General features: G+C 32.5%; 7 protein-coding genes and 1 pseudogene across 11 annotated transcripts; 2 read left to right on the forward strand and 6 right to left on the reverse strand.

Moving 5' to 3' along the window:
• Positions 1–5093: 5093 nt before the first annotated feature.
• On the reverse strand, positions 5094–9727 carry LOC110639646 (bifunctional TH2 protein, mitochondrial). The gene is made up of 6 exons (XM_021790686.2): positions 9065–9727; positions 8851–8959; positions 7827–8117; positions 7278–7692; positions 6905–7171; positions 5094–6071 (listed from the first exon to the last, which is right to left on the reverse strand). Exons 1-6 carry the CDS (start codon positions 9250–9252, stop codon positions 5659–5661), a joined length of 1683 nt encoding a protein of 560 aa, XP_021646378.2. The 5' UTR covers positions 9253–9727; the 3' UTR covers positions 5094–5658.
• A 3522-nt stretch (positions 9728–13249) lies between these two features.
• On the forward strand, positions 13250–15023 carry LOC110639661 (photosystem II reaction center PSB28 protein, chloroplastic). Its single transcript, XM_058129053.1, has 2 exons — positions 13250–13430; positions 14177–15023. Exons 1-2 carry the CDS (start codon positions 13262–13264, stop codon positions 14638–14640), a joined length of 633 nt encoding a protein of 210 aa, XP_057985036.1. The 5' UTR covers positions 13250–13261; the 3' UTR covers positions 14641–15023.
• Positions 15024–15239: 216 nt separating this feature from the next.
• Positions 15240–17711, reverse strand: LOC110639652 (subtilisin-like protease SBT1.2; annotated as a pseudogene).
• A 1872-nt stretch (positions 17712–19583) lies between these two features.
• LOC110639673 (xyloglucan galactosyltransferase MUR3-like) lies at positions 19584–22084 on the reverse strand. Its single transcript, XM_058129054.1, has one exon. It carries the CDS (start codon positions 21587–21589, stop codon positions 19829–19831), a length of 1761 nt encoding a protein of 586 aa, XP_057985037.1. The 5' UTR covers positions 21590–22084; the 3' UTR covers positions 19584–19828.
• Positions 22085–25956: 3872 nt separating this feature from the next.
• LOC110639686 (NADH dehydrogenase [ubiquinone] 1 alpha subcomplex subunit 9, mitochondrial) lies at positions 25957–30421 on the reverse strand. The gene is made up of 12 exons (XM_021790738.2): positions 30279–30421; positions 30054–30150; positions 29629–29693; positions 29347–29432; positions 29122–29206; positions 28965–29035; positions 28593–28724; positions 27321–27436; positions 27102–27225; positions 26958–27026; positions 26484–26604; positions 25957–26382 (listed from the first exon to the last, which is right to left on the reverse strand). Exons 1-12 carry the CDS (start codon positions 30361–30363, stop codon positions 26243–26245), a joined length of 1191 nt encoding a protein of 396 aa, XP_021646430.2. The 5' UTR covers positions 30364–30421; the 3' UTR covers positions 25957–26242.
• A 1051-nt stretch (positions 30422–31472) lies between these two features.
• LOC110639695 (ABC transporter C family member 5) lies at positions 31473–40700 on the reverse strand. 3 transcript variants are annotated; one of them, XM_058129056.1, is made up of 12 exons: positions 40111–40692; positions 37583–39853; positions 37123–37443; positions 36959–37045; positions 35808–36503; positions 35496–35660; positions 34281–34575; positions 33793–34007; positions 33021–33326; positions 32540–32603; positions 32198–32437; positions 31473–32029 (listed from the first exon to the last, which is right to left on the reverse strand). In XM_058129056.1, the coding sequence occupies exons 2-12, from the start codon at positions 39680–39682 to the stop codon at positions 31917–31919; spliced, it is 4602 nt and encodes a 1533-aa protein (XP_057985039.1). In that variant the 5' UTR covers positions 39683–39853; positions 40111–40692; the 3' UTR covers positions 31473–31916. The 3 variants fall into 3 exon arrangements, 2 of the variants coding, with proteins under 2 accessions (XP_057985039.1, XP_057985038.1); XM_058129055.1 differs by having other exon boundaries at positions 37583–40692; XR_009140651.1 differs by lacking the exon at positions 31473–32029 and having other exon boundaries at positions 32344–32437; positions 32540–32616; positions 37583–40700.
• A 13442-nt stretch (positions 40701–54142) lies between these two features.
• Positions 54143–61063, forward strand: LOC110639715 (uncharacterized). Its single transcript, XM_058129060.1, has 8 exons — positions 54143–54736; positions 54935–55147; positions 55231–55431; positions 58740–58847; positions 59041–59178; positions 59303–59554; positions 59784–60104; positions 60208–61063. The coding sequence occupies exons 1-8, from the start codon at positions 54200–54202 to the stop codon at positions 60373–60375; spliced, it is 1938 nt and encodes a 645-aa protein (XP_057985043.1). The 5' UTR covers positions 54143–54199; the 3' UTR covers positions 60376–61063.
• A 484-nt stretch (positions 61064–61547) lies between these two features.
• LOC110639726 (uncharacterized) lies at positions 61548–89724 on the reverse strand. 3 transcript variants are annotated; one of them, XM_058129057.1, is made up of 19 exons: positions 89502–89724; positions 88414–89092; positions 85919–86119; positions 85379–85462; positions 83889–83948; positions 82709–82753; positions 81003–81202; positions 80394–80885; positions 80051–80147; positions 79766–79945; positions 79595–79684; positions 78005–78064; positions 77753–77827; positions 76699–76749; positions 63189–63266; positions 62771–62905; positions 62445–62552; positions 62262–62327; positions 61548–62071 (listed from the first exon to the last, which is right to left on the reverse strand). In XM_058129057.1, the coding sequence occupies exons 2-19, from the start codon at positions 88762–88764 to the stop codon at positions 61997–61999; spliced, it is 2448 nt and encodes an 815-aa protein (XP_057985040.1). In that variant the 5' UTR covers positions 88765–89092; positions 89502–89724; the 3' UTR covers positions 61548–61996. The 3 variants fall into 3 exon arrangements, with proteins under 3 accessions (XP_057985040.1, XP_057985042.1, XP_057985041.1); XM_058129059.1 differs by having other exon boundaries at positions 88414–89109; XM_058129058.1 differs by having other exon boundaries at positions 88414–88847; positions 89502–89723.
• Positions 89725–109806: the final 20082 nt, after the last annotated feature.

The raw sequence follows: 109806 nt of genomic DNA on the forward strand, positions 1-109806 counted from the left end.
ACTCTATAAATACCTATTATATTTTTATTATATATAAATTTTTAAATTTATTTTAATAAAGTTTTTTTCTTAATAAAACTAGTTTATTTTATTTTATCCTTATATTTTAAATTAAATCTTATATTTATTAAAATATTAAATTAAATCTTATTTATTTTTAAAAATTTAATTGTATATCAATTCTTTTTCACGCTGCCCACGTTGCATCATTGCAGATTCTTAAGTTTTCTCCCAAACCTAAATTAAAATCGTTGGATATTAGTTTAATTTGATTTGATTTGGAAAAAAAAAATTTTAATTAAGTGAAAAAATTAAAGGAAATTTGATATACAAGGAATTTTTTTTTGAATAATTATAATTTGAAATATAGTTAAGGCAATTTAATCAAACTATTTAAGGAAATTAATTATAATTATAACAAGTAAATGTGATAAAAACAATTGAGAAAAAAATTTTAGTTATTTATAATTAAAATGTAAATAAAGAAAGAAGAAATCAATAAAATTAATTAACACAGGCATAAAAAATTAATATAATTTTAAAAAATAATATAATTAGTAAAATTTACAAAATTAGAGAAAATTAATTAATATAATTGAAACATATAATTAAATTTGAAAAATTAATTTTAACAGATAAATATTTAAAAAAAAATAAAAGAGAAAAATTATTTTTTAATGAAATAAACATCATGATAACTGAGCCAAAAGACTTTATACTGGATTTTTACTTAAATGAAAAAATAAATATTTCATTAATTAAAATTACAATATAAAATTAAAATATAAATTAATATATTATAATTTTACTTAAATGAAATTCTGGATTTTTCTTTTTCATTTCTAGAATAATATGTTGTAATAAAATTATTTTATTTTTTATTAATATATTATTAATTATATATATTAATTATTAATTCTTTTTTTATTAATTGTTATTATTATTGTTAAATAAAATACATAAAATTATTTTATTTAATGTGGATAGTTGAAATATTTTAATGAAATATTATTTTAAGTATTATAATAATAATAATAATAATAATAATAATATAAAAAAATTGGGAAAAAATAACTAACGGTAACAAATACCCTTGTCCTTGATCAAAATAGCAAAATAGAAAAAAAAAATTCCAGAAATTCTAGAAAACAAACAGAAGTGCAAGGTTGATTTGAAGATGAGATCTGGAAATGGGACGTTCTGAGATGGAATTAATTAATTAATTGATTGATTGATTAATTCCAAGTGTTTAATTTAAAGGCTTAAAGCTCGATTATACTAAGAATGTTCAATTTATTTATTTTTTAATTTTTTATTTAATTTAAAAATTAAAAAAATTAATTTTTTTAATTTTTTAATTTAAATAAAAAAATTAATAAATTTTATTTTAAAATTAAAAAATTAAACTTCTTAATTTTTTATTTAAATTAAAAAATAAAAAAATTTAATTCATAAATTTTAACTTTTAAATTAAATTTAGTTTAAATTGAAACTATCAAACTAATTTAAATAAAAAATTAAAAATAAACTAAATTCAACTTTCTCAATACCTTAATTTAAAGGAGGAAAAGGTGGGGATGAGTTAGATTCGTTTTTCTCTTTTCTTTTTATTTTTTAGATTATTATTATAATAATATTTAAAATAATATTTTATTAATAAAAAAATAAGAATTAATAAAATATATATATAATTAATAATTATATTGTCACGACCCAACCTATGGACGACCCCAGAGAGATTGTCACGACTCAACCTATGGGACCCCGACAGAGACTAGGACTCTCCAAAAAAAGCGCCCCCGCCCGTAATAAAACTATTCCTTTCCTTAACTACAACTCTCTAGGGCCATTTTGGGCCAATTTCAGAAATTTAATTAGACAGTAAAGTAAGTAGACCTAGACCTTTTTTTTTTTGTTTTTTTCTATCTTCTAACACATGCGAAATTCTAGGAAGTTAATTACAACACACAATTAAATAAATAAACTGGAGAGAAGAAAAAGTTAACCACAACAATAATAATCTCTTTCAAAAAAAAAAAAAAAATAGAGTGAGGTTCGACTCTAGAACACACCAAAAAATGTCAACAAATACATATATGGAGCCGATCCCCTATACACTCTTTTTTTCAACAACTACAAAGAAGAAAGAAGAACTTTTTTTTTTTTTTAAAAACAAATCGTCAAAAACCAAGAAGAACAAGAATTTATCCCCCCCCCGGACGAAGTCAATCCCAAGCAAGATCTAAGCCGTGTCCCGCTCCCATACCCATCACCAACCATACACAACACACACACCACACACCACACCACAACAATTACCACAAACATCACAAACAATTTCCATAACAAATGCAAACGTAAAAATAAGTAAAATTTCAAAAACTTTGTCCATGTCCCTTAATAATATTACTGTGCTAAAAAATTATGAAAAGTAAGGTTTCGTTTACCTATGCCGATTCTCGACTCGAGAGACGCGCTTTGAGACGGACACAATGGGTGCCAAAAAAAAAAAATCATCCAATTTTTTTTTTTTTTTTTCTTTTGTCTTTGTCAAATTCAATTTAACTTGGATAATAATCGAAATTGATTTCATTGAAGGCACCTATATGATATGAACAACACAGTATTTTATAATTAATTTTTTTTTTTTCATGGGACCCATCAAAAAAAAAATCATAAAATTTTGCAATTTATATGCCGCTAGCTCACTAGTGGAGGTGCAGGGTGGTCGGTTTTCTGGTTCACATCATTTTGAAATTTATTTAGCAAAAAAAAAAAAAAACAAAAAAATTTTTGAAATAAAAATAAACAAAAATTGGGATTTTTTTTTTGTGGAGTGTTTGTTGTTTAAAGGTATGGAAAGATGGGTGTGTGACACACACCCGACCACCGACCGATCGGACCATCCAATTTTGATCTCAAACGAACGAGCGAAAGGAAAGGCGAAGGTTTTAAGGAGTTCGCTTTTCGTCCGGCGGCCGCCTGGGCGGAGGCGGCGAGGCGCCGGGGTGCGCGGGCGGGGGAGGTGGGGTGGTGGTGGTGGAGAGAGAGAGAGAGGAGAGAGAGAGAGAGGAGGTCGGGCGCCGAGGGAGAAAGAAAGAAGAAAAAAAAGGCCCTCCCGATGATTGGGTGCGATTCGATCCCCATTCGATTCATGGATTTGATTTTTTTTAAGTTTTTTATTTTTACTTTTTTGGGGGAAAAAAAAACCAAAAAAAAACAAAAAAAAAAAAGAAAAAAAAAAAAAAAAAAAATCCTATATTACCATAAAAAATAAAATTTTAAATAAACAATAATTAATTAATTTGATTACAAAAGTTGGAGAATGAATTAAAAAGCAATAAATAGGTAATATTTGAGTCTATCAAGTAACTCTTCGACTCTATTATTATTTTTTTAATTTATTAAATAATTTCTAAATTTATATTTTTTATTGGAGAATAATATTCTCTAAAAAAATACATATAAATATGAATATTTCTTTGTGTTGCTTGTATGAATCTTTCTAATTTAGACTGCAATTATTTTAAGGTAACACAGAATCTCTCACCTTTAAAGATTTTTAGTACAGAAAAAAAATAATTACATAAGATGAATGATTTGAATAGGAGTGATGAGCCAAAATACTTGGGATTTAAAATTAATTATTATTATTATTATTATTATTAAATAAAATACATAAAATTATTTTATTTGATGTGGGTATAGTTGATATATTTTAATAACATATTATTTTAAATATTATTATAATAATAATTAAAAAAATTGGGAAAAAATAACTAACGGTAACAAAATAGAAAAAGGAAAAGTCCAGAAATTCTAGAAAACAAATAGAAGTGCAAGGTTGATTTGAAGATGAGATCTGGAAATGGGACTTTCTGAGATGGAATTAATTCCAAGTGTTTAATTTAAAAGAGAAAAAGGTGGGATGGGTCTAGATTCTTTTTCTCTCTTTTCTTTTTAATTTTTTAAATTATTATTATAATAATATTTAAAATAATATGTTATTAAAATATCCTAATTTAAATTATTTTATTAATGGAAAAATAAGTATTAATAATACATATATATAATTAATAATTGTTTTAATATATAAAATAAAATATTTTTAATAAATAATAATTAATTAATTTGATTTAAAAAATCACATAGAATTAAAAAGGTAACAAACAGGTAATTTTATTTTTAAGAGAGTGGTAAAAAATAATTTTATTTTTATTTAATTTGAAAATTTATTATTACATATTAAAGATTTTTTTTAAATAAAATTAAAATTATATAATTTTATTATAATAAATTAAAGTTGAAGGACAAGAATGATGCAATTTACTTGATTAGGATTGAGTGAGATGAATTTTTCATTGAAGATTTTGTCTTTTAATTTTTTATTTCAGTTTAACATCATACTGTATAAATTTATTCATTAAAAATAAATTACAAATGTAATATTTAAATATAATTTTAATAATATTATTTTTTTATTAAATTTATAATATATAAATATTAAAATATATAAAATTAATTTTTAATAAAAATAATAATATATTATTATCAGACGGATTTCGATGATTCGGATAAAAAAACTTTTTCTCTTCAAAATAAGATCAAAAAAATTAATTAAATGCAAAATGAAATAAATTGAGTTTCAAAATAATTACTTAATTATCTCTTAGAATAAAGAATTTCATTAATCCCTATCAACCATAAATTTTTATTATATATATATATATATATATATATATATTAAAGTATTCAATTTATATCCATTTAATAGCTTGTGTTACCCATTTAATGGGTAATAGTTCCATAGAAGGGAAACCCTAATATAATTATACCCACATACAAAGAGACCTTCAGACCAAATTACCAATCCTAATAGAGAGGCAGATGAAATCACCTATGAGAAATCTATCACGGCTGCCAACACAAGAAACAGGATTATAAACAAGAACATGACGCCATTAACAGCAGACGGCCGACGGCCAAAGCTGAGGAAAACAGTCCATTGAAGTCTTTAGTCAAGAGTATATACACTATGCACTGACAACAAACACGCATGAAGATACTGTAACAGTATATTAATAACAGCCATATGATGCAAGCACTGTAATATTTCTTCATAAAAGCATTGATATACAATTACAAATCGTATCCCATCGATTGAGGAATTCACAATGGTCCATAAATTTTTCCAAATGCTCCTCCAGATAAAATTGATAAGCAAGGAAATGCTAAATATTAAAATCAAATAAATAAAAACATTTGTTGACATCAAATAAAACTATACAATTACAAACATATTTATGATAACTGAACTCAACCTCTTTCTCTTTCCTACCAAGAAAATTTACCAGTGAAATCTCCCTGACTTAACAACTTCGAATTTCGAAGTTCAATGGCTAGAAGCTTCAAAAGCAAATTGTAGTAAGTGAACTATGGCGTTGAAAAGAGAGTGGCTCTTGTAATAACCTAACTCTTATGAAACTAACTACGATATACCTGTATATATATGGATGGCTGTCCCTATGGGTGAAAAGAATAAGGGCTTAGCCCGTGGCCCTGTGGTTAAAATTTAGCCACCATCTATAGTCTATATTCTATGTATACGCATTTCCCTTGGTGTTTATTCTAACATGACAACAACAAAGAGATTATAAATTATGATCCCAAAATAAATGCATGTATCTCAGCCCAACTAGAGACTGTATACAAAATGCCTGGCAGACCCTTCCAATTAGGAGAGCTGCCCTCATCAAATTCCTTCTGTTTCTTCACCATACCAGAGAATAATGGAACAAAAGAGATGCCAAAGTGATCTCCCAGTCTGCTTAGGCTTGGGCTTGAACCAATCACAATACCTATATCAGCCTTAAGTAGGCAAAGCAAGTCACCCACTGAACCTCCAATATAGACAGTCAACTGCTGGCCATTGGCATTGCAGTCCTTCAATATGTCATTGAAAGCTTGAAGCTTTTCCATTGGACACTCTACCCTCCTAAGAATTTCACCAGTTGAAATAGTTTCTTCATAAGCCAACTCATTTGAATGTACTTGCAGAACATTTAGATCTCCTGTTCATAGGAAATAAACTCAAGATTATGCTTGGAAGAAGGATTTTTCACTTAAAAATGAAAAAGGGAAAAAAAAATCTTGCACCAACATTATTATTCACTTATTAATTTCATCTACCAAGCAGGCATGAAAGTAAAAATTAAAAAATAAAAATAAAAACTAAATCAAGGAGACCTAGTTCAATATCAACCTGTGCCACTAATTATGTGCTATTATGATATTAAAACTTCAATTGAACTAAAGGAAAATTCCCACAAATAATAAAATAGGATTGTATCTAAAAAACATAGCATGTCAGATTTGAGAATTTGCGGTAACAAATGAAACTGATATCTTGAACAGGGACAAAAAGAAAAATACAAAGTAAAAAGCTGCATGTGATTACAGGTAAATCACCAATTAAACAACAAAGAATGAATTACAAATCATACAGAAACAAAAAGATTTAGAACTCAGAAATAGAGTTTTTGTCCCTATGCCAAAATGTTCATGATAGCTTAGGGTTGATGAGCAGTGTTAGAGCCAGTCAACCAGAAGCGTGGTCTTCAATGTTACATTTTTAATAAAAATTGAAAAGAAGTGCTATATTTAAAAATGCCTTTATCTTATGTGTCAGAGAGAAGGATGAATATATAGGATTCGGAAATGCCAATGTTAATCAGAACTGTTGACAACTTAGATTTATCTCACTTTTAAACATGGACTGAGAATGCACGTGTGCAACACAGATTCACACAGACACTGATGGCGCAAACACTTGAACACAAACTGATGATGATTAAAGACAAGTGAAATGGAAAAAATCATCAAATGATACTTCCACAAGGAATACCTGATGAAAATGCTGATCTTATGAGATCACCACACCAACAGTATGAAAGGATATGAATATCAGTTTTTGAATTTTCATTTCTCACAATCTTTTGGAAAAAACCTCTACAACCATCTTGAAAAGCAAGTTGTTGACCAGCCTGTTTTATATCCTCCAAATTTAAACCCTTCAATACTCCTGACTGAATCACTCTTGAATTCGCCCTTTTCTCAAAGTCAGCAAGTTGTTCAAGAGCCTTACTCAGATCTTCATAATTAAATTTTTCCACTGAAACAAAAGGAAAGCACCCCAAGGAATATTTCGTCTCAGTACTGCATCATCTCCAAGCTAAAAAGCATAAAACTAAGATAATCAAACCATACAGTTATCAAACCTGTTTCACTAGACATGATGCTTTCTATGCATTGATCATGTTCTTCAACATACTGGGCTGAAAGAACACCCCATGTGCTCCTCAAATCAGCTGATGACATCTTAGTGAGTTTGGTTTCATATCCACTGAGATCCAGCTTTGGAGCTGTTATTATTGCAATTTCAGCTAAAACGGCAAAGGAATCAACAGCAGTGCATGTCATGTCAAAATCACAAAATATAGTGAGGTTGAAATTGGCAGGGCTTTGCACCCGAGACAAAGGCACTATTGTTTGCTGGACAATTGGTTGAATAGAGAAAAAATCAACTCTAAGTTTCACAGCTTGAAGATATAGCCTTTCCAGGACCTCAAGTTCTACGCCTGTCAAAGAGATGCTTAGTTTATCCAGCATGTCTTCTATTTGCAGAGTTGATGTCTGAATTTCAGAAAGAAAATGGGTAAGTAGCAAGGAAAAGTTTACCCAAAAAGCTAGAATAAGTATTCTCCTTTGTGCAGCTAAGTTGTAGGGCAAAACCAAGAAGAAAGGTATATCACAATAATCTGACAAACCTCAAAGTTTTCAGAACAATAATAATCAACCCACTTCTTGTAAATGTGACTGCTGTCATCCGGATCAATAAGATGATGTATCTCTTTACATATATGGGCAAAAAGTCTCATGCATGGTGCCATAGCACCAAGTGTGTAAGCAGCAAGTTTTATCCTCTCAAAAGGAGTTGCAATTTTACCAGGAACTTTTTCTCCTTCAACTTTCCCTGAGGCTGTTGCTAGCAAGAAATCTGTATATTTGACAGTGGCAACAATGGAATTGCCCTCTGCTGGAAGTTCAAAGCCCCATTCCTGTATAGTAATTTGCTTGAGAATATAAATAATGCAAACTGACTAGCATACTAGAATGAAAGGAAATTTAAAATTAGAAGATATTAACAGTTCAATATTTATCTAATCCAATAATCATGAGCCTCAGTGACAAAGAAACCCAGGGAAAATTTACAGGAAGATGACAAATTTTTTATTAAATAACTCTGAGCACCATCTATCCAACAACATAAGAAGCTCCCTGTCTCTCAACATAAAAAGAGGACAAGAAGGACTGCAGTTTTATCAGTTGCATCAACTCAAAAGCTCAACTAAGAAACGTACTTAAATGTGGTTCAGCCACTAAGTCTCGTGGAAGCATTGGAAATTATCAAAAATTTGTGCCTAATGAACAAAATTGATAGTTTTCCAAATTGAGATGCGACCAATCAAAACTCAAAGTTACATAGGCATTACACAACCACCCTCTTGTTCATCACAAGCCAGAACCATCCTGGCACACATTTGACACTTTCAGCACAACAAAAGGAAACATTCTCATTATAAAAGGCGAAGAAACTGGTCTTAACATGAGAATGAGTGATTTTTACTTAAGGGTATTTCGTAAGGCAAGACCAATGTCAGTAAATTGGAATCTCTCGAGTCTAAAAGATAAGACCTCTATTGAAGAAAGCTTCTAATTAAAGAAAAGAAAAACATAAAGAAGTAAAGATGATGCACAAGAAAAGGTGGGGATTGGTGTTGGGAAGCATACACGGACAATAGTTTCGTAGTTTTTAAGCTTGTCTTTGACGCGTTTTCTCAACTTGCGAATTGCGCTCTTGTCTTCATCATCATCTGCGCATTCTTCTGCCAGTTCGTACCTGAGATAAGAAATCAATCAGAAAATCCCCCCAAAATTAACATAGAAAATTAAAATCATGATCCAAAATTAAAAAAAGAAGAAGAAGAAGAAGAAGAATTCTTACGCCTGAGCGAATGCTTTGAGGAAATGGACATCTTGGGAGACACAATTGAGGAAAGTGTGAGAGTCCAAATTACCAGAGGCCAAGCTAAGAAAGAAAGGACTGTACATAGCAAAAATCCAGTCGCTCTTCGACTTGATCCAGAAACGCCGAGCAATTCCTTCTTGGTCTACTGCTCCCATCTCCGGCATCACTATCCGTTAAACCAAAAAACGACGACGTTGTGGCTGAACAGTGGACGACGGATCTCTTCTCAAGTGATCGGAGAAAAGAAAAACAAATTTGGATGGAAAATAAATAAAAAGAATAACGATGGCGTCTGAAGATTTGGAGTAAGAAAAAGAAAGGAAGAAAAAAACGAGAAAAAGGAGAGAGTTGGTGAAGGAATTGTTGCTTACGCTTAGGTAGGTAGAGATTTATATAAAATAATGGCAGAGAAAAAAAAACAGTAACGAAAAGGTCCAAGTTTGCGGGAAAATTGAGAATTTTCTCGAGAAAGAGGCAGGCGGTCAACTAAAGGAAGAGAAGAGACGTGAGTTGTGCGGGATACGAGACTGAGTCAGTCACACGGTTTTTCGCAATCCCTCTCTCTCTGCAAAGAGAAGAGAAGAGAGGGAGGTGGTGAAGTCCAATCTCTGCGCGTGTTTGAGTTGGTGAAGACTGCGGGAAAGGGTTCACTTTTTCAAAATTTATAATTTTCCATAAAGTATATTATTAAATTATTTAAATGTTTATATTATTTATTATATAGATAAATGTAATTATTATTAAATTAAATATTTATATTTATATATTTATTACATATTTTTATTTATTTTTATTAATTTTTATATTTTTAATAATTATTAAATTTATTTTCCCATAAAATTTTCTTTATATTATATATTCATACATTTATGAGCGCTGTAAAAAAACAAATCAGGTCAAGAAAGTGATCTTGTCACATAAAATTTATTTTTATTTTATTTTATTTTAATGTAATTAATTAATATTATTTTTTGTTTTCATTTTTAATTATATTTAATTAATTTAAAATCCATCAGATAGATTTACACTGTTATTTCAAACCCTAATTGGCTTTTGCTTTATGTTTCCTATCTTCCAATTCCATCAACTGTGTCCAGCCCTTTGTATTAAAAAGAAAATGGCTTAGGTTTGAAGAGTTGAAATTCCATAGGGAAAATTCCACCACCAATCTCTATTCTTAACTCTTTCCATCTAATCATGCACACAATAACATATCAAAAATAAAATATTAAGAAATGGAAATCTCATTTGCATTTATAATATTATCTTTGACTTAATTTTTTAATATAAATTAATTTTTATATATCATATAAAATTTGTTTTATTAATTTATTTAGTAACATATATTTTTATAAAAAATTATTATTTAGTCTATGTATTTATTTTCATTAAATTATTTAATTCATTCATCATTTTTCATTAGTTAATGTCAATTAAATTATTATTTTTTTAATAAAAATTAAATTATTTTTTTAATAAAAATTAAATTATTATTTATTTTTTTATTTTAATAAAATTAATTAATTAATCTCTATATTTTAAAAAATATATTAATTAGTCAATATAATTTAAATCCGATAACTATTTAGTCTCGTAATTTTTTTTATACTTAAAACTAATCTAATAATCTATATCTTATTTTTCTCTTACTCTCTTTTATTTATCTCTTTTTATATTTTTTCTTCTCTATACTCACATCATTTTTCCTCTTATTCTCTATACGTTTCTCATATCTTTCGATAAAAAATAGTATTATGTAAAAAGGTTAGCCTTTAGATACCTAAGTAATTAAGAAAAATTATTTTTTTTATATAGAAAACATAAAAATAATATTTAAAAAATTAAATAAAATATTTAAATAATTTTTAAAAAAATATAAATTCAAATTTAGAATCCACATAATAAATTTTCTATTTTTATTTAATGATAAGTTTTTCAAATATATGGATTAATTAATTAATTTCAATAAAATAGAAAAATTAATTATTAATAATTTCATTTTTTTAAAACATAAAAATTAATTAATTCATTTTTTTAAAATAAATTAATTAAATAGTAATTTAATTAATATTCACTAACAAAAAATTTAATAAGAAAATTAAACAGTGTAATAGAAATAAAATATATAGATTAAATAATATATATTTAAAAATATAAATTAAATAATTAATCTTATTAAAATATAAAAATTAAATATAATTTTTTTCTTATAACTAAAATTTAAAAAAATAATAATAATAACAGCCTTTATGCGAAACAAAGATAAAATTATATACATTAATCCCTTATCTTCAATCATCATTAACAAAATAAAATTCTTCTGTCTCTAAAGTCCTCACCTAAACTTAGCCTAGTTGATATGATTGCCATATGTTTCCCTAAAGTGGCCCCATTATTAAAAAAAATAAATTTTGAATTTAAAAATTAAATTAAATAAAAAAAAACCACACACTATCATTGTTTTTTATTTATATCAAGATTATTTATTTATTAATATGAGATTATTAAAATTAATAAAAATATTAAAATATTATTTTTAATGATTCAAATGGATATATCACAATTATTGAATTAAATATATTTTTAAATTTTAGCAATTTATTTACATTTTAAAAATATATATATATACTTTGGAAAAAATGTAAAAAAATGTCGGTGGTAAATGGTGATGGTGAGGTGAGTCATCATTCAGCCTTGTGCGCATTTGGGTATGGACTAAGTACTAAGAATTCAATTGGCCTCCAAGTGTGACTGATGCCACGTGGAACATAACATGACTTGACCCGTGTCTAATAATTTCTCCTTTTTGTGTCCACATTTTCCTCTCCTCCTAGTTTTTTACTCCAAGACGTCTTTGATTTCGATGTGTACTTTTTTTTTCTTTTCTGCCAAACCAAGTAAAAAAATTTAATTTTGTATATTTTAATTATTTTTATTAATAATTTATATTTTAAAAATTTAATAATTTTATAAAATATTTTAATTTTATTTTATATAAAATAATATATATAAAAATTTATAAATATTATTATAAAAATATATATTTTATTTTTAATTAAATATTTATATAAATAAATTTAAGTAACGGATATATAGTGAGAATTACGTCTCACTCGTCAGCCTGTGCCCCGCTGCCAAATGTTATAGAATTATAAAACCCCATCCCCATGCACACCGTCATCTTTACACGTTACTTTTATTTTATTTGATCTAATATGTGAAATTTTGTATGCATATGAAAAAAGGTAATACATAAATACAGAGAATTTTTGTGCCAATATCAGATATGCCTACACTAATATGACAGTAAGTTTGATGCTGCTACTTATGACTGCTTAGCTAGAAATGCTAAATTTTTTCTTATAGATGGCTGTTCTGCAGCTTTATCATCTTTGACAACTAAAGGCATTATTGTGAGAGTAACTGTTTCTTTTGCTATTAGCAAAAACTTCCTGTCCTGCCGCATGATAGAAACGAATTCAATGCAGCTTCGTCATCTTATCAACGACCCTCTAGCTCCCTTCCTTGAGTACTAGAGACCATCATTAATGAAGTTAAGAAATTGTTAACGGCTACTCAAGGTCTATCAGTCAAATTTATTCCCAGATCAGTAAACAAATGTGCTGATTGGTTAGTCATTGATACCAAAATGTGTACTGTTATTTATTCTTTATGAATTTTTTTATTTAAATTTAATTTATCATAAATTTAAAGTATAAGATATTCGATGAATTTAAAATATATATATTTTTTAATAATATTATTATTTTAGTCTTTCTAATAATATAATATAATAATTAATTTTAGTAATAATATAATAATAATACTAATATTTTTATATTATTTAATTAGTTGTGATTTTACTTAATTTAAATATTAAATACTCAAAAAGTAATATTAAATTTAAAAAAGTAATATTATATCTATTGTTTGAAGCATTGATGTGATTTCAATGGTGGTCTTGGTAAGGTCCGACCCAATTGGTGACAATGGCGGAATTCAAACAAAGCCCGTTTAGTTTGGCCCAAAACAATATGGAGTGCCACGTGTCGAATAGTGAGATGATCCAGCTGTGCATGCAACTGCAGACAGAGCATGGTATCTATCTGTCTCAAGTGGCAGCAGACCAATCCTTGCTATGATGCAAAGAATCTTGATCAAACTCTCAAGTGAATGGCTGTCCTTTTTACACACCGTCCTGTCCGAGCACCACATCAAACTCTTTATTGTAAGTTCTCTCTCCTTACTTTCTTCTTCCATATCTACTCAATGGCAGCTCTGCAATCTCTTGCATTTGCCTCCCCAGTTTCGCATTACCTGCAGCAACCGCGTTCTTTCCCAGGTACTCTCTCTTCCCCCAAATGTACACCAACTGGGTGCTTTGCATTTTTATTGGAGATGAGACTGTATATGTAATGATATTGGTAAATTTGTTAAGTGCATATTTGTTCTTCAAAATTTTCATCTTTTGTTTTTAATCTAATCTTTTAACCTTGTTGGGTTCCTCAATCACACGTAAAGTTTCCCCTTTTTTATGTTTATTCATTCATGGACTAATGCTGGTGGCAAAAACTTAGACCTGTGAGTTTCTGGTCTTTGGTTTGGGTTGATTGAGAAAGTTGGGGAGTTTGGTGAGAGAACTGGCTTGGTTGCCTTTTCCATTCTATTATTTTTCAAATCCTAGCACTTTGATCTGTCAGTGGCAATACAAACTCAACCCTAGGAAGCTCTTCTCATGATTCCTCTATTAGGCACAGTGGAGAATTTAGCATTCAAGAATTGCTATTAGGCCTGGGAAGCATTCAGGATTTCTAGCCTTAAAGGAAATGGCTGTGATTTGTTTATTCTTTTCCATGTTGATGGGAATGATGTGCAAGGTAATCTTTTGTGAAAATAACGTGAATAGAAAGTTAGCGAATCCAAAATTAAGGAACCAGTGCTATATTCAGTGACTAGGTGACGCATTTTGTGCAATTGTGCAACATGATAGGCTTACATGTGGGAAGACTAGTAGTATAATTTGTCCAGCCATGGTTACCAATTGAATCTGCTAATTACAACGCCTGTAATATCTGTTTTGTTTTGTAGGCTTAGTATCTTGGGCTGTCCATCTTAGTGCAAAATCCCCATTCAATGGCCAATCTTTGCGCCTGTCCCATCTGCATTTGGGTTTGATTAGGCAAAAAACACCAAGATTTATTACAATGATGGTCAAACCAACAATTCAATTTATCCAAGGAACTGATGAACAGACAATACCGGATGTAAGGCTAACCAAGTCAAAGGATGGTACAAATGGCGTGGCCATTTTTTCATTTGATCAGCCTTCTGTTTTTGACTCGTCTGTTGAACTTGGTGATATAACTGGTTTTTACATGATTGATAAAGAAGGCGTTCTCCAATCAGTTGATGTTAATGCTAAATTTGTAAATGGAAAGCCATCCCGAGTTGAGGCAAAATATGTCATGCGTTCTCCTCGGGATTGGGACAGATTCATGAGATTCATGGAGCGATATGCTAATGCAAATGGATTGCAATTCGTCAAAAGTTGAGGCAATGTATAGAATGTATATCCTTTACTTCTGTTTTGCACCTGTCACCACATTTATTTTGTTTAATTTAGTCAAGAAAACTTAAGGCATCCATTAATGTGCGTGTAGGATGCATGCAGCTATCGTATTCCTCCTCTCTTCTTAACAAATTTTGCAGTTCATAGAGTATGATTTCCATTCTTCGTTATGTAATTAAATGTACAAGTCGTCTTAGAACTTGTTCTCCCTATATTAAATCTCTTATTTAATGTATAAAAAAAGGTTCATAGTTGATCAGTATGGACTAATTATGCACCTTATAATAAGCAACTCTGCAATGGGCACTTCTTAACATTAATTAAGTTGTAGAGCACTGATATATAACATGTTTACTTATCCTTGAATGCACTGTGTCTTGTATATATTAATATTTTGTTCTACTTAGTGGAGAACCAAATTGATGCTTGATTTGCCTTTCTTGCAGTATGCCAATTCATTAATGCCTCTGTTTTCATTAGAGGGAAAGAGAATAGAGTTTTGTTTCTTGAATGAATGTCACTAAGCAGCCAATTTCTGGTTTCAACCATTTTTAACTCAAAATATAATATCACAAAGTAAACTGCAGTAATCAAATAAAAATTCCAACAAGAAATCTTCATGACAATAAATCCTCTTATGCAATGCCAGTAGTGAACTAAATCCTAAATTGTCTAGTTCACGGCAATTCGTAATGTTATACTTCTGCTACTTGTACTTCCAAGTAACTGAAAGGGGGCTTCTAACCCTGGAAAGATTATTTTGAGAGTGCACCCAAGTCAAATGCCCTTGTGCAAATCTCACTCTCTCTTTTACCATTGTCTTCCTTGATATTAACCATACTCTATAGCTCAAACTTTGATTTATGTGTCTGAAAACTAGCCTTCGAGGTTTTACTCTCACTTTGACTCCCACGGGAGCTGTTACTTCCACCGAGTAGATGGAATTAGGACTCCCCACATTTGTTAGTCGTCTCTTGATCATCTCTCTTGTCATTCCATGCTTGAAAATTACAGAAATGGAAGGATAATTGAGGCTGAAACCCTCATTCATCTGCAATAGTTCATTGCAGCTTATATTCCTCTGTGTGATGATGAAAATTTCTGATCTCGTGTATCCTAGTGTACATAAGTGAGTGACATAGTCCTCTGGCTTAATGTCATATATCAATCCTGGATTGACTGCTCTTTCTGGGTTTACATGCCCAGCTCCGATTGCAAAAACTTCTGCTGGTTTTTTGCCATCCATTATTGGATTCCCTGAATGGTCAGTTACATCTGCAGTAGTCATTATTGCAGATTTAACAGCAGCAGGGCTCCATCTGGGATGAGCTGAGCGGATCAGGGCAGCAATTCCACTGACATGGGGACAAGCCATTGATGTCCCTGACATTACTGTGAAATTCACTCTTCTTGAATCTTCTGGAAGACCAGTGGGGCCTAAATTTTCAGGCCAAGCTGCAATGATATTTACCCCAGGTGCAATTATATCTGGTTTGAGGATTGAAGGGTTGGTAAAGCTTGGCCCTCTGGCTGAAAACTGAGCTACTTCTGGTGCTCTAGATTTCCCAATTACAGTTCCTCCAAAAATGATTCGAGCTCTTGGTTTTCTTGTAGACTTTATGTAAGCTTTCAGGTGTACTGATTCTTCAAAACCAATTGACGTTGCAGGCAGGACATGGACATCGACCGTGTCTTCCTCAAGATTGATTTCTGTGTTGGCTAGGATCATTGCAGCTCCACCAGATTCCTTCACAGCTTGACCTTTTTGTGCTCTATCATTGACACCTCGGTCACATACCACCATTTTGCCGCGTACTTTTGCTCTTGGGAGAGAGCCTCTGAAGCAAAATTCACTCGCCATATCCTCACCAGTTACATAAACTAGTTCAAGCTCTTTTATAGTGTTTGAAAACTGGTTTCCTGGGTACATGGATTCTCCATAAAGGAATTGTCCATTTCCCAATCGAACTATGGCAGGAAATTTTCTGTCAAGTGTGCTTGCGCCAATGGTAGCAATCCATGGAGCTTCATTTGTAACTGAGTTTTGGAGAGGGCCATAGTTTCCTGCGGCACATATAACTGAAATACCATGCTCAACTGCTCGAAAACTTCCAATTGCAATGCTATCTGCAAAAAGTGGTATTGAAAAGCCACCCAAAGAGAGGGACAGGACATCAACTCCATCTCTAATTGCAACATCCATTGCAGCTAGGATATCTGAGCTGTAACATCCATTAAACCAGCAAACTTTGTACACTGCAATGTGTGCACCAGGGGCCATTCCTCGTGCAATACCAGCTCCAATACCAAGCACACTTGCCATTGGAACTGAAGCTCCTCCTGCTGTGGATGATGTGTGAGTTCCATGCCCTTGAGAGTCTCTCGGGGACAAATATTCCCGAGTAGTGTTTGATGATGTTGAAGTAGATGCCACACGGTGACCTATATTGAAGAACCTTGCACCAATGAGTTTCTTGTTACAGTTATAAGAATTAAAATCTTGCCCTTCTTGGCAAATCCCTCTCCACTTCTTGGGAACTGGTGGCATTCCTTGATCATTGAAGCTTGGACTCTCCGGCCAAACTCCAGTGTCAAGGACCCCAATTATTGTTCCACGACCAAATCTAGACTTATGCCAAGCATCTTCACCCGTGGGATTAAGTCCCAAGAATTTGTAAGAATAGGTAGTTTGAATTTGGAGCCTCCTGTCTGGCCTAATTGCAATAACATCAGGCAACTTCTGCAATGACACAAGCTCTGATTCAGAAAGCAGAGCTGCAAAACCTTCCATGGCAGAACGGTAAGAGTAGATAAGCCGAGAAGAACAGTCTTCTTCAGACGAAACGGTCTGCTCAAGAAATGAGAGGTGCCAGTGAAACTCGGAAGCAAAGGAAGATCTAGTTACACCATGTGGGTGGAGTTGAACTATGTAGGTTTGGAGAGTGTTTGCATGGAGGAAGACAAAGTTGAACAAAAGAATTAAAAAGAAAAGGTGAGATTTGGCTTCCATGGAAACGTTAAGATCAAAGCGATGCCTGGAAGTAGATTATGCATGACGTTGGGAACGAATTGCAGGGTATTTGAAGGAGTCGGAGAGAATTCAAAACTGGGTTTGGGTAGCATTTCTGAGCTCTGAGTGAAAGAATACGAAACTCGTGAAATTTAAGAGCTCCTCATCACGAGGATCCTTTGTTGGAAGACAGAGAAGCTATGTTTTCATAGCCGTTTAAGATTCAAAGTGCAGCCGTTTAAGATTCAAAGTGCATGAATCATAGTTTTGTGTTGAGATTGCTCCCTGGGGAGTGGGGGAGATCCTTCTCAGAGTGAGAAAGTGTAGTAGGAAAGGATGAAAGAAGAGTCATTAAATACTTGGCTCAAAACTGCATTTATGGCTTCCATGGCTCCCCTCTTCCCGTGCTTCCCTGCGCATATTGATTTTCTCACCGTTATTTTCTACACTATTCATTCATTAAAATTTATGAGAGACATTATATAATTTCTATTACCATATCTTCTTTCGACAATCTATTGTTCCCTTTCATCATCTAACTTTGCTTCTAAACTATTAAAAAAAAAAAAAAAAAGCAAAAGACCTATTTTAGTTTATTTTCAATAGTCATATAAGTCTTAATTGCCCTTTAAATTAAAAAAAATAAATAAATAATTTTTCAAATTTTTAAAATAAATCCAATAAATCATTTACTATTTTATGGATTTAACTTTTAAAAATAAAAAAAAAATTGAATAATAATTTACTTCTAATATAAATTAAGTCAAGATTGTCTAAGAATATTTTCTGATGCATGAATTCTTATCAGTAATTATGGGTTTTACAATACACAAAGTAGATGCTCTACTTTTACTCAGTTGCATTGAGAAAAGAATCAAAATAAATAAATAAATAAAAGGAATATAAAATATGAAAAATCACATCTGAAGTAAGGTGAGGAGTGGCGTAATTGGGGTGGCGTGCTTGGGCTGGACTTAGATCAAATCTTGTTCAATTGCACCTTCCAACGAAGCCTTGACAGGTACATCCTATTGCCCAGTCTAAGTCTCAGTATCTCTGAGGAGGGAAAGAATCACGATTGATACACTAGGGCTAACTGGAGGTGGTCCTTTCTAAACTATGTTCATTATCATTAATTTCCCAATACATTTCCAATGTATTGAAAAGAGATTCCTTTTTGATGAGTTTCAATTATGCATACTCTAGTTAATCCACTTCTTTCCAAGCATATTTAATTGGTAGTTGCAAGCAGACAACAACAGATCTCATGATTTTATTCTCTCGTATGCTGAGAGGACTACTATTAGTGTTGAGAAAAATCTTAATCAGTGCTTTACTTCACATATTACAAATAGGTGTAGAGAACAATGAGGCCTGTCATTCAAAGAAAAGAAGAGAAGGATTACAAGGGAAATCGGGCAACATATCAAATATAAGCAAACCCAGCGGAAGGTTCACACTGCTTGCAGACACTTGGACAACTCATAATGCGCAGAAAGTTGATGGCTCCGCTGAAGTTTCCACAGTATGACAAGTTGTCCATCTTTTCTTACAGCAACAATTTCAAAAATTTAATTCTTCATAAATGATCTCATAATTTTTTTCTACCCCACATCGTCTTTCAGACAGTTTGTTTAACTAGTGAAGAAAGTTCAGATAGTAACACAAGGCAACTACCAATTAATCTAATAGCTCATCTGCTGGTGCAGAACAAGCTGAAGGCAAGCAAGCAAGCAAGCAAAAGCACAGTTAAAGTACATTCAGAGCTTAGGTACTACACTAAAAGCTCAAGATTTTTATTGAACACTTATTGTTTTTATTTCTTCTATGTAATAATAGGAAAAGAAACAAAAAGATGATACGTCAGCTACAATACAATACAAAGAATTGTTAATCGAAATCAATAACACAAAAGGTGAAAGGAAATTTTCCATTATATAAGTATATTAGAAATAGATAACATGAATCTGTATTTCTCTTTGACAAACAAGGAACTGAGCTGATAAACTTGATTGTGATTCCTACGTTTTCACTGCAATTTGCAAGGGACCTAACAAGGATCCTTGTCCGACCTATCGACACCAGGGTGGGCAGTCTCGTTCTTTGCCATTTTTGTACATTAGGAATTACTCCAACTTCCATTGCTACTATCACCTTGATCTCATGATTGATCTCTCTGCTCATTCTTCCATGAGTTTTTGGCAGCTTGCGCAGATGAACCACCAGAATCACTATTGCCATCCTTTGGTTTTGAGAAGAAGGGATCCCATTCATGAGCTCCCACCTCACGCTGTCCTTCATCCAACAATTCATATTTCCAACTGTTCTCCTCCACAAAATTATCATATTCTGTACGGCCCTGAATAATGTTTCTCCTCAACCTTGTAACTTTGTCAATGACTGCCTGAACAGCAACATCAAAAGAATCTTTAAGAGTCTCCAATTTTGAGCGAGGATCTGCATATATAAGCCCTGGGATGAGACTTATGACTTTCTCCCTCATGATCTTCACCTGCTCAGGAGGAATCTTACTAAGCACTTCCTCAATGCTAACATTTCTTTTACGGATATCATCCTCTGGAATAAATACCGAATAAGTAGTATAGTTCTTTGGAAGATGCCAAGTATATTGTGTGTAAGCTGAGCCAGGGTGAAAGAAGACAGGAATGCAACCTGCCAACATTGAGTCAAAAGCTGACCTTCGTGTATATGAATCACCCTGGGGTTGCAAGCAGAAAAGGGAGCTCTGAAACATCTGCATTATACTGCTCGGAGAATGACATTTGCTCTCTCCAAAATCACATTCCAACAGCTTGCCTACCTTTGACTTCTTACACTGATCTATGATCTGGCCCCTGATTGATTTTGGATTATCAAGACGTGGTGCCCCAGCAAAAGAGAAAAGCCATTTTCTTTCTAAATTCCTCATCCGCTCTTGCCAAATAAACACATCATCATCCTTTGCAGGATGGAAATAGGTAGGATAAGGAATGCCAAAATCATTTGCATTCCATGGACTGGATTCAACCACAAGCATTGACATATTTTTTGCAGCCGGCAAAAAGAGTAGTTTGTTTCCCCAATCTGATTCCTCGTCTGTTAACCTCCTGAAATCCCAAGTTATCCTCCCTGCCACCAGAAAATGATCCTTGCCTCCCATAATCCTCCACTCTGGTCTCTTCATAAGCCAATCGACCAACTCAAGAGAAGCAGCGTCTCTGGTTGAGATATTATATCCCCAAAGATACCTTGCAATATCAAACCCTGCATAGAATGGTACAAAAATTGCTGCAGCAATGGAAGAATCATTCGTCAAGCACTCATACTGCTTCATCCTATTACTGAATATCACATCCACCGCAAACTGATTTGTTGCATACCACCCCGTATTTGAAAACACCCCTTCAACATTCTCCAGTGGGGGCCCCAGCCCGGCATTACTAGTAAACTTACACATATTGGTCCAAACACTCAAGCTCTTACACTCCTTCAGCATATCCTCATTAAACCTAGGAGGCAAATCATGGACATAAATATACTTTCCTCCACAAGGATCACTCTTATTCTCTATGGTTCTCAAAGCCCTCATAAAAGGGAAATTCTCCTTCTTTTGACTACTAGTGATACTGGGGGTATTTTTCAAAGAGGCATCTAAAAAAGGGGTAGTTTTGGAGGGGGTATTCGTCAAACGGGCATCGGTTACAAGGGCAGGGGTTTTTGATCCTGTGTTTAGTGAATGAGCCTCTAATTTAACAGATTCACCAACAGTATTACCTCCTAACACAACAAAATGGAAGTACAATAATAGAATCCAGAAAAACGCAGAGAGAGAAGCCAACAAACAAAGCCGTTTCTGTTGATTTTTCCCAGTCCCTTTATCCATTTCCTCAAAAGGGACACTCGCCGCAGTGCGACGTCTCATTAGTATTAACTTCAAATCAATCCCTCACCAAAACTCAAATAACACAAGAAAACCAGTTCCCAATTTCAACAATTCCACCAAATAATACCAAAAACTCAGCCAAAGACCTAACCCAGAAAGAAAAAAAAAAACACTAAATTTTAACAAACAAGCTGTATAATATCGCAGAGATCTTAACCGTCTCAGAGCTAGAGCTGCGATTAAGCGTGCAAATATATCGGAAGAAAAAAAAGAAAATTGTATGACTTTAGAGATGTAAATTTAAGACTGAATCAGCACGAATCACTGTAACGGTGCTATCTGTTACAGATGTTTCTCACCCAGAAAGAGAAGAGAAAATGTCGTCGAAAATCAAAAGAAGAAACATTGAAACAGAGTTCAAAAAGAACTGATGAGAACATAGAGATGGGTGCAGGAACTTACAGAGATTAGATTCGCTGTATAGAGAGAGAGAGAGATCATAGCTCTCTGCGCTGAGAAAGAACAAAAGACAAGAGATCCAGAGAGGGAACGCTTAAAATAAGACAGAGGTGACAAAAGAAGGCTCACGTTAGCTGCGTGCGCCGTGGGGTTGTCTGTTGTCGGTAGCCGGTGAGATCGTGCCACGTAGGAAAAAGGTATTGACGTGTCGGTCTTCGAAATGATGTGAGATTCCGGGAATTGCGTAATGATTTCCTTATTACGGGAGGAAAAATAAACTACGCTTACTTTTTTTAAGCGCGTTGTGCATTGGTTCAAATCCGACCCGACCATCCGAACCAGATAATTTTTTCGGATAAATTATTCTAAATTAATTAATTTAGTTCATATATTTTATTTTCATTAAATTTTTTAATTTCTATTAATTAATTTACTATATAATTGATAATTGAAAAAAAAAATTTTACAGTGTGATTGTTTCATGATTATTTTATTATTATATAATTTTTGAATTATTTATTATATTAAAATATATTTTAATCCATAAAATTTATAGATAAACAGTTCAACAGGCAATTTTAAAAAAGAAAATTTATTCAAGCATCATTTAAAATTAATATAATACAACATATTGAATTTAAATATTTGTTTAACACAACAGACAGCATCATTTCAGGATTAATCATAAGTTAAAAAAATATATTATTATTAATTTTATATATTTTTATTTTATATATCATCAAAATACTGCAAACTTAATTTCATACTTGTCACTTGTGATCAGTTTAATTTCTTTTTGTTTCTTCTGGAAATAATTAGTTGCATAATCATCAGCCATTTAATCTTGGTTGAGTATAGAATTGTATAATGATATTATTGGCTTTTTATTTTTACTTTTTATCTTTTAAATGGTGGGGTTACTTTGAAGTTGAAATACAAAACCTAATAATTTCATGCAGTTAACTTGCAGGCCACCCACATGCCAATGGCAAGTTTCAAGATAGCTAGCCCTGGACAATAACAACATGCAGATTTCATAGATTCATAAATAATAATAATAATAATAATAATAATAATAATAATAATTAATAATTATTATCTTAATTAATTATTTTTACCCTTATGTCTAATATTGTCTTAATTACCTAATTATAATTATTATCTCATCAAAAAAGCCATTCATCACTTGCTTTAAAAAAAAAAAGAACTATAATGCAACTTTTTGTATTATTTTTACCCTTTCATCATTGTGCTTAACCTATGCTCTTCTTTTAACACCATCAAAAGAGCAATTAGTGGTACCATATGTAGTGTATATATAATTGCTTTTGTGCATAGCCAATGGTATAATGATCTCATTTTATAAAAGAATGTATGTGTAAGAACTTTATTAAAATTGTCATAATTTTAAAAGTGGTTCATTTTTGCCACTAACTCTTCATGTGTGTTCTATTTATCGATGAAAAAAAAATAATAAAAAAAAAGTGGATGAATTGATTAATAACATAGGCACCTATAGGATAAAAAAGATACATCATGTGATAAAATTATGACAATTTAAAAAAAAAAAGATAATTAGTAATCTCCTTTTCAATTGATTGTTATTGAACCTTCAAGAATAATAAATGTACTCTTGCCTCTTCTTATTTTTTAATCTAATCCCGGTTTATAATAAAATAGTTATACATAATATTTCTTTTTATCAAAGAAATTATTCTATACGACTATTATATATATAACAATTAAATTTAAATATTAATATAATAATTAAATTTTAATATTAATTATGGTGAGATTTATAAGAGACCTATTATGATTTCTAACTATAATAAAATTGTTGTTACAAAAATGTGCTACCCAATTGGATTTTGCCCTAGAAATGTTCAACAACAATTAATCAATTGAACTTCTTAATTAAGTATGGTAGGGTTAATGTAAATTGAAAAACCTTCCAAGTCTTTAAAGCCCAATGAATAAAAAGAGGAACTAACACCTTGACTAGTCAAAATTTGAAGCATTCAAAGAAAAAGGAAGTTAATCAAAACCAGACCCCACACCCTTATAAATTAGGCTTAGTTTACAAAGAAAAAACTAAATGTTTATGTGTATTACTTTTTAATTTAATGTTTTCAATTTGAGAAATGAAACCTAAATTATTAAAATTGGCTGGCCTCTGTGCATTGCTTTTGATTAGTATGATTTGCAGTCTTATATATGCAACAAGCAACCTTTTCAAATCTGTGTGTTTAGATAAGGAGACAGTTCTCTCAGACACATATTTAGATAAATTATGTTGGATTTAATGTTAAAGTTCACATTTATATTTGGCGATTTTCAATTTAGTTATTTTTAATTTTTTAACTTAATTTATAAATTTTAATTTGATTTCAATTTAGCATGAAAATTAAGAAATTTATAAAGTTAAAAAAAAAACAGACTAAAATGAACATGACCAATGAAATTAAACATAGCGGCTTTGAAAATTCAATTTTATCACCGTCTTCTATGCTCATTCTAATAGTACATGGCCCCAAAAAACCAGAAGAGTAGTCCATTTTAGGGTTGAACATACATGTGAAATTGTCTAGCACAATAAAACAGGACCCTTTATGCAGAGGTCTATTTTAAATGGAGCCATTCGTTGTGGCAGGTGGTAGAGAAGCATACAGTAAATGTTCAAGCCTAGATCAAGCGAATGGGCAGCCACTAAAGATGTTTATCACCACACGACAAAAATTGGAATCCCCATATTGACTATGACATATGCGGATGAGGTTCATTAAGATGCATCTTTAGATCCTACACTTGAAGGAGATCAACTGGGTGTTTACCACGTACTATTATAATGGGAATTTGTTGTAAACAACATTACATTTGACAAATCATCAAAATCCAAATCCAAATGGGCATGGTTAAAGAGAAATCATCATAGAACAAGTGTCAACTAGAAAAGGGATTTGAATTTGGCGTATTCAGCCATTGAGCAAGTCAATAAACAAATATAATTATGGACAATTATTACAGTATTGGAAATTATGAAAATGATAGAATTAAGAGGAGTAATAAGACAAATAATGCAATAAATATGCCAGAAAGCCCTAACTTAGAGCCCAATGTAGTATCCTTTTTGTTTGTTTCTTTCTTCTTGCCTATCTTCAAGTCTTCCAAAAATATGCTAACACCCGGATCTCTCATCTTTACTTCACTACCAAGCAGTATGGAATTGTTTACCACTTGAATATTGTTGTTTACATAAATGTTAATGCAGCAACTATCTTGTGTCTTACCTGTATGAGCTCCATGGCGTATGGTCATTGCAGCCCCAACATTTCTTCCCTTCAAGGTGACACGATCGAACGAGCCATAGCTGGTTTCTGAGGCCATGAGGTGTTTTGATCAATCTTGATAAGTTAATAATTGCAAGCCATGAATGTTGTGAGAGGGGAGTAAGTCACGGTTGATTTCCCAGATTCCTCTTTGCTTGCCTTCTGGGTTATGCAATTTGAGCTTTTCCCATGCTACAGCTAAAAGTGATGTTTGCATGGAATGACTTCAGATACAATATAGTGTTTCTCGTATTGCTTAAGCCGTTTGGGAATGAGCAGATCTATCTCCATGCAGCATTCAACACATCAAATTGGGGGAAGAATAAAAAGAAAAATGTGATTTGATGAAGCTTAGGGCTGCTCTCAAGGGCTAATACATACCCAAGACTCGACTTTACAATAGTTTTACAGGAACCTATGAGATAATTTAATGCAATTGATTCTTGTACTTAATACTCCAACAAAATATTCTTTTTATTTTGAAAACCCGGTTGAAAAACTAATTACTCTTTCCCAACTTGCACAAGTGCCCATAATATTTCTAACAATCGTACAACTCAAAAGCAGTTTAAGTATTATCGACATCATTATTATTTCCCATGGAGTTCCCTTGGAAACTGGTTATGCTTTGAAAACCTATGATGCCAAGGCTTGGAATTTATTAGTAATACCAAAAACTCTACAACAGATAAAGATGTGGCTGTCATAAACAGTTATCAAGATCCCAATCATCAAGCAAGGTTATTGAGATGAATATATGCTCCATCATTAGCAGGAGAAACAAGATTCTTGCATTCTAGGTCTTTCCATTCTCTCAAGAAATTGAAGGCCATTGCCCATTCATTCCAAATTTTCCAAACAAGCAGCGGACCAGAAACATTTGGAAATGAAAGAAGACCCAAAGAACTTATGGAAAAGCATCTGGGGATACCCTTTCACTGACTGTAGAACCAAATTGTGGCCCACCCTTGCGATATGAGATAAGAAACTCAACAGGGTATCCCTTCAACTTATGTGGCACAATCCCAAGATCATGAAATGTTAAAGCTGCAATCCAAATCAGAAATCAAGTAATGTAAATAAGAATAGATTGAGATATAGAAAGAAGCAAGTACAAAGCCTCCAATGCATTAATGTATTGTACTAACCATTGTCTGACACCACTATATCCTTAGTAAGTGCATTGATCTCATCCAAATTGAATATGTTGGGAGTCGGTAACGGAAATGGAACCTTGTTTAATAGTACTTCTCGTGGTGTTGCAAGCAGCTGAAAGCAAGCAAACCGTATGTATATAATTAATTAGTATCACTTTTGAACAATAACAAAATTCCAGCAACCACCTAATACTAGCAAACACACACACACATAAAAGCTTCATAGTAAATGCACAATTTAGAAAGGAAAACAGGCACTGTTTATTTATTTATTCAATTAGAAGATTACATGTTCCACATTTGAATCACCAAATTAGCAAATTCGCACTCTGCTCAATATTACGGGATACACTACTGGTGGATTCAAAAATCACATACATGCGCTTAAATGCCCAAGAGCAAAATTAGTTGTTACTTATTTCAAAACAAAATTAATTTACAACATACAGCAGCTCAAATATTTACCTTCGCAATGGGGAATGGAACTTTGACATAGCGAGGCCATTCACGAATCGTGTCAAACATAAGCTCTGCCTGCAGAGCAAATAGGCTTCAGTAATATCACCTAGCATCGACGAAAGTTTGAAGCAAATTGGAAGTGAAGTTTACCAATTCACGCATAGTAAAGATTTCTGGTCCACCAAGCTCATAAACTTTTCCCATGCTGGTTCCATCATCTTTCAGGGCTGCAACAATTGCAGCAGCTACATCAACAACATATACAGGTTGGATTCTGCAACGAATAAACTGTTAGGAAACCCTGCACAAGAAGTGCACGAATAGAAAAGTGTGCTGTCCACAAGGGCAATTGATACAATAAAGACTCACTTGGTAGATCCATCTCCAATAAGTGGAAGAAATGAATATTTTTTTGCAAAATGGGCCCACCGATTAAGAATTCGATCCTCTGTACCAATCATAACAGCAGGTTTCACGACTGTGGCCTACAGAAGTTGGTGTCTGTTAGACAATTAGCTATTGAAACTAACATTCAGAACAACCATAACAAAGGGAAAACATGGTAATACAAAAAATAAGAGGATGCTGTTTCTTTGATCTTAACCACTAAATAAATTTCCCATCTGTCATTACACATATTTTTTGAACTCTTGGAAGGTACTTTAGATTAAAAATGCCTATTTGTACATGTGTTTTGGTTGTGTCTCCTTCCTGGCTCATTCAAAAATCATGCACTTATAGCACACCTTTCAAGCACATGATTGAATAGCAAAGGCATCAACTTGTTAAAGTTCATTGTGTTTCATTTTCTAGATCAGCAAAAAGCTTTTGTGTTCCTAAAACGCCATCAGCTCCTCAGTCTGAAAAATTTTGAGAAAACAATATCGTTCGGATAATGATCACTTCATACAGTGGAAGACAACTACCAACTCTAAAGTAACACGATAAAGAAATTTTCAAAAACACTATCATTAGTGTAATAAAAAAATCAATGGGAGCAGACAAACTTAAAAATATCCAAATAACTTCTGACGCTTTCAAAACGTTATTGCTTGCACAATCACTCACACATTCTGTATGAGGAAGGTGGACGGGGAAGGAAGAGAGTGGAAGTTACTGCATCACTTTGTCAAGCTGCAAATAATAAGAATGGATTGGAAAGGATATTAAAAGGAACCTCTCTTTCAAAATACTCTTCCTCACAAAAGTTAGCAGAAAGAGGAAGAAAAAAATAGAATCATCCAACATTTTTTTAATCCATTCTTTTCTTGATTTCTTCCCTATTCCCTATTCTTTTCTTTCATTGAAAGAAAAAGAGGGAAGAATTTCCCTTCCCTTTCTTATACTTGTCTTCTTCTTTCCTTCCTTTCGACCACATATACTGTAAGCAGAACCAAAATGTTCTATTCTTTACAGGCATAATGCAGGATGCTCATTGTTTCATCCATTTTCATATTGGTTCAACCACTGGATTTGAACTTAAATAACAAGCTTCCTTGTCCCCATCTCTTTCAGACCCATTTTCATAATTGTGCGTATGATTTGTCTGAAATATGTTCTTCTCTCTGCTTTATATATATATACCATAAAGCAGAGAGAATAAAGAGTTGGAACCCATTGCAAACCAAAACTATAAATTACCTCAGGTATTTCTCTTAACACAGCTTCTTCTGCAGCAGCTTTAGCTCTTAGCATTCTTGATGGAGATGAAGAAGATGCTCCTAAGCATGAAACTTGAATATATCTCATGATACCTCCATGTTCTTTAGCAATCTGCACAAGTAAGGTACTGCATCATACATTTTCTCTCCTAGTTATTATGACAACATAAACATGAATACTATGAAATATGTATTGATCATGTTGACAATCAAAGTGACCACCAGAACATGGATTTTTTTACTTGTTAATAAAAACGCTTTGCCCAAGAATCCACATTCATCAGAAGCGAAGCACCAACGTGAACATAATTTAAAATGCTGTCATGATTTAACAGGAATGGCAGAAACCTACCATTGCAAGTTGTTCAGCCATCGCATGGTTCACTTCCTCAAAACTGTAGTTTCTTGTCTCATATTCCCTTCCTGTCAAAACAATAGCAGGCTGGGTCAGGATAAATTTGTACTCTTAGATCAGAAAACTTAGATAGGTTGCAAGTTAAGAATGATACCAATAAGATTAATAACAACATTGGCCTTTGCCATAACAGCCTTAATTGAATTTTCATCTCTTGGTTCATACTTCATTGGTACAATCTAAGCAGCAAAAAGGGGGAGATATTTATATTATAAAGAAACGGTGCAACCCTTGCAAAATAAACAAATAAAAGCACACCAATACAAGCTGTGCTTGTCATGTAGTCAGAACGTCTTCAAATAATCAGAAACTACTCTACCTGACCCAAATCACCCATTAATTTGAGATGGCGATGACAATCCTCAGAACCTCGGAAAGGAACTAACACTTGAGATCCCATTTTAGCTGGAACAAAAATAACAGTATCAGCAAAAGTATGCATTAAACATACACACTCATACATTTTACACTTTTAGCAAACAAGTTGTGAATAACAAAATCAATACTACTGGACTTAGAAAGTGCTAAAACAACAGTCCATGCAATCTGGTAATATTTACAAGCATGTTCTAATCAAAGCAATAAGATTCATTCAACTCACCAAGTTGCTGCACAAGGTAACGACCAAGGAACCCCGTAGCTCCAAACACTGTAGCAATAATGCCACTGAAAAAAAAAAGGCTTGTTTAAATGTTTTGCAAATTAAACAAGGAAGCTAACATTTAGTCGGCCAGGAACGAAAGAAAATATACCAAAAAAGAGAAAGAAAAATCTATTTTCTGTTTGCTAAGCTTCTCATTTGAAATGAAACTCCCAAACCTACTTAAGCCATGAAGAACTTTCATTGATCAAATTCAACAAAACGGAATTCAATTAATTTGCAAATGAAACAAATTGTTACTATTTATTTCAGCTGATCGAATATGTTTACATTTCCTTACATTTACAAGAAAAGAGTAGACATAATTTCCTTCAGTTTCTATTCAACCAAACAAGGACTAAGGAGAAATCAAAAACCACAGATACCTAACAGAAGATCTTCCACCAGTACCCTTGCGAACGAGGTGGCCCACACCTTTGGGAGCGAGAGTAGATCCATACCGTGGGTGATCAGCTCCATAATCTGTAAGAGGTCAACAGCAAGAACAATGCTTAGCAAAAATTTGAGCAAATTATGAGAATGCGTAAAAATGATCAAAAGAAAAACCCTAAAAAAAATTATAAAAAAAAAAAGAGGAAAGGGAGGATTACAGAGCGGGTTAATTGATTTGAGAGACGCAGTTGAAGCTGCGGTAGAGATAGCCTGGTGACCTAATCGTCTCGAAATCGCCTGCATCGTTCACACTTCAGAGCCGCACAGAGGGAGGGAGAGAGAGGGAGTACAGGCTTGCTTGCTTGCTTGCTGTTGGAGGTATATGGATTTGGGTCTGTTTATGGGCTGGGCCGGTCCTAGCCCATAACCTCTATTCTACTATAAACAGGCTCAAATTTGAGTAACGTGACTTCTATTATAATCAACTATTGTAATAAATAAAATCATTGTATATATAAATAATAAAATAAATATTTTATTTTATTTAAAAGTAAGATATGATAAATAATAATATTATAATTTTGTATTGTTTGATTCTAAAGTGTGGGTAGGTAAATAAAGTATAAATATTTTTATTTTGTAAATGGATATATTTTAATATTTAAATAAGGATAATTTTAAAATTATAAAATATATTAATGATAATATGAGTGATGAAAATTTTTAAAGTTTTGAAGTCTTTTTCAATTTATCAATTTGAGGGTTAAAAAAAGTGTGGATTTAGAGTTTTTAAAATTTTTAAAAATTCTTAAAAAAAAAAAAACTTTACTTACAAATAAATCACTAATGCAGCTATTACTTAAAAACTAATCCTCCATTCAAGCATAGTGTAAAATGTTTGGAATTTTGTAAAAAATTATATTTAAAAATATATTCTCATTTGAAATGTTTTAATTAAATAAATCTATATATATGTATGTGTGTTATGTTAGCCATTAACCTATCATAACCCTTTAAGTAGAATTAAATTATTAACGATAAATGTACTAAAAATATTATTAAAAAATTATCAAGTAGTATGGGTTAAAAGTCATTTTCCAAATCCAAGACGGCTGTGTTTGTGCTGTTGAGCTTTGAGAACACTCTAGGACTCTACTGGAGGTAAGTAGGGTAGTAATAATGACTTGCAGACTTGTAGTTTGAAACCAAGAATTGTTCATACACTTAACCCAAACTACTTGATCTAAAATAGTTCAATAAACACACATCAATTAGGGGCTAGGGAGGGAGAAGGATAAAGAGGCAGGTCGTCTAACCAAATGCAATATTTTCCTTTTCCCATGTCATTATATTGAAAAATGACAAGAAAAATAAGAAGAAAATGAGGGGATGAAGAGACATAGTAGGCAAAATTTCAGGCATCCAAAATTTCTAGTCTAAAACTGAATTATGCCACTAGAATAAAGTGGGATTGACATTTGACTAGTTCAGCTCTACAAATTTCTTAAGCCAAAAACAAAATCCTGCTTTACCTAAACACTAGTTTATTGCACATCATTGAACAGATATAGACCCCTCCATTTTTCTCCTACAGTGTAATTATTACCAAACCCTTACCCCACCAACTTATTTACTTTTCAAAGTATGCCAACTGCGCCTGAATTCTCCCATTCTGCTCTAAGTGATGAACACCCTCAACCCGAGATTACGTTCACCAATAGGGATTTGGTGCAAGGACTGATGCTGCAGCATTTTCTCTTCCTGTTTGCAAATGCAGCAGTGGCCGCTTCACTTTGTGGCTGTCAGTCTGCTCTTGCTGCCCCCAACCTGAAGGATTTTTGGCCATGCCATCTAATTCAGAAGTCCGGTATGCCACTTGACCTTGATGAATACTCTGTTACCAGCTTTAGAAACATGGATGATTTATCCTCTAACAATCGTACTGGAGTATCAAACTCTGCAACTCGACCTGCAAAAGTATACCGTAGCGAAATTAGTTTCATGAGAACTTTTCACTTCACAACTCCGCCAAAACGAACAACTCCAGTCATCAGTGTCCTATACGTCAATTATGCCACACTGAGAAAGAACTCAACCATATGATAGAAGTCAACATTGTGAAATTATTAGTACGCACCATCACTGAGTACCAAAACAAGATCACTGTCGATAACAGTTGGAATACGATGTGCAATTGTGCACACAGTGCAATTCTTAAACTCTGTACGGAGAATCTTCTGAAGGAGATTGTCTGTAGCTGTATCAACTGATGCTGTTGCTTCATCTAGCACCAGTATTCTTGCCTGCTTGAGCAAAGCCCTGCCCAGGGAAACAAGTTGCCGTTGTCCTACACTCCAATTATCTCCATTTTCTAGCACTACAAATTAGACAGTCCAATCAATTACGCCACCCAAACTTTGGGGATTATGAGGGAGAAGAAAAAATTGATACCATATTGTCCAATCTGCTAGTTGCATACCTGGTGTATCCAGCTTTTGCTCTTTCATACGGACTACCTCCCCAAGCTGAGACTTATCAAGAGCCTGTGACAAATATCTGAACTCTCAGAACATAAGCAGAAAATATTTCACACATTACAAATTGTTTACTTAGGCACAAATTGGCAATATAGCATTTCAAAGTGGGAAATTAATACTTATATCAATACCAGCAATCATTTATACATCTAAATATTTAATGTTTTAAAAATCGGTAATGTGATTGATTTACGAAAGATATTTACTTTTGGATCTCAATTACCAGAAGACAATAATCCATTATAACATTAAGTAATACATGCTGAGCTATTCTATAAATTGGCCAAAAACTTAATATGCAGATGTCAGTGAGAACTTTTGTTCAAAGAATGACTAAAATCAAGACCTTCTTTTCAACATGAAATCCAGGTCAACTTGCATGTAATTACATAAATAAGGGAGAAAAAAAATGGTGAATAAAACCTGCCAAATTTCCTGATCCGAATGCTCTTCAAGGGGATCAAGATTGCCCCTAATTGTCCCTTCAAATAAGGTTGGATCCTGGGGTATGATACTCAGACGGCTACGAAGATCATGTAGGCCAATTGTAGAAATATCAATGTTGTCTATAATGATTCTTCCTTCAGCTGGTTCAATTAATCGAAATAGTGCTTGGATCAATGTAGATTTACCACTTCCAGTTCGCCCAACTATTCCAATTTTGCTTCCACCAGGAAAGGCGCATGATATCCCATGAAGTACCATGGGAAGATTCTCAGCATAACGAACCTTCAGAAAAGAAAGAAATAGTCAGCATTTTCGAACCAATTCCTATAATTAAGAATCAGCCAGATCATCTTGCTTGCATTGTTTTTCTCCAAAATTATTATAATCATGTCCAGAATAGAAAGAGATGCATGATTCCTACTGAAGACATCATGACTATCAAACTCCATGGTACAAGATTGATAACTCCAACTGGACATCAGGGAGAATGGGGGTATTAATTTTTAGTTTGAAACCAGATTATTTACGCATGTTGGCATGATATATCCTATGTTAATTAGCACATAACCTGATGTAGGGTAGGTTAGAAACATCTTACACCAGGCCCAAGAATGCCAAGAGACTCAAAAATGGTACACGTCATCTGAGGAAAAACTAACAATATAAACAGCACAAAGTGAAATAGAGTACATAGTTCCTCATTGCAGGATAATGCACATGCATGGTGGAATAAACCTGCGCTTCGTACCTTCAAATCAATCAGTTCTATTGTCCCATTTTCTGGCCATGAGGATGGAGTGCGGAAACTCTCAATCACTGATGGAGCTTCACTTGGAATTTGGCTGTACTGATAAATCCTTTCTATAGAAATAATTTTGTTTTCTAGTTTGCAAAAGCTAAGTATCCACCGCGATAGGCGTGCATTTAAATTAAGGCCATATGTTACTGCAAGGCCGGCCATGCCTGTAAAGAACACCCATGTATGATTGGCAACAGCATAAATTTACAAATTAAAATAGTTACTTTGTTTTATTATTTATATTGTATCAACTTCAATCAATTTCTACCATAAGCTAAGCCTTGTCAGACTAAAATAGAAATTGAAAACATCAACATACTCTCTCTGCATATAAAGTTCCCCGAGCATATAAGGGTGGGTGGGTGTGTCTGTGTGTGTTTCCTTGTGTGTGTGTGTGTGTGTGTGTGTGTAGAGTAATGCAGAAATGATAAACTTACTTGGATCAATACTTCCGTGAGGAAAGCTAACAAGTAAAATCATGCAGAAAGCAAATACAAAGGTTGAAAGCAATTCCATGCGTAGGCATAGCCATTCAATAGCAGCAAGACTACAGAAGAATGGACGAGCAAAGCAATCAAGAAGATAAAGATTCCTCTTCATGAACCTTTTTTCTTGCCCAAAGCCCCTTATTGTGGCTGCTCCAGCTATTGACTCACCAAAAAGATGGATGATAGGAGATTTCTGGATACTAACTATGCGGACAAGTTCCCTTGATGAAGCCATGTAGTATTTCTGCACATGGGCATACTGATAGTAAGTTGACAAATCTTTTAATAACAGTTAGCCAAATTATCAGATTGTCCTTAAATTAGAAGTTGAAGTCCTAAATCATAACTAGTTAGATACAATAGCTCTTCTCTGATGACCAAGTGGAAATAAACTTCACAAATTATGATTGAAACGGTCCAAGCAGTATGGACACAAATAATGTGATGCAGTTAAGGAAAACAAGATTTAGGAATTATTTTGATTTAATTTTTAATAGTGTTAGTATGATCTTCAATTCAGATTTTCTAATACAATTTATAATAGGAAGTTTAGGTTTCTATTATTTAGGAATTCTATTGTCATTGGGAATATTATAAATGTTAAAGCAGGTTTAGAATTTCCTAGTTAATATTGGTTTTAATATTTTCCTATTTTGGGATTCCTAATCCTAGTAGGATTAGTTATTAGTCTATAAATACCTGTGTAATTTAGGTATTTTTCCAGAGTTTTGTTATTTGACCATTGAGAATTAAATGAATTAGAGATTTGAGTGTGTTATATTGGTTCTACATCATAATGTGGTTTCAAATGGTGGAAATTTCAGCAACAATATCAAACAATTTATATCATGATCAAGGCATGAAAAAGGCCTCAGGGTTGATAATTTCAACTACAAATGATAAATATGACACTTTAAGGGGTAAAGACTATATTGAGTGAAACCCAGAGAAATAGAGTGCTATAAGTCACTGAGAAAGAGGCGTAACCAACTTCCAACATCCAGTTAATGGTTTTATGGTCTTCCCATAAAAAGGCTTGTTCACTGTCACACACAATGTCACAAGCATGCAGGAAAATTACAAATGTCCTTGAGCAACTTGCAAAAACTCAGTATCCTTTAATTCTCTGTGTGAAACACCTTCAAGGAAAAATCGATTAATCACCTGCATCCATAAGCAAGTAATAGCCATAGGAACAACAAGAAGCAACACTTGCCAAGTAACTTTGGTCATTACACCGACAATTCCAAGAAGTTGTATTGTTGTTGAAGCAAACCCACCAAGCCTAAAAGGGATATCAAGATCCACAACACTTTGATCTATGGATACCTGTAAGGTCATACATAATCACTATTATATAAAATACAAGAAATGAGTGAGTGGGTAAAAGAAAGAGAAATTATTCTTCGAGAGCGAGAGAGAGAGAGAGAGAGCATCCAGATGATATACATTTCCAGCAAAAACAGATAAACTTACACGATTCAAGATCCGTCCTGCTGGAGTAGAGTCAAAGAAAGACATTGGTGCCCGAAACACGCTAGTAAGCATCTTCAAAAACAACTTCTGTGCAGCTGCCAGGCCAAATGTAGCAACTAGAACAGCCCTTACAAATATAAACCACGAGCTCCCAAAAGCAAGGGCCATATAAACACCAAGAAGGACCATAGGACTCACCCTAGGTTGGCCTCCTTCAGTTTGGGGATTTGCCCAAGCCATCCACCAATTACTAGCTATTTGTAGAAACTGAAATAATGCTTGTGCAAGGATAATAAGTGGAATTAATAAGCCTTTATATGCTGCAGCCATATATGACAAGTAAACCTTCATGTTGACTCTCCCTCTCACCCTTTCCTCTTCCTGAACAAGCTGCTTTTTCCTCGAGCGCTTTGCTTTCTTTTTCTCTTTAATTGCTTTCTGATCTGACACCGATGCACTCTCTTGCACTTCCTTTGCCAAAATGTCAACATTACTTCCAGTTGCATCACATTTTTTGTTAAATATGACAGAGCCATCCAAAGACAAACTCTCATCTGAATCATCAGATGAGTGAGTTGGGATATCCATAGCTCCAATTGCTTCATGGTGAGCTGAGACCAAAGCTTTAAAATCAGTTCCTGCCTGTAAAAGATCATCATATTTCCCTGCCTGTATAATGCGCCCTTCCTTGAGAACCTAGATAAACCGAAGCAAGCATTTAGTAAATCTCTTTGGAGCAAAGAAAGTCCGTACACATTTAACCCATCCATCAACATTCACATTTTGACTTGAAGAGAAACCTAGCTCCTTCATTGATGGAAATTGATGTTTATTTTTTCCATATATATGGATGCCCACTAAAACCTCCAGCATTAGGCATCAACAACAACACTAATAATAAAAGAATCTCGAAAAATCAACAAAAATAAGGAATAGATCTTATCAAAATGAGAACTGAAAGCAATATCAATATGCAACCGCAAAACTAATGAACACAATAACAGAATAAGTTGATGATTATGAAAAGCAAAGATAAAATAAAATAATAAAAAGAGATACCTTCTCATTCAGATGTGAGGCAAGATATAAAGGCCAAGGTGGCCGGTCAATGCATAAACATAAAAAAGTAAAATGTGAAAGCAATTCCATACCAGTATTAAATCAGCAGCCGGCAAGAATTCAACTTGATGGGTCACAAAAATCACCGTCTTACTTGCTAGTGCTGTCAATATGTATTCCTGCAGTTCCATATCATATGTTCAGCAAATAGATTTATTTGAACAGCAATATTCATGATTCTTTGGGCAGATCTAACCTTGAACAACTCAGAACCTGTGTGTGCATCAACAGCACTAAAGGGATCATCAAGTAAATAAATATCTGCATCTTGATATAGTGCCCTTGCAAGCTGTACCCGTTGCTTCTGGCCACCACTCAAATTTATACCTCTATCACCAATGATGGTCTGATCGCCATGTGAGAAAAGTTCCAAATCTTTTTTCAGTGAACAAGCATGGATAACATTTTTGTACTTTGCTTTATCCATTGGGCTGCCAAAAAGAATATTTTCTTCAATATTTCCAGATTGTATCCATGCTGACTGGGAAACATAAGCAGCAGTGCCACAAATTCTTACCTGGGAAAAAAGGAGAGAACAAATTTAGGAATTTTCAATTATCAATAACTGAGGAAAGAAGAAATCATGGTTGATAGAAAAATAACATTAATCATAAATTGAAAGATAAGGTAAAAAAAAAAGGCCTAAATTAACATACTTCACCAGAGATTTTGGGAATCTCTCCAAGGATGCAAGAGAGAAAGCTTGATTTTCCGGAGCCAACCATGCCACAGACAGCTACACGCATCCCTCTCTGCACCTTCATATGAATGCCTGATAAAGTGGGCCTTGAAGAAGAAGAAGAAGGGTCCCAACAGAACTCACCATCATTAATTTCTATGGCCATGTTTGTCGTACATCGTGGCAAAACAAGGGTTGCATCATCCTGCAACTCTTCTTCCTGCAGGAATCCAGAAATTCGATCAAGGGAAACTTTTGTCTGGGCCATCATTGAAACCAAGTCAGGGAAATTCCTGAGTGGTTCTTGTAGTATTCTGAAAGTGGCCAGAGCAGAAAGAACACCTCCCGCAGTGAGCTGACCACCCAACAATATTGAAGTACCAAAAGTAACAGCTGCAACAAATATGGGAGAGCTCCAGAAAATGAATGTAATAAAAGCTTGTGAATAGAGGGCCTTTCGAAGCCACCTAAACTCCACATGCCGCATCTCCTCCAACTTCACTCGATACCTTTCCTCCCAAGCTTGCAGCTTCAGAATCCTCATATTCCTTAGACACTCAGAAGTTTTCCTCATCCTGTCATCCTTCGCAGCCATTAATTTGTCTTGATAATCTTCTTGTATCTTAGCCAGAGGGACACTAACAATTATAGAGATAATGGTGGAAACTAAAGTTGCAATAGAAGCAATTCCAACATTCTTATACAAAATTGCAAGGGCAAGAATTATTTGCAAGGGAAGCATCCATATGTCATGGAGATACCAAGAGTAGTCCCCCACTCTCTGGACATCAACTGCCATGTAATTAACAATTTCTCCACTAGTGTGACTTTGCTTGGCCAAGCTTGAGAGCCTGAGTCCTTTTCGGTACACCATTGCTGTCAGAGCCGACCTGACATGCATGCCCAAAATATCAACACCAAGATACCATTGCCGGGTTGTTAAGGTCTCCACAAGCTTGGCCGAGAAGAATATCCCAGCTAGAATATATCCTTCATGAGGGAAAGTCTCCTTCCCCCCTAAATACTCAACAAAGTAGCTTATCATGTACGGACCCACATATGAGACAAGTGTATTTACCAAGGCAAATATGGCATTGCAAGCCGCTTCCTTCCAGAATGACTTGAGAATTGACCAAGCTAAAGAAGGCTGCTTTGAAGGATTTTCTGCCTTCAATTTCTCCCAGTTCAAATTTAAAACCTTATAATTAGTCTTAGCTCGATCTTTTGGAGCAAGAAGGGGAATGTCCTTAAGCTCAAGCGGTCTCTTTGCACCAATAGAAAGAAGTGGGTTTAACCAGGAAAGAGTAGCCAAGCTAAACAGCCCAGCATTACTGTAAGGAGTAACCTTGAGACACCCTGACTCTTCTTCAAGAAGCAATGGCTCTTGAAGATCAGAATTCCTACAAACTTGTATTCCAGTAATACCTCTAACTGCTACAAAACATAGAAAAGCAATAGCTGGAGTTGCAGCTAAATTCACCACAACATGAGAATTCAAATGCTTCGCACCTTCAACCAGAAAACTCCTCCCATCCACATACAAATTACACAAGCTGATAAAAAATGAGAAAAGCCACCATACTCTCAACAACAGAGGGAATTTCTCAGACGCCTTAAATTTACAATGAAGAGCTGAAAAGCTCAACACAAACCAAGCTAAACTTTGTGCAGCAGGCAAAGCAATTATAGACCAATCCACAACTTTCCCATTGACAGCCTCTCTAATCAAAGCAACACCATCAAACCCCAACGCCAAAAATTGCAAAAACAAAACATAGAAACAACAAAGTAGGACCAACTTAAACCCGGTACTGACTGTAACAACTCGAATCTCTCCATCAGCAGTACTTCGTCGAATTGGGCTTGAACTGGCAACTGGTGTATCATCCTTCAGCAATCTAATTCTACTAACACACACCAATATTTGCCTCGCAGATATTATGAAGAGAAAGACGAGGAAAAGCGTCAAATTGATGCAAGTTGAGGCTAGTTCAAATACGGGCAGGCCCTGAATTGCCTTCAAAACGGAGTGTGTCGATTGCGTGACGGTGTCATTAAGCAAGAAGGTGATACCCATTATCGACAATGGTAAGTTGGTGATTGAGATGAGCGAGTCGATGGTGGTGATGGTGGTGTTAGACTAGTTAATAATAAGCAGCAAAATGAGTAAGAGAGATCGAATCGTGTAGAGAAGGGCATTTCACCATCTGGATAATCAAAGGAGACTATAGCTCTTTGGAGATAGAATCTGCAGACACATTGCACATGGAAACAAACGGATTATTTTATCAACACGGTACACGAAGAGACAAAGAAACCGAGAGAGGGAGAGAGATAAAAGACAGAGAAGAATTGTTTTGAGCTTTGGTTTGTATCTTTCTCCTTTCACTCTGTGTGCGTCTCTCCCTACGTTATCTAGAGAGAAACACCAGGAGACAAAGAGATGGACGCAAAATCTCAAAATCTGGAAACAACCCAGTTGAGAAAACACCAAAACAACCTGACCTTGAAGTTCGTTTTTCCTAAGCCGGTGGCGATTGCCGAGGCGACCCTGTGATGGAGAGGCACCTCTTTACCTCCACGCCAAGCTCATCTCTGCTCCTCCTCTCAAACGCCCACAACACCCCCGCCCCCACACACACAGGGACACGACACAGAAGATAGAGAGAGAGCCAGAGAAGCCGTACCCCCACTCTAACTAACAATTCCACAATGAGTTACCGCATAAAGATTTTGCGAGAAACCTGAGAGAGAGAGAGAAATCCCCCCCTCTCGCTCTATATATATAATGTATATATTAATAAAGCTTTTGGCTACCTTTGGTTGTTGCAGCACTCGCCGTGTCTTGGAGGGGCGGTGAAATGAAAGTTTTTAAAGATTAAAAAGAAAAATATATATATATTAAAACCATAAAAACTCTATTGGGTTTCTGCTGGCATATAGTTTCATGGTGGTATCACTTCTCTGTTTGCTGCTATATATACAGAGGCAGGCCATCAGAGTAAGCTGCAACCATGTGTGAAGTTTTTAGAGAGAGAGAATATTATTCAGCAATTATAGGAATATTATTCACATTAGTTGATGAATGAGATCTTGATGGGATCTCATACTGTTTTGCAAACTAAATATTATCAGATTATACCTTCCAAATTGGTTTTGCTTCTTCTTGCTATTGGTTTTGTGATATTTCAGAAATTTAGTTGGGAAGTGCTTTTCACTATGATCATTTTTTCACTATAATTGAAATTATATAAAATTCAACAAAATTCATTGAGAAATGCTATTTATTATCATGTTTTCTATGTAATTTCACCGAAGAATATTAATAAGATTGAATTTAATAGTAAGACTCATTACACTTTTAAGATAAGAATTTAGATTCGAGATTTAGAAAATATCTATTGAGAGAGGTAGCCGTAAAGTCTTATTTTTATTTTTAATAATTAATCTTATGTAAGGTAGAATAAATATAAAAAAATAAAAAAAATTGAGAAAAATATTATATAAATAAATTTTATGATTTTTTGAATTTGTTTAATTTTAATTAAAATTTTATAATTTTAAAGATAATATTAATTGTTTTATTAATAATATAAAATTTCAATAATAAATATTGTTTTCATAAATTATAATACTATTGGTTGATGCTTGTAGGGCATGAGGTGTCATATATGGTGGTGGATTCATGAGTGAGATGCCATAATTGTAAGCTTTTTGAGGTCATTATTCTATAAGGATTCATGTTAGAGGTTTGTGAAAGTAAGGCCAATATGGGTACAATCTTGAAAGTCTAAGGGTTCCTGAAAACTCCCCATACAATTGCCCTATGTTTTTTGGACTATATTTAAGGCTTAATGGCCCCAGAAATAAAGGGATAGGCAGTGGATACCCAAGGTAATTTTGCATATTGTTTGATATTGAATGCCATCAGAAGTCAGCTACCCCACTTATCCATCCCCTCTCAACTCACCCATTGTGTTTGGCTTTTACCAATTTATGAAGACATAACATTCAATTTGAGCTTTTATTAATAGGTATTTGAGTTGTTTCAAAGCCATGAGGTTATATTTGAATTTAAATAGAAGTAAATTATATATAAAAAAATTAATTTCATTTTCTATTTGTTGATAATATCTAATTTAGATTAATTTAAATTTTATAATTAAATTGAGACATTTTATACTTTTTCCAAATTAATATAATTTCTTAGAAAAATAATAAAATATTATTATTTTAAAGCAAGATAAACATAAATGGGTGTCCAACTTTGAAAAACAAGAGAAGTAAAATTAAGAAAATATAAAACAAGGAGAAGTTAAACCAAATTAACTTAAATCTTATTTTGGTAGAGACAGCTCCAAATTCAATATATGGAACGATGTTGTGCCTGTTTGTCATTGCGTTTAGAAGCTTATGTTTTTTCTGAATAAAAGTATCATTCTAAATATAAAAAAAAATAGTTTAAAAAAATTATTTTATTATTTAAGTGTTTTTATGATTAAAATTTATTCAATTTAATTTTAAATTATTTTTTAATACTCTTTAATGAGTATATCTAAAAAGTTATTTTCTCAACAGCAGTTCAAACAGTAATACCAAACAAGCCTGTTAACAGGCATCCAAACTCATGAATAAGAGCAAATTTCACAACATCATAAAAGTAAAACAATATATGTATAAAAATTACATTACAATACATTTTATAAAGATTGTTACTTTCCTTGTGGTGGAACATGGAGGACAACTCATGATTAAATTTTATAGGAAAAGAAAACACTTCAATCTTTTTAAAAGATATATCTCAAATTGTTTGGAAACAATTTAAAAGACAATCAATTCAGAAAATCCCATTTGATAATTCTTATCATTATATGAAATTATTGCATATGTTCATAGCAAGACAAAACATCCTCATAACAAATCAATTTTAATTAAAGTTATTTTTTAAACTATAAAATTTTGAATTCAACCCTTAATTAGAAAATTATTAATAATTGACTAAAATATCCTTGTGATACCTTGAAAAAAAAAGTGATAAAAAGAGATAAACACATTGGAAATAACAATGGACAAGAGTAAAGTAAAAAAAAAAAGTAAAATAATGCTTCCTTAATTTTCTAAAATAATCATTAAAATTAGATAAAAAATATTTTCTAAAATATCACTTAAAATGAGACGAAGGGAGTAAATAATTTATATTACTAAATTATTTTTTAAATAATAAATTTTATTTTTTTAATGCACATTAAATAAGAATATAAATTAATAAATAAATTATTATTTTAAAAAGAAGAATGAACTATAATTTGAGATAGATATAAAAAATAATAATTCTAAATTGAGATAGATATAAAAAAAATAATAATTCTATCTTTTGAAATATAACACCCATTAAAAAAATTCAAAAAATAAAGTTAAAAAGTTGATGTGTTGTTTTCTCAATAAAGTGGATTATTTTGGCTTTTTCCTATCCCATTCTACTTTAGCCAACCATAAAGCTATTGTTTAGTCAATCCCCAAATTAAGAAGCATTTGTTTTGTTTTGTTTTTTTTTTTTAATATGAAGAAGCATTCTTGCCTAACAAAGGTATCACTTTTGACAATAAGCAAACTTTGCATCAACCTTTTTCTTAATCTTTAAAAAAAAAAAAATTCTTTTGATAATATATACAATTCAAATTGATTCATGTCCAACTCATTTATTTTAATTTTTATAGGAAGTGACAAAACCACAACTTATTGAGTGGGGCAAGAGATGTACCTTCATAGTGGCTTGAGTTTCTATTAATAAATAAATGTGTTAATATTATATTTATTACTGTAAAGTGTTTGATTTGACTCATAAATTAATTTATTTATAAATAAAAAGTTATAAATAAATTAGCATTTAATTTGACTTATAAATTAAAAATACTATTTAAAATAAGTCATAAACTATAAGTAATACTTTATTTTTATTGATTTATTTATTTTAAATTACTTTTAACTAAATAAAAAATTATATTATCCTAATAATTTTTAAAAAATATTAATACGATCCTCATTTTAACAATTACAATATGTTTTTTTTTTTATAATTTTAATAAATTAAATATTTTTAAGTATATTTTATCTAAACACTTAAAACTATTAAAAAGTTATTTTTAAGTGATTTTGTCAAACAATTTTAATTACTTATTTTTAATTTAATTCATAAATTAAAAATATATTTTAAATTAAAAATTAAAAATAAGTAGTCAAATTAAAATTCTCTAAATTTATTTAATACACTCATTAAAATGTTTTTGTTCCTCTATTTATATAAAATTTGGATGTGTGAGAGATTTTGTCAAAATGTTCACTTAATATAACACATTAAAATTTTATAATTATCATTAAAAATTTGACACAAATACTTATTATAGTTAGCGTGCACCGACTATAATGTAAGATATAAAATTAATAAAAATATTATATTTTATTGTTCGGTAAATTAAGAACGAAGTTGAACACAATTATAACTTATTGGACGTCGTGCTAATTTATTTTTAAGGGTGAATATATATATATATATATATATATATATATATATCACCCAATTTTATTTTTATAATTAAAATTGATGCAATAATATAAAACATATTTAAAATAAATATAATATTATTCAAGTAAATTTCAAGTAATGTGAATTTTAAGAGAGTAAATCACTAGTTAGTTTCTGTATTATAACAAAATTATCTATTTAATTTTTATATTTTAAAAAATATATTATTTAATTAATTATTATATTTTATTTTTATTAAATTATTTAGTCACTTCGTTAATTTTATTGTTAGTCAATACTGATCAAACTACTATTTAATCTATCTATTTTAATAAAACTAATTAGTTGATTTTTATATTTTAGAAAACACATTAATTAGTCCTTATAATTTGATTTCATTAATTATTTAGTCTCATAATTATCTTTTATACTTAAACTATCTTAATCTTCTCCTTTATTTTTTTTCTTATCCTCTTTTATTTCACTCTTTATATTTCTTCACCTCTATACTCTCATTCTTCTCTTTCTCTTATTATCTCTTTATTTTCATTTATTAATAAAAATGATATAAACCCTATAGAGAAGTTAATTAATTTTCTTAAATTTTTAAATAATTAAGAAAATTGTTATTCACTAAAAAAATATAAAAATAATGTCAAAGAGTCAAAAGTTTTTTTAAAAAAATATAAATATAAATTTAATTGTTACATAATAAAATATATATTTTTATCTAATAATATATTTTTTAAAATTTTGAGTTTTTCAAAATATAAAAATTAACTAACTAATTTCTTTAAAATAGAATAATTAAATAATAATTTAAATAGTATGAATAATAAAAAAATTAATAGAAAAATTAAATAATTTAATAAAAATAAAATATAAATTTTAAATAATATGTTTTTTAAAATATAAATATTAAAAATTAATTTCATTAAAATATAAAAATTAAATAATAATTTTTCCTTTCTCTTAGCTTAGATCAACATTAATTAATTATATGAATCTTTAATAACTTATAGTTTTTTTTTTTGGAAAATATTTCTTATACTCTTTGTATTGTGATTGTATAAAGGTGTTTGTTTTATTAAACAGTTCTCATTGAATAAGCGCGTTCATTTGTTATATCATGTAATCTTTAAAAATTAAATAATTTAAATAATTTTAAAAATAAAGTTTTTTTTTTCGCTTGTTTTGGCATTGGTGATTAGGATATTCACATTAAGCATGTGCCAAAAATGTAATATCTAATTTAATAAAACAATAATTTAAAAAAAAATTAATTGTTGCATTCTCTAATTTGGTCATATCACATCAGTTTTTGGAATGGACCAACGTTACACCCTTCTTAGTCTAAGTCTAGTCCTTGGCCTCTTGAAATTTTTAAATTAATCCCTATTAGGTAATATTAGCTATTTTAAATTAAATTATTTTAATTAATATCAAAACTAATAAGTTTCCATATTATTATATAAATTAAGTCACTTTTATTTTATTATAATTTTTTATTATTAATGAAAAAAGAAATTGAAAATTTTAAAACTAAAAGAAAAATAATTATTAATAATAATTATTATTATTAAAAAAAAACTCAATTTGCTCTTTATATTTTCCTTGAGAATATTTAATTTAGTTAATTTTTAACTTTTAATTCAATTTTACTTTTACTTTTTCAGTTTTAGTTTATGTTTAATTTAGTTTAATATGCCTTAGTGTGTGAATTTTTTTTTATATTTTTAATGTTAATTACTTATTAATATTTTTTAATATTAATTAAATAATTATAATTAGTTAATTTTTTTATATTTAACTTTTTAATATTAATTAATAATATGGGAAAAATAATATTTTTTATATTTTTTTGTTTTATTTGATTATTATTTTTTAATTTTAATTAAGAAAATGAAAATATAAAATAATTAAATATAAAATAATATTTAATATTTTAAATAATTAAAATTAACTATAATCATAATTTTTAATTTTAATTAATTATATGAAAATAAAAATATTTTTTATTATTTCTTAATTTTAATTAATTAATAAAAAAGTAAAAAAAATGTTTTTTCATACTTTCATTTTAACTAATGATATTAAATAATAAAAATAATATTTGTATATTTAATTTAATTAATTATAAAAATAAAAATAATATTTTAATATTAAAAATAATAAAAAATTTAAAATATTAATAAATAGCGTGTACATATTAATTAAGCTAATTTAAATTTAAATTAAAAATAAAATAATCAAATTAATTAAAAAAATTAAAATAAATTAAATTAGACACCTCTAAATAAAATATAAGGATAAATTCCACTTGAGGTCCTGAGTGGGAATAGCTGTCCTTCATGGAATTCAGTGTGGGATATCCCAGTCTCCAAAGAATGGAGCACGTGAATTTAGATACTTGGACGGCTAGTGCCTAGTCCTAGTTTTTGATGGAGAAATTCATTTCAAACTAATCAACTTTTTTTAATTAATTTTATTTCAATTAAAATTTAATTTTAAAATTTTAAAATATTTTAATATCATTAAATTAAAAGTGTTAATATATACATTTTTATAAATTTACTACTGAAACTTTAATAGAAAATATAATACATCAATTTTATCACAATAATTTAATATATTTGTTTCAATTTAAATTATTATTGACTAACTAATTTTAATAAATTAATGTGATTTCTAATTAAAAGATGTAGAATTGTGCTCAAAATAATACTGAAATATGAAAATTATTTATAAATTATACGAAGAAGATATTATATGAAAGGTGCGGACTACCGAGCAAGAGCTGACGCAAATTTGTGGTACGGCTAGTACTAAATGAACTAAGCCACGCGTAGATCATGGTCCACATATGCCTTTCTCGTCCTCATAAGCCTTTATCGTTTGACACGTGGCAATTTGCTGATTGTTGCATGTGCTTCTCATCTTTGTATACGTAGTTCCGTACTTATCCATTTACCTACTCAACCAAAAAAAAAGAAAATACATGTTGTCACTTTAAATTTTTTTTTTTATTATGTAGTTAGTACATGACAAAAAATAATTTGGAGAGATGATAGATTGAAATAAAATAATATCTAAAAGTTGCTTTTAAATTAAATTAAAAAATAAAAATAAGCTTATTAGTTTTTTTTTTCCACTTTTAAATACAAGATATAAAAAAAAAGAGATGAGAGTATAATCAGATAATATTTAATATTTTAATTATAATTAAAAAAATTTTATTTATTTATTGTAATATATTATTTATATTAATATTTAATAATTAAATAAGTGATTTATAAAATATTATATTTCTTAATTTTTAGATGTTGAAAAAATATTTTGATAAGGTTTAAAAAAATGGTATGGCTACTTTTCTATTTCAAAGTTAATGAAATAATTATTTTTATTAAATATTTTTATTTTAGTTTATTATATAAATAACTAATATTTAACTTAATTATTTATATTTATTAATTGTTTTAAAGTTATATTTATTAAACATTTTAGATTTAATTTATTAATTACATTTTATTATTTTTTTATATAATACAAAAACTTAAATTTTAAATTTTATAATTTTAAGAATGTTTTTAATATTTTTAAATTAAAGCTTATTAATAATTAGGGCCAATTATTGATGATAATCAATTGAAAATTCTGGTTGGAAAAAAAAAAATCATGTACTCTTAGAGGGGTCATTGGTTTTTCAAATTAAATTTTTTTTATCTTTTGGTTTAATTGGAAATTTAAAAGAGAAGTACTTTCAATATATGGAGAAATTTATTGTCCCACGTTGATTTGAGATAAAGTATTTGTGCTATATGTAAAATTAGAACAAACTATCTACTCTTAAGCTAATTTTTTGGGTTGAATTATATTCAATTCATTTTTTTTAACATATTATAAGAGCTTATCTTGCTTAAATTAAATTTAAATAAGAATATAGAACCGATATAACTATAAAAATATTGAAGGGGTAAATAATAATTTTTTAATAAAAATACACTAAATTTATAGTTAAAATTCTAATTTAAAAGTTTAGGAGGGCAAACAATCATTTAAGTCTATGTTTGGGAACTTCGTTGGAGAGGAAAAAAGATAAAGATGGGAAAAGAAAGAAGGAAAATAAAAGTGATTGAAAAATTATTTTTCTCTTTTTGTCTGGATATTAGAAAGAAAAATAAGAGAGAAGTTTATTTTTTAAGTAATAAAATATTTATTTTTTTATTTTAAATTAAAATAAATAATTATAAAAATAAAAAAATAATTTTATTTATTTTTCATTCACTTTTTTTTAATAAGAGAAAATAAATAGTGATTTGTGTTTGTTATTTGTGCCTTTTTTTTTCTTAAATTTTCTTCATTCTAAATAAAAAAAAAAGAAAATATTTTTATTTTTCTTAATAATTTTCCTTTCATAAGTGAAATTTTAGTTTTAAAAGCTTTTAGGAAGCTAATCACACGGCAGTTCCGCCCTGCAAGAAAGCAAATTAATGTCATCGGAAAATCAAGAAACTGCCAAAAAGAAGGGAACTGATAAGGTTTCAAATTATTACTTTAAATAATAGAATCCTAATTGTAAAAAATCCTAATTACTAGTTTATTTTTTAATTTGTTAATTTTAAATTATTTTATGGGTATTATTATTTTTTACAATTTAAAAGTAAATTACTTTCTAAGAAGTTAATTTGTATACCAATCATATTTAAGTTATACTTTCCATAAAGTAAGTTCCCTATAAATACACTTATCTAGAAATATACTTTATAGGAAATAGAGTATTTTAAACCAAACAAAGTCGAAGTAGAGTTCCCAAGTAATTCATTTGAACCAAACAAGGTCATAACTTAACTAGGTTATAGTAAGCAAGTTATTTTTTAGAAAATGAAGAACTAAGAGTCTTGGACCTTGTTTGGTTCAAACTTTATATATCCTAAGAAGTGAAAGGGAAGTTAAAATTCTCATGGATAAGTAAGTAAGTAAGTTATTTGCCAATAAGTGAATGAAATTGATTTCTTGACTTTCTAGGAAATTAAGATAAAATACCAATAAAATAAGATAGATTTTCATATTTTTTGGAAATTTAAAGTTTCCTAACTAAGTTATTTCAAATCAAATAAGGCCTTAACTTTTTAGGAAGTTAAGGGTAATGACCAACCAAACAAACCAAAATTTAGCACTTACTAGAAGCTTGAAATTCTTGAATTAAATTACCCCACACCAAGATCTTGAAGAAATTTTATCACTATAAGTGATAAATAACAAACCAAAGATTTGCTGTAAGATGAACAGGGTAGGACATGGCAGGGCAAGGGAAGTAGGTGCAGATTCACCCACCATCTGGCATTTGCCATTACTAATTTGAATTTTGAGTGGCCATGCTTGAAGCATTAGATGCAGAACTCTATATGGAAATCGTGATATATCTAAACAGAAATTTCTTTCTATGTCCTGTCCCATATCAATGTCATCTTTCAAACTTTAATGCAAGAAAACCCAACATTAAAAGCTATTTATTGCTTTGCCTAATATTTGCTATGTTGACTTAAAATGGTAAAATTTTCACCTCCCAAGTTTTGTTACCATGCACATAATTGTTTCAATTTTAACTTTTGTAACAATAAGATCATTAAAATTCAATTTCTACTAGATTCTTGATTTTTTTTTTACAACAAAAAGTTTAAGTGAAGGGAGACTCTCTCAATCTAGAGTCAGAACATGCTTGGATATATCACCGACCTCATTGTGGGATTACAGTAAAATTTATAGATCATCCATTAAGAGAGATGACTTATAAGATTTAAATTTTTAATCTAATGGGAGCGCTGATTGTGTTTTACCAACTAAATTAATTCTTCTTGGCACATTCTTGCAAATTATTCTTTAAATGTATTTTATAATAATATTATCTGTTTTTAATGCCCCGTTTGACAACAATTTTTAAAGTACGGTCAAAACATTATTTCTTTTTTTTATACTATTAAGTGGTATAATATTTATATTGATATTTAGAGATTGAAGGATAATTCACAAAACATTACTCCTCATAGTTTTTAAAGGTTGAGTGAGCATTTTGATTATGATAAAAAATATAATAGAATAGCTAACAGTTATAAGAACAGCTAACATTACTAAACAAACCGTAAAAGTATTGAAAGTAAGAAGGTTTATAAGTTTTATTTTTTTTTTTATCTATTTTGAAAGAGTTGTTAATCGGAGATAACTACTTTCTACTTATAAATTATTATTTAAGTCACTAAGTTCTTTAAAATTAAAATGGAAAAGAGTATGATCAATGAGATTTAATTCAGTAGTAACTTAAATTATCTTTAAAAATATAAGATATTGAATATGAATCCTAATAGAAATCAATTATATATAAGAAAAAGTATTTCAAATTTTATCATTTTTTTTTTAATTATTGACTGTTAGAGTAGGTGTTTTATATACTAGTTCTTCTTATTGGCCAAAGTCTCCGAGCTCATTATATAATATTTATTTTCTTTCGTTGTTTTAGATTTTTTAATTTTTAAGTTGAGTGTATTGGAAAAACCTGCTAGCTTAAATTTAAAATGAACCTGTATTGGAAAGACCTGCTAGCCTGAATTTAAAATGAACATAACATGTTAAGTTTTCTTCATTTTTATTAATAAAATATTATGCATATTTTTAAAAAAAATTTATGATGTGGTTTGAATTTTGGATTTTTTTATGAGTTTGAATTATATTTTGATTCAAAAAGTTCATAATGCGATGTGAATGAAATATTTTGTAAGAATTATGGTGTAGTAAAGGATACGTGTTAATTTAAATATTGTAAAGTTTACTTATTTCAACAGATTGTGATAGTTTTAATAAATCTATTCCCTTTGTTTGAAATATAAAATTATATAAGAATTCAATTCAATTGATTTCTTTTTCTCATATTTAGAATGAGAGAAATAAATTTATTTTAATTAAAAAAAATTAATTTCAAAAGAAATATAAATCAATCGTGATTTTGTGAGAATTCAATTGAATTTTTTGTTTATAAATAATTTATTCTAAAGCAGGCTATTGAGATTAGAGTCAGTAGAATTCTAAATGATTGTAACTTTTTATTTATTTATTTTCAATATAATAAAATTTTATTTCTTATCTTATTCGCAAGCATAAACTTTTCACGTAAAATCTATATGATTGTGCGTATGCCATAGATTCATATTTAATATAACACAAAATTTGTTTCATAAGAAGGATGAAAGCATCAACAATAGAAGCCCATTAGACAGGAAAATGGATATGCTGACCCTTCAGTTGGATCAAAATAGGGATAGCATTAGAATATAACAGTATATTTCATTTGAATATCCATTCAAATGCAAAATTTCATGCAATAAATTAGCATTTTATGCCTTCAACTAAGCTAATAATTTCCTGAAAGAACTATGGATATGATCAAATAGTTGGAATAATGCCATTGCAGAGTGCTTATGAAGAATTAGATTCATCAGAATATATGAACATCAACTTTGCACAAGAAATATCAAAGCTTCTCAAATATCTAAGGATGAAAGCAGATTTTTTTAATATAAATTATGGCTTATATTCTTCCTTGCAAACTACACATGATCATTAGTATATATCTATTGAATTTTATGATTTATTTAAAAAAAAATAAAGAAAATGGGTATTCTTTACATTATGGAGAAAACAGAGAGACAAATGGAAATTGCAACAGGGTGGATGCTAATATTTCTAGTAAAATTCCTTGCTAATAGTAATCAAGATTTGGATATTCTTGAGAAGATTGAGAATCTAATTCTCATCATTTTCTAAGACAATTCCAGAAATGTTCAGAGGAAATGCCAAAAGCAAATCTTTTTATATATTCACTAAAACATATCAATCTCCAGAATTGACCCTGCCTTGTGCTGAAGTGGGAGAACCAAGTTATGCCTTTTATATCCCTGTTGCCCATTTTCATCACATGTGTCTGCAAATTTTTGAATGATTTTTCCCCTTCCCTCCACTTGCTATCTAATCAACCATGGAAATGGTATTCCAATCTTTTGAAAAGAAAAGAAAAGAAATGAAAAGATGGGGAATTGGATTGGCACATGCATTACCAAGAATATATGCAACCTTATCCCAAATAAAGCCATAAAAGGTTGCCCAAATTCCAGAGCATGCATAATTGCATATCAATTAAGGTGATATGTGCCAAAAGTCCAAAAGTAACTAGTGACAATAGTGCCAATGATGTTTTGACCAAATGGTAACACTGAGATTCTGGGATGACAAAATCTCAAGTTTAAGTTTAGAGACATTATTTAGACTATTTCAAGATGATCAGGGAGTAATTAATTAAGTGACTGCAAAGTACACTTCCTAAAAAATTAGTGACAATAGAAGGAAGAATCATCACTCAAGATTTGAGGCAGTCAAGGCCCTTGTAGCTTTAGGAATTTCAATCTATAACCAACTAGGTACAATAGGGTCAAAATTGGTATCAATTTTAGCACATTCTGATTTAATCCATTTTGGATTAATTTCTTTTTTGTACAAGCCAAGTATGGAGAATGTTGTAGTTGTACCACCTGTTGCTTCTCCTCACAATTAGGAATGTCAATAAGTTGAGAAGGATTTTGATAGTTAGAAAAGATGGTGGTAAATATGTATGCTATTAATTACTATTTGAGAAAACAATGATAAAATTTAGTTTAAAGATTAATAAAATTTTATGGAAGAATAATTAAATAAGTTGAGAATTAAATAAGTCTAAAATAAAGACTGAATTTTTAGTTAAGGCTAAAAAAGTCATTATTTAATAAATATTATTTTTTAATTTTTTAAATATTAAAAATTATTTATTATTTTTAATTGAAACAAAATTAAAAAATGAAGAACAAGATGCATAAAAATTATATAATATTAAAATTATTTTTAATATTTATTATTAAAAAATAAAAATAAAAATATTTTAATTTTTTTTGGTCAATAATTGAATTTATTTGTTCTTAGTTAAAAAATTTTATCCTTATTTTTTTTTCAAATTTTTATATTGATCAAAATCATAATATAAAGTTAGATTTTCTAAATCCAATGCAAAAACTATATTTTCATATTTGGCTATTGATTCAATGACAACTTTACTTTGTCTAGATGCCCCAACTAGTAACTTTGAGAGTGATGAGAGATTCAAGAATGATATTCAGATGAGGAGGCAAATGAAGGTATTTATGCTGGCTTTAAGGGGCAGTCCACCAAGAGAGTTTAAAAGGGAAGTCCAAATCTTCCCTCTAACTAGCCTCATCCTGAGCCCACCAAGCCAAATCTTTAATCATCCCCATGAATTACCCATTGGGCCCTATCACTAGCCCAAAAATTCACCTAAGATTAATATTAATTATTTATGTAATTTTAAGGGTTTTTACTCTCTTTCCTTTCAAACAATCTTATTATTTTAAAATTGCTTCCCTTTTATCTAAAAATCTGCTCCAAACATGGTATAAGAGTCAATTTGGTGTTGCTGTTATAATTATTATGGAGAAAATTATTTTTTTTAAATATATTAATTAAATAATATTTAAATTTAATAAATTTTAATTATAAAGATATTGAAATAAAAAAATTATTTTTTTAATAATATTTAAAATATTTTTTATTTAAAATAATAATTTTTAACCTCCAAATATAATACTAAACAAATATTAATAGTCTGTTTGATATTAAATTTTAAAGATTAAAATTATTTTTTTAATAAAAAAATTACTTTATATGCTAAAAATTTTTTTTATTATTTTAATATTTAAAATTAATTTAATTTAATTTTTAATATTTTTTAATTAATATATTTAAAAATAAATTCTCAATAATAATTTTGATAATAATGCTAAACGGGCCGCAAAGCTAAGCAAATAGGGATTTAAATTTAAGTCTAAGTTAATTGTATAAAAAATTATTAAAATAATGCTTTTATTGTTATTAGTTTTTTTAAAGATTGATTAAAAAAAAATCGCTGTGAAGACTCGAGAGTTATAAGTGGTGCCTGCGGAAATAAGAGCTAAAAATTAGAAAGTGAAGGAAATAGAAATGGAAGATGAAGAAGAGATATTCGACGGAGTACGAGCTCAGTTCCCTCTCACCTTCGGCAAACAATCTAAATCCCAAATCCCGCTCGAACAAATCCACAACACCACCCGCCGCCCTACTCCCCCCAACACCACCTCCGCCGACAAATCCAATGCTTTCCCTTCTCTCTCTTCCTCCTCCAAGGCCTGGCTCGACTCTCTTCGCGCCTCCAAAACACCTAACCCTAACCCTACAATTGGGCCTTCTCCCCTACTTTCTAAGCCCCGCGACGATGGCGATGGCGATGGCGATGGCGATGGCGATGTCGATGTCATCATTGGACCCCCTCGCCCGCCACCAGGTTTTAGTAATGCGGCTGAGGATGATGATGGAAAGGTTATGGTAGGGCCTTCTGGTGATGACGACGATGATTCTGTGATGATTGGACCGCCGCGTCCGCCACCGTCACAAGATTCGGACTCTGAGGAAGAAGAGGAGGAGGAGAATCGGTATCGGATTCCTATGAGTAATGAGATTGTGCTCAAGGGCCATTCTAAGGTAATTATTATTTTTAGGATATAGGAGATGATGCTACTTGCTGCTATATCTGTGGCAATAATTTTAGTTTGGTTTTTGCATTTAGCTACTTTCTATTGTCAGGAGGAAAAATATTTGCAGCTTGCTTTGAATTGTGTGGCTTAAAATTTAGTTGTTAATGATCATAGCAAAGGTGATTTTCTTGGTTATGGTTTTCAGATTGTGTCAGCTCTCGCTGTTGATCACACTGGGTCTAGAGTTCTTTCTGGGAGTTACGACTATACAGTACGCATGTATGATTTCCAAGGGATGAATTCACGTTTGCAATCATTTAGGCAGCTCGAACCATTTGAAGGTCATCAAGTTCGTAATTTAAGCTGGAGCCCAACTGCAGATCGTTTTTTGTGTGTGACTGGTTCTGCTCAAGCTAAGGTAATTAATTCTGCATATGTTCTAATCTTTTACCATTTGCTTGGAAGCTACAGTATTAACTGCAAAACTCATATTACTTTCAGATATATGACCGTGATGGACTTACATTAGGTGAGTTTGTAAAAGGGGACATGTATATTCGTGATTTGAAGAACACCAAAGGCCACATATCTGGGTTGACTGGAGGAGAGTGGCATCCTAAAACTAAGGAAACTATTTTGACATCATCAGAGGATGGATCATTGCGTATATGGGATGTAAATGATTTCAAAAGTCAAAAGCAGGTTTGTGTTTTTCTAATCACTCAATTCTGCAATCTGCAACTTTGATTTGTTGATGCCATGCATTTTCTCTTAATTTTATAATGAAATGATACACCAAGTCTGCTATGCATATGGTACACACTTAGAGAAGTAGACATTATAAAAATAGTTGTAGATATGAAATTTTCAATAGACGTTATTGATGAATGAGAGAGAGAGAGAGAGAGAGAGAGAGAGCATGGTTTCAAATATAGGGGTTTTAGAACGGTTGTTGCGCAATACACTGTTATTTACGGGCAAATTTGGAGTTGCAAGTGTAACGGTCCTAACAGCCTTTATTTACCGTTATGTAATGGTTACTGTAATTATTCCTCTGCAGGCAATGCTATTTTGCTTCTCTTTTCTTTGTCTACGTATCCTCTCTTCCAAAGCTGCTATATCTCTCATATTCTCTCAAATTTTCACTCAAATTTCTCTAACTAAAATTATCATTAAATATCTATATTCTATCTATACATTGTTTAATGCTATGATGTCTAAATATGATAGATTTAATATCTCTATTTGATTTATTTGTGCTTGTTATATAGTTGTGTATCTTAGTTTTATTTGTATCTATCAATATATAGTCATTTTATGAATTTTGTAAATTTTTAAAAAATTTTGCGTTGCGCCAAGCCGTAACCGTTACGTTGAAACCATGAGAGAGAGAGAGAGAGAGAGAGAGAGAGAGCTACCTGTTAAAGAAATTCCCTTGGTCGTCTTTAACATACTAATCTAGATACTTACACATGGCATAATTTGACAATTTGGCGACGAATGATACTTCCTAGTGAAAATAAAGTTCATAAACAAATTTCTCTCATTCAACCCAACTTGTCCAAATGAAAGTATCTCTAATAGATTTCACTCGTGAAACTGTTATTTATATTGCAAGTTCCCAAATGCTGTATGTTTGCGATCCTAAACGTCAAAGCCTGTGGACCCGATGAAATACCAATTGAAGTGTGGAAGTATTTGGGAGATATGGGAGTGGCATGGTTAACTAAGTTATTTAATAAGATTCTAAACTCAAAGAAAATGCCTGATGAATGGAGGAAGAGTATTTTAGTACCTATTTTTAAAAATAAGGGAGACATACAGAGTTGCTCAAACTATAGGGGAATTAAACTCATGAGCCATACTATGAAGTTGTGGGAGAGAGTTGTAGAGCATCGACTACGTCATGATACTTCTATCTCTCTCATTCAATTTGGTTTCATGCCCGGTCGTTCAACTATGGAAGCGATCTTTCTCATTAGAAGCTTGATGGAGAAATATAGAGATGTGAAGAAAGATCTACACATATTTTTTATTGATTTGGAAAAGGCTTATGATAGTGTTCGAAGAGAGGTCTTATGGAATGTGTTAGAACAAAAGAGGGTATCTATTAGGTACATACAAGTATTGAAAGACATGTATGAAGGAGCAACTACTGTTGTGCGTACAGTGGGAGGGGACACAAGAGATTTTCCGATCTCAATTGGATTACACCAAGAATCAGCCATAAGCCCTTACCTTTTTACATTAGTTTTAGATGAACTGACGAAACATGTACAAGAGAGTATTCCTTGGTGTATGATGTTTGCAGATGATATTGTTCTGATAGATGAGACACGAGAAGGAGTCAATAGAAAGCTAGAACTTTGGAGAAGTACTCTAAAGTCAAAGGGTTTTAAGTTAAGTGGAACGAAGACAGAATACATGCATTGCAAGTTTAGTGAAGGCCAAACTGGTAATAGCGAAGGAGTTAGTTTGAATGGAGTGATACTGCCCCAAAGTAATCACTTTAAATATCTAGCCTCAGTCCTTCAAGTAGATGGGGGATGTGAGGAGGATGTTAGTCATAGGATTAAAGTCGGATGGTTGAAGTGGAGACATGCCACGGGAGTTTTATGTGATCGTAAGATTCCTAATAAATTGAAAGGAAAATTTTACCGTACAGCCATACGACTGGTTATATGGTAGTGAGTGTTGGGCACTGAAAGAGTCGTATGCATCTAAGATAAGAGTTGCAGAGATGAGAATGTTAAGGTGGATGAGTGGCCATACTAGACTAGATAAAGTCCGTAATGAGAGTATTAGAGAAAAGGTAGGAGTGGTGCTAATTGAAGATAAGTTGAGAGAAGGGAGATTGAGGTGGTTTGGTCATGTGAAGCGTAGACATACGAAGGATCCAGTTAGACAAGTAGAGCACATCAGTTTAGAGGATAGAAAGAAAAAAAGGGGTAGACTTAAATTGACTTGGAGGAGAGTAGTACAATATGACCTAGAAGCATTACACATTTCTGAGGATTTAACCCAAAATCGTTCAGAGTGGAGAAAGCGAATCCATATAGCTGACCCCAAATTTTTGGGATAAAGGCTTAGTTGAGTTGAGTTGAGTTGAGCAGATTTTTTAGTTGAAAGAATTATATGAAATCTAACCATCTTTTATTTGAAATTTTGAAGAAGCCTTGAATTCTTAAAGAGAGAAGAAGAGACATTTTTGGGAGATAGGGAAGCCTAAATTGAGGAGATGGAAGATGTACAAAGAATTCCTAAAAGCTTATGCATTTGATGTTGAGTAATCATTGTGTGCATTAGTTTATTAACAGCAGTGCTAATGAGGGACACATGACTCAAGTTAACAAAAAAAAAAAAAAATTTGGGGGGGGGGGGGGGTTGGGTGGAGACTTGTGTTGTTTCAGATTAAAATGATAACTTATATAATGTGAATGATTGAAGTTTACCATTTAAATATGCACATATACTATTTTAACTATTGTTGAGATTGTGCTAGTGTGTGTTTATATCTGCATGAACTCTTCTAAATGAGTTGTGATCCTAAGCCTGCCTCCTTGGATTGTGTACCATGAGAAGTTCTGTGCCTCTTCTATGTAGCCATACTGCATATTGTTGTGAACCTCATTTCAGGTTTTCTAAAATTTCATAACTGTCGGAAAGTAAAGAAGAAAGAAAGCTATACTTGGCACTTCATATGAAATGAATGGGACTTTATATTGGCTCCTTAAGCGCTTTTCTTCATGCTTGATTTAATTCTCCAAATTTTAGCACACATAAGGTTAGCTGAGGGTGGGCCTTGGTGCAGCAGTGAGGTTGCGCCATTGTAACATGGATGTTGCTTGTTCAAAACACAAAAAGACCAATGCAAGGAGCAGGTGTTTACATCTGGCTCTATTTAAAACATACAGTATAGGAAGATTCATGCATTAGGACATATCTTTGTAATGTTATTTAAATAGAAAAGAGAGGACTGTAGGTTGAGTGTTGTAATCATTATTATACAGGTCATCAAACCAAAGCTTGCTAGGCCGGGAAGAATTCCAGTTACAGCATGTGCCTGGGACTGTGAAGGAAAATGCATCGCTGGTGGCATTGGAGATGGTTCTATACAGGTTTCTTGCTTTTGTCCTGATAATTTTTTAACTGTTAATTAACTAAAAGCTAGGGTCGAGAATTGTCATTTTCTTCGTCTAATAGCAGTGGATTATTCTCATCCTACATTTGATTTAAACTCTTGCCCTTTGCATCTTCTTGCTTTTTACCAATGTTTTTCTTATATGCGTTTGGCTTAATTTATCTTTGCAGATATGGAACCTCAAGCCTGGATGGGGAAGCAGGCCAGATGTGTATCTTGAGAAAGCCCATTCTGATGATATTACTGGTCTTAAATTTTCCAGCGATGGACGATTTCTACTTTCAAGAAGCTTTGATGGCTCACTGAAGGTAAGGATGAAACAAGTGTCAAAGCATATTTCATTTTATTTTTATTCAATGAATATATGTTGATTCTTGATAGTGGATACTTATTGTATATTTTTCTTCCCATGCAAATTTTTATGTCTGTTAGGTTTGGGATTTGCGAAAAACAAAAGATTCTCTAAGGGCTTTTGAGGATCTTCCAAATCACTATGCTCAAACAAATATAGCATTTAGTCCTGATGAGAAGCTCTTCTTGACTGGAACATCTGTTGAAAGGGAGAGCACAACTGGAGGTTTGTTGTGCTTTTATGATCGGGAAAAACTTGATCTTGTTTCCAGGGTTGGAATTTCCCCAACTTGCAGTGTTGTGCACTGCATGTGGCACCCAAAACTAAATCAGGTTAGCAACATGATATGCTTCTGTCTTCAAATTGGCATTTTCCAGTTGTCTCTGGTTTGTGTTTTTTTATGTGCGTTTATGCTAATTTGTTCCTTTGCATTATTTTTATTGAGCATGTATGAGAAGCATCCACTGTTTGACTTTATTTTTTTACTCTGGAACAAGCATGCATGTTAAAATTATGGAGTAAGATATACACTATAGTCTTACTTGCTTTATTTGTTTGAAGATCTTTGCAACATCTGGAGATAAAAGCCAAGGTGGAACTCACATATTATATGATCCAACACTTAGTGAGAGGGGAGCTCTTGTCTGTGTTGCTCGGGCACCTCGGAAAAAATCTGTGGATGATTTTGAGGCACAACCTGTTATTCATAACCCTCATGCACTACCCTTATTTAGAGATCAGCCAAGCCGTAAGCGTCAGCGAGAGAAGATATTGAAGGATCCCATTAAGTCCCGTAAGCCTGAGCTTCCAATAACAGGACCAGGTCATGGTGGGAGAGTTGGGGCAAGTAAAGGAAGCTTGTTGACCCAGTATCTACTTAAGGTGATGTCTTGCAACTTTCTTTTGCTTTCTGCTTTTGCTCTTAAATTTTTCCTGTTATAAAAATAAGCATCTGGTCTTACACCTGTTGGGTTCTCCATTGCAGCAAGGAGGAATGATCAAGGAGACATGGATGGAGGAAGATCCAAGAGAAGCTATATTGAAGTATGCTGACGTTGCAGCAAAAGATCCCAAGTACATTGCTCCAGCATATTCACAAACCCAGCCTGAACCAGTTTTTGCAAAATCAGATTCTGAGGATGAAGAAAAGTAATCTGATCATCTTGTTTCATTTGCTGTTTGCAGCCTGGTAATGGATCTCATGGTATTTTCTCTGTGGGAGGGCTCAGCTGTTCATGTAGTAACAGTAGAATATTGACACATCTAAGGAAGTTATATTGTGCCACTACCCTTGCCAAGAATTGGTAGCTCAATTTTCTTTGCTGTTTATTTGTGGCTGAGATCAGATCTTTGCCATCTCTTCAGTAAGTTCAACAGCAGAAGGCATTGAAGAAGAAATAATGAAATATGCTGAAAGTTATCATCATAGCTTACAATTGGTGATAGTTAAAATAGGAGAATTTCTGATGTATTTTTCGAAGTTCTGATCTCAGTAACATGGACAGGGCTAAAATGTAGATGAGCACCAATCTCATAATCTATGTATCATAGTCTGCTTCTCTGCTGTAGATTTGTCGAAAGCTGCCAACTGGTGCCTAAAGAAGTTGTGCTCTCTGAGTTGGGACATCTTCAGCTTGATGTGCTGTTCAATCTTCACTACCCTTGTAATGCTGTATAATTTGCCATTTTATTGGTTCCAACTGATCCTCGAGAATTAGTCTCTTCTTGCTTGTAATAAAAGATATGCCAGATGAAGGTAATGTTTCCCAAAGTTGGGTGCAGAATCAACCTGTTATTATTACTACTCTACTATTATTACTATTATTATTATTCTTGAAGAAGTTCGTTTGTCTTTAGAATCTTCAGCAGAAGTTCCTCATAATGTAGGAATCAACTAGAAAAGCCCTGAAGGTGATTCATATTTTGTGGGTTTGTGGCCACTTTTCTTTAGCAACGCTCGATTTAATTTGCTGCATTTAATTTGTTGCGGGTGCTCTTGGTCATGGTTCTTGACCTCACCCTGTGGTGTTTCTGGTGCCATATGAGAAAGTGCCCCTTTTTGGTTCCCCAGAGGTTCAAGTTCATTTGCAAGGTTTTATCAACAGCTAAAGAGGATGGGAGATTGTATAAGAACAGGCATTTGTTTTCACCTTCCAACTGCTGCATCGGGTCTAAACCCTTGTGCTAAGGACACAACACGGATCGGATCGACTCATCAGGCATCTGGATGATTTCTGTGTTTATTTCTTAAATGGTTTCTTTATGCCAGCTATTTTTGTCTGGAATGGTACAGCTACATCAAACTCTAGAAATAACACAAAATCCTGCCGCAAAAATTTGTCTATCCATTTGAAAATCATACAGAGTGAATCTAAAAGATAAAGCAGGGGAATAAAAAGTCCCCTCAGAATCCCCTCAGAAAATGTTTTATCATGCTATTGACATTTACAAGAGCTTGATAAGCCCAAGACCATAATCCCCTTAAAAGATTGGGATCAAGGTCATTTCCACTTGTCATTTCTTGTGGGCAATACAACAGGCATATCCTTGGTTTTACTTGTTAGGCATCTGCAATTATTGCTATCTTGCTATGTTACAAATTTGCTTTGTGCAACCTCCAGCAGCTGCACCTCAGTTTCACATTTAATGGCTCCAAAAGTGAATAGATTGACATAATTCGCAGAACCCAGCAACAGAAGCCATTATTCTTCCACTGCATTGCTTAAGAATTTGATCTCATGTATTGAACTTGTAAAAAGGATTAATTTAGGGGCTTAGGGGCTCCCATGCTCAAAGCTTGACAAACGATGATCTGATAGAACAGCAAATAGTTGTGTGTCTAAAAATAGCTGCAAAACACATAGCAGGCCATTAAAAGTTGAGGATTGAGCAGAAGATGAATAGGCTCAATATGTGAAAATCTTCAGGATATGTGCTTTGGTTAGTAAGTAACAACCCAGCAGCTAGAACATACAAATCCAAGTTGTTGTAAAATAAGTTGGTAAAAAGAAACATTCATGAAATCAAAACTTAGATTACCTTTATAAACGGTCGGTCCCTACTGGGAAACGAATCAATAAAACTGTCTTTAAGAAGTAAGCAAACCTGGAACAAAAAATAAAAGGAAAGCCCAAGATCATGTTAGATAAGCATGCAAAGGTTATAATGTTGTTTCCTATTAATAGGACGAAAATAGAAAACCATAACTTCAGATTGTCTAACCCTGTCATTGTTTGATTGTACATTAGTTATTGTATGGGACCTCAAATCTGAACAAATAGAATCCAAGTAGCGTCTCATAATGGTCAAAAATTGGGTTGCAGCTTCAGCCTGAGAATCAGTAAATATAAGAATTCATTATGAGAAGAAATGAGTTGATAATTGTCACAAGTATGGAGTTGTTAATGGCCTGAGATTCATGCTGGAAAAATTTTGCTTAGTTTATCATGCATTATAATGATTTAGGGAAGATAAAAGCTTATGGTTTTAAGGCAAATAGCCGTGCAAGCAGAAAAGTTTTTCCGTTTCAATAAAGCTATGAATACTACCTGAGTTTCATTGCACCTGTATACAGGATGCTTTTTAGCAATCGAACTTTGAATTGATAGTTTAGCATGAAATGGTGCAAGTTCGGAAACAAGCTCTTTATACCGTGGAAGTGCTGGCAGGTGGCACATTTTTACCTGAAAATTAGAAAAAGAAAAATAAGGGAAAATGGACAAAATATGAACAATAAGGCATGCATTAGGTTTTTTTTTTTTTTTAAATATTATAAGAAAAATACTCAAACAATGGCTAGACCAATAGAAATTTTAAATTTCTACTAAGAGATGGTGGTGCTTTGCTATGATAGAAAATAACATTCATGTCTCACACAGTGTCTCGATAAGATTAAGGATGGCTGCTAACATGTTTTCTAAGAATTTTAGTGTAAGAAAGAAACTGAAATTCAAAAGCCAAAAAAACCTGATCCTTGAGCACATTAACATGGACAAGATTAGATGTTTTCATCTTCAAGTCTGCCGGTTTTTGTTGTATGCCAACCTGCAAAATAAATTAAGCAATATCAAAACAAGGTCAGAATTATCTAGCAATAATAGGAATAGTGTCCCAAACTGCAGATTTCCTTGATAGCTTTGTTGGTATGTATTTCTCATCTACAAAGAATGGGCACTTTGTTTCAAGAATTTATCACATATTGTGGACAGAAAGAAATTTAAAAGCAAGAATGTGGTCAGTATAAGTTTCCTGGCATGTAATTAACCTACACATTTGAGTAAAAGAGGAATGCATAGCATTAAAGAATTGAAATGAAAAATTCCCTATCAAATCAAAGTAGTTATCGAAACTCGATTGTTGATAATGACTGTGCAATTCTAAATTAGCATGCATGCCATGGAACTTTCAAATGCCAACAAGAAAAAGTGATTCAAGATAAAAGGAGAATTTAGAATATTGGAAGTACTAAGAGTATGATGATAATGTTGCTTATGGAAGAATTGTTGAGAACATATCCTTGGCCTTTGTCTACTAGTTGATCTCATACAACTCAACTCAACTCAACTCAACTAAGCTTTTATTTCAAGAATTTGGGATCGGCTATATAGATTCTCTTTCTCCATTCTAAAAGATTTTGGGTTAAATTCTCGGAAATGTGTAATACTTCTAGGTCATGTTGTACTTAGTTGAATCACATCTCATACAAAAAAAAAAAAAAAAAGGATTTTGGTTTCCCATCCCTTGATCATGTTGAAGTTTAGGACTATCTCCAAATTTTTGTTTTCAAAGTCCAATCTGACTTGAATCACATCTTTCTTCCAAAAAATCGTAATCTTCCATTCAAACCATGTAATAGACCAACCTACTTTTAAATCACCTTATTTTGTTATCTTTTTCCATCATTTCAATCCTCCAAAATGTGACATCTTCAAAGCCTTCATATTGCTTTGCAGTTGATGTGAAAGAAAAGAAATCAGATTAAATCTTCAAAATCCAAAGCGATCAAAACGTAAGTGAACCCTTATATTTTAACCAGATCACTATTAGGAAAATATGCCCACCAAAATCAGCAACCTAAAGCAAAGTGCTTGATATGAGGCCTCATACTAGCACCTAATTAATCCTATTTTGTCTTTACCTTTCTTCCTTAAACTTAACACTTATTCCAAGGCTACAACACATTGGAGCATAAAAAGAATCTGAATCATATTCAATAAGTAATATATAACTTCTTGTTCTAAAGTATTTATGATAAGTAGTCTTAATCACAAACTAGTTGGGGTCAGTCATATGGATTACTTCGCTATTTAACTCTGTTTGAAACCAATTTCACATTAATATCCAAAAATTATAAATTTTCTTATACTACTTCCCTCCGCGTTATTTACATCCCCCTCTTTCCTTTCTCACTCTTTTCACTACTAACTTATGTGTTTAATTCTATTTTTCATAAATTAAATATTACATGCATTATTTTTATATTACATACATAATTATTCATACTAAATTTATAAATTCAATTTAAATAATTTAAGTTATGCTTAGTAAGATATTATAAAATTAAATATATAGTAAAATACTAAAAATTAAAATGACTAAAATAGAATTAATATAATGCATTTTAATAACAATTTTTACTCATAATTTAATTGACAATGGTGGTGGTGCAATAAAATAAAAATAAGTAATAAAATAAATAATAAATTATATATATTCTTATATGTAATTAATATTATATTAATTAAATTTATAGTGCTTATATAATTTTTTTTTTTTAATTTTTGCACCTTAAATTCCTCAAGCTCACACCTTGCGCCTAGGCTCTAGGACCCTTGGTGCCTCGATGCGCCTTAAGCCTTTAATAACTATATTTCTCCCCCTCTCGTGTCTCCAACTTTTGGTATAAATTGGCTAAAGATTTACGATAAACCTCGCCAACCATTTTCTTAGTTTCCTCCCTTGCTAACTTATATTTCTCAAAGGCCTCCTAATTCTTATCATCTGAAGTTGTTATCCTTCTACATCCTTCTTTTTTCTTCTTAATAGCCTTTTAACTACCATAACTCTTGTGGGCATGTCTTATGCCTTTAAATATGCCTAGTAATATCTACTGCTAGTTTTTTAATGCAGCTCGCCATTACCCTTCGTGCAATATCAACGTTATCATCTAAATTTCATATACCTTCTATCAATAGCTGTTAGAATCCCTTAAGTAGTGTAAATTAGCTGTAAATTAGAATATAATTAGGAATCATTATATTTATTATTATTAGTTTCCTATTTAGTCCTAGCCTTTGTATATAAATTAAAATCCTTGTAAATCATTTTTGTATATGATAAATATAAAGAAATTCTCCAATTCTCTATTTCCTACATGGTATCAGAGCAGTGCCAAAATTTTTTGGCGTGAACAGTGTAGTTCTGGATAGGTTTTTTGTGGGTCAAAGCTTCTACATCGTTCTAAAGAGGGAGGTGACTGTCACCACCCACCTGATGAGGAAGGACACCAGCCGATCGGCCTACGCTCGGAGTCCCGCCGCTGTCCAGTGAAGCGCATGAGCTCACACGCCTCCAGAAATTTGTGCCATTCCTCACGCTCCGGCGCGTGCACCCTTTTTCCGGTGATATCTCCGGCCGCCTCTCTTGCTAACGACCATCCCTATCCGACGCATCTCTAAACAATATGTTTCCACACCTGGTTTGCACATTTTTTTTTTTGGGTACCTTCCGTTATCAAGTTTTTTTGCTTTCTGCCTCAGTACCTATTCCTTTAATTGAAAAATGACTGATGGAAAGAAGGAAGCTTCTGAAACAAAGGCTGGATTTGTTGGTGATAATCCCTCTTTACAAATTAGTCCTGTAAAGTTGGATAGAAATAATTATGTGGCATGGTCTAGATCATGTCTATTGTTCATTCAGGCTAGAGGACTGCAAGGGTATATCACTAGAGATAGGAAATAGCAAGAAAGTGCTAGTTCTATCTTCAGCCAGTGGGAGTCGGAGAACTCTCTTATTATATCATGGCTCATCAATTCTATGCAACCTCATATAGTTAATGGGTATTTACTGTTGGACAGGGCATCTACCATTTGGAATGCTGTTTCTCATACTTATTCTCAAGTTGGGAATGATGCACAAATTTATGAGCTTAGGAACAAGGTTCATGGAATGAAACAAGGTAAATTGACTGTTGCTCATTATTATGCGGAATTGAGTAGTATATGGCAAGAGTTGGATTTTTATCAGGACTTTCAGGCTTCATGTATCGCTAATGCAGTTAAGTTTCAAAAATTGATTGAGAAAGAGCACATATATGATTTTTTTTGCTAGGCTAAATGTCAAGTATGATCAGATTCGGGTCCAAGTGCTTGGTAAGGATCCTTTGCCCACCTTAAGGCAGACATAATCTTACATTCAACAGGATGAGAGCAGGAGTGTTATGATCAATTCTACAGCTTTTGATAAGGCTGGGCTGACTGCTAACTCCTTATGAGAACAGTCACATGGTCCATCAGATAAGGATTACATGCATTGTGACTACTGTAGGAAATCCTGGAACACCAAAGAATACTGTTGGAAGCTGCATGGCCGCCCAACTAAAGGGCATGGAGGAAAAAGGATGGGCTTTGCTAGACCACAAGCAAATGTATCTGAGGCTGTGAGTGTTTCTGAAGATATTGTTGTCACTGGAATGTTTTCCAATGAAGAGGTACAGACTCTGAGGCGATTTTTATCACAGCTTGAATCGCAATCCATTACAGTTGCCTCTTATAACTTCATCAACTCAGGTAATGCTTTTCTTCTTGTAGAAAGAGATGATTTTCATTGATTTCAATTAATCTGTACATGGGTATATATATACAATTGATTTCTATAATTGTGTTCTACTAATTAGGAAGAAATCCTAAATAAGAAATCCTAAATAGGAATACAGAATACAAAATATACAGAGAAATAATATAGTGATTGACTTTCCATAACATAGTGATTGACTTTCCATAACACTCCCCCTCAAGTTGGAGCATAGATGTTAATCATGCCCAACTTGTTACAAATGTAGTCAATCCTAGCTCCATTCAGAGCTTTTGTGAAAATATCTCCTAACTGCTCTCCAGTTTTGATGTGTCCTGTTGAGATGATCTGTTGTTAAATCTTTTCACGAATAAAGTGACAATCAATCTCAATATGTTTGGTCCGCTCATGAAACACCGGATTAGAAGCAATATGAAGAGCAGCTTGATTATCACACCATAATTTCGCAGGCAGGGAAGTCTTAAAACCTGTCTCATCTAGTAATTGAAGTATCCACATTACCTCACATACTGATTGTGCCATGGCTCTGTATTCGGATTCGGCACTAAATCGAGAAACTACACTCGCTTCTTGCTTCCAAGACACCAAATTTCCTCCAATAAAAACGCATATCCAGAGAGTTGACCTCCTGTCAACCTTAGATCCAGCCCAGTCGGCATCTGAAAAACATTCAACATTCAAATGCCCATGATTACCATATAGCAAACCTCTTCCTGGAGCGCCCTTCAGATAACACAAGATTTGTTCCAAGGCTTCCCAATGAGCAACAGTTGGGGAAGACATAAACTGACTTACCACACTAACGGCATAAGCAATGTCAGGACGAGTGACTGTAAGGTAGTTCAATTTTCCTACCAATCTCCTGTATCTCTCTGGATCTTCAAACAACTCACTATCCCCTGCTAACAGTTGTAAAGTTGGAGTCATTGGTGCGCTACAAGGCTTAGCACCTAATTTTCCTGTCTCTATCAATAGATCGAGGACATATTTTCTTTGAGACAAGAAAATACCCTTCTTACTTCTCATAACTTCGATACCCAAGAAATACTTTAACAATCCCAAGTCTTTGGTCTGAAACTGAGTTTGGAGGAAGGTTTTAAGAGATGAAATACCTGCAGAGTCACTTCCAGTGATGACAATGTCATCCACATAGACTACCAGGAGAATTAGACCAACCTTAGATTACCTATAAAATACTGAGTGATCACACTTACTCTTTTGCATACCAAATTCCTGTACTGCTTCACTGAATCTCCCAAACCATGCCCTAGGACTTTGTTTCAAGCCATAAAGAGACTTCCGAAGCCTACAAACTTTACCCAACTCCCCCTGAGCAACAAACCCAGGTGGTTGCTCCATATACACCTCCTCCTGAAGATCACCATGAAGGAAAGCATTCTTGATATCCAATTGATGCAGGGGCCAATCATATGTAGCTGCTAAAGAGATAAATAAGCGAATAGAAGTAAGTTTAGCTACAGGAGAAAAAGTATCAGAGTAATCAACCCCATATGTCTGAGCATATCCTTTTGCTACAAGGCGTGCTTTTAACCTAGCCACAGAACCATCAGGATTTACCTTTACTGTATATACCCATTTGCAACCAATAGCTTTCTTACCAGTGGGCAAAGGCAATAGTTCCCATGTACCATTAGCATCTAAAGCCTCCATTTCCTCTTTCATAGCATCACATCAGCCAGGATGAGACAGTGCCTCATCAACAGTATTAGGGATAGGAATAGAGTCTAAAAAAGTAACAAAACACCGAGAACAAGAAGACAATTGATTATAAGAAACAAAAGAAGAGATAGGGTAAGTACATGAACGTTTACCTTTACGAAGAGCAATGGGTAAGTCTAGATCAGAATCATGATCAGTATGAGGTACAGGATCTCCCAACGAAGTAGCTGGTGGAGGATCTGAGTCAGGAATCTCCAATCTCGTGGAATAAACATGAATAACAGGAGGTCGAGTAGGTCTAGAGACAGAAGGAACAGGCTATGGGAGAGGACTAGACATTGGTTGGACAGTATATATTAAGAGATCATCCTCCTCCCCCTGACTCTCATACACAGATGATGGAGGAAAAAATAGAGTGGACTCAAAAAATGTGACATCTGCAGAAACAAGATAACGATTAAGAGTAGGAGAGAAACAACGGTACCCTTTTTAGAGCCGGGAGTACCCAAGGAAGACACATTTGAGAGATTTTGGATCTAATTTAGTAACCTGTGGACGAACATCACGCACAAAACAGGTACAACAAAAAATACGAGGTTCAATAGGAAACAAAGTAGTATAAGGAATATCCCCATTAAGGACAGAAGACGGCATACGATTGATCAAAAAACATGCCGTAGAAACTGCATCCGCCCAAAAGTGTTTAGGTACTTTCATCTGAAAAAGAAGAGCACGAGTTACCTCAAGAAGATGACGACTTTTTCTTTCGGCCACGCCATTTTGGGATGAGGTATCCACACAGGAAGACTGATAAAGAATGCTATTTTGTGTCATATAAGGCTGAAATTGTGCTGAAAAGTATTCTTTGGCATTGTCACTTCTTAATATGCGCACAGAAATATTAAATTGAGTTTTGATTTCATTACAAAAGGCACAAAATATAGAAAATAACTCAGAACGATTCTTCATTAAATATAACCAGGTAACACGAGAGTAATCATCAATAAAAGTAACAAAATAACGAAATCCAGTTTTAGATGTAACAGAACAAGGACCCCAAACATCAGAATGAACTAATTCAAAAGGAGATGAAGCCCGTTTATTGACTCTAGACACAGAAGGCAAACGATGATATTTTGCAAACTGACACGACTCACATTCTAGTACTGATAAAGACTGAAATTGAGGACACAGCTTCTTCATAGTAGACAAAGAAGGATGACCCAATCTACAATGAGCTTCAAGAGGTGTTAAGGTACTGGAGCAAACAAGCGACCGCGGTATATGATTTTCCAGAATGTAGAGACCACCTGACTCGCGTCCTCTACCAATAATCTGCTTCGTCGTAAGATCCTGAAACAAACACTGGTCAGGAAAAAAGGAAACAGAACAATTTAAGGTACGAGTAAGTTTACTAACAGAAAGTAGATTAAAAGAGAATTTTGGTAGACACAAAACAGAAGACAAAGAAATTGACGAAGTCGGGTTCGCAGCCTGCAACCCATGACACAAGAAGTAGAACCATCACCAAAGTAACAGATGAGGAAGTGAGATTAGGTGAAAAGCGGATAGAAGACTAGAATTACCTGTCATGTGATCCATCGCACTTAATCAATAACCCATTTGGATGAAGAAGACACAAGGCATGTAGTGGATTTACCTGACTCAGCGATCGCAGTGACAGGGGAACTGGTAGGCTTTAAAGATGCCTGATACTGGAAAATTTGTGCAAAATTCTCTGCAGATACCAAAATAATTTTCTCAGAGGAAGATACTGTAGAATTCTCTACTGCCATATTTACCATCTGTGATCGCTGATTTTTTCTCTGAAGTTGCGGACAATTATATTTTGTATGGCCAGGCTCATGGCAATAATAACAAATGACTCCTCTTGAGTCCTGATTAGAACTAGCCTCCCCATTACGCTGATTACTTCTGTTGCCTGTAATTCCTCCTCTACTTCCTCTTCTATTACCCTGTTGCCCATTTGGATTACGGCTAATAAGAGCACTACTGGCAGGCTGTGAAGATTGAGTACTCTCTGTACGAAGGACCCGTGTGAACGTTTCATGCAAAGAGGAAATCTCAGAACTGGAGAGGATCTTAGATTTAGTAGTCTCATACTCTGAAGGAAGGCCTACAAGAAAACTCATAACAGCCAGTTGCTCCCGTTGGTCCTGTTGAACTTTCACATCAGGACTAAAAGGCAACAATACATTAAGTTCCTCATATACCCGTTTAAAATCCATAAAATAAGCCGTGAGAGACTTATCCTCTTTCTCAGTACGGTAGAATGCCTTACAAACATCATAAATACGGGAGATATTCCCTTTACCAGAATACAGAAAATCTAAGCAATCCATCAATTCCTTAACAAATTCACAGTGATTAATTAAACTAATTACCTCACTATGAATCGAGTTCCGAAGCTGCAAAAACAACCGAGCATCCTCCCTTAGCCAAGATTGTCGTGTATCATCAGTGGGTGGATCTTTAGTAAGGTGATCATCCTTATCAATGCTACGCAAATAGACCCTAACAGTCTTACTCCACTCCAGGTAATTCGAACCATTAAGTTTGTGTTCCGTGATCTTAGTCATCACCGGAATCACATCAGAAATAACATTCTTATTGTCTGCCATTTGTTGAGACAAAGAAAACTAACCGAAACGCTTATCCAAAGTGCTTATAGCAGCAAAATAACCCAAAATCACAAATCAAGCAAATACCAAAATAGGATCTGAGAGCCAAACCTCAGAAGTCCTTTAATGGTTATACTGGATCAGGCAACAGCACACAGTGGTGGAATGAGGGGGTTGAGACGACGCCGGCGATGTTGATCGGGGTTGAAACGGCCGGTCGGCGGCCAAGGTCTCTCCTGAGCTGGGTAGTGAGAACAAATAGTCACCCTAGATTGATGACTTGCTCTGATACCATGTAGAAAGAGATGATTCTCATTGATTTCAATTAATCTGTACATAGGTATATATATACAATTGATTCCTATAATTGTGTTCTACTAATTAGGAAGAAATCCTAAATAGGAATACAGAATACAAAATATACAGAGAAATAATATAGTGATTGACTTTCCATAACATAGTGATTGACTTTCCATAACACTTCTCAATCATAATAATTCATTTTGGGTTATAAATTCTGGAGCAAACAAGCATATGACAGGCTCTTTGAATAAATTCATATCCTATTCTTCATGTTCAGGCAAAGAAAAAGTTCATACTGCTGATGGATCCTTATCTAATGTTTCTGAAACATATTCTGTTAAATGTATTCCTATTATAAGTCTTGGTTCTGTTTTACATGAGCCTAGCTTTTCTATTAACCTTCCGTCTGTCAGTTCTATCACAAAAACTCTCAACTGCAAAATTAAATTTTTCCTACTCACTGTGTATTTTAGGAGTTGATAACAGGGAGAACGATTGGCAATAGTAGACTGCAAGATGGACTATATTTATTGAATGATTGTGTTGATCAGGCAATGTCGGGACAGTCTATGGGTGCTAAGAAAGAAATTATCCAGTGGCATAGGAGACTTAGACATCATTCATTTACTGTTTTAGAGAAACTTTATCCTCTTTTGTTTAAGCAATGCAAAACTAAATTGTTAGTACGTGATACTTATGAGTTTGCCAAACATACTAGACAATCTTATCCGGCAATAAATAATAAGGCTTCAGTTCCTTTTATGATTATCCATTCTGATGTGTGGGGACCTACTCAAATTGTCTTTATCAGGCTATAGATGGTTTGTGACCTTTATTGATTGTTGCAGTAGGTTAACTTGGGTACATCTGATGAAAGCGAAAAATAAAATATTTTCATGTTTTTAGCAGTTTCACAAAATGATTAGCACACAGTTTGACGCTCATGTTAAAATACTGAGAACTGATAATGGTACAGAATATATGAATAAAGTTTTTCAGGAGTATATGAAGTCACATGGAATTTTGCATCAGACTAGTTATGTTAACACTAGTGCTCAAAATGGGGTGTCTGAAAGAAAAAATAGACACTTACTTGAGGTTGCTAGGTCTCTAATGTTTACAATGAATATTCCCAAACTTTACTAGGGGGATGCTATTCTTTCTGTTGCATATCTTATTAATAGGATGCCACTTTGGACTTTGGAGTTTAAGGGTCCTTTAGAGGTTTTGCAAGGTAAAAATTCATATACTGTTCCTGCAAAGGTTTTTGGTTGTATTTGCTTTATTCATCAGCCTAATAGGGAAAAGTTAGAACCTCGGGCCCTGAAGTGTGTCTTTGTTGGTTATTCCAGTACTCAGAAGGGGTATAGGTGTTACCACCTTTCTACACGGAAATATTTTGTGAGCATGTATGTTACCTTTAGGAAATCTGAATCTTATTTTCATCCACCTCTTCAAGGGGAGCATAGGAAGGAATAAGACTTGTCTTTCCCTTCTTCTTTGTCCTCTCCCAACTTTAAACTTCAAGGGGAAAATATGGGTTTAGAGCCTATACCTAAAAATGATATTCAGGGGGAGCAACCTAAATCTCGAGGGAAACTGAATAGGCCAGATTTGAGAATCCATACTTGGCGGAATAAGACAGCTATAGCCATCGAGCAGGAGACTGCTGATCAATTGGAATCTCTGGATTCAATTCCTGAACATCCTAAGATATGTGATTCAATTCCTGAACATCCTAAGATATGTGATGAGTCTTCTTTAGCTCTTGATGAGTCTAATTTTAATTCTCAGTCTGCTCTTTCTTCTTTTGATAATGATCTTGATATTCCTATTGCTCTCAGAAAAGGTGTTAGAACCTTCACTAAACATCCCATCTCTAATTTCATTTCCTATGATTCTCTGTCTCCATCCTATAAAGCCTTTCTATTATCTGTTTCCTCTGTTTCTATCCCGCAAGATTGGAAGAAAGCATGTCTTGAACCAAAATGGAAGGCAGCCATGGTGAAGAAGATGAAAGCTCTGGCAAAGAATAAGACATGGGAACTTGTTACTCTTCCACTAGGGAAAAAGGTCAATTAAATGCAAGTGAGTGTTCACTGTGAAACATAGAGCAGATGGTTCAATTGAAAGATATAAGGCTAGGCTAGTAGCAAAAGGCTTCACACAGACGTATGGGGTAGATTACCTGGAAACTTTTGCTCCTGTTGCTAAAATGAATACCATCAGAATTTTACTATCCTGTGCAGCAAATCTTGAGTGGGATTTGCAGCAGTTTGATGTAAAAAATACCTTTCTACATGGTGATTTCGAAGAAGAAATGTATATGGAAATTCCTCTAAGGTTTGAAGATGGGAAGACCAGAGGAAAAGTTTGCAGACTGAAGAAAGCACTGTATGGTCTAAAACAGTCACCTAGGGCATGGTTTGACAGGTTCAGTAAGGCTATGGTTTCCTTTAGATACTGCTAAAGTGCTAAATTTGAGAGAGTGTTGGACAAATTACACTTTAATTCATTTTAATTTAAGTTTATATAAGTGATTAGATTACTTTACACATTAAAATGACTAGCCAAGTCAATGTTGCAACTCAACCACTTACATATTACCCTTTTACTTCATATTCTTTCGATGTGGGATTCCAACACTCCCCGCTCAAGTGCAACCATATAGTTGTCACTTGACAATTAGTTTGTATTTTTATTTTTAACCCAATACGAGCCCAATTATACAGCCTTATGGGCGGCTGAAACCCACAACCCAGTCTAGGCTCTGATGCCATGTTAAATTTGAGAGAGTGTTGGACAAATTATACTTTAATTCATTTTAATTTGGGCTTATATAAGTGATTAGATTGCTTTACACATCAAAATGACTAGCCAAGTCAATGTTGCAACCCAACTACTTATATATTGCCCTTTTTACTTCATATTCTTTAGATGTGGGATTCCAACACAAAGCAATGCTGATCACACTTTATTTATAAAACACTATAAGGGTAAGATCACATTGCTTATTGTCTATATGGATAATATTGTGATAACTAGTGATGATAGGGAAGAAATGACTCATCTAAAGGAGCGACTAGCACAAGAGTTTGAAATCAAAGATTTGAGAAGGCTAAAGTACTTTCTTGGAATAGAGCTTGCCAGATCAGATAAAAGAATCTTTATTTCTCAAAGGAAGTACATACTGGATCTCTTGGAGGAAACAGGAATGCTAGGTTGTAAACCAGCAGAGTCTTCCATTGAGGCAAATCACAAATTGCAAGCTGAAGTTGAGGAATTAGCGGATATATCATAGGTTGGTTGGCAAACTAATTTAACTTTTGCACACTAGACCAGATATAGCATATGCAGTGGGTCTAGTGAGTCAGTATATGCATGATCCTCGTGAATCTCATTTGGAGGCTGCTTTTCACATCTTGCGATACTTAAAATCTGCACCTGGGAAAGGACTTCTTTTCTCAAAGCATGGCCATCTTCAGATTAAGGCCTTTACAAATGCAGATTGGGCTGAATCTCTTGATGATAGGAGATCGACATCTGGTTATTGTACTTTTGTTGGTGGTAATCTAGTCACTTAGAGAAGCAAGAAGTAAATTGTGACAGCTAGATTCAGTGCAAAGAATAAGTTCAGAACAATGGCTCAAGGTATTTGTGAGCTATTATGGTTACGAAAGTTGATGGAGGAATTAAAATTGCTGGAAGCTAGTGATTTGTCATTGTTCTGTGATAACAAAGCTGCCATCAGTATAGTTCACAATCCAGTCCAGCATGATCGGACCAAGCATATAGAGATTGACAGACACTTCATAAAAGAAAAAATTATCTATAGTTCCTTAAGAGTGAGTGTTGGGCACTGAAGGAGTCGTATGAGTCTAAGATAAGAGTTGTGGAGATGAGAATGTTAAGGTGAATGAGTGGCCATACTAGACCAGATAAAGTCCGTAATGAGAGTATTAGAGAAAAGGTAGAAGTGGTGCCAATTGAGGATAAGTTGAGAGAAGGGAGATTGAGGTGGTTTGGTCAAGTGAAGCGAGCGTAAACATACGGAAGCTTCAGTTAGACAAGTAGAGCACATTAGGTTAGATGATAGAAAGAAAAGAAGAGCTAGACCTAAACTGACCTAGAGGAGAATAGTACAACATGACCTAGAAGCATTACACATTTGTGAGAATTTAACCCAAAATCGTTTAGAGTGGAGAAAGAGAATCCATAGAGCCTACCCCAAATTTTTGGGATAAAGACTTAGTTGAGTTGAGTTGAGTTGAGTTCCTTAAGCATCTCTTACGTAGGATCAAAAGACCAGTTAGCTGATGTGTTCACTAAGGAATTAAGTTGTAAGGGGTTTCATACTTTAGTTTGCAAGTTGGGCATGTGCAACATACATGAACCAACTTGAGGGGGAATGTTAGAATCCCTTAAGTACTGTAAATTAACTGTAAATTAGAATATAATTAGGAATCATTGTATTTATTGGCTATTATTAGTTTCCTTTTTAGTCCTAACCTTTGTATATAAATTATAATCCTTGTAAATCATTTTGGATGTGAAAAATATAAAGAAATTCTCCAATTCTTTGTTTCCTACAATAGCTTCTCCTCAAAAACTATTTGGTTCGTCCTTTTAAGTTCCACCAAGTTCTAGGTTGCATAAACATATTTTCCTTCTTCACTCCACTCTTTATTTTCACATTTAAATTTCTGATGGATATTATACTTCGTCCTTCTAAAGATGGAAATGAAGTCGCTCATATTTAATCTAATTAATTCCAGCCTGAAGTTTGGCCAACACTTCAATACTCAACCACCACCTGATGTAACACTCCAACGGCCAAATTAACTCTTAACTTCCGCTTTTTTTTTCCTTCAATTTTCATCCTACGACCACAAAAGGAGGGAAAAACTAGAGACTTCTAGTTTGTGGAGATAAATCAAATAATGAAGCATATTGAGAGGAGAGATTAATTTACAAACAAAAACAACCATCACAGTTACATGATATCTTGTCAACAAAATAGTAAAATAAGTGAAACTCACAATAAAGGGAACTGGAGCATCAAGAAAATCAAGCATTCTCCCAGGCAGAATCTGTACAAGATCAACAGAGAATTTAGCCGAGCACCAATTATGCCAATTTTATAAATACCTACTAATGGCATGAACAATTACAAATTTCAAGTTATTCCAGACCAAAACCAATTACATAAGATGTGATGTCCAAACTACATTTTGACCAACCAATAGTAAACTTCTACATCTCAACAAAATTTAATATTCTGAAAAAAGCATCAATTATCCCATGTAATACTTCAAATAGAATTTAGAAATTCATTTTTTTAAAGAATCTACTAATATAATGTATAACAAAGTAGAAGACATGATAATAATCAACAAAATATTTCAGGTTTTTTTTTTTTTTTTTTTTTTTTGGGTTTAGAAGAAAAGGTGCCATGTGGACAATGCAGATGTTAAACCCCCCTGAGATCTTTACTTTGAGAGCTTTGACACTAGTGAGGCACAAGAAATAATTTTATTGCTAAAAGAGGAGAATCTTAAAAAATAAAGAAAAGAAAAAGATGCCTTAATTGCTTCCTTGTGTGGATGAACATTTAGTAGGAAGACTAGCTCCTTTGTTGCTACAATGTTTTGTAGCAAGAGATCCTCTCATCTCCAGTTGGTGCTCTTTTAGAATCGTATAAAGCTCGAAAGGTGCTCAATATGTTTGAAAAGCTGCATTATTATGCCTATTAGTGATGAAATGCAGATGTAGATTTGAGGATTTGAAATTTCCTGGATGAGCACTACTTTTTGTCACCTATGCATAATATGTTTCCCTTCTAAGCCTTTAAAATTACTTAGAAGCAATAAATTTACTTGTTCGATTATGCCCCCTCTCTTGCATATTAATGTCATCAATTGTTGCATAGGTAGTTGCACCTTCTACAATTCTTGCTAAAAAATTGAAAAGTGACATCACTTCAAGGAGAAATTATCTAAGACATGTGATGACTAACATCAAATTTTTTAGATAAATCTCAGATGTTCTCTGTTGGAAAAGAAATCATTGGTGCATAACTACTATTCAACTTACTGGAAGAAATAAACTCTGCCATTGAAATGGACGAATCATGGGAACAAGAGATAAAACTATAGCAGATAGAACACCCTGCATTGATTGAAACTAGAGTCAGAGCCAAAAGCCTGTTATATAAGCCATTTGTAAGAAACAGTAATTGCCAAAAGAAAAAGCAAATAAGAAAATGAGAAACTTAATCCAAAAGGGGGAAAAAAAGAACTCATCTGTGGATCAGCATAGTTATTTATGATGACAGTATCAACTCACCAGGTTTGGGCATACTACCACCACTTGTTTTTCCAGTAATACTCCAATTAGCGTCAAAACCTGGAAGCAGTACTGTGTATCAGACTTAAATGACCTACATAAGTTCCATAAGCAACCCAATGGATATAGAAATGCTTGAAAAATTAAAAGGGAATTTTTAAATAGATGAAATAAATTAAAGGCCGTTCTCAATCATAACTGCTCACAATGTATATCAATGTATGTTTAATATGAAATATATTTGTTCACCCATGGAAAGGCATAACCTTTATGAATATGCTAGCTATACACATCAATGAACTACCACCAAATTCACATCTAAAAATGCATATTTGTGTAAGAAAACATCAAACTCAGATGCCTGCATACAGTCTTCAAGAATTTATGAGGAAAACAGAACAGTTTATTTACAACAAAAATTCGTCAGTTATATTTTTCAAAATGAAATCAATATAAGGTGCAAAAAGGGGGTTGTAATTGTAGTACACAGGAACCAAACAAAAAGGAATCCTGATTATAACTTGTAGTCCACCTTTCACACCTCAACAAAATGGTAGACAGAACCAGTAGCCCTATCTCTGGGTTAAGAATAAGGAAAGTATAATGTATGATGAAACATTGAAGTATATAGCACTGGGTTCTAAAATAGAAAATGAAATATGAATATAATTTGATAAAACTGTACAAACTAACCATCATACTCCAAAACATCAAATGTAAGACTAACCATCATACTCCAAAACTTCATATGTTATGTAAGCACCAACCTAAAGGTTACAAACATTCTACCATTTTATAAACAGCTTAGAGAGAGAGAGAGAGAGAGAGAGAGAGAGAGAGAGAGAGAGAGCAAAGAGCTAGAATAATTTGCAGTTGCAGAAAACACATTGTTATCCATATGCTGGCTTCAAATCCATTTATGTCACACAGACAGTTGTAACTAAAACTTTTTTGGTGCTGCCTTGTAGTTCAACTTACAGCAATAATAATTAGCTGCAGTGAAGGGACTATGTTTTTAGGTCTTACAGCTGACATGGGTTATCAAGGTTCATTTTTCCAAAAAAAAATTTCCCCCTTTGTATGTCTTCTTCTTTTAACAAACTTCATATTTATCCCAATAAGGTAGGCTCAACTCAACTATGCCTCAATCCCAAACTAGTTAAGGTTAGCTATATGGATCATTGTCCTGCTTTTAGGGCTACATTTTCAAAAAGATCTAGGGCTGCTAAATCCTGAATCAGGGTATCGCCCCAATAAGGTAGACTATCAACCAATTAAGATCCCTCTGAAGTCTGACGTGGGGCCTTTAAAAGAGGCTGCTTTGAAGCCTCAAACCTAAAAACTCTAATTTCATGACAGAATTTACCACTGCACAACTCCATGCCCATTAGCCCTGATAATGTAGCATTAAAGAAATTGATATAACAATAGCAATAAATGAAAAGGAAATTTCAAGTAAGCAGAGTAACAGATGGATGAAAAGAAATGCAATGCAACTTTGCATAACACGAATATATCACTTCCAAGAAATTGATGTCCTAAATACTGTTGAATTCAATCCATTGCAACTTTGCATAACAAGAACATTACACTTTCAAGTGATAGAACTCGACATATAGTTGCAGTTGTCCATATTGAGAGTGCAAAAGCTTCTTCAGCAGCTGCCAACTTTGCATTGACCTTTTTCCAATATTAGAAGTAGTAAGCAAATGAATTAATCAAGAATCATAGCTTAAGAACTATTAGTGAAGAAAGAAATACCTCAGTAGCTTCAACCATAGCTAAATAATTTTCAGAAAAACCAAGGTCAGAAACTGAAGGCCGTTTATACTCAATAGCTTGTAAGTGTTCAAGAGGCTGAAAAACTATTTCACTTCCTTGTTGGGGAAGAGGCATAGAATGATAACCACAAACTATCTGCAGCAAATCATTTTTGTTTTCCTATCCAAGAGTTCACACCCAAAAGAAAATCGATCCGATGGTAATTAACACATCCATATGTGAAATAATAGATGGATAAAAAGAGAAGGGGAAAAAAATACTAACCCTAGCCCATTCCATTATGAAGTCATCATCAAAATCTTTTTCACAATTTGCAAAAATTTCATCATCCTCATCCTCTAATGCCATGCTTCTAACTGGACTGCCAAAAGATAACGATATATTACTGAAATTGTACCAAGAAGAGTGGATTGACAGTGCAGAAGATGGCAACTACCAAAGTCAACTGGCATTGAGTGAAGGAAAAGCAGGAGAATCTATACAAGAGTTTACAAAATTACATTACCTAAACCAAACTACAAGGACAAAATACAACAGTAAATTCTTAAATTTGTCATATCCAGAACTGAGAAATGAAGTTAACATATAATAATTGTAAATCTACTACCTGAATAAAGAATCAAAACTTCCTCGACATTCCAAACCATGGCTCCTAGAGCAGTTAAATGCTCCAATCTCAGGAGAGGCTTGGCTACTTTCATAGCTCCCATCCATTCTTTCCAAAGCATCAGAGCGAGTTTCTGATGACTCAGAAGCACAATCATCAGAATTCTTCCTATCATCCTTCTCTACTTCCCTTACTAGACTCAAATCTGAAGCCTCGCTAGTAGAACCACTTTCAGGAGAATGAGATTCCCATATCTTTGGTGACAATGTTCGGGTCTCATCATCTGATACAATTCCAGCAGCAGCAGCAGTAAAGGTCACAGCACTGTCAACAGGTATTGCAGAAGCCATCCAATTAACATCACATTCCCTATCAGGGTAGTCAACATTCATATTCATTTGATCATGTTGTTTGGATGCTGTAGGGACACAACTCAATGATACTTCACTAACAAATTGTGTTATCCGATTCAAACGCTCCTGTGCAATGATACTGCATCCAAGTAAATACAGTAAATTTTACTGGATCAATGCTTAAAAACATTAAAATCTTTTGCTTCATGATTGAGCAACTACTGATTCATACAAGTTGGAAGAAATTAAAATTAACCTGTTCAGCATCTCATAGTGTAACTCAAAGAAAGGAACTCTAGTCAGCATACAATAGCAGCGAGGCGCAGAAACCAAAAAGCGGCAGCACCGTCCAGATAATTGTGAAAGGGGCGACATGGTGCCTAAAATACCAGGTGGCCTTTGAACAATTTCTGTTACATGCAAGCAAACCCCATAAAGTGTGTCATTATCTGCAACCTGATCAAGGGAACAAAAAATACATTAAGTATTTATCTACTTCTTGAATCTCAGACAACTGAACCAGATATCCACAAGAAATGAAAAAAAACAAAATAACTGACACAAAAATTCAATTTTAGAATTAAGATTAGTGATTTCCTTCTGCAATTACAAACATTTAAATGGAAGTCATGCAAAGTTGTGGAGAGTGGATCACTTTCTATTAAAACAGATAAAAAATTGAAAGAAACTAAATATGTATATTCTTGCATATGCTTCTCTCAGTAAAAGAAAAGTGGGTACCATTGGGAAGTAGTTGGGGGAGGGGGGGAGAAAGCAGAGAATCCTCCGAAAGGAGGAGCACAACAGTGTACACAATGCGAAACAGAAGAAGGCCTGAAATCTCAGTGGGCCTCACTCAAGCAGAGCATTAAATGAAATCATTAATTTAATCCCTACCATTAAACATGCAGATATTCATGCCTGCACTCACAAAAAGCAAAATGTGACAGGAAGGACAGGGCCTGGCCAGGAATTCCTGTGAAACTAATGTGGCTGACTACATAAAAGTATAGCCAAATTAAGATCAGACATGACAGTTGATCTCTGCCATGAAAATTTGCACCTCAGTCAAAATGGTGTGTTTTTCATTTATTATGGTCTCCAAGAATGAGGTTCCAAATTCGATAATTTAATATGGAGGTGAATCTTAAAAGTAACAAGAATAAAAAAAAAATTATTATTATTCTAGGAGCCTAGTTAATTGCATCCTGATCAAACAATTGATGACAGTGACGAGTTAAACAGAGAGTCTACTGGACAGACTTCAACTAGAGGACACGAGGCTGAAATCTGAAGAAGTGATATGAACGTAATGCGTCCCACATCGGTTATGCAAGGAGGTCTTAGGTGTTATATATATGGGTTTGCAAAACTCCCCCTGTGAACTAGCTTTTGAGGTGGAGTTAAGCAGGTTCATATCATTTGGTATCAGAATCTCACTCTGTATGGGTCTGTGGGCCATGTACAAAGGTTCCCTGACGTTCTTCGGGAGAGGTCAGGGTGAACGAGTCACGACCCCAATTGTTTCACGACGACGTTCAATCTAAAAGGGTCGGGAATAATGCGTCCCACATTGGTTTTGCAGAAAGGTCTTGGGTATTATATATATATGGGTTTGCAAACATCCCCTTGTGAGCTTACTTTTGAGTTGAAGTTAGGCAGGTTCATATTAGAACGGAGAGGAATAACCAATCAATGAAGGAACATGAAACCATTCTGTTTCAATGTTCCTATGGACCTAAGATGGAAACACCCTTCTGTTTCAAGCATCAATTTTGCGCAAAAAGTAAATTGATTTCACGACTATCAACATCCAGAAATATACCACAAGTTTGAAAAAATTAATCACGACACACTTATAATTATGGTTATTGCAATTCAAATCCAAATGAGAATCAATATATGAAAGTAATGATATGTATCTGGAATATAAGTGAGATGAAGAAACAAAAGAATAATTACCTTAAGCGAAAATATGAATGCTAGATCATCCCTCCCCATATGCATCTGCAGAAAATAAGCAATACTGAACATATTATTTCTTTGCTAACATCCAATTAAAATTTAAAGTGAAAAAGCATTCTGCATTGAGGAAAACACACAAACAGGGGCTGTACTCAGAAATCTAGTTTTAATCAGATTCAGAGTTAAAGTGAAAAACTTCATTACTCATAATAGAAATCAAGTTTGAGGAATGAGACATCTCCCAAAATAAATTTATGCTTTATCAAGTTTCTGCGGACAACAATCCTTCACCAGAAAATATCTCCTTCCAAGTGAGGAAATGCAAGTATTATAGTAATCATTTCAAAGAAATAAGAAGCTTCATCATAAGATATCTCCTTGAAATCCAGGACAATTATGTTTTGAAATACAGACAGGATATAATAGGGACTTGAACAGAGGACTTGCACTAGCAAATGGGTAGGCTCACCGCTAAGCTACCCATTGGTTTGTGCGTTTTTTGCTACTATCTATTCATAAAAGAACTTCTTGAAAGCAAAGAAAATGATACAGAAATGTTATATATATGTAGGCTTGAAGCTGCAAAACTTGCAAGACAAATGATTGATGCTTCCTAGGAACATAACAATCCCAACAACTTTGAGGTCTTTCGCTCATGTACCATTGTTGACAGTATTACGTTAATTTAGGGCTTTTTCCTTTATTGTATATTTCCTTAATTAGGGCTGTAAAATAGGTCTTTATTTTTCTGTATATTTCAATTTCCTATTTTAGAATTCTTGTATAAATAGGTTGTCTTGTAACTTTCAGAACTAAGACCATAAGAATTATTTAATTCAATCTTTTGGCTTCTCTGTCAACAACCATTTAGCAAACAATCATCTTTTTCTCAACTAGGGAAATGAGTTAACTTGTGTATGCAACAGAAAAGAAAAAGAAAAAAGAGTACAAAAAAATATATATAATTATTGAACATCTTCATATTTTCTCATACTTACATATACCTCATCAAGCATGGATAACAAAAGTGGATAAAAATAATATTCATGCATTCTACAATACAGACAATCAGTATTGTCAAAAAAAAGGGTAGGGTTTTAGGAATTATTAGATGCTGCAAATAGAAGAATTATTTGTATCATAGGGCAAATAAAAGTGAAACTGTAGTTTCGCATACCTGTCCATAAATAAGTTCATTTAGTTCACTTAGTGATGGAGTCCTCTCCAATAACCGTGTCTGTACGATGAAAATCCACAAATGAGACAGTGAATCATGATTATCATAGCACCAGAACATGAACTAATTACATTAACAAGTAGAGCATGGTCGAGAAATCAACATCCAAACTATAACCACAAATTGCATTTTCTTTTAACTCAACTCGACTAAGTCCTAATCCCAAACTAGTTGAGGATGGCCTATATGGATTCTTCCCTCTCTTTCCTATTTCTTGTAAGTTCAGCATGCCAATATTCTATACCAGTGCATTAGCTAGTCTACAATGACCATGTTCAAACCATCCTAATCTCCTTCCTCTCAACTTTTCCTCAGTATGTGCCACTTCCACCTACCTACCAATGCATTCATTCCTATCTGGTCCATGCTTGTATTTCCACACATGCATCTTAGCATCTCCATTTCTTCCACTCCAAGCTTATGAACTCATTGTACTGCCCAACACTCATTGCAATTGATGTGCCTCAATATGGCCCTCAAGGCACATCAGCGATACATAATAGCTAATCAAGTCACAATCCTGTAAAACACAAGGACTTTACCAGTATTTTACAATCATATATGGCTCTTATCTCAGTTCTCCACAGCACCATCCTACTTTAATCCTATGGCTTATATCCTCCTCATTTGCCCTAACTCTTTGTACAACAAATCCTAGGAATTTGAAGTATGTGCTTTATGGGACATCTATGCCATCTAGGCTAACTTTACTTCGACCATTTTTTCTTTCATTGCTAAAATTGCAATATTTCTTTTTAAGGAAAACAAGGTAATTAATTTTTAACTTGTAAATTGCCTCTTCAACATACGATGTGTTAAGCCTTCACCCATCCATGATGAAGTTTAATAAAAATTTAGAAAACAAGGAAAGAAAATTCTTCAAATCTACACAAGATTGCCAATAGTCCATTTACAAAACATTGAGACATACAGAGATACCCAATTTCTTAGGACAAAAGCTGTTCTTAAAACACTGTATCAAATTCCCCAGTAACTATTCTTTCATTTGTGCAAAAATATCTAAGTTTAATTTCGCTAGAGTGATCCATATTCTAGTAAGAAACTTGCTGTAACTCTGATAGGCAGTCTATAAAAGCTATATTACAGAAACCAATAGATGTGAAGATGGACCATTCAAAGTTCCTTTCTACTCTCTCTTTCAATTGGGGCCATCAGACAGAAAATGCTTCTAATGATTTATTGAAACTAAAATTAATCTTTGGTGATTTTTTGCAACAAAATTAGATTAGTTATTGTGCTAAAACTAAGGATAAGTTGAGATATTATGGGAGAAACTCACCCATGGAATGTAGGATAACTTATGATTACCAAATCTGGAAAGTGATTTAGCCAAAAACTCCTCATATTCATTTAGCACATGAGTACAAAATATCTAAACATAAGAATATAACAGATCAATGACTTCAAACCTTAACACCTTCAGGAAAGCAGAAGGAACCTAAATCCTTCAGGCGCATAGGTAATCTCTTCCCAGGAGGATATTTAAAAAGTATCTGCAGAAGAGAAAATAATTGCAATTTCAGATAATATGGATAGGGAACCAGATTTTATCAAGATATAAAACCAAATTCTCATTGTGGATAGTGTCATATTTATTTATTTAGAAATGTCACTAAAAAAATTCCCAACTGATTAATTGTTGCAATGGTTTCAGGTCAGGATGTCTAAAAGGCATGTCAGGTAAAGCAATTGCTAAATTGCATAACAGATGTCAATAAATAATAGCACGAGCTGAAATTTTTTCCACTGGAGAACAAAAATGCCTCATCATCTATAAGTAGAACAGCATAATAAATTGTAAATTTGAAAAGATAAAAATCTCCAAAAGATCATGAAGAGAAGTTACTGCCCCATTTTGTAAACCTAAGAAGAAATACAACCAGCATTGGACTAAATATGATACTGTTGACAATTATAAAAGAGCTTTATTAAACTAGCAGTCAGTTAACCTGGGGTTCCATTGAAGGAAATGTAGGCCCCCGATACTGCAGCCTTCTGTATGCTATTATATCAGATTTTGCCGCCTCAAACTCCCATTTCTTTCTTCTTGCAAATACATCCTCCACAGCCTCAAGATTGGCATTAGGATGAAGCCCCACAATAACAAAGTGTTCAAATAGTGAGGTGGGCTCCTTAAATTTTGTATGGTCCTACAATAACATCATCCCACTGCTCATTTAGTATAATTTGACAGATATAATCTCATTAAATAGCAAGAATTAAAAAATAAAATATAAAAGCACATGTAAAAATGTCAACTACAAACAACCACCAATATTAACATCATATTTCAGAAGTATAAAAGAACAAATCATCATTTTGCACAAATCATATAATTTGCAACTCAGTCATACCAAAATTGCGAACACAGTAAAGCTAGCAAGACCGAATCCTCTAATCATCTTCGCTAAAATTCCTTAATAAAGTTATTCCAAGAATCAACAATCAAGTCAATCAACTTGCAAGACAGGAAAAGCTGTAGGAAAAGGCTCAATCAGAGAGCATATCATTAAAATTCTGAAGAGATTTTATTCAGCAACATGAAAGAAGAGAAACATACATATAAATTTCACATTCATGCTGAGAACATGTTTTAGCTTAACACAACTAACAGAGATATTCTTTTCTATTTTGTAATAAAAGATTCTGAGGATTTAACCCAAAATCGTTTAGAGTGGAGAAAGCGAATCCATATAACCGACCCCAAATTTTTAGGATAAAGACTTAGTTGAGTTGAGTTGAGTTTTGCAATAAAAGATCTCCATATGGTTCTTTTATTGCTCAAGTAAGGAAAGATACAGATTAAACATATCAAGCTAAAACAGTAATAGAGAATATGCATTTATCTTTATAAAACAAAAGGAAAATTTTAAAGACAATAGTAATTGCAATGTTGCAAAAACAGGCTGACATGGACTTTATGCAGCAATTGCAACTACCATGGAAGTGAATTTTATGTTTTATACCAGTAAAATGTGTCTAATGCATAAATTTGCAAGAATTTTAGTAAATGCTACGAGAATTCTGACTTTTTTTTTCAAATATTATAAGTCTTTTATGTTTTAAATCTAGTAAATACTAAACATAAAAATTAATGCATGCAACCAATGGTATTGTGCAAGCTATGGAACAAGTTATTTTTCGAAAATTCAGGAGGAGAAACAGCAAAAAAGACGATATCTCATTGGATATTAAATCATAACGGCCATTATGCAATGACTAGTCAATTCATTAAAGGGCTGTAAAGGCTATTAGGCAAAAGTAATAACCATGACAGTTGTGATACTAAGAATCTAATGGAACTTGAAAACCATTACATTAGAATCATTTTTTAAAAACCATGAATTAAAGTTCTTACAGAGGTCCTGCCCATAGCATCTAGCATGGTGGACAACATTAGTGTCTTTAGAGTTCTTTGTCATTGACAATACAGAAAGAAAATTTTTCTCGAAAAATAAAGAAAATAAAGTGATGTACTTGATGAATGCTCTCCATTTCTGACACCACATGTTCAGATAAAATGCTCGGATCTATTCAGTCATTGAAGTTTCTCATATCAGTAGAATCCTCACTTTCTACTTTAACATCCCTAAAATATAATAAGTCGTTCCTATCTCCTCTCCATCTAACGGTACAGGCAGCTGCAATCCCGATCATAAGATGTAATCAATAGTAAAAAAGAGGCGATCATCTTAGGATTTCCATCATAAGTAATCTGATACTTTATTAAAAGAAAGTTCTTAAACCTCAAGCCAAATAATAACAAAACATCAAAAAAAATGAAATTGTCTCAGGACTTGGTTTGCACAAATTTTCAGATCTCAATTTCTAAAAAGTATTTAGAGTGAACTACAATATTTTGAATCATTTTCCAAAATGAGGATTAATTTGGAATATTGAAATGTTAAGAATGTCAAGACAAAAAGCACCAAGAAATGGACAGAATCATTTGACTCATAGAAATGAACATTCTCTGCTAAGCCATGCTTAAAAATCATGCACTGCAACACAGCTGGTCTCAAGCTTGAATAAAGAAGAGTTAGGCAGGTTCACCGACTTAGAACTAGTCACATGGTATGAGTTAAACATAGAGAACTACTGGCATTTATCCAAGATGGCACACAACTATTTCCACTTCAAAGTTAAATAAAAAGAGTTTTTAAAAAATGAACTATTTATCTATGTTAAGTTCTAACATCTAACTTAATCACTTATTAGCCTTTGTTGCAAACCATAAGCTTATGGTATGCACATTAAGCAATTTGACAAGTAATTAAGGCTGCAAGAAAGTGCAGATGTTCTGAATAGCTATGCAAATTTAAGGGCATGTACATTACAAGAGGACTTGCATATGCAAATTGCTTTAAATAAAGTACATAAATAAAGTTTTAAACTGAAAAAAAACACAAAGAAAATATCGGGAAAAAACAAAAGATAAAAGTACCAGAGTTTTGGAATGAAGCTGATACCACTGACGTTTCTGATTTGCCAAGACCTCAGGATTGAAACTATAATCTTGTTCCCGCGAATTGCCACCCCATCGCCAAGCCTTTTGCATCTGAGTTTTCAGCCTCTGAAAACTACTGGTTCGCATGTGTCCCCGGGTTATAACTTCACTTTGACTTCGTCTATGAGCCGGTGGAGTTGGCTGAGGAGTTTGATTACCTGTAAAGGCATTCTGCAGTGCCTCACCAACAATCTCCTCAGATATATTCTGTAACACCACATATGGGGATGATGGCTGGTCTTCTTTTGACCGATCCTCTTGTGATTCAGCATCTTCCTTGGTATCCATCTTCTAAAACACTGAGCTCATCGCGTACATTTCAGCCTTTTAAGCCTCTAAATCCCACCCTCCATTAATAAGGACAACAAAAGCTGCAACCCAGAATCACAAATTCACACTGTTCACATAATCGATGCAGATACTAATTCACGTTTCAAAACCCCACCGTATATAACACCAGATATGAAATGGGCTGTCGCTTAACCGTTCCTGGGATTCCTCAAATTCTATTGGAGCCTTAAATTTTGAATCACTTGTGCATTCAAAACGTTTATATCATTGAAAACAGAAACCCAAAAACTGAAAGATGGTATCTTTATCACATAAACTTCAAAATCTGATTACGATAAAAAACTGTTAGAAAAAAAAAAAATAATGTGAAGGGTCAAAATACAAACACATCAATGCAGGGAGTAAAGTGCCAAATCAAGAATTAAAACAATCCAATAGCTCCAATCATTCAAAATGGAAAATTTAGCTGAATTAATATAATTTCTTCCTTTTTATGGCAAATGGAGTTTTATTCCCCGAAACTAAGAAGGAACAATATCAGAGGAGCATGCCTCCAAAACATGAGAAGGGAAACAGCTATTGAGAACAAGAAAACCATCTACAGAAAGCATGTGCTGAGCCATGGCATGAATTAACATAATTTATAATGTAAAAAAGAAAAAGCATGTTGTGGAATTAAGTGCCAAAATTAAAGAAGTATTGTTCAAAAAATTTGCAAATAATTATATGCATACCTCCTCCTCGTCCTTCTTCTTCTCTCTTTGTCTTTCGGTTGATTTGAAGGTGTTGGTTCTCTTGTGCAGGCAGAGAGAGAGATTGCTAAAAATAGAAGAAATCAAGAAAGAGGGAAGTCACACAAAAGAAGGAGACGTGCTTGAGCCAACTTTGTTGTTTAACATAGCAGGAAATGGTAAAGACAACTCAGGTTTTTCATTTTCTTTTCCTCAAAAACACTCTTTATTCCAGCCTTTAAAAAAAAAAAATCATTTATCTTCGTCAACTCCTTATAACTTACATAAAAAATTCATAATTTTCTTTAATTAATATTTTCAGAAATAAAATAAATAAATCAGATTAATTAAATGATAAAATTATAAGGATTGATTATTATTTAAAAAGGAATAATGGGGATATAAAAGAAATATTAAAATAAATAATTGGGTTATCTGAAAATTAATAAAAAAATTGTGTTAATTTTGTAATAAATAAATAACTTCCGGTAACGATAAAGTGGTTTGACTTGGAAGTTCAACGTGTCGCCTGCATGAAAAGACCATGTTCCTACCTTTCAATAAAACCGCTGAATGCATGTGGGCTCTACTTGTAATTTTGCTCTTCTGCTCCTCACGTGTTGGTCTTCCTTATGTCTCTCATTCTCAGCCCTATGAATTGGCCATTTTACAACTATATTTCACTTTCGTCATAGAAAGCGTCTCTTGCACTCGTTTGGCAACTGCCTTAAGCTCTATTTGACATTATTATTGAGATTATAATTGAAAAAATTATTTTTTTAAATATATTAATTAAATAATATTAAAAATTAATTAAAAATTAATTTTAATTAATAAAAATATTAAAATAATAAAATAATTTTTTTTAAATTATTTTATCTAAAATTATATTTTTATTTAAAAAATAATTTTAAACTCTGAAATTTAATGCCAAACAGGACTTTAATCACTTGAATTTGGATATTGCTTTTGTAAAATTTTGAACACCAATGACCCCTTTCCCTTTCAGTTTTCATAAGACGACCATATCACTTTTCAACTTCTCATTAAAACTTATATATATATACTTTTTTTTGTTGAGTGGAAAATTTAAAATTTTAGATTTGAATTTAATAATTATAATTTTTTTAATTAATTAGAATCATAAATTTATATTAAGTTTGTAAATGTGAAAAATATTTTATTTGAATGTGAATTTAAAATGATTTATAAAATAATATCATTAAAAATTCATTATAAAAATATTTTAATAAGTAAATTTATGCAATTTGAAATTCACAATTTATTAATAATTCATATTAAAATCAAATTCAAATCTTTGATTTTAAATTTTAAGCATACATTAGGTATTTTTCAGATTAGTTTTGCATATTAAAATTTAATCTCCTTTAAACAAGACCATGATTAGGTTTTTATTTTTTGAATGCTAATAATTTACTTAAAATATTTGATAAATATTATAATAACAATAATTATGATTTTAAATTAAATATTTATATTAAAATTTAAATAAATAATTTAATAATTTATTTGAATTTTAATATAAATATTAAATTTAAAATTATTAAATTTATTTTTGTATGAGATTAAAATTATATTAAATGTATTTATTTCTTATGTATTAATTTTTTAGAATGAATTTACTACAAAATTAATGTCGCCCCCGTTAAAAAAAGACTTATTTCTATTTTTATATGAATTTAAAAAATATAATTAATACAGTTAAAATAATAAATTTTATTTAATATTTTTCTAATATACCCTCTATTTATATTTCTCCATTAAAAAATAAATTATTCATATTACTAAATCATTCTTGGAATTAATAATTTTTTTAATATATATTAAATAAAAATATATAAATAAATTATTAACTATTATTTTAAAAAGAAAAACAGAAAAAAAAAGTCAACGTAAAGAGTAATTTAATTTTATTGTTGAGTTAATTTAATTTATTTTATTTTATTTTTATTGAAAAAAAAAAAGGTTTGGTTGATTATACATCTGAATTTAATGTGGAATCTTGAGCTCGATAAATTATTGGGCTTCTCGTAGGTTTGAGCAAAAGTTATTATTATTAAATTATTTTATTTTTGTGAGCGTGAAGATGAGGATCTTGTCCGTTTATATATATCTAAGTGTATATATAATTAGTTTAATTTGGGTTTCATAAAAAAAAAAAAAAAGCTCAAATTGTGGTTAAAATTTGAGATCTCGATTTTTTGTCAAGATTGAATTGAATTATTAAAATTAAATTAATTAAATATTATATTTTAAAAATTAAATTAAAATAAATAAAAAATTAAATTAAATTAAATCACTTTATTTTAATTTTATTTAATTTAAAATGAATTTTTTTTTGATATTTTTTTATTTATATTTAATTTTTAAATTATTTGATTTGATTTGAACTTTAATTTGAATCGAATAATCATTAATCAATGAAATTAAATAATTTATATATATATATATATATAATTATATATAATTTATAAATTTTTTTATAAAAAAATTAATTTAAAAATTAATAAAATAATTCATTTCAGTTTAATTTAATTTTTTTTTCTCTAAAATCTAACTGAACTGAATTACTAAAATTTTTAAAATATAAAATTGAACTGAGTCTAATTATCTTAAAAATCAATTCAAATTACTAAATTAATGTAATTTAATTTAATTTATTCAAATCAAATTAGATAATGCTCACTCTGCCATCAACTCTAATACAATTATACTAAAATTTATTGATATTTATTATGATTGTATCACTTAAAGTATAATAAAATATTTTTTAATTAAATTAAATTATTTTTTATTTAACTTAATTAAGAGAAATAAAAAAAGAATTTTAAAAAATTAAATAAATTATCATTTTGTTTAGTAAATATAAAAATAAAATTAAAAAATTTAAAATAAATAATTATATATTAAATAATTTTTAAATTTGATAAATAAAAATATATGATAGTACGATTTTTTTTTTTTTTTACAATTTATTTCAACTGAGAATGAAATTTCACACTTTGCGGTCTTAATGGGCCCCATCAGTATCAATGTGCCGCTGAGTTAAAAATTAATTATTTCTATTATTAACGGAGGTGGTGTGAACGCGGACCGCAGCGGCAGATGAAAAGACTTTACGTCACTACATGATTCGCGGGATACCGCCCCAGTTCGCACATGCTTGTGCCTTACAGCCGTCCTTTCTCATCGAGCTCCGATTTTTTTTTTTTTTTTTAATTATGGCGGAATTTCAGATCCTTACAAAAAATATTCTCACATATCAAAGCACTCATTGAGAGACAATGTGGCATGAGTCTTTCATTTTATAAAACAATATATTAAGGTTAAATTAATTTCAAAAAAATTGAAATAAAAAATTAATGTAGTCATAATTTTTATTTTTAGGAGAAGTATACTTAAATATTTTATAAAAATTTAAGTTTTTTTTTTTATTTAATTATATTATTATACTATTAATATTTAATAATAAAATTATTAAACATGTTAATATATGCTGACATGATAAATTTATTATCATTTATTCATTTAGAGTGATAAGTGAGTCTCAAATATATCATTTCAGTGTCAAATTAGAAAGAATGGAAAAAAATAAAATATACTAATATTTATCTTTTTATTGTGATGAAATCAATCGGTAAACTACTACATATAACCAAATAGATGGGGTCCACTTTCTACGCCAACTGAAGAGTATAGTGAGACTTATCACGTCAACATACGATGTTTAATAATTTTATCATAAAATACTAATAATATAATAATACAGACCATTAAATACAAAAAAAATAAACTTCAAACCCTTATCAATAGAACACAAAAATCATATGGTATTAAAGTTTACTTTTCCCTAATTTTTATGTGTGTTTGAATTAAAAAATGAATTTAAACTTATATATAAAATAATGAGTGAAATTCCAACCAAATTCTAAATTAATTTTGTCCATAATTAAGCAACATACAAACTACAATTCATCATTAATTTCCAAATTAAAGAAAATAACCAATCTCTCATAATTAAAATGAGATAAAATATCAAAATCCTTACTATAAAGAATTGTTCAAAAAAATATGTGGGTTAGTGGACAATTAAGAATTTTTATAGGTAAATATGCCAATTCTTATGCTTGAAAGCTTTTATTCAACAAAGTAGATTTGAAGAGGGGGAAGTGGTTCAAAATACAAATTTGGATTTAATTAGCTTTCCACCAATTATCACTCAACAAATTAGCTTAATTTATATAATGAAATTTAAATTATTTTTAAAAATAAAATTTAAGGTGCATTGCAAAAGTCCTTTGCAAAGTATCCTTTTTTGTATAATGCTTTATATATATATAGTCATTTTTGAGCAGTTTATATTTTTTTATAAAATAATTAATATTTAATATTTAAAATTTTAAATTTATAAAAGATATAATAAAATAATGCATAGGCAAGTATATTCGTCCCATTAAACAAAGAGGTTTTGCTTTTATATTAAAATTGAAACCCTATATGAATTAAGGCTTATAATAATTACTGTAGATAGGGTTTAGCTTCGAACGAGGTAATCACATAGCTCGTTTGGCATTGCTATTGAAATTGCTATTGAGAAAATTATTTTTTTAAATATACTGATTAGAGAGTATTAAAAATAATTAAAAATTAAATTTGATCAGTTTTAGTAGTAAAAATATTAAAATAATAAAATAATTTTTTTAAACTATTTTTTTTAATAATATTTAAAATAATATTTTTATTCAAAAAAATAATTTCAGCCTTCCAAACTTAATGCTAAACAGGCTAACAATCGGTAGTATCTCATTCTGGTCTCAAATATCAACTAGTGGTCCAATTCCAAGTGGTCCATATCTAAGTTGAGTTTACTTGAGCATTAAATAACTAATAATTGAAGGAATATGATTATATGAAACAATATCAATATATTTTTATCTGTTATATTTAAATTTTATATGATAACTAAAGAAATAGTTGAATAGTTTTATTTTTATAAAAATACATTAATAATAGATTAAATTTTTTTTGTATTTTACTTAATTATTTATTATATAAATATTTATTATATTTAATAAAAATTAAAGGTAAAATTATAAAAAAATTAATATTTCTTTTTTTTTTTCTAAATATACCAGAAGAAAAAAAAAATCTAAATGCTACCCATGAAATGAATAACTTAGCTTGAGAAATTATATCCTAAGCCAGTGATTTTATGTAGCGTTGTATATGTATTTGATATGAGATTAATAAAGATAATTATTACATTGTAATTTTTGATATCTGATTAAAGATGTCCATTTAAGCGTGATCCAGGATTACATGTTGCCCAATTTTGATATTTGAATGTCCAGTTTTTACTTTTCGACTAGCATCTTAAAGGGCCCAACCCAGTACTGGCCATGGCCTACTAAAAGCCAGTCTTACGCCATGGAAGCACACTCACCCTGACCCATCCATGAAAATTAAAATATTTTTTATTTATTACATTTATAGCAAATAATTAAGAGTAAATTACTATTTAGACATAAAATTTTAATAAAATTAATTAATTATTTTCTGTATTTTAAAAATTATATTATTGAATTTTTAAATTTTATTTTATTAAATTATTTAATTTATTTATTAATTTTTTTTATTAATCAATGTCAATTCAACAACAATTTAATCTTTTTATTATAATAAAATTAATTAGTTAATCATTATATTTTAAAAAAATAAATAAATTATTTTTTATAATTTGATTTCATTAATTATTTAATTTTATAATTATTTTTTATACTTAAAACTATTTTATTTTTATCTCCCTTATTTTTCTGTTACTCTCCTTATTAATCTCTTCCTATATTTCTTCTCTTTACGCCCACCCTCATATTCTTTTTCCTTAATTATCTCTTTGTTCTCATTTTTTTGATAAAATAGTATAAGCTATTTGCATAAAAAGAATAATAAATTTTCATAAATTTCTAGTTAATCAAGAAAAATTATTTCTCAATGAAAAAAACATAAATATAATGTCTAAAAAATTAGATTAAAATACTTTAATAATGTTAAAAAATGTAAATTTGCAGGTATTTTTTTTAAGGTCACTAAATTTTATGAGTTATTTTAGTAATATCACTCAACTTCAATTTTTTTCTTTAAAATTATTCAACTTTAATTTGAATTAAATTTATTAAAATCATTATCACCGAATATTGTAGGTTTCTAAGTTAATTACATCTTTTTATAAATAAAATTATCTAATTACACTTTACTTAATTATCTTTTACCTAGTTAACCTTCTCCTATCCTCCTCTTTTTTCTTCGTTAACCTGTTGACTAGTTTCCTTTTCGCTCTTTCTCCTCCACTTCACCACCATTGTTATTTTTGTTCCCTCCCTTTCAGTTGAAGGTCTTGTTCTGGATAATAGGTTAGGGATGAGGTTGTGCTTCCCTTTGATGTGTTGGACTGTAAATTTATACTTGACGAACTAGTACTTTTAGGAAGGGACTTATTCTTGAAGTCTAGAACTTTTAGAAAGGATGAGCTGTCCCTGATAGCGATCTCTCCATTCACTTCGATTTTCCTCTCCCTCGGCTTCTCTCTCAATCTTGCCACAACACATAAGGAAAGCACCACCGTCCCTCACCCTTGCCATTGCACAGGAGCAATGTATTACCGACCCTTATCATCACCAAGCATTGAGTCACCGCCCTTCAATTCTTCTAGCATCACAGTCACCGCTTCTCATCTGATGGGTTCATTGCTAGTCTTTATATATAATATTATTCGAAGCAGATCAAAATGGGTGAGCTTGATGATGGGTATATCAATGCATTTAGATTCTGGACATTGCTCGTTGATTTGATATCTTCTGCGGGATTAATCGCCAATTTCGAGCATGATGTGCTGGCCATAATGATATTAATGTATGGGGCTTATGCAGGGCGCGGGGAGGAAGCATTTTCGCGAGTGTCTAATGGGCTATAGATTTTGTTCCAGGTGTCTATCAAATTGCTTAGCTTCATGTTAATTTGCGGAGCTATGGAAGAGACCTCTCTTCATATGCTTTACATTTGCTCGCTAGCTATGTAGGCTACATAGCAATTTTCCAAAGGAGCTGTGGGCAGATTTTGGGAGCTCCAGCAACAAGTTTCGACCTTTGTTTGCAAGAATTGTGTCGACTGTCAGTGTTCGTTAGGAAGTTTTATGGGATCTTCTATTTGGCTCTTCCTGCTGGGTTCTTTGGTTTCGATGTAATTAATCTGTGTTCAATGACAGTTCATCACAATCAATTTCCTTTCTCAGTTAACATTCTATTTATAGATGCTGTCCATCAGTTTCCTTAATTCATCTGACTAGTACCATTATTAGCTTAGATTGCAAATACAAGAGGCATTGGAGTTATTCATCTAAAGAAATATCAACATATTGCACAAATATGGTTATGATGACTTGTAACCATCTTTGCCAACTGAAAATTGTACCAAGGCATGTTAGTTTTAGATCCCCAGCTTAGAAAATAGTCATGATTATTTTGTTAGTGGTATCAAAATCAAAATGCACTACAAAGATTGTCGACACCATATTTTGGCCGTTCATCGAAGTCAATGAAATTTGAAAATCGATCCCCAACTAACATTCTTCGGTTACAAGTAACTTGATTAGGAAATAAACCGATCCCACATCTGGTCGAATGATTTCCGATCTCCCAACAAAGGAGATCACACTAATATCAAGTCTCCATGCCGTCCAATCTCATTTTCGATCTCTCGTCAAAGGAAATCAAACTAACGTCAGGTCTCTGTGCCATCCAGTCTTATTTTCGATCTCCCCTTTATAAATATTGTGGAAAATCGTTTAATAAAGTTAAGGTTGCAGTCCAACTTAATGGTGTTTTCGAGCTTAGGAAGTTAAATCAAGTTTCCAATTCTGATGATCTAAAGTTCTACTCGGTGTTTGGTTCCGCCTTAGGTCGATCTTATGCTTATAATGTTTCTCCGATCTCTCATACTTAGATTAATAATCGCTTTTAAGTTTGATGTTCTAACATGTTCAAACAATCAAGCACTCGTACAATTTGGATGCTTTCCGATCTCATCAGGAAATTGAGCAAAAGAGATTTCATTTCATTTCAAAATAAAAAGTATAAATCATTCAGCTGGAGGATCACCCCCAGCCTGTTCTACATCAACATTTCACTCACCCTCTCTATCTCCCTCGGGCTCCTCGTCACTCTCGTCCTCGGCCTTTGGGGCGAGCTCGTTCATCCAGGAAAAATCCTCTTCAGGATACCGTTTCTTCAGCTCGGCCATAACGTCATTATGAGCATTCACATAAGCCCCGGCCTCCTTCATTGTGCTCTCTTCTTCCTTAGCTCGAAGCTCCTCATCCTTGGATCGGAGCTCTTCCTCCTTCGCCGGAAGGTCTTCAGCATGACGAGCGAGATCGGCAGACCAACTAGCTCGAGAGTCTTCAAGTTCCTGTTCCACTTCAATGATCCTCTCCTCATAACGCTTCATCTGATCCTCCATTCTGGCGATGTACTCATTAGCAGAGGAGAGCTGAGCTTGTGCAGCAGAGAAATCTTGGACCGCCTTAAGGATCTCTTTCTTCAAGTCGTGGGCTCTCTCTCTGAGAATATGCTAGTTTGCGATGGCCTCTAAGCCTAAGCTCATTGTCTGAGCCAAGATATCATCCATGCTCTCCTCTGCCAACCGGTTCCGGTCTTCTTGGAAGCAAATAGAAGCCCCCATGACTTTGGCCAGGTTGGGGTTCCCCCTAGTAGAGCGGTTCCTTTCCAATGACTGGATCAGAAGTTGCACGCCCCGGGAAAGTTCCCTAACCATGGGATCGGAAGACTCCCCTTCTACATGGGAAGAGGTCGGAGGAGGAGGGGGAGGTGGAAGCTCGACCTATTGAGGAGTCGGGGGAAGGACTTCCACCTCAAGGATCGGTTGCTCTTGAGGTCGAGGGGGAGAGCTCAGCACCTCTATTGATTCACGATGAGGGGTCTGAGCATCGACAGTGGCGGCCCCCTTCATTGCCCTCACTTTTCTAGAAACCTCCTTCTTTCGTTTGCGGCTCTCCCTGAAAGCATCACCGCCCGCCATTCCTGCACGAAAGAGAAAGTTAGTGAGTTTGCTAAGGTTCAGAGACCAGAGATATGGATAGTACCAGGGCCGAGGTCAGAGAGCTGAAGCTCGTATTCTTCGCCAGTGACCAGCCGCATCATCCAATGCTGCAGTTCGGCCATCACTGCGTCTAAGCAAGAGAATTTTTGAGTGGACACCTGAAACTTTAACTCTTTCACCACGACGTCTTCGTCCTTATTTAATGTGATCCTTTTTGGGATCGGAGCGACCAGGTGTTGCCAACTCCGGGGGATCCCCTCAAAACCGTTCCGAATCTTGCTCCTCAAAATAAAGAACCGGTTCTTCCAATTCTTCAATGAAGAAGGAAGATCGGTAAAGAGAGAGCAATGGGGGTTAGCTTGGAAGAATTAGAACTCATCGTCCTTCCTTCGGGTGAGCCTATGCAGCTCGGCAATGACTTTGGCTGTGGGTTCCAGTCCCTTAGCTTGGTAGAGGCCCCGGAAGGCTATTAGAGTCCGCCAGGAGTTCGGATGCACTTGGGCTATCGAGACATGGTGGAATTTTAGGACAGCTTTGTAAAATTCGTCCAAGGGAAAGCGGAGCTCGACCTTCAGTTGCTCTTCATACACCATGATGAGATTGCCCTCATCAAAGAAATGGTCGGCCCGATGATCGCCATGGCATTTGATCAGTTCAAAGGAGTCGATCCGCAGACTGTACTCCTAGCTTATAGATTGGAGATCGGCGTCCCTCAAGACTAAAGGCAGCTCATTAATTGGCAAGTTATCTCTTCTCAAAGATGCCCCTTGCCTCGGTCTGGCACCCGAACTAGTTACCGGGACGAAGGCTCTGCTGGCTTGATCACCCAATCTAATCACGTCACCCTCTTCCGAGGTCCACAAAATGTGGACAGAAGACGGACTCGCAGCTCTCTGACCCTCGGCGCCACTCATTTTCAAAGAAACTAAAGAAGTTTAACCAAGAAAAGATCAAAACCCTTACCGAAATGTGATCGGTGTCGGAAAAACTTGAAGAAACGAGAGAATTTTGGAATCGCTCGCAAAGTGCTGAAAATGACATAAGGGAGCAACTGACTGACCCTTCCCCTATTTATACTAGTCTAAGCATTCAATGCTCACAGTGTCCCAAGCAACGCATCGGTTAGCGGAATCCACTCGCTTTATTGACACGTCACAAGAAGATTCCAGAAACACCATAAATAAAATAAAAGGAGATCGGCTGGCTAAGATCGTCGGATTAAGGTGGATGTTCAGAGTTACAGATTGGCTAAGGGTGATTTAGTTAGGAACCAGATCGAATATGCACATCAGAGATCGAAAAATAACCAATGCAATAATTAAATGACAACTGTCAAATAAAATTTTATTTCATTTCCAAAAGGTTAGATTACATCATTTGGGCGATCTCAAGAATCGGATTACATCATTAAGAACCTTTAAAGAACAAATTATATCATTTGGGCGATCTATAAAGATCGGCATTACATCCTACCTAGTAGGGACCTATGTCAAAGCCTAGTCTTGTGGCTGAATCAAAAGATGTATTTGATCAGAAAGCCAGCCATAGGCATCGGATAGATGTGCAGCTCAGATGGAGTGACTATGACTTTCATGATGATGTGTCGATGTCATTGACCAAAACCGAGCCGCAGTCGGGACGCCCGATGTGGTGAAGAGCCAAATGAACTTCAAAAGGCGGTCACCGATATGTAGAGGGAAATTAGCAGTCCTCTCATCCGAAATCAGTTCACCGATTATATCGGTAGACCGATTCGAGATCGACACAATTGACATTTTCAATCTGGATCAGTAAATTAGTCCGGTTCTCTCACTGTCATCAGATGTGGTTCTCATGATTCTCCAATCACCGGGATCATAAATTTTCTGTCGAGGAACAAAGAGAACAATCGGAAAAAGATCAAAAGCGATCACCATGGCCGAAATTGTTATAGGAGAAACTTGGACAGGAGAAGTGCAAAATGGGAAGAGAAGAAATGGAATGTGGGAGAAATTCCCCTCTGAGGTATATATATAGGGGGTCTGAGCATTTATTACTTGTGGAAACCGAAGCGGATGCATCGGTAACCGAAGAATTAAATGCTTTAACTGAGGCAGATCGGTTAGAAGGGAAGGTTCTAGAATGGGAGAGATCAGGAGAGGGGCCCGATATGAGAGATCGAAAAAGGGGTCATAATAGAGAGATCGAAAGGAATAGGAGATCGGAAAGCAAGAAGAGGATGAGACGACTTCCAATAACTCTCTACATAATCAGAGCCGAGGTATTTAAAGCATTGCATGCGTGATCAAATCTTCACCGCACGCCTCATTTGCAGAATCGCCCACATTGCTGACAGATGCCAAAAACAGTTATGACAGTTCTGTACATCACAATCCTCACCGTTGATCATACTTGCAAGGACAAACTCGGAGCCCTTGGATCAAAAACAGACGACAGGTCCGGCGCCTTTTATTCCCAGCCCTCGGATCCATCTTGTAAGGAAGGATCCTGAACCGTTGGATTAGGAAGAAAAAGGATGGACATTTTGGATGGGATCCCAGCCATCCATTTTGATTCTCTTTAATTCTCCGATATCGGATTATGTCCTTTTAAATCCAAACCTTCTGTCTCCCCAAGGAGAGATCCTGACCCTTCATTAGCAGCACCCGTTCCCTATAAATACCTGCATGCAATACTGTAGAGGGGACGGATAAAAAGAGGGGGTGATTATAGTGGAAAGGCTCTGAAATTTAATTCAGTCTTGCTGCTTTGCCATTCTAAGCTTGCATAAAAATTGAGAAACTTCAGAAACTAGTTTTCTCGAGTATCTCCATTGATAGAGAGTTTTTGAACCCTGAAATCCTTCATTTTCAGTTTTTTCATCACTCTGCTATTTCCGTTCAGCCTTGTCTTCATCACCCTATCACTTACATATTCTTCTCTCAGCTTGACCTCATTTTGACTAGGTAGCCGTAACTTCGACTTAACTGCATTTCAGCCTGGTTTTTGCAATCTCAAAGTAAGCATTGGTTCCGAAACCATCAGCCTCCAACGTAACAATATTTGTGATCTCCAAAGTCAGTTTGATAACCTTGACGTCATACAGGTGAGTATCTAGACTGTTACCTTTCTGAACGCTTTCGTTATACGTTCTCTGTCTTTATTCTTAAAATTCTCACTAAGTTCAGTTATACTAAAAATCTCCATGTGGATCCTTTAGGCTAGAAATTACTCTCTTGAGTTTACTTTTTCTATTCTCCAGTTCATGTTATTTATTTGTTCTTAGTTTTTATTTCCTTAGAATATAGGTGTTCCGGTTACAAGTAGCTTCTAGGCAATTTAGCAAAGTGTTGGTGACAATATCCTAACGTGATAGTGTCTTTTGAAATAAGTAAAATAATCAAGGAATGAATAGGGAATTAGGAGAAAAGTCAGGAGGTCGGGCTATTAAGCAAATCTAAGAAATAGCATAATAGAGTGGGAACCGAAATAAGGTTGGATCTTAGATTAGTAACCGAGAGAGATCAGATGTAGCCAGCCAAAGAGTTCAGACAAGGTAGTCATATAAGAGATCGGTGAAAGATTCGGTCTTAAACCAAATACTTTAAGAGGTCGGGGGAGAGTTCTTACCTGATCCTCAATCAAATAAAAATAGAGATCGGAGGAGAGTTCTTATTAGAAATCCTTAAACCAAATAGTTTAAGAGGTCGAGGGAGAGTTCTTATCTAATCCTTAATCAAATAAAAACGGAGATCGGAGGAGAGTTCTTATCCGAGATTCTTAAACCAAATACTTTAAGAGGTCAGGGGAGAGTTCTTACCCGATCCTCATTCAAACAAAACGCGGAGATCGGAGGAGAGTTCTTATCTGAGATCCTTAAACCAAATACTTTAAGAGGTCGGGGGAGAGTTCTTACCTGACCCTCAATCAAATAAAAACGGAGATCGGAGGAGAGTTCTTATCCGAGATCCTTAAACCAAATACTTTAAGAGGTCGGGGGAGAGTTCTTATCCGATCCTCATTCAAACAAAACGCAGAGATCGGAAGAGAGTTCTTATCCGAAATCCTTCATTAGAAACCTTAAACCAAATACTTTAAGAGGTCAGGGGAGAGTTCTTACCCGATCCTCATTCAAATAAAAACAAGGAGATCGGAGGAGAGTTCTTATCTGAGACCCTTCATTAAAAACCTTAAACCACATATTTTAAGAGGTCGGGGGAGAGTTTTTACCTGATCCTCATTCAAATAAAAAGGTGGAGATCGGAGGAGAGTTATTATCTGAAATCCTTCATCAAACTTTAAGCCAAACACCCTAAGAGATCGGGAGAGAGTTCTTACCTGATTCTCGCCTAAATTAAAATAGGGAGATCGGAGGAGAGTTCTTATCCGAAATCTTCCGCTTAAAACTCTAAAAACATACCTAGAGATCGGTGGAAAACTTCTTATCCGAGTCCTCTTAACAAAACCAAAATTAAAACAAAGCAGCTCCAATACATTAAATAATTTTACTTGACACCTAATCACTAAAGGGTCATCTCATGAATTTGTGTTCTTGGGACAATCCAAAACAAGTGAAATATCAAATATTCCTTTATTTTGCACAAAGGATTAACATTATCACTATCCCAACCCCCCTAATTACCTTTTTAATTTATAAAAGAGCATAATATTAAATCTGTTTATCTTCATTGAGGGACGAGGCGGGGTGCCTAACACCTTCCCCACTCGTATATGGACCCCGAACCTAGAATCTCTGTTTTTGAAGTGTTTTTTTTTAATTTATTTTCACAAATAGTTTTCTTTAATTCCCCTCAAAATTAAAGTGGTGACTCCTCACTCTTTCCCACTTCGGTGAGTGTTCGTCCAGGCGACCGCAAAATACCATGCGACAAAGATTTTTAGCTATCAAGTTAGATGAAAGTTGCTGCTCTATTGGAGTTGTAGGCCCACACAACCCACTCCTCTTCGTCTTCGAAATCTTTACATGGGAAACTACCACTGTAAGTGCATCCACCAAACCGAGGTTATCTTGCTCTTCTAACTTGTTGCTCCAATTATATTAAATAATGAATGATGATTTGAATCCTCACCAAGGAAGCCAATCTCTATTTTGTTTCCATATATCTCTCGAGGTGCACTGGCTGGTTAACAGGAAGTTAGTCCAATTACCAATGGACAACGAAAGTATAGTGACTGAGCTGGTGATGAATCAGGTAACAATTACTAATGACTGATTTCGTGACCAATATGAGATCACGAAGGCAAAAAACAAGCTGAAGTGCTTTTATATGCATCTGGGGAAGAGGTATGGCAGCTGGGAAGTGATAAACAACAGCCAAATTGGGGTTTTGGAAATGGGTCTCACAAGAAATGATTTTGTTGTGGCAAAAAAAATTTTTTTTTCCATCTATGTCTATGAGGCAAATAGTCAGAAGGCTTGATGGAGGAGGAGGAGGGAAGCTTGAGGTGGTGTTTGGGGGATGAAAAAGTGAAGGAAAGTGAGAGAAAATAGTAAGCAAGCAACTCCAAAACACAACACCTCATATAATAAAGGGTAATAAAGTAATTTCACTTTGTAAAAAGATGGCAGGCTAACAAAATGACCTGAAAACCTAAAGTATTCAAAGAATGATGACTTTAATGATACTCAAATTGAAGTTGAGTGACTTTTGAGAAATAAATTAGAATTGAGTGACTATCTTGTAATTACCCTTAAAATTTAGTATTTGCAAATAAAATTTATCTATATTTAGATTTAGTCTCCATACACTACAAAATATTGCTTAAATAGCAATAGAAATTAGAAACATATTGTGTCCATTTCTAATTTGCAATGGTCTTACAACGGAATAGAAACTAAATTTATTTATTACGTGTCACAATAAATTAGAAACAGACTAGAAACGGGATTTAGAAGCTAAAAAAAGAATTCATTGCTATTTTTAGTGCAAAAAAAAAATGATGCGATAATTTGAAACGTATTAGAAATAAAAAAAAATATATAAATGGAAAACTTCTATTTCTGTTTTTAGCACTAACAAGTTTGCCTCCAAATTTAAAAACAAATTAAAAATGAAATAGAAACGGACCAAAATCCATTTCGAACATGCTTCTAAATTAGAAACGGATTCAATTTCATTTTTAACCCATTTCTAAATTTAGAAATGGATTTTAAATTCCATTTCTAAATTGTAGAGAATGAAAGGAAAGTTAACAATTTAGAAATGGATTTCAAAATTCGTTTCTAAATTTAGAAAAAGATTCAATTATGTTTTTAAATCTATTTCTAAATTTTAGGGAAAGAAAATAAAGCTTAAAAATTTAAAAACGAATTCCAAATTCTGTTTCTAAATTAGAAAAGGGATTCAATTTTGTTTCTAACTTCTAGAGATTGAATATTATAGAGGGAAACAATCCTTTAAAAAAAAAAAAGATATGGACTCCCCAATCCATTTTCAAAGTTAGGAATGAATTTTGAAATTTGTTTCTAAATTGTGAACATTAAATTAATAACGAGAATTATCGCGTTTTTTTTTTAATTTATCTTTTTTAAAATTTAGAAAAAGATATGAAAATCCATTTTTATTCCATTTCAAATTTACAAACGGATATAAAATTCTATTTCTAATTTTTGAAGGGAAAAATCTCACCATTTATTTAATTAGAAATGGATTTTGTAATATGTTTCTTATTCATTTCTAAATTGCCTATAAAAAACTTCTTCTTCTTTGTTTCACTCATTCTTTCATTTTGTTTTCTCTTATTTCACCCTTTCTTCCACTTCTTTTCCTTTCTTTTTTTTTTTCTTCTATTTCCTTTCATTTCTTCCTTATTCTCTTCATTCATCTTTCATATCATTTTTCTCTTTTTTTTTTCCTTTTCATTTATATTTTTTTCCCATTCTCTCATTTCATTCTTTCTTCACTTTTATTTAAATTTCTTTCTCATTTTTTTTCCTTTTGTCTTTCATTTCATTTTCCTCTTATTTTTTTATTAATAATATTTTTATTTCAATTTTCTCCCATTTGTCACGACCCAACCTATGGGCCGGATCGGCACTAGAACCTGGGCCAGTCTAAAGCCCCCGAGGCCCGTAGTAAGCCTAATTATGCCTCAACCCAACTCTAAGGCCTATTTGGGCCCAATTTCAAAAATTCAACTGAACAGATTCTAACAATAAAATGGACCATTCAATGGGGGGAGTTTTTGACTCGTCCGACCTGTAAACACAATATATAATAAATTGGGGAGTTTAGCTCACCCTCCACATAATCAAAATATCATAACTCAAATAGGAGCTCAGCTCCCTCATCCAATCCTATCATGCATACAATTAATAATTTTACAGGTCCAATATAACTTTTATAATACAGGCCAAAAATAAAAATAAGTGCTTCTAACACATGCGGCGTCTAAAATTTAACTCAATTATACAAAATACATGAAATATTATTAATGGACCTGCGAAGAAGAAGAGCAGGTTAGCCACAATAAATAATCCTCCTGTAGCCTGGAAAAATAGACGAATAGGAGTGAGCGTTCAACTTAGAGAGTAAAATACCAATTTAATCATAATCTCTATAACTATCTAAAGCTAATGCACCATGTGGAGTGAAATGTAACATCGTCATAATTTTCATATCATAACAGCAAAAAAGGTAATTTGGAGCACTCACACACTCAACATTGTCAAGCAATACATATATGGGAGTTGATCCCTTATACAGCTCTCTTAATCCAACCTCTGCCAGCGAGTGTCTCTCAAGCAGGACTTTCGCTTAATAAATCAAATGCAAGGTCCTAGCAAGTGTCTCTCAAGCCGTGTCTACCCCGAAGGACTGGGTCCCAGCGAGTGTCTCTCAAGCCATGTCTACCCATCCTATCCATATCCAATACAATACCACACGCACGCCACGTATACACACTGCTCTAAATTACCACAAACAATATCCATGACACTTCAACAATTATGAATACAATATAAAACGTGCCTAGTGTTTAACTACATAGATACATATTTATAAGTGATGCATGGGCATGCTTGAACATATAATAATATCGAAATTATAATTAAAATTAATATTTTACTCACAAACTTGAACCGAGGTCACTACGGCAGCTGGGCTGAGGAGGAAGGCTATCCCGGCTCACCTAACAATTTCATTGCAATTATTTAATACATTTGACTCAATACAAGTTTAGAAAAGACCAAAGACACCCTAAGTTGTGCTGAAAATCCGACTGAGTCTCCCCTATACCTATGACCTACCCAACTTGCAAAATGGTTCAAATAACACTTCTAAACTGAACCCATATCTCATCATCATTATATGGCCCCTCCTATGCCTTTCAAACCAAGCAATAATCACAATATCAGACAACTCAATTATAAGACTTCAAAACTAATATTTTTCAAAAACTATCCAAACTAATTTTAAAAATTCTATAAACCTGCCCCCGCGGTCCTTAACAATATTATAAGGCTATTGCAATAGGAATCGTAATTTTCTTATCATCCACGAATATTTTATAAATTTTATTATAACTCAGTACAAGGCAAAAATTGAGTAATGTAGAGTTCAAGTTTAACTATGCCAAATCTGACAACTGAAACGCGTCCAGAATGTCTAAAAACGGTGGGGTAGCTTGTAATCTTAACCCGGTTCTGAAATAGTTTCTGCAGCTTATCTGCTCGGCCCGAAATTGCAGATCCGGAGGACGATCAAATTTCCATGAAATGAAAGTACATACGCAAAGTCCACAATACCAGAGTTAGAATAATAATAATAATAATAATAATAATAATAATAATAATAATAATAATAATAATAATAATAATAATAATAATAATTTGAAAATTAGGGATGTTACTTCATTTTTCTCAAATTTTTTTCTTTCATTTTCTTTTATTTTACTTATCTCTTTTCTTTTTTTTTTCATAACTTTTTCTCCCATTTTAATTTTTATTAGTAATTTAATTTTTATTATAATATAGTCATGGTAATTTTATGTTTAATTTATTCTTTCTTGTAATTTTTTAATTATATTTTTATATTGTTTTTAGTATTAATATATTTTTATTTGTAATATATTAATAAACTTTTAATTAATTTATTTTCTAATATTTTATTATAGCATATAATGATAATTTTCCATTTGTATTTTTTATTAATAATTTTGTTTTTAATTTTTTATATTTATTTTATAATGTTAGTAACAGTTTTTATATTGTATTTTTTTGGTAATTCATTATTTTTTAAAGAATTTACTTTTAGAATGACTTCAAAATAAATAATTTAACAATAAATTACTTTCTTTTTTCACCTTTATTAATAAGAAACCAAAAAAAATCTATTTCTAAATTTTTTTAAAATAATTTTTTCTTACTAGAAACGAAATTCCGTTTCGAAATAGAAACGGATAAGAATTCATTTCTAATTTGAAACGGTTTAATCTTTTTTTCTTAATTCCTTTTCTAATCGGTTACTAACTAAAAATGGATTAAAAACAGAAAAAAGTAGAAACGGATTAAATAGAATTGTTTTCATTTCTAATTCATTTAGAAACAAAATGTTATCTATTTCTAATTCGTTTCTAATTTAGAAACAGACAAAAATTTCCATTTTTATAGTTATTAGCAACAAGCTAATTAGAAATAGATTTTTTCCATTTCTAAACCAAATTAGAAAAGGAAATCTTCAATTTAGAAACAAAAAATTCTGTTTCTAAATTACTTTTTTCTAATAGTGATATAACAAAATTTACCTTTTTACTAAAAAAATATACATTTTTTTTAAATATTGTGTTTTCTAAAATATATTCATCAATAAATTAATTTCACTAAAATAAATGAACTAAATAATAGTGTTTTTTAAAATATAGTATCACTTAATTAATTTTCTTGAAAATAAAAGGACTAAATAGTAGTTGAACTAGTATTGACTAATGTAAAATTTGATAAATGAACTAAATATTTTAATGGAAGTAAAATATATGAATTAAGTAGTATATTTTTAAAATAAAAAGATTAAATAATTATCTTGTTAAAATATATAGATTAAATAGTAATTATTCCAATAATTAAAGGTTCCAATTTGAGTTTATTCATATTGAAATCATATCTCGATTTTTAAACAAAAAATATATGAATATTAAATATAAATATTTTTATATTACTTTGAAATTTTAAAAAACATTTTTAATTAAAATATTTAATGTACTTTAATTGTACATTAGTTATACCTGTCACTTTGTGATAGTCAACCAATCACTTCTTCTAAAGAATATTAAAGGCACAATGAGGTGTGACAGGAGAAAATATCACTATGCTCGAGCCATCACACCCCTATAATTACATAAAAGGAAATAAGTACAAATGTCCCTTTTAGTCTCTAAAAATTACATTTTACTACCCAAACTTCCTACTCTTTGATATTAAAATTTAGATTTACTTCCCATACACTATGAGATATTGCCAGAATAGCAATGAAAATTTTAAACGAATTGTGTCAATTTCTAATTTGCAACAGTATTACAACAGAACATAAACTAAATTTATTTGTTAGGTATTACAATGAATTAGAAACGGAATTCAGAAATGAAAAAAGAATTCATTGCTATTTTTAGCGTAAAAAAAGGGGTGATATTTAAAAATGTATTGAAAATGGAATAGAAATGAAAAACTTCCATTTCTAATTTTAGCACTAAAAAGTTTATCCTCAAATTTAGAAACAACTTAAAAATGATATAAAAACGAACCGAAATATGTTTCTGATCTGTTTCTAAATTAGAATTGAATTTAATTTTGTTTCTAAATTTAAAAACATATATTAAATTTCGTTTCTAAATTATAGAGGTTGAAAGAAAGTTTAAAAATTTAGAAACGGATTCCAAAATTTATTTTTAAATTTAGAAACAGATTCAATTTCATTTTTATATTCATTTCTAAATTTTAGAAAATGAAAATAAAGTTTAAAAATTCAGAAACGAATTCCAAATTTTGTTTTTTAAATTAGAAAAGATTCAATTCCATTTCTAACTTGCAAAAATTAAAAATTATAGAGGGAAATAACACTTAAAAAAAAAATTGAAACGGACTTCCTAATCCGTTTCCAAAGTTAGGAATAGATTTTGAAATTCGTTTCTAAATCGTAAACCTTAAAATTAATAGCGAGAATTATCACGTCTTTTTTAA

This window comes from Hevea brasiliensis, chromosome 10 (genome assembly GCF_030052815.1).
Source record: "Hevea brasiliensis isolate MT/VB/25A 57/8 chromosome 10, ASM3005281v1, whole genome shotgun sequence".
NCBI lineage: Eukaryota > Viridiplantae > Streptophyta > Magnoliopsida > Malpighiales > Euphorbiaceae > Hevea > Hevea brasiliensis.

Bases quoted from the DNA above. Each gene is read 5' to 3' on its own strand.
- LOC110639646 (XM_021790686.2), bottom strand. From the start codon at position 9,252: ATGCCGGAGATGGGAGCAGTAGACCAAGAAGGAATTGCTCGGCGTTTC. The intron at 8,960-9,064 runs GTAAGAATTCTT...TTCTTATCTCAG, and splicing joins CTCAAAGCATTCGCTCAGGC to GTACGAACTGGCAGAAGAAT. The intron at 8,118-8,850 runs GTATGCTTCCCA...ATTACTATACAG, and splicing joins ACTACGAAACTATTGTCCGT to GAATGGGGCTTTGAACTTCC.
- LOC110639661 (XM_058129053.1), top strand. From the start codon at position 13,262: ATGGCTGTCCTTTTTACACACCGTCCTGTCCGAGCACCACATCAAACT. The intron at 13,431-14,176 runs GTACTCTCTCTT...TTTGTTTTGTAG, and splicing joins GCAACCGCGTTCTTTCCCAG to GCTTAGTATCTTGGGCTGTC.
- LOC110639673 (XM_058129054.1), bottom strand. From the start codon at position 21,589: ATGAGACGTCGCACTGCGGCGAGTGTCCCTTTTGAGGAAATGGATAAA.
- LOC110639686 (XM_021790738.2), bottom strand. From the start codon at position 30,363: ATGCAGGCGATTTCGAGACGATTAGGTCACCAGGCTATCTCTACCGCA. The intron at 29,036-29,121 runs GTATCATTCTTA...TTGTTTTGACAG, and splicing joins TGTTGTTATTAATCTTATTG to GAAGGGAATATGAGACAAGA. The intron at 26,383-26,483 runs GTTAGTACAATA...TTTGGATTGCAG, and splicing joins TATAGTGGTGTCAGACAATG to CTTTAACATTTCATGATCTT.
- LOC110639695 (XM_058129056.1), bottom strand. From the start codon at position 39,682: ATGGGTATCACCTTCTTGCTTAATGACACCGTCACGCAATCGACACAC. The intron at 35,661-35,807 runs GTAAGTTTATCT...ATGACCTTACAG, and splicing joins CAGGACGGATCTTGAATCGT to GTATCCATAGATCAAAGTGT. The intron at 34,008-34,280 runs GTAAGTTTATCA...TGTTCTTTACAG, and splicing joins TCACGGAAGTATTGATCCAA to GCATGGCCGGCCTTGCAGTA.
- LOC110639715 (XM_058129060.1), top strand. From the start codon at position 54,200: ATGGAAGATGAAGAAGAGATATTCGACGGAGTACGAGCTCAGTTCCCT. The intron at 59,555-59,783 runs GTTAGCAACATG...ATTTGTTTGAAG, and splicing joins GGCACCCAAAACTAAATCAG to ATCTTTGCAACATCTGGAGA. The intron at 60,105-60,207 runs GTGATGTCTTGC...TCTCCATTGCAG, and splicing joins TGACCCAGTATCTACTTAAG to CAAGGAGGAATGATCAAGGA.
- LOC110639726 (XM_058129057.1), bottom strand. From the start codon at position 88,764: ATGGATACCAAGGAAGATGCTGAATCACAAGAGGATCGGTCAAAAGAA. The intron at 80,886-81,002 runs GTTAATTTTAAT...ACTTGGATGCAG, and splicing joins CACTATGAGATGCTGAACAG to TATCATTGCACAGGAGCGTT. The intron at 77,828-78,004 runs GTGAGTTGATAC...CAATCAATGCAG, and splicing joins TGGTAGTATGCCCAAACCTG to GGTGTTCTATCTGCTATAGT.